At 37.5% G+C, this 119,958-nt stretch overlaps 4 protein-coding genes across 14 annotated transcripts; 3 read left to right on the forward strand and 1 right to left on the reverse strand.

The window, feature by feature from the left end:
* The first annotated feature begins 5,703 nt into the window (after positions 1-5,703).
* On the forward strand, positions 5,704-14,953 carry LOC109038314 (uncharacterized). 3 transcript variants are annotated; one of them, XM_072301834.1, is made up of 7 exons: positions 5,704-5,932; positions 6,714-6,840; positions 8,219-8,329; positions 10,661-10,804; positions 12,401-12,582; positions 13,911-14,059; positions 14,793-14,953. In XM_072301834.1, the coding sequence occupies exons 4-7, from the start codon at positions 10,679-10,681 to the stop codon at positions 14,891-14,893; spliced, it is 558 nt and encodes a 185-aa protein (XP_072157935.1). In that variant the 5' UTR covers positions 5,704-5,932; positions 6,714-6,840; positions 8,219-8,329; positions 10,661-10,678; the 3' UTR covers positions 14,894-14,953. The 3 variants fall into 3 exon arrangements, with proteins under 3 accessions (XP_072157935.1, XP_072157934.1, XP_072157933.1); XM_072301833.1 differs by lacking the exons at positions 5,704-5,932; positions 6,714-6,840 and having other exon boundaries at positions 8,109-8,329; XM_072301832.1 differs by lacking the exons at positions 5,704-5,932; positions 6,714-6,840; positions 8,219-8,329 and adding an exon at positions 8,375-8,889.
* Positions 14,954-16,302: 1,349 nt separating this feature from the next.
* Positions 16,303-30,094, forward strand: LOC109034777 (uncharacterized). 8 transcript variants are annotated; one of them, XR_011900089.1, is made up of 5 exons: positions 16,303-16,477; positions 18,752-18,925; positions 20,229-20,286; positions 20,339-20,452; positions 27,020-27,157. XR_011900089.1 is itself a non-coding variant. In XM_072301835.1 (4 exons), exons 1-4 carry the CDS (start codon positions 21,161-21,163, stop codon positions 29,645-29,647), a joined length of 282 nt encoding a protein of 93 aa, XP_072157936.1. In that variant the 5' UTR covers positions 20,463-21,160; the 3' UTR covers positions 29,648-30,094. The 8 variants fall into 8 exon arrangements, 2 of the variants coding, with proteins under 2 accessions (XP_072157936.1, XP_018903646.2); XR_011900088.1 differs by having other exon boundaries at positions 20,229-20,452; XR_011900091.1 differs by lacking the exon at positions 16,303-16,477 and adding an exon at positions 18,385-18,527 and having other exon boundaries at positions 20,229-20,452.
* LOC109034750 (copine-8) lies at positions 28,994-43,970 on the reverse strand. Its single transcript, XM_019048054.2, has 8 exons — positions 43,767-43,970; positions 42,293-42,578; positions 41,393-41,617; positions 40,530-40,748; positions 39,196-39,325; positions 36,972-37,202; positions 34,945-35,123; positions 28,994-33,723 (listed from the first exon to the last, which is right to left on the reverse strand). The coding sequence occupies exons 1-8, from the start codon at positions 43,832-43,834 to the stop codon at positions 33,385-33,387; spliced, it is 1,677 nt and encodes a 558-aa protein (XP_018903599.1). The 5' UTR covers positions 43,835-43,970; the 3' UTR covers positions 28,994-33,384.
* A 96-nt stretch (positions 43,971-44,066) lies between these two features.
* On the forward strand, positions 44,067-106,736 carry tw (Protein O-mannosyl-transferase 2). 2 transcript variants are annotated; one of them, XM_019048052.2, is made up of 19 exons: positions 44,067-44,225; positions 45,172-45,234; positions 53,358-53,453; positions 55,952-56,036; positions 57,619-57,723; positions 58,813-58,921; positions 59,507-59,615; positions 60,817-60,976; positions 61,669-61,775; positions 62,643-62,725; positions 65,084-65,193; positions 66,009-66,224; positions 67,002-67,153; positions 67,785-67,873; positions 68,516-68,664; positions 70,577-70,733; positions 71,346-71,486; positions 73,200-73,311; positions 73,968-74,724. In XM_019048052.2, the coding sequence occupies exons 2-19, from the start codon at positions 45,182-45,184 to the stop codon at positions 74,071-74,073; spliced, it is 2,139 nt and encodes a 712-aa protein (XP_018903597.2). In that variant the 5' UTR covers positions 44,067-44,225; positions 45,172-45,181; the 3' UTR covers positions 74,074-74,724. The 2 variants fall into 2 exon arrangements, with proteins under 2 accessions (XP_018903597.2, XP_018903598.2); XM_019048053.2 differs by lacking the exons at positions 73,200-73,311; positions 73,968-74,724 and adding an exon at positions 106,476-106,736.
* Positions 106,737-119,958: the final 13,222 nt, after the last annotated feature.

Raw genomic sequence — 119,958 nt, forward strand, 5'->3', positions numbered from 1 at the left:
AGAAAAAAAAAAAAAAAAAAAAAAATACAACGTCAATTTATTGGCACAATTTTCATCAGAAAGGGTTAAAATAGTATTCTTGCGGCTTCATTTTTTAGAAAATTTTCCAGGGGAGTCCCCCCGATCACACTATGACGGAGGGGGGGGGGTGAACCCTTCTGACCCCCCTCCCCCAAAGTTAGCACTCCTACCGAACGCTTACCGCATAGTCACGCCAGGCCACTGTTTCTGAAGCTTTTAGGACTAAATGTAAGGATAGCGAGGCTTTGTCAGAGGCAAGTAGAGGTCAAACTCGGGTTCGATGGATCTTAAAAGACATCAGAACAGACCTGTAGAGGATCTCGGAAAATTTCTAAAACTCCTCAGAATGGGAAAATCGTCACAAAAATACTAAAAAAACTCGGTCTCCGAGGAAAACCGATTTTTCCGGCAAAATGAGAGGTGATAGTGAAAATCAAAGGTCATGTTCGAGTTTAGCAAGTCAAAATACATAAGAATCGATTTATCACACATCTAAAACATTTTTAAAATGTATTTTTAGCAGACTTTGAGTCCGGAAAAGGTTCAACGCAAGTGGCTCGGAAAAATTGGCATTATCGGAGTACACTGGAGAGTGATAAAAAAAACCGAGGTCATATTCGGATTTAGCAGCTTGAAATACAGATGAACAATTGGACAGCTTTATGCAATAAGGAACTAGGGTCAAATTTTCGATTTTTTTTTTATGATGAATTCCGTATCAGGAGGGTATTTACTTACTATTGAGAAAAAGAAAATCCTCAAAAACAATTTTTATCCCGCTTCAGCGACCCCGCAAAAATTTGCCGTCGCAGGATCACGCGAAGTTCATTTTGCAATTGGGACCTATACTATGGTTCCCTATTGCGTAATGCGAAACTCGGATTTCCCATTTTGCAATTCGGAACTATAGACAGGACGGCATAATGCTTTCTCGGCATTCTCGGCTCCTGTTCGACCGATCTTGCTGATTTTTGGTACCGGGGGGTATTTTTCGACGGGAAACTCGAATTTCTGGTCAAATTTTGAAAATTCAGAAATCCAAGATGGCGGATGTGGCCTAAAATGCTATCTCGGCTCCTGTTCGATGGATCTTGCTGATTTTTGGTATCCGGGGGTATTTTTCGACGGGAAACTCGAATTTCTGGTCAAATTTTGAAAATTCAGAAATCCAAGATGGCGGATGTGGCCTAAAATGCTATCTCGGCTCCTGTTCGATGGATCTTGCTGATTTTTGGTACCGGGGGTATTTTTCGACGGGAAACTCGAATTTCTGGTCAAATTTTGAAAATTCAGAAATCCAAGATGGCGGATGTGGCCTAAAATGCTATCTCGGCTCCTGTTCGATGGATCTTGCTGATTTTTGGTATCCGGGGGTATTTTTCGACGGGAAACTTGAATTTCTGGTCAAATTTTGAAAATCCAAAAATCCAAGATGGCGGATGTGGCCTAAAATGCTATCCCGGCTCTTGTTTGATCGATCTTGCTTATTTTTGGTACCAGGAGGTACCGTAATAGCACACCTAGTCTTAGAGATGTTTTTAAAACGTGTCAATGACACCAAGCCTCATTTCTGAAATGTTTCACGTGATACTTTAAAAACCCGAATGAAGTGTCAAACACGAAGCCACTCTGTGTTCAACACATTCCCATGTCACCACATTTTATGTTTGTGAAACATTTGCAGATTGTGTCACCGAAATGTTTCGAATTCATTTTTTACATATTTCAATGACACAATGGGCAAAGGTCTCCGTTGGCAGTGCATTTTTGACACATTTCTGACACATTTGTAAAACAATGAGCCTTTAACTCAGATTTCCCTCTGATTTTCTAAATGTTTATGATACATTTTCGGTATAATCACTAGAGTCCATGTAGTGTTAAACACGATCCCACCCTGTGTTGAATACATCCGCATGTCACTACTTCTTAACCGTAAAAAAATTTTCAGACATCTGTTTTAGCAAACGTCGTGGAGGCATTATAGCTATCAAATCAAGTGCCTGGGCGGCCTGATTACAGACTATGCCTAAGGAGAGTATGGAACTATGGGTTCACTCCATCAGTATTAAACTATCAGAGGGATTAGGACGTCCTCACTTTAGAAAAGTATACGCAAAGCATGATGTACGGTTTCAATATTTTAGATAATCCACAACTTATAAGCTCTTATGTAGATAAATGCGATGCATACCAAGAATTTAAAACTATTTTTAACTCTGCATAATTAAATAGCCAAAAAGTAAACCTTGAGACAAAAAAATAAACCAAAATTTGGTAAAATTGGAAAAAGAAACGTCAACGCTCTCTGGTGGGTTCAGTTTGATCTAGGAAAATTTTTAGAAAGGTCTGAGAAATGTTTTCAACTTGTGTTCACCAGGTTTTAATGACAATCAAGGCACTGTTTTGTTTAACTGAATTATTCCTGACACATTTCTGAAATAAATTTCCTTACCCTTATGCGTTTAAATTAATTTTATAAATTGTTATGACGTACGATCGCCGCGGATCAATTAAATGATAGAGATACGAGTATTTCAACTGGAGAGCAATGAGGGAAATCCGTACACGAAAATCTGAGGGCGTTTCAAATACCATTCCGTCACGTTTCATACATAGATTCAACATATAGCTGTACCTTATCAGATTAAAAATACGAAATATCTGCCAGTTGTTTCTGAAACATGTTTTTGAAGGATCTTGGAAACGTTGCTAAATTGTGTCAGAAATATGTCAGGTTTATTTCTCAGAAACTTCGAACTTCCAAGAATTTCTGCAGCAACGTTTTAAATATGTTTTAGAAATGTTTCCAAAATATTTAGTTGATCTCCTTTCCCAACATATCGTACGCAAATCTAATATGAATCTGTGCCTGGGTCGTTAAAAAAGAAATTGACACAATTACACATTTTTTCCGATAGATGTCAATAAAGGTTCATTGATTTTCATATACCTAAATTGTGGCAGAAATGTTCCGTAAATATGTTTCAATCATAGGCTTAGCTGTGGCAATGGTTTTGAAATGTTTTTGAAATCTTTCTGATATAGTTTATTGAAGGGACTGCAATATATTGACAACACATAGCTGACACAATTCTCACACATTTTTCGGTTGGGTTATTTATGCCTTTTTGAAATAAGTTTGAAACGTTTCCAACTTATTTTTAAAAGAGTTTGAATGACCGCAATTAGAAACATTTTCGATTTGTTTTCAATACGTTTCAAAGACACGGCCAACTTGCCCATTTCATGTATTCGTTTTGAAAATTTGTTGGAAACATATGTCAATGACTGATCCGAGATTGACGTAATTTGAAACATTTTAAAAACATTCCATTGTGTAACTGTGCTATTAGGAATTTTGGACGGGAAACTCGAATTTCTGGTCAAATTTTGAAAATTTGAAAATCCAAGATGGCGGATGTGGCCTAAAATGCTATCTCAGGCTGCTCGACCTATCGTGGTGAATCTTGGTTGTATAGGGGGTATTTTTGGCCGGGAAACTCAAATTCCTAGCCGAGTTTCGAAAAATTGAAATTTTTCAAATTTTGACATTGAGCTTTTTCAGTGATTTTTGATTTTTGCGTTTTTTGAAGTATTTACTACGCATAAGCCACAATAATTTTCTCCGATATTTTTCGCATTTCAATCCACGAAAAACAAGTTTGAGGTTGCGTCTTCTGAGCTCCCCTTTAAACGTGTGTCCGAGGAATGAAAGATCCCCCAAGGGATACTTACTCAAGTAAGGTCATTTTCGGCCACATCCGCCATCTTGGATTTTTAAATTTTCAAAATTTGACCAAAAATTCGAGTTTCCCGTCCAAAAATACCCCCGGATACCAAAAATCAGCATGATCGATCGAACAGGAGCCGAGATATCATTTTAGGCCACATCCGCCATCTTGGATTTTTGAATTTTCAAAATTTGACCAGAAATTCGAGTTTCCCGTCCATAAATACCCCCTGACCCCGAAAATCAGCATGATCGATCGAACAGGAGCCGAGATAGCATTATAGGCCACATCCTTAATCTTGGATTTTCGAATTTTCAAAATTTCACGATTCACGGGTTTGTTGACCTATTCAAGGGTTTATCGATCAATTCACGGATTTTTCGAACGAATCACGGGGTTGTCAATCGATTTACGGATTTGCGGATCGATTCGCTGGTTTTTGATCGATTCACGGTCGTCAATCGAATCAGTGCCGATCAAATATCACGTCAATCGGTTCATGTTCTAACTTTTCGATCGATTCATGTCGGTCATGTCGGAATCATAACACCGGTTTTTCAATAATTTGTCGATCGAGTCGGTGTCGATCGATTCATGCTTTCATTTTTTGATCGATTCATGTCAATCAAATCTATAAACCCTCCCGTCCAAATTGCATGTTAATATTTGCCACCATTCTCGAAATATTAGCAAGTCGGTAGGTATCCATATTTTTGGCACACCCTGTTTTTTGTAGAATATCTTTCCGCAGGGACAATGCACCTCCCCCCTTCCTCGTATGATGGAAGGAAGGGGTGTTTTCTCTGTTGGGGTTAACCCTCCAGTTTGTAATAGTGACACCAGGGTCGTCTCCCCTATGCAGTCAGTGCTAAAACAATCTATAGTTCCTAATTGCAAAATGAGCTTCCCCGGATTCTTCATTTTGCAATAAGGAACTATAGCCTTTTTTTGTAATTATTGGCAACAGTGTGATGTTTTTGACGAATCTGTCAACACAGGGTGTTAAAGGAACTCCATAGCTATAAAATGAACCATCAAACCGCAACATTGATCGTTTTGATGAAAAACGCCAATGGTTTTTGCAAAAGTTGCTCTCCTGAAAACCTACCGTTCTGCCTATAGTTCCGAATTGCAAAATGCTATCCAATTGACAAACTCTACCGTGGGTCCAGGAAAAGAACGTCGCACCATCCTAATGGGAAATCACCCTAGTAAAACTGGATGAAATTGAAATGGTCATAAGACTACTACCGGAGCCGGTGCCATTGATGCCAATACATGAGTGACGTGATTGACGTGAGCGTAGTTGGTTGTGTCCGAGTCTCGAGGTGACGGAGAAGCGGAGAGGGGCCGGAGTGGGCTGGAAGGGAAGGGTACGAGTAGTGCCGCACAATGGTCCGGCCGGCGGGACCTCCGTTCACGCAAATAAAACGGCGAATACCTCGAAAACCGCACATGGGATCTCTTGGGGCTGTAGGAGCTTTTAATCAGAATGACTAGCTAAGCAACATATCAAAGTTTCACCGAGAGACATTTGTTTAAAAAAAATGTTTATACATGTTCTTCGTCGTTAGAATAGGGGGGAAAATCTAGAGTCTTGAAAACGTCAGAAATCACATTTTAAGTCAAGTGTCTCGGTCAGGATGTTTATATTTTGTTAAACTAAGATGTACAATGAAATCAGCGACCCAAAAATCATAGTTACATCAGCTTTTAAAACGGTGCATTGCATTATTAACGGATAAAGTTCCGTTAAATCCAGTCTGTGGACCATAGTGCGACGAGCAGTCGCGATCGGCGGATCGGCTCCGGCTCCCTGCGGCTAGGAGCCACGGGAGCCACCGACGAGATTCTACGCCTATATAGAGACGTTTTTCCACTCCACTCAATCGATACTTAAATCAACTTCAGTTATCATAAATGCCTCTCCGATCGTAATCATTTACTTCAGCAATTTTAAGTTTAATTATAAAAATGCTTTTTGGGACGTAAGCTCTTGAGTACCTAATGTTACTTACTATTTCAAATTTTAAATGATGGAAGCTTACTTGCATGTTTGATAATGTGAGGCGCGCTTATGAGTCTTCATGTGTTTTTGTTCCTGTGCTTAAATCGATCGATAAAATTCTTAATGATGGACGCAAGAAATAGCTGATTAGGAATCTTAATTGTAAAGTGTGAGTAGGTACTTTAATTTTAATTTTTGATCGTTTCCTTCAAAATTTTAAGTTTGAATGCTGCCATATGACCAGGGATTAATAGTAGGTACTTAGGTAAACGACAAGCATTCAAAGGCGCAATGACAGAGTTTCATTCTGAGCCGCGGTTCACCATTTTTGTGTATTATTCCAACTATTAATCAAATGGCCATTGCTAATGAATGAGATATTTGTTATTTAATGAATTCACGGTCTACATGGTATACTTACTTCAATGCACACTGGGTCTGGCTCTCATAAATAACTGCTAATGTTTTGGAGGGAAAATTTTCCATGTTTATTCGTACCTATACAGCCTTCTTTTCACTTCTCAGCCATTTTTTTTGTTTTTGTTTGTGTCAATGAAAGTAAGGTCAATAATGAATTCTACGATCAAAAGTCCTCTAGGCTACCGAGTTTCAACACGAAATGCCCACAAGAACGAGTAAAATTTATCTTTGAGTAACTTATACATTTTTATGTTTCTCCGGAAAGTTTGAAAGAACGCGTAAAATTGTGTAATTGCGTCATTTTATTGAAAAAAGTAAGGTCAGAAATGAATTCTACGGTCAAAATAACTCAGGAATTTCTTGTTTTAACACGAAATCCCCAGAAACGAGTGGAATAGCCGCAACGCAACAAAGTTAGTTATAAGGCGATGAGCGGGCCAGGCATTCACGACCGGTCCCCAGATCGTTCACTTAATTTTAATTTATTGAAACATTAGCCGTTAAAACTGTCATATTCTCTGCTCATTTAGAAGTATTTCATCAATTCGAGACGAAGCTTCAACCCCAGGGCCAACGAGAATCAAGAAGAAGCCATATGGGAAGTGCGGAGGAACCGAAATTCAGAGTGGATTTTTACAGGCACGAGTCGTTTTTCTTGTATGTATTCCTTTCCATCGCCTCTCCCATTTTTTCGAAAATTTAGTGTAAAGAACCGATAGGAAATTGTACGGCCGTTATTATGGGTCCTATGACATTTTCCTCTAAGATTGAAAGTTTAAAAGTAAAATGAGGAGAAAGGTCGCTGATCATAAGAATTTTTGCCTGCGCCCTTTTTAAAACCCTTATTTTTGGTCCCGAAAATTATTTTTTCGAAAATTTTGTGTAATGAACCGATAGGAAATTTTACTGCCGTTATTTCGGGTCCTATGACATTTTCCTCTAAGATTGAAAGTTTAATAGTAAAATGAGGAGAAAGGTCGCTGATCACAAGAATTTTTGCCTGCGCCCTTTTTAAAACCCTTATTTTTGGTCACGAAAATTATTTATTCGAAAATTTTGTGTAATGAACCGATAGGAAATTTTACTGCCGTTATTTCGGGTCCTATGACATTTTCCTCTAAGATTGAAAGTTTAAAAGTAAAATGAGGAGAAAGGTCGCTGATCATAAGAATTTTTGCCTGCGCCCTTTTTAAAACCCTTATTTTTGGTTACGAAAATTATTTTTTCGAAAATTTTGTGTAATGAACCGATAGGAAATTTTACTGCCGTTATTTCGGGTCCTATGACATTTTCCTCTAAGATTGAAAGTTTAAAAGTAAAATGAGGAGAAAGGTCGCTGATCATAAGAATTTTTGCCTGCGCCCTTTTTAAAACCCTTATTTTTGGTTACGAAAATTATTTTTTCGAAAATTTTGTGTAATGAACCGATAGGAAATTTTACGGTCGTTATTTCGGGTCTTATGACATTTTCCTCTAAGATTGAAAGTTTAAAAGTAAAATGAGGAGAAAGGTCGCTGATCATAAGAATTTTTGCCTGCGCCCTTTTTAAAACCCTTATTTTTGGTCACGAAAATTATTTATTCGAAAATTTTGTGTAATGAACCGATAGGAAATTTTACGGTCGTTATTTCGGGTCTTATGACATTTTCCTCTAAGATTGAAAGTTTTAAAGTAAAATGAGGAGAAAGGTCGCTGATCGTAAGAATTCCAGCCACGGCTTCTCTCCTCAGTGAGCCGGTGCGAGAAAAACGGAGTCCAGTGGTTGAGGCCGATTTCTTGCCAAACTTCGTGAACGATCGACTATAGCTGTGTCCCCGTAAGAAGCTATGGTAAAGAATCGATAGTGCGATAATCGAACAATCGCATTCGATACGATATTCGATATTCGTCCAGCTGAAGTGGGGGATTCAAAATGGCTGCCATGCATGAATTTACCCGCGCATCCACGGCCGGTGCCCAAATTCCGGTTCGCTCAATTAATTTTAATTTATTTAATTATTAGCCGTTTTAACTGTCATCTTCTTTGCTCATTTAGAAGTATTTCATCAATTCGAGACGAAGATTGAACCGGAGGGCCAACGAAAATCAAGAAGAAGCCATGGGAAGTGCGGAGAAACCAAAATTCTGAGTGGATCTTTAAGTATAGGTATCAGTGTATGATTCGTTTTTCTGGTATTGCTTTCAATCGCCTCTATTTCAACTAAATCTAGGAAGCTTATACTACTGATTCCTCTTTGAGATTGTAGTGATGTTCCCTTAACTTACGATGTTACAACACAACAGAATTGTCACAAGACTCCAGTGACGGAACATGTCTTTTTGTCTGTCCCTGGACTTTTCTTGGAGACTCTACTATGGACCAAGATGTATTAGATGTATCTCTTTATCTCCTCTTATCTTATCTAGTCAATCAATGAATGCAAACCGGTTCTTGAAACTCTGTTGGTACGCCAGGACAAGATGAGGAATGTGTGAGCTTTGCGCTTGGAAGACCTTGATCCCCTTGGCCTGGGCATGCTGGCAAGAGTTTCAACAATCGATTCCTGTGCGTGAGACTGAAGCTAACATTAAAGAAGGAACCTCTGAGCATAGTGAAGAGTGTTTTACAGGTTTTGTTTCCCAATCCCCTGCAAATAGCAAGAACTGTGAATACTGTTGTCACAACGCTACATCTAATGATCAGCTTAGTTCGGACTTCATTGCCAGGTATTTCCTGCCTGAATTTCCTTCTCAAGAATTGTAACTTCCTCATTCCCCATATGTCCTGTAACTCTCCCCTTCTTTCACTTTCATGTCGTTTAATCTCTGAAGGAAAGAGTTAGTTTGTCTGCATGTGGTCATGCTGTGATAATGAGGCCAATTTCATCATTTTGAAAGCTCACCTAGACCTTCCTGCGAATTGATACGTTAGCCACTGTTTCACCTGATCGTTTCTCTTTCTTTATTCAATGGGTCAGTTGCGTTGGTAACAGAATCATGTTTTGATGCTTGGTTCTAGCAGATCAGCTCTAAATAAGTAGATCCATCCCAACAGCAACTCTCCGCCGGGTTAGGGCCGGGCAGGGAAGTGGCTTTTAAAAAGATGCGCAATGACTGACCTGTGTGGATTGGTCTTGTTTCCATTGTTTCAACTCTAATTTTTTCTTAAATACCTGTTTACTCTGCACTCTAGAGGTGTTGTCAGCCAAGTTGGCACTTGTTTACATTCCACTTGCAAGCAATTGTGACGCTATTGTCCAACATCAATAGGGGATTGACGGCAGCACAGTCAATCCTCGATTCCTGTTGGACGACTACATTATAGTTGCTTGCAAACGATCAGGGGCGGACTCGCAGGCGGGAACACCGGGAAAAATCCCGGTGGGCCGGTTGGTATTTTGGGCCGGTCGGTTAACTGTGTTGTTTTATTTTTCTTTTTATTTGTCTTTCTTTCTCTCTTTCTTACTCTTTTCTCTCTTTCTTTCTATCTTTATCTCCATAGTCTAGGAATATGTGGAGAAATGGGATAAAATCTTAAAGAACTGGTTACTTTCTCATAAAATAGGGTGAGGCCCCACGGGCCTCCACTGTTCCACAGGGCCGCTTTATGCTCCATGGTCGCAGCCAACTTTAAAAATATGTTATCACTCTAATTGCGTATGTTCGTGCTTAAAAATGCTTTCGTGAGGTGCTTTTTTTTCCAAATTTTTCGGGGGAGGGCCCCCGGACCCCCCCTTCTCTGGGCGGTGCCCCCCACCCCCATTTCAGTTGTGGACCAGTTTGGCTGTACATTTCCCGGTAACTTTTTTCATCCCAGTCGGCCCCTGCAAACGATGTGTATTCAAGTGCCAACTTAGCTGACAACACCTCTACCTTAAGTTAGCAGTATTACTTCTGATAGTTTCACACAAGTTTGTTCTATACCTCTTGACCTCTTAACTGACGACACCTCTACCTCAAGTTAGCAGTATTACTTCTGATAGTTTTACACAAGTTTGTCCTACCTCTTGAAGGCATGAAGTTATTCGACCAATTTCATCTACTCTCCACCGTCAACCTTCTCTGGTATTGACTCGTGCAACACTCATGAATCTTTATTCTCGGTTCACAGTGTACTCTCCGTTTTAATTGATAGGAGTGGGTATGTAGAGACCTTAAATTAATTCAACAAGAACTAAAGCATTTTGCCATATACTTTGTATCTTTGTAAACTTTATTTGAGAAGAGTTAAACTCCTGTTTGAGGTAACAACTTCAGTGGTAATCTTACTGTATCACTCTCCGCACTGTACGGCTGGCTAAATGATCTGCTATAGACTGTTTACACAAGTAAAAGTAGTCAGCAAAAAATCAATTAGTCTCTTAGTGAGTGGTATTATTTTCGGAAGGTTGCTTTTGCAACAATTAAAAACCTGCTCATCATATTGCAGGTACTTGAAAAAAAGAAGCCCATAGAATTTTGTTGCCTTCTTCCTAATGTAGATTCCTTCTTTTTATAGATCTAAACACATATTAAAATGGCACCAGAGCCACTGGATATCTCTGAGCATGAGTTGCTCTTCAAAGCATCGGATATCTCTGATCATGAGTTGCTCTTCAAAGCAACCAATTTATCCAAACTGGCCTCCATAGATTTGTCTCAGGTATGAGTTATAAATATTTTTCATCAAGTAAACTCATTTTGTTACTCAATGAGAACTGGAATATAGCTCATATTTTTTCTGTTCTTTTTTTCATACATTTTAGTTCAAAACCTGTCAAAGATCTCTCCTAAAATGTCGCAGGCTCAAGAAATTAATTTCAAATTCGGAGTATTGCATTTTAAATTGACAAGTTCTTTTGAACAAACACTTACAGCTTAAACACAGCTTACAGCTTGTAATAATGACTAAGATTATGCACAGTGATGCATCGTACATAAAGGGAATATGTCTCCTAACTTTTTAGTCCATTGTTTTTTCACCAACATTCTGTAATCTACTTAGCACAACTTTGATATGAGAACATTTTGTTTTTACGGACAAAGAATTAAGTTAAAAGTGTGAACGAAGTTATGTTGAAGCTGTACACCAAAGTGAGAAATCATGTATCTCCATCGCAGTGTTTCAAAATTTCTGCTCCTCCCCCCCCCCCCCCCCCCCCCCTATTTTTGAAGCGGAGCAAGCCAACTAACTTTATGACTATGAAACTTGCGTGGAGTATTCTGCTAATTGTAAGAGTGAAGACAAATTAAGAAAACTCTCCAGAAGTTATGATGAGGAATTTTCGGAAGAAAACACATAGTATGTCAGGAAGTCTTCAACGTGCAAACAGGGATACCTGGTTTTGCTCTTAGGTCATTGCCATAGTTCTTATACAACAACTTTTCACCACCATATTCCAACATATGAATTACATTTCATCATCAATTGATGTTAAATAGCTAAAATAAAAATATTCATCCTGATTTTCAAGATTAAATTTTCCATTTGACTAGTACATTTTTCACAAAAAAAAAATCAAACCTCGTGAATGAATTGCTCTTCAAAGGAATATTGGGATTTAATTTAAAATGAAGGAAATCATTTCAAAACTAATTTTGCACCAGGAGAAATCATAATCATATCTTTGTCAGTCCAACCATTTGTACTATTCAAATTTAAACTGGAGGTTGATACCTAAGTTCTGAATGATAAGATTTACATTCTTCTAATGCATTGTTGTCAAACTTCATTCCCATTATCCAAAGGAGGTTGAAAAAAAAGTGCCCAGCTTTCATTCATGCAGAATTGATGTCCGTCTTGTGCTCCAGATTTTTGCTTTATAATGTTTGCCAAACTGAAGCAGAGAAATTTTTCAAGGTATTAAGTTAAAATTTCGTGTCAGATTTCCAGAAAAAGCCTTCATGGTGACTTATTTTTTCTGGAACTCACCATCTCTTGAATTTGCAACCTGGCTGCACAATTATTAATGTTAATTTTTGAAGACACCTCAGAAGAGTGGTCCAGTGTTCCATTTTCTACCTCATGGTTCCATAAGAAAGTGGTTGGTGTGTTGGTGACTGAATATTTAAATTTATTGCAGTCTTCCACAATTTGATAAAAAAAAGCTTTACAGAATAAGGGAAAAGCTTATCAAGGCACTTAAGAGGTGCACATTAAAAGCCTGCAAAAGAAGCAAAATGTATTTAGGTATGACAAAGCTGAGAAAAAATGATATATACTTACTTATTTCGCTTACCTGTCAAGTACATTTTTCAGTACCTGGAGGCATACATGAGGAATGTTAGAAATCTCTACAATAACTCCTCAGCGGTAAAAGAAATGAATTTTGCTGAAGCTGCGATGGTGATTCAGAATTCATCGATTATCTTTGCCAAGAATGTCGACTCAATTTGGGCAAGAGCTATGAACATACGGCTTGCTTTATCTGCTAATATGAAGTAAGTGATCAGAGTATTTTTTCAGGGTCTTCACTCCTTCAATAGGCGCTAGATGAAGATTCGCCATGCACATCCCACAAACTAAGTTAGGAAAATCATATTGGCAAAACATGGCAGTCTGAGGCGCTTTATGGCCCTCTCTCATTCATAGATGTGTCCGCCATCTGTCAAAAATATGATGCAATTGTAGTTCATATCTTCACCAACAGACAGTATATAAAGCCATATATGCATAGATAGCGGATGTCAAGTTTTTAAGCTTTTAAGTTTTGAGAAAATGACGTTCAAAGTTGTCAAAGCTGTGCACATTTGCGTCTGTACAGCAAAGAGGGTTTCGTCAAGGACATTATTTTAGACAAAAGAGCAAATCTTTTTCTAAAAAATGAGCTCTAGGAATTTAAATTTAAAGCAGATTCAATGGAAGGGCTTGGGAGACAAGGAGGATGAGTGCAGCTTTTGAACATTTTTAGATATTAATGATTTAAACTAAAACTAGTCCTAGAATATATTCTGTGAAAAAGCCACTACCAAAATCCAATTTTTAACCATCAAAAACTGAGTTTGAACTTTCTCTCCGCAACTAGGCTCCATCCTACTTTGAACTTTTCAAAACCTACCCTTGAAATAGCAAAAATTGCTCTTAGCCCACTTGTCATCCAAAGCCCTCAATTGAGATGCAGTGATTTTAAAAAAATGACCACATCTCCTGTTCTTACGTAAAACTATTCTAAGACATAAAATTAACTACTTATTTAATGTAAAAAAGGGAAAGTGCTTTAAATGAATCAACGTATGATAACTGTTGAGTCTTTTAATGATATTTCTAAGGAACTAAGTGTTTGCTAACTTTCAAATTGGACACAAGAGTCAAATTATATTATTGATCTTCTAAAGTAGGGAAAAAATGGGAGAGGGTGCCATCCTACAGATACCCATATGCAACAGTCTTGTTTATGTTTACTACTAGGTACTTTAATGTGCTTATTTACACTATCATCAAGGAGATCAATGAGCTTGGTTAAGGTGAACAGCGAATTCTGACGTCCGCTTTTTTTTAGGTATAACATGTTTTCTTATTCATATCTTAATAGAAATTTATGCAAGAAGTCTGAAACTTGGCACCAACTCTTGAGGGTTCATGGGGGTTCATTAAATTGTTCCATTAAAGAGAGAGCGCAATGCACAAACAGGTGGATAGGTTGATGCAATGGTTCTATCGAAAGGGTTAAATTAAAAACACAGTTTTCTCTGAGAATTTAGTAAATTCCTAGTCATTTTTTGTTACATTTGTCGAGGATACTTGGTAACCTCATATTTATTCTTTCCAGCCAGAAAAAAAATAACGATGATGAAGACAATGAAGATTGTGATGTTGGAACTGGCGAAGAAGGTGCTAAGCAAAAAGAAAAAGCTAAGAAGAAGAAAAAGAGAACGTTTAATGTTGAAGAATTTCAACTCCTTCCTTTTCTCAATATTGGTGAGTGTGAGACTGTAGGACATGTAATCCTTTAACCAAAATTTGGAAATACTTCTTGAAACTCCCATGACTTAAGGTCTCTAACAAAAAAAATTTCAAGGTGTATCACAAATTCTAGCCTCTGTCTTCAGGGTTACATAAAGTGAGGGTGCTAAAAATACCTTATCTGTGAATCGCAACAAACAAGGCAAATCTTGGGTTGAGGGGCAACTTGCGGGAGTGATGACCCCTATTTTTCTCTCTTTTTAGCCCTTGCTTAGTTTTCTAAAGTCTAGAAAATCTGGAAAGTCAGAGAATATACAGTCATCCAGGAAAGGCAGGAATTTAAAGAACTCCTTAAAAGTATTGGAATATTGTGAATAGTGCATCTGCTCAGTAACTTCAGCTAGTGCCACTCAAGAGAGTGGGAATAATTTTGTAGTGTCCTTTCCTGTCAATTAACTGATCGAATTCTTTATCATTCTATCAGTCAAACTGTCTATTCATTGACCCGTTGGATTAACCAGTCACATTGTTTGTTGAGCAACCAATCAAATTCTCTGTTAATCAATAAGTTGGATCATCTGTTTCATTGACTAGAAGTCTCTCCATTGACAAGGCAAATCATTTGTCTATAGACCATTTAACTCCTCTTTTGATCAATCAGTTGAATCTTCTTTCGATCGATAAGTCAAATTTTCTATCAATGGAACTTCCGATCCTAATCAATTTGCCTTGTTTTTTTATTTTTCAGATAAAAATATTGATATGAAACTAGACAAGAAAGAGGATAAACTAGCAAAGCAATCAGATAAACTTGTCCTCCCCACCTCCTTGCGAACCAAAAGTGGTTAATAAATCGAGAGATATTTTCACACCTGAAGGAGAAGCAGTCTGAAAAATGGATGAATTCAGGTATAAACTATTGTTTTTCCTCCAATACCAACTTGTATTATTAATAGTAAATGTGTCTTCTATTTCAGAGCAGCCACTGTTAGTAAAAATATCAGGACGAAAATCGGTCATGAATCAGAAAATTCCGAGTGTGTCAAGCATTCTTCAACTATTTGCAGTTTAGCACATGGAAAAGTGAAACATTTTATTCAGTTCATTACATATGTTGGTTTTTATAATTAGACAATTATCGATTCATTCAGGTAAAAAATCAGGAAAATCCAAAATGTAATTTTATTGCGAAATGTTTAAAGTCTCACAAAACATTGATCTTCTGATAAATCCACAGGAAATTGTCAAACTTCATCCAAATACTTCTTTTATTACACATTTTTTAATGAATCTCCAGGGTTTTCGGCGTTCAAGAAAACCTGAAAAGTCCAAGACTTCGGCAAGTAGCGCATCAGCTCAGCAACTGCAGCCGGCATTATTTTTAGAGAGCAGGGACAACTTTCAAGTACCTTTTTCTATAATTTAAATCTAAGTGAAAATTTAATGCAAAATTTAACAGCAGTCAGCGTAATTCTAAGGAAAAAAATCTAAGTGGTAGTTTTGTCCAAAAATCAGGGAAAAGAAGGGAATCGCAAAATTCTGGAGTCAGGAAAAAGCCAAAAAAGTCAGAAAAATGAAGCAGTTATGAGATCCCTTTCCACTAAATCATTGAGCCTCGATTTTTAATTTACAATTTTGTGAGAGTTTATAGATGTTGTTTACTCGTAAATGAGCTTTGCACCTAGAACTTGTAAGTCGGATCCAGTGGGGTTACGTAAACCACAAAATTTGCCATAGGCTCACCGTTATTTGTCCACTATCTCTGCATACAATTTGATTGTATTTTTGATAGTTCCATTGAGACTTGCTAAGAGCTATTGGTGACCTTTTAAACATAGGTAGAGGGTAGAGCTCATTTTAATTGAGCCATAGCAAGTGTCCAGAAGTAGATTCTAAGACTTCTTTAGAATCTAAGGATGGAATGACATATCTCAGAAGAATGCTTACTTCCCCAGACAAAGAGCATGGTACTCTTTCGATTCAAGTCTTAAGTTCTACTTGACGGTCTCTTTCTCAATTTTCTCCACTTTATTTATTTATTATCCCCTTATTTATGGTCGGATTTTTCTTAAATTGTTATTTTGCCTCTAAATATTTATCATCGCAAATTGTAGAGATACCCATCTCTTTTTTCATCTTTTTTTTTTTTTTTTTCTTGTTATTCTCTCTCCTCACAAGGGCTAATTTCATTGGTCTTAACAGCGTCCCCGACGCCTGTCCCTTGACAAAAAAACCCTAACTTGTTAATTTTTACAGAAAAAAGAAAAGAAGAAGGAAGTTAAGAAAGATGCAGCTGTCTATTCTGGAAATACAGCTGATGGTGAAAAGAAGGACTTATCAGGACCAATGCCAGACGCCTACAGCCCTCAGTATGTTGAAGCAGCTTGGTATAACTGGTGGGAGAAGGAAGGATTTTTCAAACCCGAATATAATGTATGTATTCTGCTTAATTTCTTTTACTCTTTTACTAAGGCTTTTTTGCCTGCAATCTTGTTGATAACAATGTTAGAGACCAAGCCCTGACAGTGCACTGAATTTTTACCAGCATCAAATGCTAGCAAGCGACAGGTGAATATTGGACTGAACAGTAATTAAATCATCAGGAGATTATGCAAAACATTTGATGCCAAGGTGTTATGAAAGTAAACTTTTTATTAGAGCCAAAGCTTTTTGATCTTTGTGATCATCATCAAGGCTAAGGAAGTTACACTACATCAAGCAATAAGAAATTGCAAATCGACGGTGAAACTGCCAAACCACGTACCTCGTTTGCGGTGTTTAAAAATCTACGCTCACATTTTATTTTTTTGAAGTAGACCAAATCAATATCATTCCTTGAAATTTTCACAGAACTTTCTACGCACGAAGAGGAAAAATCACAGAAATTTTCAAGACTGGACGTCAAGTAGTTTTTCATTTAAAAAATAAAGTATGACAGGAAGTCTGCGACGTCGCAAACCGAGATACGTGGTTTGGTAGTTTCACCGTCGAAATGCAAATGAAGAATAGGATGCGTGGAGACTGTAAAAAATCTAGAACAACAAATCTTTGAAACAATTTTTTTTAGATTTTTCACCTGCCACTATGCATCCTATTCTTCATTTTACTTTGTAGTATCTTATTGCTCGATACAGTGTAACTTCCTTAGCCTTGATAATGATCTCAAAGATCGAGAAGCTTCGGCTCTAATAAAAAGTTTACTTTCTTAACACCTTGGGGCTGTATGTTTTCAATAACCTCCTGACAATTCATTATTGGTGTTACAAAGATATTCATCACAATGTTCAAATATGAACAATAATGGTTCTTTTTTTCTACAAATTGTGATTTGAAAGCTTTGTAAAGTGTCTCCGAAGTACATAAGTTTTCTAGTTTTAGTTCTTTGGGGCCAGATCAGATGCTGGTGCCTGACAGCTCACTTTCATAGTCATATTTGGCGAAAAGTACCACTGTTACAAATGCGTTAAATTTCTATGCAGTACTAAAATTCTGAAATGTAGGTCGTCCAAAAAATGTTAGTACTAATGTGTGGGGATAAATGAAAAGTGATTGAAAGATTTTTTTTGGAAAGTTGTCCAGCCGCATGTTGCATCTATATATGTTAGCATTAAAGTATGTAATTCAGTTAATGTATACATTAACTAGTTAAAGTATACATTAACTGAAGCAGCCAGTTAAAGTGTGTAATTAAATTTTTATTACACACATTAACTAGTTATTTCATAGAATAACTAGTTAATTCATAGATTAACTGGGACGTGTCAGTTAAAGTATAAAAAGGGAGGAATCTTTGAGCCCCACTTTCGGAGGACATCCAAACATCGCCTCAAAAGGGCTCCTTTTGATACCCGAATGGAAGGCCCTGTTTTTTTGAAATTGGACAAATCTCAGACCTTGACTCCATTTCGTTGTTCCGTTGTCTTTACACCATGCAAAGACCATATTCTCGACGTCTTGATTTGCCCTCTCTACACTCCCTTGACCCTGATTATGTCTCGGTTTACCGTGCACAATTTTTAATTCAGCCCACATTTCCCTCAGACACTCTATCACTGAATTGCAAATTTCCCGGCCGTTGTCCGACTGTGATACTGCTGGGGCTCCAAAAATCGTGGAAATGTATAGCAAGTTGTACGCAACCTCATCTGCTGTTTTTGTCTTTAAAGCTCGCAAACTGACGAATTTCGAAAGATAGTCTTGATAATTTAAAATAAACTTGAATTCACCATCGGGCTGCGACTGCAAATCAATCAAATCTAGTTGACAGCGACTATTTATGTGGGGAAAAATTATAGGTTTTACAACAATGCCCCTTTTCATGACATTCTCCTTTACCTGACAAGTTTCACTAAAGTCTAAAAAATCTTAACTTGGGCTTGAGTAATGTTTTTATAACGGACATTCAGTTCGTGCATCATGAATAGCCGTTTGTTTTTGTTTTGATACTTTGACTTGATTCAATTGTGACTTTCACACTTTACCTGTGAGCCGCCCGTTATTCTATAGAATAACTAGTTGAAGTGTGCAACCCACAAAAATTCTACACTTTAACTGGCCGTTTCAGTTAATGTATACTTTAACTAGTTAATGTATACATTAACGGATTACATACTTTAACGCTAACATATATAATAAGTGATAAAAATGTGAGCCAAATATGCATAATTTTTTTTACAGTTTTATTTTTTTCTTTTTTTTCTTTTTCAGAAAACCTTTTCTTGGAAGGCTGTCTGAATATGCCGACCTACCTGTGTCTGCAGTTGTACCATGCCTAAGTTTTTTCCTATGTCGTCCACTTTTTGGAGGAGCCTCCAAGCTAAACTTTAGTTTGTCATCAGAGGACTCATGAAATGCTGTTCCAAAACGTCGAGTTGTAAAGAAGTGAGTTATTGAACTTGTACATGTTTCTATGAACTATTATAACAGGGTTTCTGGTGGTCTGTGGAACATGGAAAGTCAGAGACTTTATGGGGAGCCTAGACAGTCAAGGAACTAAAGATTGTGATCTTTAAGTCCATCTATTATGTACACAGCTCATTCGTAAAACTGAATTACATTTTTCTGCTCTATGAAAAGAATATTCTGGGAGAAGTTCAAGCCAGTGTTGGTTTCGTCTCCTTTCAAAATGTATAATAGGGGCAGAGATTTTAAAACACCGCAACTGCATTTTTACTTTTGACACGCAACCAAAACACTGTAGCAAGGAATGTGTTAACAGTAACAACCTACTCTGCTATGTTAAGGATAGACGCTGTATGAACATTCACACTTTACCAAATCTCTCCCAATCAAGAAGTAATTTTTGAGGTAATAAAGGAATTTTTTTCCCTCGAAATTTTCTATCCAACCAATAATTTTTTCAAAAATTGCGAATCATCTTCTCTAAAAATTGGAAGGAGTATGTTAACGAATTTCTCTTAAAAGTATCGCTTTTATTAAGATAGATCAGACAACACATAAATGCTCATAAGGCGTTCCTCTTTACCACAGCAGTAATCTGCTGTATTTATCCGACTTGAAATTCATATTGTTTTGGTTTTCAGCCGACATCATTATAGTGGGTTTCCCCTACCACTCAAAGTAGAACACAAGCGTTTTTGTTCAATAAGCTAATTCCTGTACATAAAGCTAAATATTGGCGGTTATACCATGCCCAACTACCTCATTGTGTTTTCTAGTTTTTGGAGGAGGATCCAACCTTACTGAACCTGTCGTTAGAGGACTGTGAAAGTACTGGCACTAAACATCTAGTCAGAAAGTGGTGAATAATTGGTCTTGTATATGTATTTCGTAATCTTTAAAGGGTTTCTGATGAGCTGCAAAACCTTCAAAAGTCAAGGAATCAATGCTGGTTTAGAAAAGTCAGGAAACTTGAGGTTCTGAACTCGTGGTCTAGCTAATATTTACAGTTATTCAGTCATTTTTTTTAAAACTTCAGTGATCTTTTGCTCTTTTCGAAGGATTTTCTTTGAGAATTTTAAACCACGATGTTGGTTCGGTACCTTCTTAAAGAAATAAAATAGGAGCAGAAATTTTTGAAGCAATAGGTACAACTGATTTACGCTTTTTGCAGTTTCACCATCTCTATGTACCTAAAACATTGTGGTAGGCAACTTATTAACCATAACTTTTACTACTGTACTGTATTCTTCCAGCTTGAAATTTTCATTGTTTTATTTTTCAGGAGGTTTCATTGGATTTTCTCTATAACGCGAAATCCAACACAAGCAGTTCTTGGTCATGTTCAAGGTGGTAATTCCTCTACATAGTGCTTACAAGTGTTGGCGGCTATAGCATCCCTAACTTGCTTACTGCGGTTTCTATTTTTTGAAGACTGATCTGCCTTTAACTCAGCCAGTTGTCCGAGGACTGTTCAAATACTGACCCAGAACATCCAGTTGAAAAGAGGCGAGTTCTTGGTCTTGTACCTATATTTTATAATCTTTACCAAGTTTCCAGTGGCCTGCAGAACCTGGAAAGTGAAGTTAGGGTTTATTTGATGTGTATACAGGTAGAGTCGAAATATGTATTAAAGTGCGATGTCATTCCTAATAGATTGAATATTTCAAAGGAGAAGAATGATTCTCCTCTCTCATGGCAAGCTAAAAACCTTAATTTTTTCGTCATTTACACTTAGTTTGCATCTGACTACAGTTTTGAATATGGCAATCATTTATTGAGTCTTAAAAAGCCAAGCCACAGTGTGTTTGAGTACATTAGATACTGACTGACGTTTGTATGAAGCACTTCCTATTTTCGACTTCCACCACCACCCAGTCCATCCAACGAAGAGTCAATGCAAGAACTTGCAATCTGCACTGTCCAAAAAGGACAGTAATACACTGCACTATGGTCTGGGAGCGCCGAATCGTGGCCAAAAATCCGATTTTTGAAAGTACGAAAATCTGTCAATCGAGCATATAATCCTTATCTACATCCTTTAGTAGGTGTGAAATGACCTATCAAATCTTATGTAATTGTTTTTACGATCAGATATATGGTGGCGAACTTCACATCCTCCGAGGTAAGTAAACAAACGTGAGAATTTAAAGTGCACGTCATCGTGTATTGCCTTGTGTCGCTTTGTGATAAGTTGGCGTAGATCCCCGATCAAATATGGAAAAGAAAGGTGAAAGTAAGTACTTTTTGATGGTTTAATCGTTTTTAGTATTAAGATTGATTTTATGACCACCATGAGACTCCAAAGTTTTGTCCTGATTTAGGCAAAAAATTGCCTTCATCTTAAGTTTTAGTTATCACTAACACGAGCTAACACGTTCTTATCAGTGCAAGAATGTAGCTCATATGTTCCTCTAACAGGATATCATAGGTTTTTTTGCCGCTTTTTGCCTCTGGGGCCTTTTTTGGTCATTTTAGTGAAGGACTTAAACGACTTTCTGCGCGATCTGATTTCATTGCAGAAGGAGATAAGAGAGACGAGACAAGGTCAACGTTTGATATAGGGTGATTCATATGTATTTTTGGCTGCTGAATCCAAAAATGATAACAGTTTTTTTCAGCACTTGCCAGATTTCCAGGAAATAAAGTTTTTTTTTGCAAAAAACCTCATTTTTAAGCAAAATAATATTTTCTCCGGAAAAACGACAAATGGTGGCTAAAACTTAGGTATTTTTTTTTTATTCTTCAGCCTGTATACATAATACAAATTTATTAACTCGGCCCGCTGTGGTGTAGTGGTTGTAGTGCTGGCTTTAAGATCAAGAGGTTCCGAGTTCAATTCCTGGCTAGGCAACCCGAGAATGGTAATCCGCAAAGTTTTAGGGTCTGATCAGATCATTGAGTGAAAGTTGACGAAAGAAGGGGATTCAAGCACGCGCTAGTTCCCGAGGGCACTAGAAAAAAATAGAAACGAAAAAAAAATAAATAAATGAATAAATATAATAAAAAAGAAAATAATAATAAATTAAAGAAAAATTCTCTAGGAATAAAGATATCTCATTCATGTGTAATTTCGCAATCAAGTAACGACTTCATTTAAATTTTATCATCTACTATACCGCATTTCTGATTAATATGCTGTCTCAAAATTTTACAAATTATTTATATTAAATTTTTCTTTTCAGGAGTTTTTCACGTAACGCGTGAAACGCTTTTTGAAAAATGGAAGGAGTGCTCCAAAGGACAGAAATTGAATGGTCTCATAAGTCACGTTTTTTCTAGTAATACAGATCGTGTCACCTCAGAAGCAGAAGAAAATCAGGTATAGTAACTGCAATAGTTGTGCATCTTTTAATAGTTTGTACAACACTTTTGCGACAAATGTCCACCCAAAATATGTTTAACCTTCAACTTAACTTAATGGATCCCGCTTTAGTGTTGGTCATGGAAAATGGTTTACTCGAAGTTAAATCACACATTTGTAATATGGATAACCACTATTTCTGACTCATTTAAAGAATCACCTTGAAAGAAATCAACGTTGAATTTCAGAGCAAAAACAGATCTATCCAAGTGGTTGCAAGGGACATACGAGCTCAGAAGTGAGGAAAAAAACCCGGGAGAAGATCCAGGACCGTCAACATCTCACAGCAGAGGGCGGCCCCTAAAAAAGTTTGATGAGATGAAACCAAGAACCCAACGAAGAGCCATCTCTCAACTTTCAGAGAATGAACATCATAATTCTGAGAAGCTTGTCCGTGCTTCAATCGTTGCGGCCAAAACAACTGGTAAGTCCGACCTAGCAGTTGTTTTGCAGAAAGTCTCGAAAAGTCCAACACGAGCAAAAGAGCAGCTGGAACAGGAGGAGAAAATGCCTTTGCGTATGACAGAAGAGGCTGCCTTAGCGTTCATGTTGGAGAACTCTTTTAGTAAAGCCCAATATATGAACATAAGGTTAAATAGCAAATATTACAACGCTGACATATATCCACCCTATGAATATATTTTGGAGGCCAAAAAAGACTGTCAGGTTTCTCCATTAGAAGTTTCAGACACATGTGCGCAAGTTCCACTCTTTTGTTTGGTGGACCATACAATCAGACGAATCGCTTTGTTACAATCTGAAGTCCTGGAAACATTTTTGAGGGAAAGTGTAAAGATTGTAAGGAGGTCAACGCCGAGATGACATTTAGGTATGGTTTTGATGGCACCACCAGTCAGTCCACTTACTGCCAAAAATTCCAAAGTTCTCATGAAAGCTCTAGTGGATCGGACTCCTCTTTATTTGCCACTACCTTAGTGCCTCTTCGATTGACTGCGGATTCGGGGGATATTTTATGGGTCAATAGGACACCACAATCTGTCAGATTCTGTAGACCCATAAAACTCCAATTTGCTAAGGAATCAAAGGAGTTGGTGATGGCAGAAAAAGAGGAGTTGGATGAGCAAATCGGGAGTCTCGAGAGGGTCACAATTAAAATTAATGATGAACAAAGCCTTGTTATTCAGCCTCGTCTGAAAATGACCTTAGTCGATGGCAAAATTCTTAATTATTTGACCGACACGTTATCAACGCAAACGTGTCCTATTTGTGGTGCCAACCCTATCGATTTTAGAGACATCAAGGATTTTGACTCTCCAAAGTTTAAGCCTCGTGAAAGCTCCCTTGAGTTCGGCATTAGTTCTTTGCATGCTTGGATCCGGTTGTTTGAATGCATCCTCCATCTAGGCTACAAAGATGGGATAGCCGGGTGGCAGATGAAGTCAGATGACCAGAAAAAAGCGTATGCACTGAACAAGAAGAGAATTCAGAGCCTTTTTTGGGAGAAAATGAGCCTCAGAGTGGATATTCCCAAAAGTGGAGGATCAGGTAACACCAACTCAGGCAACACAGCCCGAAAAGCATTCAGCGATCCCGAACTATTTTCCGAAATAACCAACATCGATGTTCGGTCAATAGAGCGCCTGCAAACCATCTTGATAGCCATCTCCTGCAAATTGCCTCCAAATATTGAGCTTTTCAAGGAATATTGTCATGAAACTGGTAGACTTTACATGCAGTTATTCCCTGATAAGCCAATGACTGCAACCCTCCACAAAATCCTCGTTCACGGCAGTCAAATAATGCAAAATTCAAATCTACCTCTGGGATTTTTTGGAGAAGATGCGCCTGAGTCCAGGAATAAATTGTACAGAAATGACAGAGAGCATCATTTGAGAAAAGATATGAGAACACATAATCTTGCTGATGTTTTTAATCGTGCTATGGAGTCCTCGGATCCTCTCTTGTCATCCTTTGGCCTAGGTGAACGGATGAAAAAGAGGCGTCACAAACCGTTTCCGAAAGCGCTCCATGCTCTTTTACAAGAGCCCCAAATCGATTTGACAGTTTCAGAAACAGGCAGCTTCAGACTCTGAAACTCTACTCGAAGATCTGGATCTGGAACTTAGGGACGACATCGAACTCGATGCTGAGGAGGTGGAGTGAAGTGTATCTAAGTTTCTGATTTAAATCTTTTACATGTGTCAATAATATCCAATTTTTCAGGATTTTTTCTTAAATCGTATAATGTGATAAACTGTATGTTTCCTGTGATTTATTTTCTTCCAATGAACCTTATTTTTGTTGTTTTGTTTCTAGTTAATTCTGATGTGTCAAATATGTTCTCCAGCTTTCTGAAAAATGTTTTTATGGAGATCTCATCGTTATTTCTTTGTGAGATTTGTAGAAATTTTTTGTTATATTTTATGAAAAAAGTCCTGTTCACTCTTTAGTATGTGTGCCATTTCGGCTCTATCTCTAGTAAGAAGATTTTGCAATTGCAATATATTCCTAATTTGTGCCTTTAATTTTGTGATTTTCAGGGCTTTCCAACATCTTCTGCTGCTGAATTTGGATAAACTGATGTCAATATGACACAGGCGATTTTTTAATTCTATTATGTTTTCTATCGCTCTTTAATGTGCAAACAGAAGATTTCATTTTCCTTTTTATCTAGTCAATTTATTCGATCAATTTTAATTTAACTTGTAAGTATTTTTCTCAACTCGTTCATTTTGCAATTTCTAAATTTTTTTTTGAAATTCATGTACTTTCCTTTTGCCATTTCTTGTTTGTTCCTGATTGATCCTTTGCTTTTTTAATGATGGATGATATATATTTTTTGTGTGTATTTTGTGGAAGACTTCTTTCCTATTTTTTCTAGTCAATTTATTTTAATTATTGTTAAAACTTGTAATTAATTTTTCTAATGTAAAAGGTCTCAGTTTTGTTTCTTATGTCAGATGTTTTGTGTATGCCACTGATGCATTTTTTTAAAACCCATAGTTTTTCTATCAATGAGTATACCTAATGTTGAAGTTTGGGTCTATCATGTGAAAGATGTCATTCTTGTTTTTTTCTGGTCAATTTTCGTCATTTATTGTTCCTTTTTATAAAGTGTTTCAATTTATTTTGTGAAGATGTTTACTTTTTGCTCCTTTTTATGAATGTGTGTACATGTCTAATTATGTCTTCATTACATTATCTTTCTATTAATGACGTACTTTTCCGTTTGCCTGTATTTATTTCATAGAATAGTCCACGTCAATTTTCCTACCTAGAATCTTTATAATAATTCTAACCATAAATATCAGCGCAGAATGGTATGCACTTTGGCTGCTTCAAAGTAGTACAAAAGCTTCAGGGCTTTTAATGTCTAAGTAGTATAGAGTATACCTAAAAAAAATTTTGTAGTAGGGTTTGACGATCAAAGAGAAATTTTTCTTAAAAAGAAAAATCGTTAAAAATGAACATTTTAAGGGACAATTTTTGGTTCGGGGAGGGGGCACCCTGTAGCCGTAATATCATATATCTTGCTAACACCAATACTACCATATTGAGTGTGCAATTGTTTTAACTTACGCTCCAGTCAGCATCAATAGATCAAGAAACATAGTGCTGACTTGATTCAAATACGATCATTTCTTCTCCTCTTATTTTTCTGAAAAAAATATGTATTCTTGGGACTTTTACCTTTTTAAACTCGTGATCATTGCAAAATTAATTTCAAAATATATTTAGGCGACCTTCAAAACATTAAACTAGCAATAAATATGGTCTTTTTATCATAGTTTGGATTTTCTTCAAATATTTTGGTTCCAAGGGCCTGCCGCCATCTTGGATTTAAAAATTTAGTAAAAGTAAGGTCAAATTTGAATTCATCGACCCAAAAAACATAAGGTCACCAAATTTCATGATATTCTGATCATTTCCTGATTTATGGCCACAATTCGGCGCTCCCAGACCATAGTGCACTGACAGGGATAGAACACTTCTATTTAAAGCAGTGAGAATAAAAACTGGGAAAAATTAAAATGTTCAGGAGACGCCAAAAACTGCACAGTATGTGAAATGGTCAGTGTAATAAAGCTTTTAGTGCCAAAAAAGGTGTATGGAAAGACACTCAAAACGCTAAATTGCAATTGATGCACTGTAAATACGCATGGATGCGCTTCTGTGCAGTTTAATGAGTCCCCTGAACATTGACATTTTTCTAAGTTGGCATTTTTTCATCCTCACTGATTCAATTACAGCCCTCACAGCAATCCTAGATACAGTATTTTGAAGTGTACATGTTTACTTAAAAAGAAAATATTGCTGGGTTAAAGGAGAATTTTTCAATTACAATTTTTTTATTTAATCATTAGCCTAGTTTTACGAAATTATAACAGGAAAGTACTTTTTTTATCTAACTATAGGGATCTCTGCAAGGGCCAGCAAAAAGGAGAGTAACACCAAAAGATCCAAAATGGTGTGGTTATACCGTTCCAGAAATTTGTACCCCTCAGAGCTCTCAACGCATCCTATTGATCGAGGCTTGTAGCCATCTACGACGTACTCCCTCTAGCTTTGAACGATTGGCAAGTGCATCTTGTCCCTGTATCAGTACAAGCTGGAAAAAATCAATGTGATAGGCCCCAATGATTTGATTGATTCTGCAATTAAAGCAGTTCATTTCAGAATTCAGCTTTTATTCAGTTTCAATTCAAAAGTTTCTCAGCAGTTCTAACTATTTCTATTTCTGCATGTTCCAGATGGGCAAAGAAAATTTGAATTCCCAAATAAATTGGGAAGCATTGTTGGCTAGTGGAGTGCCAATCAGCTTTGACTTCAACGTTATGGATCATGTACCTGATGGTAATTACACCTGTGTTCTTGTGGAGACCTCTGATTCTTCTTCGGTTCAAAATTTTCCGCAAGATCCACCTTAATTTCAAGATCCAGTTGTTGAACTTAACAAAACTAGTTCTTCTGCTCTGCCTCTACAAGACTCAATTCTTCAAGATCCAGTTGTCGATCTTACCGAACCTACTTCTTCTAGTCTGACTCTACAAGACTCGATTTTTCAAGACCCTGTTGTTGAGCCTACCAAACCTAGTTCTTCTATTTTACAAACTTCTCCTTAATCATCCCAAAATTCTGTTCAAATTGACTCTCCTAAATTAAAAAAATAATGATAGACAAATGAAAAAAATGTCCGCAGATGCAGGGTCCAATAAATGAATGAAGCCAAGTCTGTGCTGTGATAATACTTCCTGTCATAAAAATTGTAAAAGCATTCTTGAAGAGGATAGGAAAATAATTTTTGTTGAATACCACGGTCTCAAAGACTATAACTCAAAGAAGAATCGGTTGTTAAGTTGTATGAAGCAGGTCCCTGTGCAAAGGCATAGAAAGAAGGGTGGTGAGTCAAGCCGCTTCTTTAATACAGAATAAAAATTAAACATTAATGGCATCGTCTTAAAATTGTTTGTCTTAAATTTTTATGTGCCCCCTTAGATGTCAGCTTAATGGCCTTCCGCCACGCTCTGAACACAAGTTCCACTGGCAATCACGCCATAACCGATGCCAGAGGTAAACGTACACCTCCCAACAAAGCTGAAACTGATCGGATTAGGTATGCCAAACAATTCATTGACAGTATTCCGGCAGTGCCATCACATTACTGTAGAAAAAAACGTAAAAAAGCTCTAGCTGCCATCAGATATTGGAAACATTACCAATTTGTATAGGTTGTATAAATTAAATTGTATCAAAAATGATAGAATACCTATTTCAGGTAGGGTTTTCCGCAACGCTTTTAGTCAATTTAATTTAAGATGTCATGTACCCAAAAAAGACAAGTGTGAAAAAGTACTAGAGTGTTGAATTTAGGTGAGGAAAATATTAAAAGAGCAGAAATGGCTACACATAGCATCGATTAGAGGTCACTAGATGCGCCGAAATTTTCGAAAGAGACCAGAATATTTCTTGTCTTGTCAGTGGAGCAAGGTCACTATGTACCTATATCCTTAGATCTTCAGAAAGTTCTCAGCACTCCTCATGGGGATAACATGCTACTGGGATTTTCAAGGAAAGTTTCTGTTTAGAATTCAATTTTACAGCGTATGAGTGTAAAACTCAAGACGGTTTTTGCTCCCTTTGGAATGATGGAATGATGCTGCAATGAATGGAATTTTGAATGCTCTGATGGATTTACGCCCTCATGTACCTACAGTCGAAATTGGACCGTGTTTAACAGAAAGGAACCAAGCCTTATCAGCTATTGCCAAATTTAACTGGGCAATTTAATTTTTTAAGAGAGAACGATTGTGCGGATTCCTTTGAACATTCCAAGGAATTAGCCTTGTATTATGGAGAAAATTTACCGAAATTTGCAGAAAAATCCGCTCAACCGTTTTCATGTATAAAATTAAATTGCCCAATTAAATTTGGCAATGGCTGATGTGGCTTGGTTCCTTTCTGTTTAACGCGGTCCAATTGTTCCATTCAAATTAAGTTTTGCAAAATGAAGGGCATAGTATAATGGCTTAGAGAAATGATTCAAAAATCGGGAGGGTAAACTGAGGTAAAGCTCATTTCAGATTACTTTTTCTCTTTTGCTGTTTGCGCAGGTTAGGGTGCATTCCCTCTGTGCATAGAGTGAAAGACAAAAACTAATCTGAAAAGGGCTCTGATCAGTAGTGGACATTTGTGGAAATGTTTTAAAAAGTTGAACAAAATAAATCTTAGGACATCCATGGATACATTTATTCAACCAAGAGAAGTGAGAATAAATTGAGTCCGACACAACAAGAAACAATGACAGGAATGAGTATATTAAGTATAAACAGACATAATCACATAACAAACATGAAATATCTCATTGTTTCAACCAATCAACAGAATATTGGTAACTCAGATAACACGAATGGCGATAACAAGGATAATTGTGATGTGGCTTGTGAGGAGAATTTTTAGTTTTTCAATTGGAGCAGAAATCTTGTCCAGAAAGAGAAGATATACCTTATGCAAATATGAAAGTTTCTATGAACAACTCCTAACGAGAAGAGGAATTTCGGGAGTCTCCTGATTTTCCATTGTTCGCTCCTCAGAATTGGTCCAAAGAGAGTGTGAAGACCTGCATTGAATAGTAGAAGAGACCACCTGATCTTCCCGCGCTATTTTTCAGCCAATCTGACATCCAACAGCCACTTTTTTAATTCTTCATCAAGAAATGAAAAAGCGGCTGTTAGGTGTCTGATTTGGCTAAAAAGAAAGCGCGGGAAGATTAACTAATCATGCACTTCTATTACTCAATGCAGGCTCCTATTTTCTTTTTAAATTCATCCCTGAATTATAATTTTATCCTTCTTACAGGTTTCACAGTTGGTGAAAAATAATTTAACAATGCCTTCGTACCAGCACTCTATCAACTAAGAGTGGTGATGTGAATAGGCTATTTCAACTTTACCATTTCTGTTTGGACAAAGCATGTAAAGTTTAAGCACCACAAGCGATACAATACAAAAGCTGTGATGGAATATTTGACGGTAGATTCTTAACAGCAATATTTTCTTACTTAAAAAACAGATCAACGAGACCGTAGCAGATTGTATGGTTATCTATTGAAAAAGAAGTGGGAAAAATAAGAGCTGATGAAGCAATTAGATGTGCATTATATTCTCTGTTTAGAATATCGCAGCACACAGTGAGTAAATTTTCTAAAAAACCAAAAATGAACGTCCAAACATAGAGCTAGTATACCATTGTGAAATCCACAGAATGCATTTAGTAATGCCAAATGTTCTTTTGTAATTTCTTTCCAAGGAAATTTACTCTGAAAAACCTGTTAAATAATAGAACCTTCTCTTCTCACAGACTAATTTACTTATGAGTAAAATTGGCACAAATTTCAACAAAAATGTATGATAGAAGTCTTGAGAGACAGACTGCAAGGGTCATATATAGAGTTACATGTATAATTATTGTACGCCACAAGCTAAATTATGATAATTAAATTTATTAACAAAATTGCCTGCAACTTTTAATCCTTCTTTAATATTTATAGTATATTTTAATGGTTCACCTTAATATAACACATCAAGTCGATAATTAAAATGTTTTTTGTCACTGGGACAACACCGAACGAAAGTGAGATGGACTGTATTTTGAAATTTGGAACTATAATTTCTGGCTTATCTGCAAAGACATTTGTGTGCATTGGTAAACTAATGGTATATACGTTGTTTCCAAACTGAACCAGAAATTATAGTTCCTGATTGAAAAATGTAGTCTACATACGTTTCTTGGATTACATCCATATGGCTAAAGATAATAACACCATTGGCCTTAACACCAAAATTAAACAATTCAATTTAATAGAGGTATCATCTAAGTGTTCAATAACTCAAATGATAACACCATTTATCAAAAAAACGTACTTATGATGAAGAAATAAGAGAAAACCATACTGCCAAGATACAAGAGTTGACACCTTCCATGTTATTTTTACAAAGGCAATAGCTCTGCTACTTATATGGCAATGTAGGAATTTTGCATTTTGACCAATGTCGTTACTTTACCTCTTGTACAAGTAAAAAATATTCATAAAAATTTGCAAGACAGCCCTACGTATTTGGGGTGACAAGAGAACTAAAATTCTTGAGAATGAGACTAGAATTGGAGTCGAATCTTCTTACAAGCACATCGGCAATGTGGCTGTCACCTGTAAGTGACATTTGTCGATTGAGTTATTGTTCAAAACTTGGATAGAGTAAAACAGCTGATTGGACTGCATGTTGCAATTTGGAACTATAAATTCTGGTTCATCTGAGGAAACACTAATGTGAATAGAGAAACTAATGGCACATATGTTGTTTTTAAACTGGGCCGGAATTTATAGTTCCTAATTGCAAAAAGAAGTCCAATTATGACACAACTCTCACAGCCAGATTACATTTTGCCAGAGAAGTAACAGGGAAGCTCTGAAGAAATTGGGGAGGGAGACACTGAACGTCTTGTTAATTGATACGTTCATTACAGGAAAGTAGATGATTAGCCAACAGTAGATTAATAAGGTTTGCCAAAAAATTTATGTCACTCTTTTGAAAACATTTTGCACAAGAAAGTTAGTGGTCGGTGAGAAAATATTGCAGGACAGCCATGAGGTGCAGACAAACAAACAAAAGCACATAAAAATGACAGGTACAGAAGATTTTAATTCCAGCATTGATGCAGAAGCTAAGTCAGCGCAAAAAAGCCAGATTGTCTCCCAAACAGGATCAATCATGTAGGAGCCACAAAATTGTGAACACTCAGCCAGACAAAGAGACTATAAGACATTAATCTCTTCTTAATACGGAGTATTTTGATTGGTCAGTGGGATACTTGAAAATTCACTCAAATAACCAAGCAAGGTGTATGAACTCAATATCACGCAGACTTGATTGACTTCACAGCGTTCTATTTTACATTCAAAGAGACTAAATCATTAACTATGAGATTGACATTATCTTGTCGACATTAGAAATCTGAACACATGAACCTGATTGAGAAAAACTTGAACAGCTTTGTTTCCAAAGCAGAATAAAAAGTTAGAAAAGTAAAAAGATGGCTAAGATAAAGAGAGACAAAAAATCATACTACCATTCAAAAGTAAGAAAATGAGCACTCACCCCCTAATCACTCGCACAAGCATACGTTCACTCATTCATAAGTTTAGACAGCGCTAAGGTCCATCGTCCTAGATGACGGGAATAAGGTACAAAAGATTGATCTGGGCCCTTGTTTGAAATGATTAGGTAGGTACTTTTCAATAGACAGCAAAATATCGCAATGAAGATCATATCAATGACTAAAAGCATAAAATTCATAACTCAGTACTCTATTGCAATTTTTTTAAATCTCCAATTGTGCTCTATTATCTTCTAGAAAAACTAACCAAAACTTTGTCGTTGCAATTTCAAGTGATTTCTTTAGAATGAGAGAAGAAAATTGAGTGACGAAAAATATAAAATTACAATGAAAGTGTTGGTTAGTTTCCCTGTAAGAAAATCAAATATTGGGGGCAACCTACATCGCAATCGAGATACAATTTTTTTTTATTTTGGCCATGGACATACTTACAGTGCATATCAGCCTTGAAACTAGAAAAAAAAACAAAAATTTGATCGCCGTTTTTCAAATTACCTCCTTTCCCATTTGTTTTGCTTTCAAAGAATATAAGTAAATTTCATTGCTTCAAAATAGTAACGGGATATTCTTCATACACTGATTAACATACAAGAATCATACGGAATGATATTACTTAGCTTTCCATTCAAATTTATAGTAAGGCCAGCAATTTTCAATCAGCGAATGGAGATAAATTTTTTTCTAGTTTCACTATTGACACCTGATAAATTATTAATGGTTTATTTATTAAATAAAATGAGAAGGAATAGAAAAATAGGAAGATAAGTGTAAAATAATTTTCCATGACAAAACTTGAGAGCATATCAGAGGGGTGGATTTTTTAAGAAGTGGAGAGCTCCAAGAGGCGCACATTTCCTGTTGGTGAAGAGTGACCCATACATGTACTTTGCTAATTCAATCACCATGATTTTTAAGCAATCTGATGAATAACGAATAGCTCCTTTCAGCTCTAGCAAAAGTTAGCTCCAGCTCCATGCATTAAATGCTATTTTACTTTGATCAAAAGGTGATTTGTTTTATTTTTGAGATATTCTTTCTAAAAATGAAAAAACTTCCCATTTTTTTGAGATAGTTCATAATCTGCTCGTCTGGTTTGTCTCTTATGTATTCCCTGTGCATTTCAGTAGCACCAATTATTGGCTTTGAAATATATGCATAACAAGTTTTACGGACAGGTGCAGCGGTTGGTCTCTCTGGCTCTATTTCTATTTCTCTATGATCGGTAATCTACTATTGCAATTTTTAGTTCAATCTATGATATGCTCACAAGAGTAAAAATATTCGCATGGATATAATTTAACACAAAATGCTCAAAAAATGCATGCTTTAACGAGTTAGCTTTGCAACTTTATAAGCTAGCGGCCCGTATTCAAACTGAACACTAAAGTTAAGAGTGCAAATGGCAAAAGGAGTAGAATGATTAATGATATGAATTAAACAAATCTCAATGGGTGGTGTTGAGTTGCTCAGGATCAGGAGGAAGAAATGAGATTGTACTTAGAGGAGGCTTTGGTTCAATTTTATTAGCTTTCATAAAGCTAATGAACTGGCCGGGAACTTCCGCAAGAACTTCTTTTGCAAGACGTATCCTTGCTGTGCGAGGGTCACCTGTGTTTACAAACTTATTGAAAGGAACAAATTGAACGATATCACGCAAGGCTTTGACGCCGTTGGCTTTAAGACCCACAGTATCAGCGTCCAAAGTCTCCATCGCTGAGAAATCTGCATTTCCAACACCAACGATGATTATCGACATGGGCAAACCTGAGGCATTGACGATTGCCTGCAAAACAGAAAATCATAAATTTAAGACAAAATTTATTACAAAGTGATCATAAAAAATTCTATTAGTTAAGAGGATTTGCTTAAGAGGGTTTTTAAACTAGCGATAAAGGATGCAAGCAAGATCATTTTTTTTTTACTTTCTGCGACCTCAAAGCTGGGTGATTTTCAGAATGAATCACTAGACATGGTCTGAATAAAATTGAAGTACCATTAAATACGACAAGGTCAGGCAAAATATGCCGTAAGGTGCAAGTAAAAAATGAGATAACTTTACTACGGCTGGGGATGGGGGGCATTCTGCAGCATTGGGTGTGAAGAACATGCAAACATTTCTAAAACTGACCCCAAAAATTCGAAGTTCTGAGATGAAAAACAGGGAACTCCAGAGAGTCAATGTTAAAGTTTGCTAGTACTGTTGCCAGTTTTAGGAACAATTACTTCAATCTTTTGCAAAGTGCAATTACTGATATTGATTAAAATTCTGCGTATTTGTTGACAGATCTTTTTCTAATTAAACGGAAAAGAAAAGAAGAAGAAACAGGCTTTGGTCCCATTTTAACAACAGGCAAGGAAAAATGGACGTATTTCTGCCAAACGGAACTATGTGCAGTTAGACATGAGCCCCAAGACACATGAGAATAATTGCCTCACACGGCTCATGTCATAATACACTTAGTTCCGTTAGGCAGAAACACGTCCAAATAGTTATCAAAATGCAGAGTCAAAAGGATTACATATAATTAATGGAATTTTCAGTGTTTTACTTTTGTGGCATAATGTCAAATGAACTTCTTGCCATAATCCCAAGTAGCAGTGATAAGTTGTGATTTGTTCATAGAATGTACTGCGATTTTATCGACATCAGTTTCTTGTAATATTATCCGATACAAAATTGCGATTTCATTACAGAAATTTGCGATAACATTGCTATTTTATCAACGGCCATCGATCGCATTATAATCGAACCAAAAATCTTGATACTTGGAGATAAAATTTCGATTTGATCGAATGCTATTTTTCAGAGGTGACATTGCGACATGATCAAAGATAATTGCTGAAATGTTGATGATCTTACTGAATTCATGGCTAAAAGATCTTAAAAAAATCGCAAATTAATTTAGAAAAATCGCGATTTTTCCATTGTAAAACGCTACTTGAGATTAAGTAAAAGAAGTGACTAAACGGTAACAAAACAATTTTTGTCTGAGTTTACACTTACCTCAGTCGTTTGTGGCATATCTGTAATGACACCATCAGTTAAAATGAGTAAAATGAAATAACTGGAACCATCCGAATGCTGCTGAGCAAATTTGGCGACGTGATTGATCACGGGGGAGAAATTAGTTGGTCCATACAGTTGAACCTGCCGTATACAATTCTTGTATGCTTGAAGAACTCCTGTGAATAAAAAAGTACCACATACAATCATGAGTTTCTTCGTATGTAACAAGATGGAGAAATGGTACTGGGTCCACACCATTTCGCGGGGAAAACACAGCCAAGAAGTTCCAAAAATTAAAATTAGAGTCAAAATTAAATTTTTTGAACTCTAATGCGTACCAGTACAAAACTGAGGGGGGAGAGTGTTCAGCTCAGGCAGTTTGCATTGGAATATTTAGTTGGAGTCACGCCAAGAGATCTATACCGGTTTGGGCCTTTTTAGGCCTCATCAGCAGATCACACTCGGCAGTGAACCCAACTTATCATGCCGCAAAATCCAAGACAGTATTAAAACGCCGTCATGGATATGACCCAAGGCATGACACAAAAGTGTGATTCTCGCGCCATCTACCGTTGCTGCTGAACAACTCTCATAACAAAACAAGGAAAACCCGAAAAAATGATTATCAGGATGGTTGGAGATGCGAACACATTTAGACGCAACCGCCCGCTCCCAAACGGGAGAAACACATATCCCCAAACTGTGTGTAGGTATAAATGAAAAAAAAAAACACTAAAAAGGGGCCCGAACTGTATACAGTTCTTCGTAAGTACATAAGCAAAATATTCAAAAAAATTGGAAAATAAAAATATGGCTATTTTACATTGATCTCATACGGCCGCTTCAATGAAAAAGTACCTAAGGGCAAAAGCAAAAACAGAACTTTAGTTACTCTTTCCCTTCCCTTTTTTCCCCAAAACCTTTTGAAAAAACTAATAAGATACTGGCCCCTATTGTGTGCACTCTCCTTGCAGGCATACATATTGAGTTTAAATGAAAGATAGGAATCTTGCAAGATTAACATTAAAATAGATGACATTGGATAGAGTTGCGACATCATACTTTATCACCCAATACTGCATAAAACTGTGTTGGTACTAATAAAATAATTTCAAGTCTCTACAACTTTTCTACAAAAAAGTGACAATATTGTACATGATTCTTGTGATTATTTTGTAAAATTTAAAGATGCCATGGTGAGACAGACTGCTGCCTACTAAAAAGACCATTGGCAGTAGCAACGAGTTTTTCAAAATTAAATTTTCTTCTAGATTCGATTCACTTAAAAATAATATTTAGAGAATTGGTTGGAGGCTAAAATAGCAAAATGCATCCCTTTGGAAAAGAATGATAGTTGTAGGATAGTGGTAAGCAGGTGCAAGGAAATGCCTTTTTATCTTCGAAAAGGTAGCAGGAAGTGCAATTAACCATACAAGAGAAGAGAGCAGCACAAAATGCTATCTTGTTATGAAATTTATGTGTTATCATGTTGAGAATTAACCTCTGAAAACAAGCAAAAGGCGCTACATACAATTATCCTCGATAATAAAACCTAAATAAATCCCTTATTTTCATAATAGAGGGAAAAATTTGCTGATTTTCATTTATTCTAACAATTTTCAAGTCTATGATTATTGATACTTTTACTAAAAGAAAAAGCTATGAGTGTCACCTTTTTCTTTAACAGAAAGTGGTAGCTGTAAGTTTTTCATAACTTCATTTTTGTTCATACTACTCTATTCAGTGGTATGGCAGCATCAGACTTCATGCATACCCAAGAAAAATTTTTCAACAGAAAAATAGCGATATAATGAGATTTTATCGATGATAAAATCAAAATCGCTAGAATCATCAACATCCAAGCGATTATCCTTGATCTTATCCCCCGGAAATTTATCGCGATATTATCAAGATAAAAATTGCGATGTGTAGCCATTTGATTGCCACCTACATAATCATGATAACTAACCAATAAAATCGCTTTGCATCACGATCACTGCTACTTGGGTAGTGGAAAAACTTACCATTGACTCCTTCGCAGTAAGGATTTGACGGGTGCATATTCACAAAGAACTCGTGAGAGACAACACCATGAGGTGGGAGCCTTGCACCAAATCCCAAGACAGGGAACATTTTATCTGAGTCATAGTCTTGAATGATCGAGACTACGGAGCTGATAGCTTGCTCGTAACAGTTGGCGAATCCATCGCACACATAGTGCAAGGACGATGGATGAGCAGGGTTACCATTCGAACCTGAAGGTAAAAGGCACATTAGTTTTAGAATCAACTTAGAATTAGAAATACTTCTGATTGAATAATTAAATAAAAATGAATCAAGTTGTGCCTTAATGAAGGGTATACAAACATAAAATTGCTGTCAAAAGTAGATCAGTTGCTAAGTGAGTGAATGAGGAGAAATTGTGTTATTTTATCACTTGTATTTTTACTATGACGCATGTCATGATACCAGAATCATTTCTTTCTTTATTTATTTTACACTTTTATGGGCAAACCCATTAAGAAATACATATGTGCGAAAAAATAAATAGCAAAATAATCACCATTCAAAGAGGTAAGAGAGAGAAAAGTATCGTAATAGTTTACTACGATAGACACAGCTTACATTTCACTTACAAGTAAATCCTCAGTTCATTTTTTAAAAGAGGAAATGGGCAAATGGAAAAAATCTGAAAAAAATCTAAAAGAAAAAAAATCAAATTGGAAAGTCAATCAAATCAAAAATCAAAGGTTATGGCAACTTTGACATTGCTGCTGGCTTTTGTTCTGACAATTCTGGTCACTTTTTTTCTGCTGATTTAAAGGAGAAGATTCATTCTGTCGACAAAGATTCAAATTCAATTCTCTATTCAAAATTTTTCAAAGTCAGCTGGTCTTTTACGATGGGCCTCTAGACAAGGTATGATGTTTGAATTAAAGCATAACACTGCATGTTTTCTCCTCAAAATTCTACAAGGAAAACAAACCACACAATGGTGAGTCTGAAAAAAACTCCTGAACAAAATATAAGTGTTTTCTATCAATATTGGTTCGATGGCAAAAATACAAATGACGTCATTTGTATAGTCGAATTTCCATTTGATCTGTGTCTAAAAGACTTGTTAATATCTCATTCAGGGGTTGATTTCAAAACTTGGCGTTGGTGAATTGTTTTCTATGTGGGATTTTGAAGAGAAAATATTTGACGTTTTCCTCTGCCTCAGACCTTGTCTAGTGGTCCACTAGGTGTATTTATCATTTAATCGGAAAAGAGGCCTCTTTTGGTTTTGCACCTGCATGTAAAAAAATACACACATCGCATTTTTAGGACATTTTCTGAATTATCCAATCTTTTTGTGATTAGAGGTGGCTGACTGCCACATTATTTGGATGATCCGAGGTTTAGTGTACATTTAAATAGAAACTTAGTATTTTCAACATGCAAGAATCGTTATTAAAGACCCCAAGGCTCCTCTTCTAAATTAAGAGTCAATAGGAGTCGTCCAAAACTTTAAAACCTGAATTTACTTTAAAAAAAGCATTTTAAGAGAATAATTTTTTCCCAGTTGTAAATGATGCCAATTTTATAAATAAATTCTTATGATACAATACATAGTATTTCCAAATAATTGATCGTTTCAAATGGCTAAAAACTGAAAGTCACAAAAAATTATGAACACTTTATGGAACTTGTAACCAGACTCAGTGGGTCAGGTGCACTGGTTACAGAATTGTGTTTTGATGCTTGATTCTTGTTGATCAGCTAAAAATAATAAGATCCGTCGAAACAGCAGCTCTCTAAGTTCAATATTAACCTAGGTATTGCGCTTTGAAAAATTCCGTTTATGATAGCATCCACAGCAGTTGTGACACAGTTGGTTTCTTCCATCTTGCTTTCATCCAGATTTCACGTTGAGTAATCAGTGCAAATGTGTGTCACCCTAACTGATGAAGGCAAGGTGGAAGGTACCAAGAGTGTCACAACCTTGTTGGATGACGTCATGAACCGAAGTTTTCAAAGCGTGATTACTCAGTTAATATTCAACATAGAAAGTTGCTGTTTGGACAGATCCAATTATTCTTTGCTCAGCTACAAGAATCAAGCACCAAAACACGATTCTGAGCCCAGCGCAATTGACCCATTGACCCTGCTGATGATAAGAGCAGAGAGATGGGATTTATACAAATTGTTTTTTTGATGAAAAAGCAACCGAGCTTGCGCCCGGTAAGTTACTAACAGTTTCCTCACCTGTGAAGTCTATTGCTATTGTGCAATGCAGCTGAGTCCCTCCTCTGACATAGTCCATAAATGAATGGATTTTCTTTACTTGGAAAAAGTCGAGGGCAATTTCGCCGGAACCAGAATAATTTTTTTTTAACTGAAATGAGTGTAAAGCAAAATATGATGTAGGTAAATCGACAAAACTTGTTGAAAAAAACGAAAAAAGTATAGGCTGCATATTCCCTAATTTATTTTTAATGAAATCAGAGGTAAAATATGAAATAGATCTAAAAATTACAAATATTTGTTTTAGTATACATGGTAAAAATTATACTAAATTGATTAATTGGAAAGAAATCATTTTAACTTAACTATTTTCTTTCTCTGATAATGGATACCTCTTTTAATTTTCAAAAACATATTGAATTTTTTTCACTTTTCGTAATTTAATGGATCAAAACTTCTAAAGATTTCCATTTTTTTGGTTCTCTGCAATTTTAAGGCGATTATATTTTCCTTAAAATGTTTCCCACCTCCTTGCCCTGATATTTTTACCTCTCCACCTTCTTTTTCTTGAAAAAAACAAAACCTGAAAAATGTAAACACGACAACAAAATTATATGCACTAATGTCCGGGGAAAATGATTTGCCTTTACTGATTAGGTGTTTCCAGAGAGAAAAAGAGCTAATTTCACAAAAACTTGACAGTTTTCACGTTTTCATAAGCTACTTCATTCCGTTCCTTGATAAAATAACAAAGCACGTTAGGCTACTTACTTTCAAAATAGTCATGCAGATATTAATATAAAAATAACTATAAAGATTACATTTCAATTCTGAAAATATGGAATAGCATTTTATTGTCCATTTTGTGACAATTTTTTGGGTTTCCAACTGTTTTTAAAACAGGTTGTATCATTTCAATTAGGTTTGAATTGTAACAAGGAGTTAGGTTTCATGAGCATGCATGCATGTTTCCCTGTTTGACGTGAATTTTGGTATTTTTTTAACATGAAATCGTTCATTCGTGATATGAATTGTACGGAAGCCATGTTGCATTGGATTCAAGGTAATTGAAACTATGATTAATCGCCTCACAGGCAGTCATAAACTTCACGCCAATAAGATGCATTCATTTTAGGACTTCACCACTGAGGCTCTTTTTCTCAGCTAAAAAAGTAGGTTTGAACTTCTTAACATTTAGAAACGTACATTACATTGCAAGAAAATACCCTAAAAAAACCTATTTTCAAGGCAGATCTTACAACATCCTTATTTTCTCGAGATGGATTGATTATTTTTTAAGTGATGGTTTGTTGACCATTAAGAAATTTTTGTACAAATACGTGTATGAGTTTTACCCTTTTCTCCGGATGGATGCATTTAAAACGAGTTTTTGAAGATGGTCCCTCACTTAGTTGTTGGAGCGTTGCATAAAACTCTCCGATCAAACTATGAGAGCCACTTGCATTCCAGTCATAACAGACAAATTTCAGATTTCGATGATAGTCACCATTGCAGAGAGTTCGAACCGGCAGAGAAAATCTTTGCCATTTAGGATTCAGGGTACACTTGATGACCTAAAAATAGTACAAAATGTTAATGCACATAATTTTATGGAAACTAGAGCAAAAATCATTATTGAAAATAAAAAGTCTCCAGTTTTTTAAATCTAAGTGTAAACATGATAAACACAACAGTGATTTTCATGAGCACAAATCGGATGCTGATGGCTCCTTCTGACCAGCATAGAAAACTAAACATAAAGTCCCTCCTTTGTCTCCCAATACTTTGCTGGGTCCTTAGGATTCAAGCTGCACTGTGACAAAATGGGTTCAAGTGAAAACTCAGTATAAACCACTTTCTAATCTTATGTACTGCAAACAGGTTGCCGCCGTCAGGGATTACCAGGAAAACTGGGACTTGTCAGGGAATTTTAAAAAATCACTTAAATCATGGAAATGTCAGGGAAAAATTGTTAAATCACCTTTATTTGCTCTCTGGAGTAAGTTCGCCGTTTTGAACAACAAATTTTGCCTGAAAATCATTTCAAATTGTGTCTTTTTAACCATCTGGCATATCTCCAACTGTCAGAGAATTTTACTAAAACAAGACAAGGAAATCGGGGAAATGTCATCAGGGAATTTCAATTTCAAAATTCTGTTGCAACTCTGAGTGAAATGTCATACTTAAAATTACGAAGACAATTTTTTTGATACCTTACCTCAGTCTTGTGGACTAGAGAATAATCTCCAGACTCCAACGACTTGTGAATTTCAAGGAAGGGGTCGGATTTCCCAAACCAATCCTTTTTATCTAAGTTGTAGCCACTGAACTGTAGGTAAACCTCATCTTTTAAAGTTGCTAACTCTTCTGCTGCGATTAAAATGTAACTTTTTTGAGAGGCATGGACACGATCGTATCCTTTCTGCAAGAGCTGAAGTTTTACCTGCAAAATAAGAACAACATTTTCTAAATAAAACATCCATTGCTTTGATTCCCTTTCGGGGGTATTACCTTTAGGAGCCATTTTATTTGGCTACGAAAATTCATTAAAGAGACTATCTACTATTTTTTTGGAACCTTAGACATGTTTTATGTCGTAGCTAGAAATTTAGCAGCATCCCTCACTTTTAGGGACCAAAGCCTGACGTTTTGGCACATTTGACATGAAACGCCTTGTGAACTGAAAACACTGAAGTCATTAGTTATAAATAATATGGATGAACTCGATAGACTTTAGGCATTCTGCTAGTGCGTTAAGTTTAACAGAGATTTGAACAAAATAGTCAACACAAAGAAATCCTTCACAAAAATGTTCTCCGAGCCATTATTGAAATTTTCCTACTTGTCTGAAGCAAAATTTATTTATTTATTTATTTTACATACTTACAAAAGTGCCCCATGATTGGGACTGAGGCAAATGTCAAAGTATACAGTCACCTATGCAAAATACTAATAAAATACTATGTAACGTAATAACAGAAGAGAAAAAATTTAGAATAGACTGCCTTACGATTGTGATCGGTGAGTCTCGTGATAACAATGTCAAAGTTCATCCAGTTTGAGAAACAAACATGGAATAAGAACAATATGGAAACAAGATACTTTATGGTTGATTTACCTTGCCGTTGGAGATAATTTGACCTAAATTACAGGTGACAAAACCGAGAAAATCATGATCCTCGAGCCGTGGGCTTTCAGAGTCAACATCATACAGTTCAAATTTTAGAGGCTGTTGTTCTTCAAATCGATAACTCAGAAGAACTTTTGAAGCAAAATCTGGATCATGAGAATTTAAAATGGTTTCTGTTCTGTGATACTCAACCCAATGGGTATCTCCAAATGGCTGGATATATGTTACACACATAGGATCCGATTTTGACAGAACATCTTTGCCCTCCAAGCCCCTGGAAATTAAGAATCAATGTAATGAGAGATGACAATCTTCATTAAAATCATGTTAAATAAACAGAAAGTTATACATGATATTTGCAGTTTTTGTGGGTCTGGAAACCAGATAGACAACATCTACTTTAATAGATGGCCAAGCAAGGTGACACTTCAACAGCTTATAACCATCAAGTTCCTATTAATTTTCTTGCCTCACACACAATGTGCAAGTCGCCACATGAGTATACTAGAGTGCTCTGCCATTCCCAATGGTCATCAAAACCTATCCTCTCCCCGATCATCCGGCAAATAAAACCTCCTGAGCTCTGCCTCCATTCCCTGCCACAAACCTGTCACTGGGCAGTTACTCCACTTTCTTCCGGGATTCCGGGAAGAACCTAATTGAACTTTAGTCTAGGCAACTGACCATCCCGTATCCTCTGCACGAGTCCATACAAATCGATGGTGTAAGTCGTCATTCACATATCTCGTTTGCGGTGTCTGAAAATCTCCGCCTCTATGTTATTTTTTTAAAGGAGAACAAATTTACATCATTCCTTGAAGTTATTGCAGAATTTTCTTTGCACAGAGAAGAATAATCACGGCAGTTTTAAAGAATTGCCGTTGAGTGGTTTTCAATTTAAAAAAGAAAGTATGACAGGAAGTCTGCGACATCGCAACCCGAGTTATATGATTGCTGACTTACACCATCGACATGTCACTTTACAAAGGTACTTCAATAGCAAAGATTGATGGTTTATACCTCTGATTGGCCTTCAATCAGTGCCTTCCAGGTGCTCAATACCTGCATTCCAATGGAAGCTTTAATGAGGGTGCTATAAACAAGATACAATGTCTCAACATACACTGAACTAGTTTTAGATACGTCGCAAGTTCAGGTCATGACAATTAACAACGTTTAGAGTTAAACAGGAGATCCACAACCCTGGTTTGCGGGAATACTTCCATTAATAACCTGGAGACTGCAAATATTTTGTTTCACTCTGGAAGAGCGCAAAATTTGGTCTGGACTATGGTAGAATTGCATCACGTGTTCTAGGTTGCAACGCCTGAGATCACGAATAACTCGATATGCTTGGATTTTAAATTTCGATGAATTCACAGGTAAATAGAGTCCCATATGAAGAATTCATAAAAATGTAATTAAAAAGTACGATTATAATAGATTGTAATAACTGATATACCTGCATGAGATAGTGAGTTCAACTTCAGAGGTTGGCTGAGCAGCTGAGCCTGGAACAAAGGCTGTCATTTAAGAAACTGAAAGAAATTTGTGAGATATGGGCAGATGAACACTACCTCTAACGAAATGCACAGAAAATTTAAAAAATTAGACAAAAAAGCACGTCAAATCAGTAAAATTGTGTTCCTTATCACTGTTCTTGAAACAAAACAATAACAAAACGCAATCTGTTGAATATTGGTGACTGTTGACGGTGTTCGATGTTGCTCGGTGTTTACAAACCAACGTGGATTCTCTGGATTGATAAGTTTCGGAATTTATAAACAGTTCTCGCCGTTCAAATTGGTTTTCCCTTAATTTTAAACGCGATTTCACTCGCTCTCCATTAGTAGCCTCTTGGTGAAGTCTTGTTTCAACTAAACGTGCCCCATTTACCTCATGACTTCTTGCAGTAACTAAGGTAAACTTCACCTAACATCTCACTAATTCCATTCGCTAACAGTTGAAGAGAAAGCTCTTATTTCTATTCAGCTCACACCGTTAACTTTTTCTGCATTTAAATTTTGCATTTTATCTAACTCCTGGAAAAATTTAAAACCTACTTCATAGTACAATCACTAGCTTGGTTTTAGCTATACCATGATCAACAGTGGTGGAACGTCTGAGCGTCTGACCTAACTTTTTGTGAAGAAACCAATATAATAATGTCAATGTTCTTCATTTGCTGCAATTATTTTAATCAGGCTACACACTTTTTCTATTAGTAACATGTACAGAAGACATCGCAAGAAACAAAAGTTTAATAAACAACAGTTTAAGTTGGGCTATTTAGGAAGCAAAGAAACTGGGAAAATCCGGGGAATTTAAGTGGCGGGAAAAACTGCCAGAAACCCAAAAAATTCTGGAAGCTAGTCGCTACAATTACAGGAATTTTGGAATTTTAGCTCAAGCAAGTGAATGCAAAGTTATGGCTCCTGGATTGGTTATTATTTTGCAATTTCTTTTGACGTCTATGAGCACAGGAATAATTCAGCACAAATAGAGAATTTGGGAAGCACTGCGGCAGTTTCTGTTAAATCCCATGAGAAGTAGATCCTCGATATTTTTATTCTGAGTCAAGTGCTCATACTTCTCATATTGGGAACGCTTTGCAAGAAAATAATAGGAACGGAAGAAAAAATATTGTATTTTAAGCCCAAACGTATGGAAACGTACACTCTTCCATGTTTCATCACTCTAAAGCTGTCTGAGTCTAGCAGTTTCTTTATTATACTTACTGAAAGTATCTGACTGTGCAGACATTTTGCACTGTTGACAATAGGATCAGTCGGGTACTTTCTAATATTGAGATAACTCAAGTATGGATTTGCGGTAGTTAATTAATACTGACATGCTTTCATTTACAGTGTCACAATCATGGCTGCTTCTACTGTCACTAAAAAAGGCAGCGGGGAAGCAAGCAGAAAATGGTAAGTTTCCAAGGCTCTTTTTTCTCATAAATACATCGTGGGTTATGTATAGAAAGACAGGACGGATTTGGAAAGTCTCAGAAATTTTCATAGACATTTTAGACATTAAGTATTTCAACTTCTCCAGCATTTCTTCAAATTGTTTGTCACTTAGATAATTACTTATAGTCTGCGCTACGAAAAGTGGCGGGTGTGGGGCGGAGTCAGTCGTCCGGTCCAGTATATCGTTGAACGGTTGAAGCGCAGGTGTAGGCCCAGTCGTTATCCCGTCTCAACTACGGGCCAATACCTACGCTTCAACCCTTCAACTACAGACAGGACCAGTCGACTGGCTCTGCCCCTCACCCGCCACTTTTCATGGCGCGGACTATGAGCAACATTCGGAAGCAGTAATTAAGTAAAGGTACCTCTTTAGTAGGATAGGAAAGAAATGTGTGTGAAAAGAAGCCCTAGTTATTTGCCGAACGTATGCACAAGTTGAATTCAATCATGGTATCTAGGACTAAGAAAAAGCAGGACTCACCCAGGAATGAAAAATATCAGGGAAAATCAGGGAATCTGTTCTAGAAATCAGGAGTTTCTTCTTCTACCACTTGAAAATCATTTCGTTTTCAAATTCTGTAGAAATTTTAAGTATTGATTGTTATTAAGGTTTTTTTTATTGCACCTGAATCACCATTAAATACCTCTTGAATGACATATTTGAAGCTTCAAATCATCATAATAATAGAGAAGCTTCCAGTGATGAGATGATATTAACATCAGGAACGCGTTTGGAATGAAACATTTGAATGTGCGCCAAAAAATCAGCTGAAATTGAAAATTTTTGATGCTCATATTCTGAACTCTGAAGAGTTATTTAGTTTTTCTAAAGAAAATACCAGGGAAGTGTAAGTAAACTTCCATTTCTCATCAGGGAATGAGCTCCTAAAAATCAGGGGAACTCCGGGAAAAATCATGAAATGAACATAGCTGCCGTGATACGGAAGAAAGCCGTAAGTGCATTTCTTCGATGAGCCACAGTTAGCACATACCTTATGTGCCTCAAGGCTCATCCCAGAATACACCCGCTCTCTTCCGTAACACAGCAGATAGTCTAATTAGGCAGGCATGGCTAATTTGGCCTGATTGAGTTTTAGCGGGAAGTTGGAATTTTCTGTTAAGGGTCTACAAGCTTGTGTCTCTGACGTATAAGCTGATTTTGGAAGTTTTTGATGTATATAATGTGCTCTACGTTGAATTTTGACAGAAAACTTGTTCTATAGTGCTTGGTTTATACCCTGCCAGTGGCGATTTTACAAGTTGGCAACACTGTTTTTTCTTCATTTAAATGTATGTAAAACAATCGACTAGGTGAGGCAGCTTGCCTCACCTATATCGATATTTTTAAAGGATTTAAATGGAGGACAAACAGTGTTGCCAACTTGTATAATTGCACTGTACCTTGTCCGGTGGTCTGACAGAATGCAATTTTGAAAGAAAGACGCGATTTTCAGTACAATTTTATTATATCTCGCGCCGGTCTTGCCGTTCGGGGGGCCTCGCCATTTTTGCATGCGACCAATCGCGGCTCAGCGGTCGAGAAGTTTCAGCACCGCCGAATTTTTCTCCCGCTTGCGGTCATCGAACAAGAGAAAAAAAAATGGACGAACGTCTTTTTAAACTCGCCTAATGCTTTCGGATGCTGCCCCAAAGAAATTTGACCCGTCCTCTCCAACACCCCCCCCCCCCCCAATGTCAGGGTGGATCATCAAACTACTACAAACACTCAAACTCATCAAGTTCCATCCCGTTTGTTACTATCGGCAAGAGAGACTTAAACGAGTGGTCACGAAAGTAATGGAGAATTTGCACGCAAATTATTTATTGCCTCATCTGAAAGTGCCGAAAGAGCTGATTTAGCAGAATTTTTTATACATTTTTTCTGTTATGGAAATGGTATACAAATAGATTAAAAAGTGAGAAAATGCGCCGCCTAGTAGTGACGTCATCTGGCGGCATTTCCCATTTAAACACATGTATTTTAGCAGATTGGGTTATTTTGTCTTGTCTCTTCCAATAATTGTTCAATTTATGAACCGAGGGTATCCTCGTGTTCAGCTCATTTGGTAGCGTCCACTTAAACACGGAATTCATTAAATTTCAGACACCTGCAAATTCTCCATTGGGTATCGGTCTCCGTTGATATTGAACTAGAAAATTGTCGTTTGAGTGGATTCTATTACCATCATCACAGTCCCCCCCCCCTTTTTTTTCTTTTATAAACCATCAAAATGCGATTCGTTAGCAGCGCAAACGTGTTTTTTGAAAAGTTATTCAGGTACCTATAGCTTTTCAAGCTTTAAGGGCAGGAGCAGGAGTGAAAATTCGTCGCTTCTCTGATGTAAGGGCGTATCTCTATCCTCACATTAGCCTCGGAAAGCATTGATTTATACGAGGAGCAGGGCTCTCCTAGAAATCGAGATACGTCCTTACGTCAGAGGAGTGACGAATTTTCTGCATTTTTTTCACCTATTGTTCACACTGAAAAAAAAAAAAGAATCTTAAATTTGCCGCCAAGAAGTATTTTTTCTTACATCAAGAATTTTGCTGCTGAATACTAACTACTTTTTTGCTTCACTCAAGCCTTATTTACCTTGTATCCAGAAAAATTTAGCTTAAATCAAGATAAAAACAAATTCTTGGCGGCAAATTCAAGAATCATCATGCTTGAGCCAAGCAATTTTTTTTTTTTTTTCAGTGCAGGTGTACATGATTTTTGGACTCCAGTGTCGTTGTCCTATACTGAAAATACAAAATGAAATTGGAAAAAAAATTGGTCTTGTGGGAATTGAACGTCAAGTACTTAATTGATCGTGCCCCAACCCCAACCCTAACCCTAACCAATCGATGTTTTTTGAACCGGATTTTTTGTCTTGGAGCCTTTACGTTCGGTGCGGGGAACTGAATAGTTCAGCTACTGAAGCTCAGCTTTCGGTTCGCATGACGTAACTTTTTTTGTCAACTCAGCGCAGACAAGATACGCAAAACTGGGTCCGGTGGTAATCCAATTTTGTCGAGATCAGTTGCGTGGCGTACTTTGCGATTTCTCGATTGATCTGCCATATAAACCTCTGGAAAAGGGTCGATTAAAAGGGTGTTCGCAACGAACACCTGAATAATCGATTCTTCGCCATAGCTTCAAATGGGGAAATATCGATAATCGATCATTCACGCCTCGCACTGGTCGAGACTCACCTGAAAGTTGGATATAGAGTCAGAACTTTGCACTGTTATCGCGTAGCCTCATTAGCATTGAATAACCGTTGTCTTGTGGTACGCAAGACTATATAGGTCGTTTTTCGGCTGCTTGCAGATTTCTTGAGTGATGGGGTCAACTCTGAAAAAAATAACGAAAAAAATAAAAACGAGAAAAATCGGGAAGTTTGGAAATCGCGAGTCGCATTGATGTCGTTTTCCTTATATCTACAACTCGGTCTCGGAACGAAACTAGTTGGCTCATCTTCGAAATAAACGATTCAGTTGTCGATAAAACATGGTAACTAGGACGCTAATTTTATATGTTCGCTCTTTATAATCAGGCGAAAGAGCGCTGAAAAAAAAAATCCTTGATACATCATTTTGACTTCAAGCGTCGTTTTTTGTCGACTTTTGGGGTTTTTTTTTATAGTTCAATCCGTCCGAGTCAATTATTTTGAGTTAAGAAACGTTATTTTTGTATAGTTAAGTTTAAGTAAAAAAAATTGACGTTGAGTTAAATCCGCACGGATTTACTTCACTCAAAAAAAAAAAAAACAAAAAAACAAATTGTAAGTGAGAACGGATTTTTCGTATTTTCCTGACGTACATTCTACCGACCGATGATAGTGCGTTTTTACTTTGTTTCGATCGAAACGAAAAGAAACAAGGGGAGCGAGAAAGTAAAAATTTCCCGTAGGCTCAAAAATATATCAGAAGAATAACTCAGAAGTTCACGTTCCAGATATTCATCAGGGACAATGATGACAAGGGAGCATGGATTTTTCATTATTTTCTGATCAGTTGCTTTGACATTATTAGTGTCTTCGTCTCTCTCAGATCGAAACTATAAAATTATTCATGGGCTTCAAAATATCGTTGAAGAAATTCAAAATTTCGCGCCCCAACTGGCTGATTTTTGAAATTGATAGACGAAGCAATAGACAAAGAAGACAGAGAGTATGGAGCGATCCGATTGGTTAAAATTTGGTTCCTATAGACCAAGAGAGAAAATGATGGACTAACTGTAGGGTCCATCAAGGGTTGCCGTTAGTTTGTCTATTACTTACCTCCTTTGTCCATTGCAACCACCCCCTTCTACGACTAGGATTGCTTTATTTTCCTTTTGTCTTCTTTATCTATAGCTTTGTCTATCAATTTCAATAATCAACTTGCAGGTGGTCATTCGGGAAAAATGACAAAGGAGCATGGATTTTTCGTATTTTTTCAATCAGCCGCATCCTGCTGTTCAATGACAGCGCGTTTCCAAATTTGTTCTATCGAAATAAAGAAAGAATTTCTCGTGCCTAGTCTCGGAAATATCGTTCGAAAAAAATTAAATGCCCCGCGCTCCAAATTTGAGGGGCTTGGAGGACAAGGCGCATATGTGCAGTTTTTGCCATTTCGAGAAACGCGTGTTTGAAGTTTCGAAATTAAATGAATCCTATTGGCGGAAAGAAAGATCAAACTGACTTTTTGATGCTTAAAAATTGGAATTTAGGGCGAAATTTTTTCGTAGAATATGCAGTAAGACTAGGTTTACTTGAAATCACCGATATCTCAATTTTTTCAAAAACTGCACACATGCGCCTTGTCCTCCGAGCTCTTCACGTCTTAATGCACGTAGTTCCGTTTAGCAAAAATACGTCTAATTGCTCCTCCGTTCCCGAAAATTTGGTCGGTGGCCGTGAACGCGGCGCCATCCATTTTAATTTTCTGGAGATCAAATTGCATACTCCATGAGGTGATTCGCATCGATATAAAAATCGCGTATTTTCCGCGGTATTCAGATGGAAATTGTGTGATTCTTTGTGATCAATCAACCGCTAGAAGAGTTAGTTACTTTTCGTGGTATTGACGTAAATAACGCGTAATTTTTCATGATTTTACGAAACCGCTGAAAAATCGCGTATTTGCCACGATATTGCAGTGATTATCGCATATTACTCAATTTCGTTTTATTTTATTTACCAAATCGCTGGAAAAATCACGCATTTCCTTCGATACTGACATGAAAAGCGCGTTATGTTTTTCGATTTAATGAATCCGCTAGAAGTATTGCGTACTTCTCGCGATATTGAGATGAAACTCGTAATTTTTCACTTTTTCAAGCGCGGAAATCAATAATTGTGTGATCCTTTTCTCTCTTAATCGACCTTTGGAAAATTTGCATATTTTCGCGATATTGAGATGAGTATAATGCGTAATTTTTAATCAAAACTGCTAGAAAGAAACCAAATTTGTTGGAGTGCCGTCAATTTCGTATGATACTGTGCAACACCTCTGTTGAGAAATAGTTGCTTGAGGCGCCGCGCCGCCGTGGCACGCTGCGCTGCGACGGGCGGCCGGCCGTAGCGCATTCGCGCCTACAAACCTAAGGGGATACTTCAAGCATTGCGCAACGTTTGAAGTATCCCCTTAGGTTTGTAGGCGCCAGCCGCCAGCGCGCATTTTGCGCTGGCAGCACACCGATCCACTCTATGTTAGTCTCTACTTAATATTTAAATTCGTGGAGTCTGCGTTTTTTAACTCATGATTTTAAATGTTTGCACACTCTGCATGGATTATTCTCTTTTCAATCGATGAAAAAAAAAAAAAAATATATGTACTTGATGAAAATGTAATGTGTGTTTTTGTGAATATTAAGGTGGTTCTGTAACCAATTTTATGATTTTCTAAAGCACTTTAATTTTTTCTTTTGTAGTTTGTGCTTTTACTGTGCTGCAGCATGGTGTTCGCGCAACCAAACGCTCAAAATTGGACGCATTTAACTCTAAAAGATCGAAGCACAAACGGGTTACAGCCAAAGTTTGCGTGCTTCTTGGTTTTAAAACCGTTAGAAAAATGGCGTTCTTTCCTCGATATTGCTGATCATTTTACAATTTCCCCTTAATGTTTACAAACTCGCTGAAGAAATCGTTCCGATCCCGCGATACCGTGATGAAAAGCGCATAATTTCTTTTGATTTAACGATACCGCCAGAAATATCGCGTACCTCTTGCAATATTGAGGTGAAATTCGCGTATTTTCTTGTTTTCACACACAGAAATCAAGAAAGTTACTATTTGAACTCCGGAGTAGGTATGTGGTATCATGCAAAATTGAAGGAAATTCTTATATTTTCGCTTGCTATCTCAAGTTACTGACATTTATGAATATTTATGCTTGCATCGATGTAAAAATCGCGTATTTTCCGCTATATTGAGGTGAAAAAAGTGTGATCCTCGTCTGATTCGCTTTTAGAATGTATTTGTAGACTTTCATCTAAAGCTCGCATTTACTGGCCCGATAACTCTCCAAGAAGAGATAGCCCAGCCAATGGACCACTAGACAAGGTACGAATTTAAGCATTCTGATACATGTTTCTCAACCAGAATTTCACGTAGAGCACGATTCGCGCAACGAAAACTAATGAAACAAACTCCAAACGAAGATATTAACGTTTTTATTTCACATTGGTTATGAGGAATTTGAACTGCCCGCTAACAAGAAACTCAAAGCTCTACGCGAGTCAAATCGCGCATTACAACGGTTTCAATAAGCTTCTCAATCTAGTAATGTTCATTTCCCACCATGTGTTGTTCAAACTATAAGCAATTTGCTACAGCTGAGCCAAAGCGTCAAGATTGAGGTTGCCAGATTTTTATATCTCAGTGACTGTCATGATAACATTAAGCGCACGATGTGAATCACGCAGAGCATTGAGTTTTCATGAGCGGGTGGTTTGAATTCACGCATCAAGAATCATTAAATATCTTTGGAAGGAGTTGATTTCGGTAATTTTCGTTGTGCACGTCGTATTTTACGTAAAATTTTAGTCTAGAAACATGTATTAGAATGCTGAAATTCGTGCCTTGTCTAGTGGTCCATTTGACCCGACTTCCGATTTTTAGGGATAGTTGTCAGAACGATTCCCTGACTCTCGATTTTTCCCTTATTTTTTCAATTTGATGTACGATTCATTTTCCACTGTGTATTTGTAAACTTATTTATAAAGCTCGTGTGTACTGGCCCCAGACAACCCGCAAATCGTGTGTTTTCAGCAAGCCTCAGGTCAATTTGACCCGGCTTGGGCATCCAAGAGTTGTAAAATCGCAACCGAGTTACGGGGGTCGGGACTCTCGGGAGCTCCATCATCGTAACGTAAGAGCACCGATTTATGAATAGATACATTGTCAAAAGTCCTGCGGGCTGATTATTGAAATTGATAGACAAAGCAATAGACAAAGAAGACAAAAAGGATTTGGAGGGATCCTACTGGTAGAAGCGGGTGTTTGCAATGGACAAAGAAGGTAGGTAATAGACTAACTAACGGCAACCCACGAGAGACCCGACAGTTAGTCTATCATTTTCCCCCTTAGTCTATGAGAACCACCCATTTCAACCAATAGGATTGCTTTATACCTCCTATGTCTTCTTTGTCTGTAGCTTTGTCTATCAATTTCAATAATCGGTCCGCTGCTACCCAGCTAAAAATTCTGTGTTGTTAAAGTTCTGCGGGCCGATTATTGAAATTTATAGATAAAGCTATAGACAAAGAAGACATAGGGAGTATGGAGCGATCCCATTGGTTGGAACTGGTGGTCTTTACAGACTAAGAGGAAAAATGATAGACTAACTGTCGGGTCTCCTGTCGGTTGCCGTTAGTTAGTCTATCACCTACCTCCTTTGTCCATTGTAACCACCCGCTTCCACCAATAGTATCCCTCCATATCCTTTTTGTCTTCTTTGTCTATAGCTTTGTCTATCAATTTCAATAATCGGTCCGCTGCTACCCAGCTAAAAATTCTGTGTTGTTAAAGTTCTGCTACCCAGCTAAAAGTTCTGTCTACACAATTTGTTTCTTCTCCTTAAAATCTGACTCATGTTTCTTGATGGTCTTGCAGGGGCAATGATTCAATGTGGTGGTCCGTGTTTGCCATTGTTTGCATCGCTGCCGCAGCCACGAGATTTTACAAAGTCACCGAACCGGATCATGTGTGGTAAGAATCTCTCCTTACTTTTACATGTCTTACATTACAACCTCTCTTTTTAGAATCAGTACCTCCACTTTTAGAATCAGTCCCCCCCCCCCCCCCGGTTTACTCCCAAAAAGGCGCAAGGAGGGCTCCGGTACGATGATATTTGGATTTCTCAGGGATCTTTGTCCCTTAGGGACTCCTGTTCGTTTCGGCGACCCCTGACCTCCTGCCTCGTTTAACAAACCGAAAAAAAACCTGTTAGGGCTGGTCTAGATCACTCTGTAGTCTGTGCACCATTCTTAATTAAGTATAAAATAAATATGGCATGAAAAATCGCCTTTTAAATAGAAGAACCAACACACACAAGATGAGAAAAAAATCAAAATGTAATCCATCCATCAAAGACCACCGGCTCAATGACCACTGAACCCACGCAATATTTTTTTTGCATTTTTTTCCCCTTAAATTTTTCTTTTCAAATGTTGAAGCTCCTTTTGAGTTCAGTCATGAAATGGTTCTTTTCTAAAATGCATATGACTGTGGACATCTGTTGTCACATCTTGCTTACTTAGTATCGACGCTTTGACTCAGTTATTGCACGTTATTTGGACTAAATTTTGCAATTTGGAACTATAAATTGTAGCCCGGTTTAAAAACAACGTATGTGCCATTAGTTTCTCTATTCACATAAGTATTTTTCCAGAAGAGTCAGAATTTATAGTTCTAAATTGCAAAATGCAGTCCATTTACACCGTGAACAACATAGGGTGGGGAATGTTCACTAATCAATTGAGTAGCCTGCCAAAACCGTCGTAATGTGCGATTTGACACATGTAGAAAATTGCTTTTCTTGTGATCGATCAATCAAGGTGTCTACTGATCCGAAAAGTCCGGAAATAGTACTAATTTTTGGAGGGCGGTCGGGAATAATGTAAAAGTACGGAAATTCTCTATAAAGGTCCGGAATTTTTTTGTTTCACTCCACGGGTATTTTTCAGAACAGCCTAAAAAAGAAGCAATTCGTCGCGCAATGATTCTTAGTGCATATTTTTTCCGCCAGATCGAGATTGTAAAGCCAGTTGATCCTCAGGCCACCATTGAGCTTCGAATTCCATGGCTTACGTCATTTTTCTCGCGATTTGCGCATGAACTTCGACAATTTTCGAATTTTGTCATCTAAAAGCACAAAAGAAATACTGAGCTTTTCTGTTTATGAGGTACTGAATTTTTTAGAAAGGTACTGAAAAAGCACTGTAAAAGTACTTAATATTTGCCAGCCAGTTTTAGTAGACTCTACTCAGTAGTCTTCTATGTATGCGACACATGAGTCTCGATATGGAAAGTAAGCGGTTTCTAAAACGCCTTCAATTGTGGCGTGATACCTCACGCATTCCTAAGAGTACGAATAGTTGTATCTCTGCGCCTTAGCAGTGCGATGGAAGATAGGCCTTGTCGGTTTCCTTTGCCGCCACTGCAGTTTTGACCGCATAATTTAAGTGGACTCACTGCTCAAGCTAGGATCGTATTTAACAAGTGGATAATTTTTATAGAAGAATTAAATATAAACGTTTAATAAACAAGAATTATAACTAAATAATAGGAACCCAAATCAACAATCAACTTAAAGATACCGAAAAAGTGCTGAATTTTTCTGCTCACTAGGCGCCTAATTTTTCGGAAAGGTACTGAAAAAGTACTGTAAAAGTACTTAATTTTTGCCAGCCAGTTTTAGTAGACCCTGTTTAGTAGTACTCTATTTATGCGACACTTGAGTCCCAATGGCGGTTTCTAAAACGCCTTCAATTGTGGCGTGATACCTCACGCATTTCGAAGAGTACGAATAGTTGTATCGTTGCGCCTTAGCAGTGCGATGGAAGATTAATATTGAATTAATCAACTTTAAGGTACCGAAAAATTACTGAATTTTTCTGCTCATGGGGCACCGAATTTTTTGGAAAGGTGCTGAGAAAGTACTGTAAAAGTACTAAATTTTTGCCGGCTACTTTTTGTAAACACCCGGGCTAATCAAATTTTCTGTAACCACTGTAGAAGAAAAACGTTAATATATTAGGCAAGAGTTTATTTCAAGAGTTCATTTTTTTTTTGGTCGCGTGAATCGTAATTTAGGTGAAATTTTGGGTAAGCAACATGTATCAGACTACTTAAATTTGTACCTTGCCTACTGGTCCATCTTATTATCAACATCCTATCGTTGTATCATTCGATGTCGCTCCTTTGACGCAAGTGTGTATTTCCATCGCCACGTGAGCCTCTGAAAGCACGGCTTTTTATGGACAACAGGGCTCACGTGGGAACCGAGGTACGCTTTTACGTTAGAGGATCATCAGAAGGGACCTCTTTTCAAGTGTTTCTCTGTGGAAGTATTTTTCTGAAAGTAAGTAAATATCTGCCCGGAGAAACTTGTAATAAATTCATTTGAATGACTGGAACTACCTAGGAGAATATTCATCGATTACTTTTTCTGAGCTGATGCATGACTCAATATGTTTTTATTGCAGCTGGGATGAAACGCATTTTGGAAAAATGGGCAGTTGGTACATCAACCGGACCTTCTTTTTTGACGTCCATCCACCTCTCGGAAAGGTAAGGTTTCTCCTTAAACCGAATGAAATGGGGGGGGGGGGGAATTCCACGAAAAACATACATAATTCTGGGCTTAAGAATTTTTTTTTCGTGACAGGACATTCTGTCGCAGAAAATTTAAAAAATCCAGTATGAAGTCATGGCATTCTAGCTTTGAACGGTAGAAAAGAGCATGCGTTCTTGCATTTAATGTGACTGAATCCCAAAAATAAGTAAAAATGTGTTTGTTTGTGGCAAGAGGGACCTTTGTCCAGTGGCTATATCGCAAGTTGGCAACACTGTTTTTCCTCCATTTAAATCCATTAAAAATATCGACATTGAACGACACAAGCTGCCTCATCAAGAATCGATTGTTTTACATACATTTAAATGGAGGAAAACAGTGTTGCCAGCTTTCAAGAATCGCCACTGCCCTAGTCCATAGCGGCAACTTATTCAAATCGTTATTTGTCAAGTTGGGTTAAATTTTTCGTTGTGGAGATTTCACAGCAAAATCCTCGTTGGTGCCTCAATGAAAAAGTTGCAAGTAGTGAAGTGCACTTTTGTACCCAAACAGGGTGTATTATCGCATTTTTACTGTGCAATTTTGAGCCGTGGGCAGAGCAGATTATACTTTTGAAATCAGTCTTTTCTGAATTATGTATTTTAAGCTGCTAATTTCAAACTGTCATAACTCCGGTTTCGATTAACGTTTATGGGCGGTTTTTGCTGCAAAATGTTCATATCTAGAGCATTCCTGTATACATTAAATTCTTTTCTGTATGATTTGGACGTATTTCTGCCAAACGGAACTGTGTGCATTATGATGTGAGCCCTGTTATGCATATATTCTTACAGGCCTTACAGGGCTCATGTCGTAATGCATATAGTTCCGTTTGGCATAAATAGGTCCATTTCCATTTTCCTGTGGACGGCCACAAAGTAAGTTTTCAACAAATTACAATTTTGAAGCTTTGCAATTAAATTTTAAATTTTGGATTTTCTGACACTTTTATGTATTAAACTATCCAAGCTGTCAGCATAAAAAATGATACATCTTTAGCGACTCTTGTGGTGAGTTGCAGGATTTTCACAGTCTGAGAAAGCCAGAAAATGTTACGGAATTTTAAAAAGTCGGCAAAAACTTGGAAATGTAAGGAAAAGTGAAGAAGCAATCAAAGAATAATTGTTAATTACCTTTAGCTGCTTTTCAAAATTTGTTTGAGGTTTCGAAAAATAAATGTTGCATATTCATTACTCAAGATTGGAAGTGGGTATTTTAATTTATTTTTAAACACGCTGCACAACCTGAAATTTCTGGGATTTTCTTCCGAATTTGTCAGGGAAATTCAAATAATTTCATTCTTTGAATATTGTGGCAGCCCTAAAATTGTTGGTGAATTTTTGCATCGAATTTTTTGAAAACAATTTTCAGATTAGAATCAATACAATTTTCAATGAAACTCTTTCTCAATGTGGGCCGATGCTTGAAATTTCATCAAATTCTGAAGAGGCCGGGTCAAATGTTTATTTGATTTAGCATGGAATGACCCTGTCTCTATTGATATGACAACTGTATACATGTGTTTCCTCTTATTTTCAGATGTTAATTGCATTGTCTGGATATATGACTGGATATAATGGAACTTTCCCTTTTGAAAAACCTGGAGACAAGTATGAAGATACCAACTACGTTGGAATGCGAGCGGTAAATTTTGTGCTACCTCCATTTTAGTTATTGCCGATGAAGCTCTGTCACATTAGAAAGCTAATGACTCAAAATCACTTTTATTAATTTCAACATTGATGTTAGAATTTAGTAATGGATTTAACTATCATGTGTCTTTTCCTGTGTCTCCATTCTTTCATCTAAGAGTTTCTAAGGGCAATTTTCTAAACTTCAATTTACAAGTTTTGAGTTTAATTGGTCAGTGAAACCCATTTTTTCATTCATTTATTAAAAGCATGTAGTGAGCTGAGCTTTTGAGAATTTTTCCGGGTTTTTACACTCAATGGCAAAGAAATCCTGCTTTGTAAATACCTAAAATGAGATTAGTTTGAAAGGATATTTTTTGAGGGCTCTGATGATGAAGCCACACAGGGGGAACGGCGCTTAGTGGATCAAGTCAATGGGAGAGGTCGCACAAAATTTGGAAACTTTGAAAGCTTATGACTCCGTTTAATCAAAATTTTGAAATTTCAAAAGTGGTTCCGTACGTTTTCTTGTAAAATTTTCTTCTAGAAGTACCCCTTAAAATGTAAAATATGACGAATTAAACATCAAAATTTGCAGTTTTTGTCAAAAATTTCATGTCCGATATCTTTGATTTACTCGATCCACTGTGCAGCGTTTGTTGATTGACTGAACTCAGCTTCAGATTACACCTTGCTGTGTTAACTTAACTGTCAGCCTTTGATTGGTCGGATTATGGTTAGCTTTGCCTCACTGTTGAAGTGTTCTTTTGAACCTTTTAATGAACTTTTGGGTTTTTACGAAAATTTACATTGAAATGACTGCATTATAACCGTGTAAAAATTTCTTGCTATCGCCCCACTAGGGTTTTTCCCATAGTAAACGAACAGCCATCGAGTACCAATTATATGCTATTTTTTTTATGGATGGTAGGGCTATGGAAAAATTTACCCTGGTACAGAATTGTACGGTAGAATATTTTCTGAATGAATAATTCAGCTGAATATATCAGTTAACAATTTAAGACAATTTAGAGAGCTCTCTTTTTAGCACCAGTACCTTTCAACACCTTTAAACATATGCTTGCAAATTATTTATTTTCAGTTCTGTACTTTCTTGGGTGCATGTATCATTCCTTTCGGATTTTTGACCGTCTGGGAAATGACTAGATCTCTCACTGCGTCCTCCTATGCTGCTGCGTTTCTAGTATGTGGTAAGCTTAAGTGAGGACTTTCATATTTTCATTTTCTTTCCAAACTTTTCATGCATGAACTACGCGTTTTTACAATTTTTGGGACTTACCTGTTTAATTTTAGAAATAGCAGTTGCTTAATATTTCCGATTAAGGTTGAGAGGTACTATTTTTTTTAAAAAAAAATGGTAGTTCTTTCACATAAATATGAGTAGATCGTACAATTTCGTACTTCATCATTTTAAAGTATCGAAATTAAAATTTCACTGTTTTGAAGCAATTTGGAAAAAGAAAAATTCTCAAAAAAGGTAGTAAAATACTTTTTACATCACTCTTTAAAGTTAAAGCAAAGTCGAGGTGTGGCATAGTATTCAATATCTAGTTCTACTGTATTTTCAAAATTTTAGCCAAAGGAAATTCAATGTTCATTTTGTTCCAAGAAAATTATTCATAGAATGTTTTCCTTGAAATATATCAGAAAAGTTATGTTGAAAACTTAATGTACTTATTTTTAACACCTGCCTCTTTTTTTTCTTGTACACTTGTATGTACATGTTTCATTCCAAAGTGAAAGTTTCTACTTTAGACATTTATCTATTTTGACAGATGTTGGCATGCTCACTCTGACGCAGTATATACTATTAGATCCGATTTTATTATTTTTCATCATGGCATCAGCTTACGGAATCATGAAATTTAACTCCTTCAAGAATCGGTGAGTACTCAAAAAATTTAATTTATGTGAAAATATATTTTAAGATCAAAAAATTCTGACTTAGTTAAGTCTCAAAAAGGTTATTTTTTCTCCTTTCAATGTACTGCGTATAGCCTGGAGCCAGTGTCTCTTGCTTTGCTATCAGTATTTTTTTAAGTGCACTACTTCATTAAATTTTGATCGCAAAACTGCAAAATGCGTTTCTCCATTTGTGACGTTGGAGACCCCCTGTAATAATTTATCCTTTACCTGAATGGAAAAATTTTCAACAGCGTTTCTTCAAAACTTTCATTATTTTTCTTCTTTGTGTGAAGAATATTCTGTAAATATGTCAGGCAAGTGTTGGTTTGTTCTCGTTTGATAAAACAAAATGAGAACGAAAATTCTGAAACACTGCAAACCAGATACCTATGTGTTTTTGCAGTTTCAATCTTGAAACATCATTGACAGAACTTTTCACATTTAAGAAGTTTCTTCAATTAGTCTTCGGGAGATGGGTTTTAAAATATACTGATCGGGTATCATCTTATTTTTTCTCCCTTTTTTTGTTTTTTCAGGCTCAATAAAAATTCTTCCTTCGACTTTGTTTCAACAAAGTTTTTCTAAGAACTCAATAGTAATCATAAATTGATTTCGAATTCTAATCTCATCTTGCTGTATTTTGTTTTACCATAAAGAAGTGTAAAGTTCTTTACATGAAGCTTTTCATTGGTCATGCTCACACACAAGTTCTTCTTCTTTCTTTAATATGACAGGAACAAAAGCATAGAAATTAGTCACAAATGAGTCACACAAATAAGTCTCCTTGTATTTGTTGCGTCTTGGTTTGAAAAACTGGGGATATTCACTTGGAAAGTTCTAAGTATAATCTATCTAAAATCAAGAGATAATACTTTAAATGAATAAAAAGCGCCCACAGTTAGAAAAACTATCAATATTTGTTAGATGTGATCCCATATGTTGTTGCCCTAAGCTGTCTGTTAATTAAATTCAAATGCACCTTCATTATTCCTAGAGCTCTCTGATGATGTTTTTGTTTTCTTGTTCGAATCTAAAATGTTTTCAGTGCAACTAGATAAAAAATTGAAATTTCAAAGGCTTTTCTGTCTCCCTAAATTTGGAGCTATTTATTTTTTTGATGAGTAAGTAACGTTTCATTGATGTTAGACTGTTTCCTAATTCGCAATTTCATTACTTTCAGGGCATTCTCGACGCAATGGTGGTTCTGGCTCTCTTTCACGGGAGTCATGCTTGCATGTTCATTATGCGTTAAATTTGTTGGCATGTTCATTGTAATGTGGATCGGACTCCATACTATATCTGAGCTGTGGATAATTTTAGGCGATTTATCAAAACCTTTTGTAAGTAATGACGTTAGCGTCTTTTAAATGTGTTAATTAAAGACAGTAATAAAGTTGATTCCATGCGTCCTTTCTCACATCCTGAGAATTATAACAATTGAAGGGAAAACAACCTCTACTTTCTTCACAATTGAATCGGTCAGTTACGAAAGGGCTCAAGCGCCAAAAATGAGAATTCGAGAAAAATGTTAGTAACTGTTCTATTTGACCCCTTACAAATCTCAGAGCTCTGAAATGTTAAACGGATGAATTAATTAATCGCATTACTAATTAATCTGCAATTTAAAACAGGTTGGTTCATACAGTTTCTACTGTTTTTTTCCGTATTTTTATATCTGGCGCTGGAGCCCTTTTGTAACTGATCAATTCAATTGTGATTTGAGTGGTGATCAGCATTGTCCAGAATTCTCAACGATTGGTTGATAGTCCTGGATGGTGGTTTTCATGAAAAAACTAATACATTCAGTACATATATAAATAATAAGGAATTAAAGAAAGGTAAGAGAAAGAAAAAAAATTAGAGCAATATTCTGACAACAAATCACTGAAAACCTTGTACTAGAGCAAATCCATCTCTTATATCTAGTGTAAAAAAAATTATGAAGTGAGCAACAAATTTTTTTGGGCTGAAATAGCTCAAGCTCTCTTTCATCATTACGCTTGTTCTCATATTTTCTTTTTCGATGTTACAGATGTACACCGTCAAACATTTTGCTGCTCGAGTTGTTTGCTTAATTGTATTGCCAGCCATCATCTACGCACTTTTCTTTTACATTCATCTGAAAGTATTGTACAAAAGGTAAATGTTTAAAACTCTTATGGTACTGCAGTGCCAAGTAAAAATGCTGTATTTTTATCTCATTTGAAAACGGAAGAAGTAAACTTGACGTTCAGAACATGCAACGATCTGAAAGCAAATGATTATGAAATTCATTTAGGTCTCCTCTCAGCACCAGAGCCTGCTCGCTAATGTTTAAGAAAAGGAAACAATCAATTTTGCTCCGCAAAAATTATAAAGGTTTGGGTAAAATCAGTGTTTGAGAAGAGCTGGAACCTTTAGTTTTTCTTGCTGTAGCAATTCTCCATTCAAAAAAATAAAAGATTTTGTCTACAATGCTGTGAACTAGACCTGTTGAGTAGACTTTTTTTACTTAAATATTTCATAGTACTTAAATCGCTAATTCAGGATTTTATCTCATCTGAGCCATTATGCATCGATAAATAGTGTTCTTTCTTAGCATTGCGGTATATATTGTGCAGTACATATCGCTCAAATCTTGAGGGGAAAAAAAGAACTCTAATTCAGTAAAATTGTCTGTACAAATTTTCAATCAAAGTGGGCGTTTCTGCTAATAATGCCTCCGTTCTGTGAAAACATAAACGTTCAGTAGTCTATGAATGACCTTTGCAAACAGAACTTACTGCCAAAAAAGTATACACGCATGACAATAAAATTCAAAAATATTTTTTTGAATGACCATGCTTAATGGAAAATGGATGCCTCTCAAGAATAATGTTTTTTTAATTTCCTGTTTTATTTAGTCTACAATTTAATGCAATATGAACCAAGTTACACTCTCACCTCCTGCAAATAAATTCTGTATGTATTATGAAGTTTTGGATGTTGAAATTTCATTCTTATTAATTTTCAACCTAATTTTTCCAGTGGTCTTGGTGATGGTTATTTCAGTTCCGAGTTTCAATCAAAGCTTGAAGGAAATTCTTTGTACAATGCTAGTATGCCCAGAGGTAATTAGGATCATTTTTATTATTTCATTTTGCAATTCTTCCTTTGAGACTAAAGTATTGCATCTCTATTCATAGCTATTTCTTAGCTATTATTCTATTTATTTATTTATTTATTTTTATTTTTTTTCTATTTTTGTATCTAACTTTTCTTGTATTTCAAAGTTGGAACCAAGGTTAAGTAATTTATCGATGATGAAACTGTAGAAATGCAGAGATGCAGACCTCCTGCCATACTCAACTCTCTAGATGGAAAACTACTCGACGATTTTTTGTCCGCGCACCTGTTTTTTATAGCAGTTTACGCCCTCGCGTTTATGCGGTAGGGGAGCTTTGGTCCACTTACCATTTAAGTCTCAAAGTTGATTGGTCCTCATGTATATACAAACAACAATTCGCCATGGAGGTGTTGCACAGTATCATACGAGATTGAAGGCACCCCAATGTATCATGATTGATGACATCTTTCAAAAGCAAGAAATTCCCTCGCAAATTAATAATCGAGTGACAACGGCAAAAAGAGAGTGGTAGTCGAAAAACTAACCAAGTCCTAGTATTATAATCAATAACGTTTAGCATGATTTTTGAACTTTGTCATAGAAAAAAGTGACTTACTTCAAGCAGAAATAGACTCAAATTTACTGCCGAGAAGATTTCCTTATGAATCACTAAAGAAAATAATGCTTTTTTAAAGAAGAAAAGATGATTTTATAAAAAGAAAAGTCACTTACATCAAGCAGAAACCCCTCTCTCATTCAGTTACTTTATTAATGATTCAAAATGGAATATTCTTGACCTTATCCTCAAGAAGGTTTCTGCCTAAATTGAGTCACTTTGTTTTTAATGAAATTCAAAAATTATGCTAAACGTAATTAAATTCGTATGCTAGGAATTGTGAGTTTTTGGACCTCGGCTTTCTTTTCGTGCCGAAGTATCTTGATTTATTTTGGGAGGAAAGCTCCCTACTCTTGAAGGATACCTGTCATTTTTAATATGTTGGAGCTCCTTCAATTTCGCATGATACTGTGCAACACCTCTGTGGTAAAATAGTTGCTTAGGGCGCCGTGGCACGTTGCGGCCGGCAAGCGCCTTCAAACCTAAGGGGATACTTCAAGCATTGCGCAATGCGTGAAGTATCCCTCTAGGCTTGTAGGCGCCAGTTTCGCGCTGGCGGCGCGGCGCGCTCCGCTTTATGTCATGCTCTAAAATTTGAGCTCGCTGAGTCAGCCTTTTCATGATTTGGAAGTGTTTGCACACTTTGCAAGGATTATTCTCATTTAAATTGATGAAAAAAAATATGTATCAAAGGAAAATATAATTTGTGTTTTGTAAATCTTAAGGTGGTTTCGTGTTAAACTTAATGATTTCCAAAGCACTTTAATTTTTTCTTTTATATTTTGTGCTTTTATTGTGCTGCAGCGTGGTATGCGCGCAACCAAACGCTTAAAATGGGACGTATTTGACTCTAAAAGATCGATGTACAAATGGGTTAAAACCAAAGATTGCATACTTCTTGGTTTTTTCCCTCTTTTATACATTTTTGTATCTAATTTCTTTCAACACAACTACGCTCATTGAGATTAATGACCATGCCATCGCTTGGAGAAGCTTTTACAAATATTTTCTGTGTTTTAAAAATATAAATTTTTTAAAAATGAAGTAATAATTTCACTAAAAAAAGTATAAATCTATACTATAAGCTCCAAGACCTCCTAATTTTGCATAGCTGGTAACGCTTAGTTCCAGTGTTTTACCAGGCCGATTTTTATGACTTTTGCAGCTATCGACAGGCAATTGCCTCTAGATGAGCCCGCTCTATCCAGATTTTCAAAATATGACCCACGTTTTTTATATTACATGGTAAAGTTGCGAATCCTCCCATTTAAATGACGTAAATTTATATTTTTTGTCATAGTTCATTTGAGCATTCTACTGGGCCAATTTCCGTGATTTTTGCAGGTATGGACACGTATAGATGGGTATAGACGACTCACTGTAGAGGAAAAAAAATCGCATGTAGAGCATAACCTCTCACTTGGAACTTTACTATGAAATTATGCTCTGTATGAGATTTTCCCCCTTTTAGTGAGAAAACTCAGCGTAGTACAGCATCAACGTCACGTCAGTTCTGATCGTTTGATAACCAACTTCGTGTCTATTGACCGGTGTTCCTCTTTTGTTCTTCGTAGCTCTTTTTATCCAAACATTGTCTGATGATTGTTTCAGTCAACTCAAAGATTCTGAAATGTTAAGAATGTAACATGATAAAAATATGAAACTGCTCTATAATGACTGTATATGTCAAAAACTTGAACTTTTTTTCTGTCTGAATTTAGACTGTTCTCATTGAACTGTTCACAGAATTAGCTTTTGGGGCTGTAATTACCCTGAAAAATCATCGCACTGGAGGTGGCTATTTACACTCTCATTGGCATCTATATCCTGAAGGAGTTGGTGCTCGTCAACAGCAGGTCAGTTTTTGCAGTCAGGTTCTTATTACTGAGGAGTCTGTTACAGACTTAATTTTAACACTCCATTTCTATTTGATAGATGGAGTGAACCTACACTTATTAATGGGCAAGCAAGGCTAAAAAGTTAAAAACACTCAGAAAGCAGGACATTAACATATTTCCTAGGTTTTTTGAGCGGCTAAAATATAAAAAAAATGAATAAAAATATGAAGGCGGCTGTATCAGAGTTGTTTTTTTGCAACAACCTCCAGGGGGAAAAAGGTAGTAGACGCAAAGCTGTAATTTTTAGCAAAAACCTTGTTTTATCTTATTTTTATCAGGTTTTTTTTCCCTTTTGACTACGATCTCATTCAATCTCAGATTAACGTCTAATAGAATGATCTTACCATCACTGATATTTTGATGCTTCATGAGTTCATTTCAATAGTGCAGGACAACAAAAGTTGGTCAAATCATGCAAAAAAAATAAACCATCAGCCTGCTGTCCGGATACCCTATGTAAAATTTTTAAGAAGAAGTGTTATGTTGCGCTTAATTTCAGTTCATTCTTACCTCATTTTGTGGCTCATTCGATTTTTCCTACCCCTATGCAAATCTAAGTTTCTAAAAAACAGGATTTTTACTTAGATTTCCTAGAAATTCTCATGATTTGAGGAAATTTGGAATTCAGATAATAATACAAACCCAGGACGCAAATTGTTGGAGGCATCAATAGGCATCCTTGGAATAGAAATTTGACCATATCCCTTCCTTCCGTACATAGTTAGTTTCCTAATAGTTGTTTAAATTAAGATGTTTCATTTCATTTCCCTCAGATCACAACCTACACTCACAAAGATAATAACAATAAGTGGATCGTAAGGAGGTATAAAGAAGATGCACCTGTAGAAAACGACATTGAAGGCATCGAATTTGTGAAGCATGGAATGCTCGTTAGGCTCACTCACGAAGCAACAGGCAGGAATTTGCACTCTCATCGTGAGCAAGCTCCAATCACCAAGAAACATCTCCAAGTAACAGGTTACGGAGAGGTAAGTAGTCTAACATTAGATGCAGCTTAAGGCTTTTTAATGATAATTTATTAGGAAAAAAACACCTTGAATTTCATCAATACCAAATCTCTCAAGATGGATTTGTTTTCTTTAATTTGCTCCAAAATTTTGTATTCAAATTTTATTCCAAAGAAAGCTTTTAATACACTCCATCACATGTTAAAAGCAGGTGGTCAGCCAAGAACGTACACTTATTTTTTACCAAGCATTGTATAAAGCTAAACTAGGTAGAATAAGGGTCTACAATTAAGCATTCTCTGGAAACAGCATTTTTGACCTCGGCTTTTCTTAAATTATTATCTATCGTAAAAGCATAAATAAAATGTAGTAAAAGTTCTAACGAAGTACATGCCTTTACTTTCCTTGTAATGGATGAAGTCTTAATTTAGATTCTAAGATTGGATTTTCTTCTGCAACTGAGGAGCGCTCTGTCAACATCCAGAGCCTCAATTTCTGTCACTATCAAGATAAACATTTCTTCCTCTCTTAAAAACAGAACACAACTTGCAGGCTGGAATGTTGCCTAGTTTTTTACGGTATCACATTAAGAGTGACGATTACATGAACAAAAAAGTTATCGTATAAAATGGTCCATTGTTACCATACAATGAATAAATAAATAAATGAGAATAAAAGTGAAAACTTTTATTTGGTACATACAACTAAAAAATTGTAGAGTATAGCACTTTATTGACCCTTGTTAATGTAGTCCTTGATCATTCATCAAATTTTTGCATCTTTCTATGTGTGCTCTAGAGTGGGGAAGGGGATGCAAACGACGTTTGGATCATATTAGCCGAAGGAGGTAAAGAGGGCGATGTTATAACCACTGTAACGAGCAAGCTCCTTTTTATTCATTACTTGCAGCGTTGTATGCTAACTACAACAGGAAAACAACTGCCTGCTTGGTGAGTTCTCTCAAAAGTTGCGATTATGTACTAATTTTGAAATTCATAAAATTCTTTAAATTTGTCAACCTCTCACCCACCAGTACCTTAGATCATTGGTTGTGTAACATAATAGTTTACATCTCAATCAAAAAGTCATTTTACCTCTTGCCCTAACTTCACTCAATTTTACGTCAATATTTTGACATTTTTTTGACATATTGGATACAATTTGCAAAGTTCTTGGCTCACTACGTACTAATGGTAGATGATGAAAGTATGCACGTAATATATTTTGGTTTGTTGTATCGCAATCTTTCTATTGAATATCGTTTTAATGGTAAAGAATTGGCTGCTTTTTACCCATGAAATTTGCATGGTTTTCTTGCAGTTTATAGAAAAATTCTTTCCAAAAATGTCGCATAAATATATCAGTTTTTGTTTAAGAAAATGAATTTAGGGAGGAAAAAACACTACTCGTAGTAGCAAATTTGAAGTTTTCATTTAAATCTGAGATTTTAAATAAACTGATCATTCTTCTTACAACAAACCATTTTTTTTTATGGTAATGCACAGTGACAACCAAGCATTTTGCATCAACTAGTAAAGAAGACCATTTCTTTGTTAACATTTATAATTTATTTCTGTACAGGGCCTCCGAGCAGCAAGAGGTGACTTGTAGTCCTAATCTAAGGAATAAAAATGGAATTTGGAATGTTGAAGATAATTTCTTCCCTAAGCGTAAGTAGAAGTCCAATTGTGCTCACTTATTCTTCATGGATAGATTTTTACTCTCACTTTTAAATCTCCAATTCAACAGTCCCTCCTTCCTTGCTTTTGTTTAAATTTGATTTCTTTGTTAGGAGTAAGTTGCGCTTCAGCACTCTCGTGTGAATCAAAACATTTCTTTGCCAGAATCTTAGTTTTACTGTTACTTTGAATTTAATGTAAAGAGGGTTGGAGTAGATCCTTTCCAAATTATCAGCTCCAAACATGTATAATATATTTTCAATTAATCAGTAAAATCTACCCTGTTGAGACGGATAAAATATGGCAAGACTGTTATTGTGGAATCGACTTGCCTTTTAAGTCTGCTGCAATTCCCATGCCATAGGTTCTTTTGTAAAATATGTGTGTTTTGGGTCTTTAAGCTCTCAAAAACAGGTAAACAGTCTAGCTCGGTTTTTTTCTAGCTCCAAAAACTTCATTAGTTCTTGATAAGATTCCTCTGATTGGCAGGCTCCTGGAAACTTACAGTGAACTATTAGAATCTATTTTTCCATGGTTTTTTTTTCTTTCTTCCCCCCTTCTTTTATCCTGTTGGTAGGCATACTATTTAATAAAATCCTCCAATTGTAATTACATATTTTTCTCATGTTTCAGTTCCAAACGTTAGTTTTGAAGTGTACGCGCCTAGTTTCTTTGAAAGGTTTTTGGAGTCCCACGCTGTTATGCTGCAAGCCAATGCAGGTCTTAAGCCCAAAGAAGGGGAAACCACGTCACAACCATGGCAGTGGCCGATCAATTATAAGGTAGCAAATCAAAAATAATTTTTTATCTCAGGAACTGTCGCTCTAATTTGACACCTTGAATGACTTACTGGAAAAGAAATAGCAACAAACGATAGTATTAACTTGAAACTGGCAGCAGAAAAAAATCTCAAAGTATCAGAGGATAATGGGTCAGTTACGCTGATCACAGAATCGTGTTTTGATGCTTGATTCTTGTAGATTAGCTGAAAATAATAAGATCTGTCCAAACCGCAACTTCCTACATTCAATATTGACCAAGATATCGCTCTTTGAAAAGTCAGGTTTTTGACGTCATCCACCGCAGCAGTGACACCCTTGGTTTCTTCCTCTTCTGTTCGATCAGTTATGCAGAGAGTGCAATGCAAAACTTCAACGATGGTAAACAAACTGAGGTGAACTGTTGACTGCCTAATCTCTTTGCGGCGAGTGCGTTATCTCCTGTACGGAAAAAATGAAATTGCTAATTCAACAATTTTGTAGTTAAAAAGTGTCCGACACGTTTCAATGCAAATTTTACGATAGAAAAATGCTAATTTAACTACCCCTGTAGTTAAATTAGCTTTTCACTATTGCAAAATGTACATTCGAAACATGTCGGACACATCCTTTAACAATTTAATTGTTAAATCAGCAATCCATTTTTTTCTGTGGAGGGTGCCTCCACACAAATATTACTTTATCTAAGAATTCAGTCTTAAATTCCATCGCTGGTAAGTAGACTGCACTTGCATCAAATAAATAAAACCACAGCCACTAAGTGAACAGAAATCAAATTACAGAGAAAAAAATGAAATTGCTGATTCAACAATTTTATAGTTGAAAAATTGTCCGACATGTTTCAGTGTAGATTTTACAATGAAATAAAATGGTAATTTAACTGCCCCCGTGGTTAAATTAGCTTTTCACTATTGTAAAATGTACATTTGAAACATGTCGGACACTTTTTTATCAATTTAATTGTTGAAGCAGCATTTCATTTTTTCTGTGTGATAAGAAGGTCTTTAAGGTGCGAATCCGTCTGATTCTTGAGTTTAATATCGTTGAAATTTCGCATTTCACCCCTGCATCACTTATCGAACCAAGGAGGAAGAAACCAATTGTGTCACTGCCGCGGTGGATGTTGTCAAAAACCTGACTTTTCAAAGGGTGATATATTGGTAATATTGAACGTAGAAAGTTGCAGTTTAGATAGATTTTATTATTTTTTGCTAATCTACAAGAATCAAGCATTGAAACACAATCCTGTGACCAGCGCAACTGACCCATTATCTGAGATGGAAAGTGAAAATGCAAAAGGAATACTAAGGAAGAGAAAAGGGAAGCTGCTGCCATTCTTCTGTTGCTTATCTATTTCCTTTTATTCAAATAACCATCAGCTCTGAAATAGGTTAAATATATTGACTGTGAAACTCCAAATCCAAGCATCTCGGTTTTCGACGTTTCAGACTTCCTGTCATGCTTTATTTTTCAAATGGTTAACCACTCAACGTCAATTCTCACAAACTGCCAAGATTTTGCCTTTCATTGCGAAAAAAAAATTCTGAAAAACAACCTTCAAGGAATTTTGTCAATTTGCTCTCCTTCAAAACACTAAAATATGAGCTGAGATGTTAAAACACTGCAAACGAGATACGTGGTTTTGACATATGTAAACAATGCTTCTTTACACTACCTTTTGCAAGAAAAGTTTGATGACAAAATCTCCAAATCACTTCTCTTGTTTTTGGTATGCCTTCAATAATTCACTTTTTTCTAAAGGGCAGTGATTCTTCTTGTATGAAGAGATTGACCGAAATGACATCATTCTTTTGGTATCAAGATTTCTAGAATTGGTTTAAAAAAAGATCAAATTGATAAATTGATCTTTTTAAGGATAAATTGACATGATGAATTAATTTTGTTTAATTTTCAGGGTCAATTCTTCTCTGGAAGCAATTACAGAGTTTATCTTCTCGGAAACCCCATTATCTGGTGGGCCAATTTGGTCTGTCTTGCAGTTTTTGCAGTCATATTTTTTATTAATTCAGTGCGTTATCAGAGAGGATATCAAGATCCACCACATATTCAAGGTAATTTTTTCATTCAGTCAAAAACAATAATACGGGGTGTGTATTAATGGGATGAAAGTGCTCGTTACACAAACAATAAGCATAATTCTTGATCTTGCCACCCATGGCGAATGTGAAAATTTTAGTGTCTTTTCTCACAAGCATAAAAAAATATCACCAAAAATTTTAGATGGATTTATGTGACACTTCCTTTATAAGAAAAATAAAGTGTTATTATGATGTACAGAAACAACACAATCAAAATGCGTGCCTTTGTGCTGGAGAAGATGAATATATAGCTGTTTCTTTTTAGGTGAGCAATGACGATTTCACTAGTTGGAGTAAGATTTCCATTGGTGTTAGTTGCATCATCACATGGCGCTGCACAATGGAAATACATTATTTGTTGTTTAAAGTAGTAAAAAATACAAAAATTAGGGGCAATAATGATCCATTTGGGAACGCCTTTAATTTTTTACAGATTTGCAGTATTACAGTCATTGTGACAGTCCTTTTTCCCCCTATGTAGATGCAAAGATTTTAATCTGAAATCACCTTTATAAAAGATTTGAAGAGAATGTCCTATCTGTGGTCAAGGAGGTGTATTATTATTCATAACTTGCTATTTTACAGAAATCAAGACTTCATCATTGGATAGCTGCGTGTGGCTGAGCATCGGATGGGCTTTGCACTACATTCCTTTTTGGGGAATGGGGCGAGTTCTCTACTTTCATCATTATTTTCCAGCTCTTTTATTCAGCTCCATGTTGACAGGTATTTATTTCTGTTCTTCATTTTCTTTTTTTTTTTTTAAATCATCGCTTTGATGCTTACTTGTACATGTTGCATGAGTGTATAATCATCTACTTTATCAGGGGGCTTGAAGTCTTTTCATTTACTTTTTAAGGCCATCTTCAAATCGCTGTTCACATATGACTACTTTCTCTTCACATTTTTGGGACAACCTTCATATTGCTGAACCCATAAGAATGCGTGCGATACTATTTGCTTTGTATAAAAGAGGGGCCTTCCTCATTTCCTTCAACATGAAAGAGCTTGTTACATAGTTTCCAACGCGAAAAGTAACAGGCCCAGCGGTTTCCATTCACTCATTAAAAACGCATGTAATGGTTTCCTCAAAAAAAAAGTAGCACACTCATACAAAAAGAATAAAAAAAATACATATGTGTACGTCGCTCCTACCACGCACTCTAGCTCTTTGCAACACCCGTGTGTTACATGTGTCTATCCTCCAACGGTAATCAGACAACTGATGAAGCAACATCTCTTTATTGAAGCCTTGTCATCAATAATTTTAAATTAAAATTAAAACAAAAAAGTATCCCAAATGCCTTCTGCCTTCATATTTTTCCTGCAATCGGCAGATTGATTTTGCACATCTGTATATTCATACTGCTTAAATTCATCGCACAGTGGCAAATTTTTACTTTATTTTCAATTCTTCTATGCATTTTTGGGGTCTCAAAAACTACGTATCCATTCTCAATGTTGCACGCTTTGTTAGCGGTGCATCTTCCGAATCTTATATCTGATTTGACAGAGAATTAGCGGAAATATTCTGTAGAGCTGGGACCTGTTTTGATTTTAATGCTCTACGCTTGTGCCTCATCAGTTTTATGCCTTTCATAATTAGCTTTTACTCTCTCATCTTTTATGAGTGTAAATTGCTTTCGCTTTGTGGTCTGCACTCATAGTCAAGAAGGCTACTAATATGCACTTTTGTTCTAAAATTGTTTCCTCAAGTTGGGTAGATTCTTTCTATTTTTAAGTGATATGCTTCAGTTTTACATCCACCCATCTCCACTTTTTCTTCCTATCATGAGTTTGTAGTGTATATAATTTTTTATTTTGTACTTGATTTTGATTTGGTGTGCGTCGGTAAAAAGATCAGTTTATTTCTCCTCACTAACGTCCTAGTTTTAAGTCTTGATTTCTTCCCTGCACATTGGCATGTAGTTATGCTTGACTTGAAATATGCTATCGACAACCAACTAAATTGGCCTCTCAGTCCGTTCCACCAGTCTTTACAGCTTTTTAACGCTATCCCTTTAAGGTAAGATCATACTTTCAGCTTTAATGTCTATTTCTTCATTTATACCTCTTTCTTTATTATTCAATTATTTGCTTATTATTAACTGAGTGTCATCCAGTTCTTAACTTTTTTTTTATCTCTCTTTTTGAACCAATGTTTCAATCATGCGTTTGTTAGCATGTTTTAATCTCAGATCCCTCCGGCAAAGTTTTATATTTCAGAAAATAAACAAGAATACATTAAAATTAGTAAAAGTAAACAACAGTGAATTGGCCACTTTGGAAATATTTTGTGAAATTTGTGGTAAAATGTCAGAAACTAGAAATATACATTGAACTATGAGTGTAATCAAGGCATCACTTACGGAGAGTGTACCTTGATCTTTGCATACTGTATTTCTGCACAATATTTAAATATTGCCTCTTTTTTTCCAGGTGTGATGTTAAGTTACATCAGTCACAGTCTAGCCATTCTGCTTCCAGATAGTCTGAAGAACTCTGTTCATCATTGGTTCAACGGACTAATTTTTTCAGCAGTTGTTTACAGGTTTGTGGATGCCATTTTCTCCATTTCACATGGGTTAAAACGGTAATGGTCCTGTCCTTTTTCACAGTGTACTTACATCTTGACACTATGAGATAAGAAAGCTACTTCCAGGTCTATCATAAAACTAAGCGCGAAGTATGTGGTAATTATGCAGCCAATAAGTAGCGCTAGTGTTACGGCAATCTCTGGTAATAGTAGTCTCTGGCCATCACATTTTGCTATTTTTTTGCATGTTTTCTTGGCCTGGCAGGAACTTCTGAATTTTTGGGTGGGTTACATGTCAATAAAAACTTTCTGACTCCTCACTGATTGCCATTTATAAATGTAAAGCTAATTTTCCTGATTGATTCTCAGTACCTTCTCAGAAGTTGGTTGATTCTACCTTCAAGCGAGTTTGTCACCATTAAATCCAAAACTTTCGCTTAAGTTTTTGAAATTAGAATTTTTTGGTTTTAATTACAATATTTTTTGAAGTTGAACTCTAAAGTCTCCAGAAATGACACTTTAGTTTTAGTCAAGACTCGAAATTATTTTTAAAGCAGTTTTTTAAGCTTGAGATGTGAATTTTTAATCTAGCAGAGCTTTCATAAAACTTAATATCTAAACTTTCTGAGAAAATAATATTACTCTTAACATTTGTTCTCTTTCAATTTCAGTTTTTACTTGTTTTCACCCTTGGCATATGGAATGTCGGGCCCCTCATCAAATGAAGCAAACAGCACAATGCATGGTCTGAAATGGATGGATTCATGGGAGTTCTAGACAAAACTTCAAGGCGTACTTTTTATTTTGAAAAATAATAGACCTGTAGCTGTATCTTAATAACGTTTGCTGGAGTGATATATGTTATGATGAAATGCCTGAATATCACATCATATCCTAAGTGGGCTGAAAACCCTTATCTCTACAAACTTTAAGTCCGCGTGGCAGTCACCCTTGCATCAACAAAATATTTTAAATTTATTTACTTAAGAATGATGTTCCTGAACGTGGAGGCAAGCATATTCTTCTTTATAAAAAATAGACAATGCTGTGAGCTGTGATCAAATTGAACTTTGCCATAACGACAATCCTTGACTTGAGAAATGAACGAATGATAAAAGTCCCTCTCAAATGAAAGTGTCCATTTAAATAATAGTGTGTTTATCATGATGGAAGGACGCATTATTAATTATTGTAAACCCCTTGTTTGCCTCTTAAAGAGACTAAAAATGGGGGAGTAAAAACCCAAATTAAAATTCGAAGGATGAGCAAACTTACAGTTGTTTCTGCTGCCATGCAGATGGTCTTCAGTCAAATTTGATCTTGGAGACTGCCTTCCACTGCCAAAAATTTACTTAAATGACATGACTGACTACTTACAAAGATTTTGATAGCTTTAATTGTTTTAATACATCACATTTGAAATCTTCAGATCTCCTTTTATTTGTAAATGCTGGAAAGACCTTACATAATGCATCACTTCCTTATTTTATTTATATTTATTCACTTGTTTCGTCTTTTTTCTCAATCATCAGCCAGTAGGTTAGTTGAGTGCGTTTAAGACTTGTATGTTAATAGTTTATACCTATACTGGAATTCCGTAGTGCTAAAAATTTGGAAAAAAAAATGAAGGGGGAACGTGTATGCTGTAAGAACAGGAAAATATGAGAATATATCTCAGTAGATGGGAATTTTCCCCTTGTTTTATTTTTCTTTGTCCCTTACTGAGGAACACAGGAAATTTTTGGATTGTTAGAACTAAATTTTTAGGAAATTAAAAATTCTCCCCCTCTTTTTCCTGAAATGAAATTGTACACATTAGATCAATTTAAAAGTTAATGATAGAAACTGCTTTTCTTCTTACATGACGTTCGATTTCATCTTCCTGACTATAGTTGCTCGTTATTTTGAACGGAAAAATCTTCCAAAGTTGAGGAATTTTATTTTCGTCAAGTTTTTTTGTGAAAACATTGTCTCCAATAATTTTTGGAAGTGGAAATCTACTTAGTAGTTTGATAAGGATTACTGTTTTTTTGCAAAAAGGAGATGTTCAAGCATGACTTCGTAACGCCTTTGATGGACCCATCAATGTACCTGACTCTGAGACAAAGAATCAGAGAATTTAATCAAGAATTGCGATCACTTGCTGAACTTGCACAATTTATGTTCCTTTTTTTCTGATTGCGTGTTGTTTTCTCATTTTTTTCTGAAACGTTTTATTTTAACATAGTTCTACTTTTCATCATTACCTGCATTTCTGGCTCTATTTTTCACTTAATTTGCCCACTTATTTCACTTCAAACCTTATTGTAGGAGAGTAGGTTGAGCTATTGATTGGTCGAGCCTTGCGGTTATTATTTAAATTAGTGACTATTAAAAGACTACTAAATTTAAAACTTGTGATCAGTCATGCATTCTCAAAGCAATGGGTATTCTAAGTGAGAATTGATAACAAAGATTCTGAAGCAATCACTTTCATCCCATTCAAGTAACCCTTTCCATAATTCCGTCCCATTGAAATAATATGTTTTTACTTTTTATGTTGATTTTAATGTTAATCCACTTGCTTTCAGGACTTCTCTCTCGAAGAGAAGTTTCACAGTTTAAAAACACAGTCCTACATATTATGAGTATAAACTGTCATGAGAGATGTTTCTGAGGTGGTCTTTTCGTTGGTGCAGTGGGTTGTGTAGACAAATCGAATCAAATCAGGAGGGTTTAAAAGTGTCGGCAAAGTCGCATGGAAAAAATTAAATTGCTAATTTAACAATTCAAATGCTAAAAAAAGTGAATGCAGTGTTTAAACGTAGATTTTTCAACAAAAAAATGCTACTTCAACCACTATTGTAAGCTAACTTAATCACAAGGGTGGTTAAAGAAGCATTTTTGTGTTGTGAAATCTACATCGAAACATTGCAGTCACTTTTTTTTAGCTATTGAATTGTTAAATTAGCAATTTAATTTTTTCTGTGTGGATATTCTGGGTCCAAACCAAACAAAATTCAATGGAAAATAATAACTGATTATGCTTTACTTTACCTCTTCTCTCAATATAGCGAGTCAATATTTGCAACTAGATGTTTGTACCAAAACAGGCTCAATCTGTAAACACCGGAAATTGTAAAAACAGTGTATCTGTTAATGTACATTGATGTGGAAGTATAAAGTTTCTTCCATCTCTCTGTACAGATAAAGCCCCCTTTGATGAATGATGTCCAATCATTACCGGTAGCATAGCCAGAGAGGAGACTAATGGGTTTTGATCCTTGCCTTTCGACCCGGAAATTTTTCTCCAAAAATGTCTTACATTTGAACACTCCCCCCCCCCCCTTCCATAAAAATATCTGGTTATGCCACCGGTCATTACTTTTTAATAATCCAAGCGCAGAAGAAACATTCCCTTCCTTTTAATGTCAATGCTTTATGCCCTCTTTCAAAACTGCCAAATCATACGATTTTTTCATCACATAGCCCATCGTCTGGCTTCCAACATTGAATCAAATCTGAAATCGGTCTCAAAACTCTGAATATATGTTGCAGTTTCTTGCTCTATAAGTCTTTTCATTATTTTTCTATTTGTTGCACTGTATTGTACTTTTTGTATGTTTGTATCCTTGTTTGTATCATTGAATTTTTCTTTTGGTTGTGAAAAAATGAATCAATCGATTTCAAGACATTGATTTGTTAGTTTTACTGAAAAACTACTTATATTTAATACTTTTGTACAACTTCTACTGTAATAATATCAATTTTAGATTTTTTTTAATGTTTGATTGAATGAAATTTTTACGCAGTGTTTTGTTAAGATGATTTATATTTTCTATAAAATAATTAATTTTGACAGAAGTTTATGGTGTTTTAATGAAATTTTTCCCCCTTTATAATATTTTAAGTTTTGCCCCGGAATACTAATTTACAACTGTTTGATTATTTACTGAGGACTTTTCATGATATGGTAATTTTAGGAAAAATTCAAAAAGATTAATTGACTCACTTAAAACTGTACCCAGACCAATTGGAGATTCATTCGTCTCATCAAACGGTAATACATATTTCTGAAAGTACAAGCTTTTTGCTATAATGACAACAAAGATTATGAAAAGTTTGGACCTTTTTCATCCACAAAATATTGTATCTTCTAAATATGAATTGCTGAAATTCGGCTTAATGCAAGGAAAAAGAAGATAAATATCATATTATTTATGTATATCTGCTTTTATCCAAAGGAAATACTTTATTTCTAATGCATGAGCTGTTCGGCATGAAAAAAAAAAAAAAAAATCACATCAAATTCTACCCTTCCCTGTCAGAAAACATCGTAATTTTTTTTTAAATCAAGCTACATTCTCGGTATATCATGGTAGAAAGTCATGAAAGAGCAAAGAAAAATCACACAGCTGGAAAACCTGGGAAAACAATGTAACAGCAAGGAAATTTTTGCGAATATCAAGGTCTTAGTAACTTCAGCCGGTGCTATTCGACAGAAGGCAAACAACTTTCGAGTGCATTTTCTCCATAATTTAAATTTTTTTTATTCCTGAAATAGATAATGATTAAACTACAGAAATCCTGCCCGTCCAAGAAGGAAGGAGTGACCGGAAAGTTGCAAAGTTTCTAACAAAGATACACTGCTCTGTAGTTTCTTAATGGATTTACGGTTAGTCCTCTAACATTTCCAGGGGCGGACTGGCCCTAAATTAAGTATGGGGCGGGCCCCTAGGGGGGTCCGGGGGCCCTCCCCCGGAAAATTTTGAAAATTAGGCCCTTTTAGAATGAATTTTACGCTATTTTAGACCCTATTCTTTAATATTATTTTTGAAACATTATCCAAAAAGAGACCAGAAATGCAAAACTTTGTATATTTTCTTAAACTGGATGAAAAAATGAGAATCCGTCTTACGCGCGTCTTAAATGTGTCAAAAGAGGCCTTATGTTGCGGGAATTTTTGAATTAGAAAAAAGTCATTGGGGCTGCCCATACAATACGTAACGTATTTAGGGGGAGGAGGGGGGGGGGTCAAGCCCAACGTTACGTAACTCTTTTTTGCCGTAAGACCTTTTTTTCCTTGTTAATTTAAAAAACTGACCAAAATAGGGGGGAGGGGCCAGGCTTGTGTTACGTATTTATTTATTTTTTTTTGAGGGGGGGGGGGGATGGTTCGAGCTTGCGTTACGATGCGTTACGGAGGGGGGATGGGGGTAAAAAAATCGGAAAAACTGCGTTACGTATTATATGGACAGCCCCCATTATGGATTTCGCTAAAGGGGGGAAAAATCGCCGAAGGCCCCTACGAAATCCCTTGAGGAAGGTAGGAAAGGTTCCCTACTAGGGGCCTCCAAAGTTCAAAATTGCATAGAAATGCGCCCTCGAGGCCTCTCTGAATCAGTACCAAAGGGCCCCCGGCAAAAAGGACCCTTTTGTCGAATCGGCGATAAAGAGCCCGGTGCCTTGAAGGTCCTTAGAGGCGGTATAAAACCGCATCAAGGCCTCTTCAAATCGGCAATAAATGGTCCCTTGGAAACGGCAAAAAAGGACTCCTTCGAATCAGATAAAGGGGCTCTTTTAAGGTCCTTAGAAGCGGCAAAAAAAGGCTCCATCGAGTCTTCTTCGAATCGGCAATAAATGAGTCCTTCAGGGCTCTTCCGAAATGACAAAAAAGGACCCCTTTGGACTTATTCGAATCAGAAAAAAGGGCTCTCAAAATGCAACGCCCTTAGATACGGCATAAAAAAGCTCCTTCAGGGCGCTCTCCGAATCGGCAATAAAGTGTCCTGTCCTCTCAGGAGTCTCGGGGCCCTTTCTCGAGGACGAACCGAAAAAGCCCTCGGGCGCTTCTTCGAAACGGCGAAATACGGCCCTTCAAATCGGCCAAAAGGGGCCCCGGAGGGGCCCCTTTTGGCCGATGAAAGTGGGGCGATCGCCCCATCGCCACCCCGGCCAGTCCGTCCCTGAACATTTCGATAGCCAAAGTGCGGAATCGCGTATCTTTATCGCTGTGTTCCTAATTTTCCGTGCCTATTTTTTGTTTTCAAAGAGGTGTGAGTCAACTTCATGGCTTGAAAATACGGAATATTTTGCCAATAGAGCAGAAAAATCAAGGAAATTTGCAAGAATTGACGTTTTTCAGCTTTCGAAAGAAAAAAGAAAGTATGAGAGGAAGTTTGCAGCGTCGTTAACAGAGATCAGGACCGGACTTAGGGGGTGGCCACATGGGCCGCGGCCCATGGCGGCAAATTTTACAATTTTTTTTAAACGTAGGTATAAAAAAAATCGGATTCTGGAAAAGAAAATACAAACGAGAAAAGGCGACGAAATCTCTCATTTTCTGAGAGTATAGTGATCTCTAATTTTGTCGTCTTTTGGTGATACAAGGGACAGCACCTTTAATTATGTAGTCGAGTTAAGAGAGAAATCTAACACGCAATTTGGCCTGGAACGGCGCGGCGCTGAGAGCAATGATGACAAGGACTTGAGATGAAAAGGAGAAGCCCTCGGCGCGGCGGTCGGCATGTAACACATATTAGCGCCTACATAACTGCAAGAATACTTCACGCATTGCGTCAAACACAGCGGTCGACGGCGACGTGAAGAAACGCTTAGCGCCTACAAGACTGAGTGAATACTTCACGCATTGCGCTAAACACAGCGCGACTCGGCGCAGCGGCGGCGGAAGTTAAGATAATAAAACCACGTTTATGTTTGTTCCTTCATAATTTTTTCGTTTATTTCTTATAAATGGAAGGCCTTGTCCACACAGAGATAGGTTTACGGAACTTACTCTCGCGCAAAGTTCCGTGAACTTTTGGTATTAGTGTTGACAGGGCTTTCGCAAAAAATGTGTCAAACAAGAGTAAACGCTTTTTTTGAGAAAAAGAAGAAAAAGGAAACGAACAAATAATCAGTATCCTTTTTGAAACAACAAAACATGTTGAGCTTTTTGTTACCCATTTTATTCTATTTTTGAAGGGACACCAATCAACATTTTTTTAAACGACCGCCAGTGATTCAGCACTTTACAAGAAGCGTTTTAGCGTCTCCATTAAATTTTTGTTTCTTTTCCGAGGCGTCTAAATTAATCTACCCGGCCGATTTCAATGAGGCTCATTTCGGCTTTCAATATGGGTATGCACGTAATTTTTTCCCCCATTCAAGCCCACCGCCTTTAAATTTTCCAAGCATGATCCAGGCTTATTATCGCAGTCAAAGCGCTCCCCCGTCGGGGATTAGGCCGTGCAGCACTGCTGTAGGCAGAGGAAGGGGGACCCCTAGCTTTCAATGTAGATTCAACCCTATTTATTTTCTATTATTCCTTTATTTTATTTACTTATGCTCCCAGAAAAATTAAGATTTTTGCGCTCCGGAACCTCTGAATCTTTACAAAAAGTTTTGCATAATCTGCAACCGATTTGGAAGCAGACGCGAATGCGTGTTCACAAATCCCAATTTTGGAAATTGTTTTACTTTCATCAGAGGAAACTTCACGTGATTACGTGTTACGTAGAGTATAATGACTTATCTAAAGCCGAATTTGGATAGATGAGTCTTACGTAACCGTAGGGATAAAGAAGTAGACAATCGTAACGTAACCGATTACATGAAAGAGATAAGATTGACGAGGTCCGATAAATCGGACCGTAATTCAATCGATTGATGATACTAGATTATAGATTAGAAATATCAACTTTTGATTAACGTCCCTCTCCACGGAGAAAAAAGAAAGTCGAATGTTTCTTGGAGCGATTTCCGTCGAGTTGGATCGGAAAATCGGATCATTTTGAGATTTCAATGGTTAAATGAACGTATTTCTGCCAAACGGAACTATGTGCATTAAAACATGAGCCCTGAGGCCCATAAGAATATATTCATAATAGGGCATAATAATGCACATAGTTCCGTTAGGTAGAAATACGTCCAAATACCTATCTGTACTGTTCTGAAGAATCCGTTGCCGCAACAGTTTTATTTCCCTTGCTAATGGAGGGTTCAGAATTACAGTAATACAACGCAAGTAGCATTTCTCAACGGAAACATTGCCATAGATTGCGATTTTATCGGCGATCATCAACATTTCAGCGATTATCCTCGATCTTACACTGAAAAAAAAAAAAAAAAATCCTAAATTTGCCGCCAAGAAGAATTTCCTCTTAAATCAAGAATTTTTCTGGTTGATATAAGCTACTTTTTTTGCTGAACCCGAACATTACTTTTCTTGTATCAAGAAAAAGTCAGCTTAAAGCAAGATAAAAAAAAAAAAAAAAAAAAAAATTCATGGCGGCAAATTCAAGAATCGTCATGCTTGATCCAAGCTACTTTTTTTTCAGTGTATCGCGATGAAATCGCGCTTTTATCGCCCGACTTTTGATCACGATATTTTCGAAATAAAAATCGCGATAAATGGCGATTTAATCTCGATTTTATTTCTTGGCAACTGGTTAACTTTGGCAATAGCTGATGTGGATTGGTTCCTTTCTGCTGAACGCGGTTCATTTATGTCGCAGGCAAATAGTCAAATCAGGCATTTTGTCAAATGCCTAGGCAAATAGTGAAATATTTTAACTTAGATTGAAATTCTGATTCTTTTCCTTATTTTAGGCAAAATAATCAATGGATCCTTTTAGAAAAAATTCTCCTTAAAAATTTGCATCACGCAATAGTATTTAAAACAATTTTTAGCTCCTGAGCAGACACTCATCTTGAAATTTACAGCATGTCATAGAATACAGAATTTTTGGAATTTCAACATTTAAAAATATGAGAAGCAATTGAAGAGGATGAGACAAAAAGAATTCGTAGATTTGATGAGTTATTTTTGCAAAAATATTAAAAACTCGAGAGCTCTCCGCCATAAATTCACAAAATTTTGTAGACCGTCAAAATTTAACTATCTGTCTAGGCATTTGACAAAATGCCTGATTTCACTATTTGCCTGCGACAGATATATCTCACAACTTCTAAGGAAATAATGTACATTAGTTGTTTTCAGCCAATTGGGGCCATTTTTGACCATTTACTTTGTTGCCAAAATCGCAAAGCCCGGGGGGCAAGGTTTTGAGATGGTCGCCCCAAAATGGAACACCCTTAAGTATAATCAAATTTCATCTAACAACCACTCAGGAGTCAGGAGCACGCTATCAGATTGAAGATGTCGACCTTATCATGCTAGAATCTCATTTTTTTAATCGAAACAGCCTGATCATATGCTATCAGTCTAATCGTTGAGTAATTAGTTTTCCGTGTTACGTCATACAGCGTCCCGCCGTACTTCTATGCTCCATCCCATCTGCCGAACACCATTCGGTGCCCGTCTTTCTCATTGCTGTCTCGTTCAGTGTCCAGTTCAGTTCCCTCTGGTGAAGTTAAGCATCATCGACTGGTTGCTTACACGTGAAGGCAGAGTTATGACTATTGATAACTTTGCCTCCAGTTACCACTACATTGTAAGGTATTTTTCTGTTTAGTGGTCGGATTTCCTCTTTTACATGCCGACCCCCAAAAATCGCGATTTTTGTAGCTCTTTCGCTTCCGGGCGCCTTATCACCGGAAAATGAAAACCTATCGCGTGATGCCTTGATATCAAAGGTTTATTATCATTTTTCAGTGTGTACTCAGTCAAAGGAGGTATCTAAAAATGTGTGTTTGTGTTTTTTTTGCGCAAAAGCAGTTTATTTCATATTTACAACCGAGAATTTGAATAGACAGGTTCCAAGCCAAAGGCTTTTGATTACATACTCTCAGGATAAAAATGGTATCGGGCTGGAAAACATAATTTGTAAAAGTGGATGAGGTATAGAAGTTGGGTGCTGTAAAAGATAATTAAAATAACAACTAGCCAAGAAAGATGAGTATAGATGAGAAAAAAGAGGTTCATATACTTCCTTTGGTAAGACAAATCAGAATTCCCGCCACATTGATCATTCTTTGCATCCATTTAATCTTGGTTCGGTAGCTGAGGTTGGTGTATTGTGGATGTTAGTATAATTTGGACCTGCGAAAATGTGTTAGCATACCCTGAAACCTATCCCTCCATGATAAAGTTCATAATGGTTTTCGGTTCAATTAAATAGCCTTTCTGTCTGACCAATTGCGTTCTCAGCTCTGCTGAGTGCTTGAAGTCAAAGGAGGTGTGTGTGGAATTATCACATTTCACATTTCTCAGAAAGGGGATGCCTATTATCCTCTTCGCCGCGTAGTTATCAAAAGTATTTGTTTTACTCCACCGATCATGTTGCAATTGACGAGGTGGTATATACACACCAACTTAAAAAAAAACAGACTGTATATTTTTTTTTTTTTTTTTTTTTTTTGGAGCTCCATAAATCTCTTTGAAAATTTTAGAGTTTCGGAAGGGTCTATTTTGGTAAAGTTGAGTATCATCTACCGTCTGGTTCCCTCTGAAGGCAAAGTTATGAAATATGATAATTTTGTTTTCAGTTACCATTTTTAAAGGTATTTCTGAGTTCAGTGAGTTTTGCGCTCCTACACATGTTGACCCCACACATCGTGATTGATATAGGCCTCTCGCTACCGCACGATCTATCCCTGAAAAATGGGCCTCTATACCAAGCAGGGTGGCTAGCAACCGAGAAAAGTCAGGGAACACAACTCGTCCGGGAATAATCAGAGAAAAGTTAGGGAATTTCATCAACGGTCTAGGGATTTTTTGTGGAGCCGGGTTCCACGTAAAACTCGGGTTTGCGACGGGGCAGCGGATTGCGTCGTTGTGCCGACGTTTTGGCCACATTAATTAAGTGCCCTTACGTTATCGTAAAAAGTCAGGGAATGACATGAAGAGAAGCCAGGAGGAAGTCAGGGAATGATAATATTAAATTTTGCTTGCCACCCTTTGCAAGGCGAGTATAAAAATGCTTGTTCGCGTACCCTTGCTTCGCCGTAGAATTTACAAACTTGGGCACACAGTAAACTAAAATAATCAGAGGTACTGGATACTGGATCTCGAGGAATCTCATTTAATTTGGAAGACAAGGCTTTTCAAGATCCAGAATTTTATCAAATAACTGAGCAGTGAAAACTTCATCCATTACCATTAATATGTTTAGGAGGTAATCGTCAAGGATCGTCAGAAGAAATTCTGGATCCCAAGGAGCCTCGTTCATTCAGAAAGACAAGGCTTTCCAAGGTCTAGGATCTTATCGAATAAATAATTAGCAGGGAGAATTAAATTCTAGATTATTAATATGTTGAGGAAGGGATCGTCAAAGGATCTTTGACTGTTAGTTCTCGAAACTCGAGACGAAGAGAGTTATAAGAAACCAGATTTCCTTGAAAGAGTGGCATGTGGGAATGAAAGAAGGTAGAAATAAATAATAAAAAGAAGGGAAAAGAAGGGATATAAAAAAATCGCTGGAGGTGTTTCATCTAGGTTTTTCTCTAGGTTTTCCTCTAGGTTTTCCTCTAGAAAACGTACTTCCTTGCTGCAGTCAAGTCAGTGTTGCAAAGATGGTATTGGTGGAAGTATGGATGACGTGCCTTTGGGAAAGTGGTGTTGTTGATTATAATGCAAACATACGAACCGAAATAATTAAGGGAGAATGAAAATAATTTTTTTATTTTTTTTATTCATAAGAAGTTACAGGTGAGAAGTACAGTTGTTGTATATACAATTATATACAATCTATAGGTATATTATGGGTAATTGATTATATAATTAATTACACCAAATTATGGAGATTAATGACTAAACTTAACCTATGTGCTTCTTACGATGCCGGAACCACCCGTAGCCATTACTTCGGTTAATGAAAATAATTTAAAGTAGGATTTCTTTCTACATAAGGTATAGGTACGTCCCTCTGAAAAATCCCTTCCCTCTATCAATTTACAAAACCTCACATTTTTATTAGTATGCAGGCGCACCGAAGGTATACCTCAGTCGAGGTTCAGTCATAGTTCCCACGGTTTCCTGACCGCTGCACTGTTATGGCATCATCGTTGCTGCTGCACCTATTACATCAGCTGCTGTTGCACCTATTGCATTGGTTGCTGCTGCACCTATATTGCATCGGCTGTTGCTGCACCTTTCACATCGGCTGTTCCTGCACCTATTGCATTCGCTGCTACTGCACTCGATAACTATACGATGCAACCACCTGTGGAGGTGTCAATTATCTTAGTTTTACAACTAAAATAAATTTACAAACTAGCAACAGTCTAATTTTCTTTTTTAGCTTCAATGAAGTAATGAAAATTTCTTCTCTCTTTATTAAAAACTCTACCGTCGATTGATTGCAGTAACAGTTGCCAAAGCCTCGTAACGAACAAGAGAGTCTTGGAAGTGTGGCATTTGAAAAACATGTATTTGATACCACCTGGAAATTCATGTTTTGGTAAGTATGGGTAAATTATTGCCCCTCGGGCCCCGATCAATCTGCGTGGCGGGGTGCTGTAGCACTCCGGACCCCTTGAAAGAGGGTTTTTTCCTATCATTATTTTCAAGTTTTTCGTCATCCGATCAAGCGCGCTTGAGGTCTTGGAGATTTTGTTGGAGATTTTTGAGAGTGAAAGAAGTCCTGAAACTGGGATTCAAGGGGTTACGAGGCCCTCGAAGTTCAAAATCCAGGGCGCCAAAGCGATTTTGGATCCTTTGTTTTCTTGGAAATGTGGACCGCCTTCAATTTACGGAGTACAACAACCCGATACCAACCCGAGATACAACCCGCAATGTGCCCGTTTTTTACGTTTTAATTCATTTATTAGCATAAAATATACATAATGAAATACAGGAGTGATCGTCGACGGGACTTATCCCTCTCCTTAAAACTATTAAAAATACATACTGCTGATTAAAATAAAAATATTTTAAAATCTAGGAAACTACATTTAAATTAATGTTACGCTCAAACCTTGTTGCCCTCAAAACAAGGCAGCAAAGGCAAGAGACGGAGAGTCATAGTACACTATGTTTATAAATCAACGGAATACTACACAAATTACGTAATTTCTTAGTCTGGTTAAAAACCAAAGAGGAATACACCGGGCTAATGATAAATAAAAGAGCAGGGAATTCATGACCCAAATACTTTAGACAAAAATGTGCCCGTTAGCACACTGGGCCCTGATGCTCCCAGTTATCTTTTGACTCCGATGTTGATATTGATGTATTTCTGTTCGTTGTCAATATGGATTTCAACGATCCTACTATACCCTTAAACGAGGAGAAACAAAAAAATGTGCGAGAAAATTGAATGAGGAAACTTTTTTGTCGCTCTCACGAACTTTGTTTCTCCAAGCGGCAAAAACCGCTTCCATCGTTGATTGCAGTAACAGTCGCCAAAGCATCGTAATGAACCAAGAAGAGAAGGTGTGGAATCAGTGGAAAAAGCAATTTTTGTAAACCCAATTAGCATGAACCTAACAACCAACCAACATTGTTAGGATAAATGTAACAAAAGTAATTTGTTCAGAAAACTGGGGAGGGAGACCGCGCGTGAACAAAAAGTAAGACTCTTCTAAATTCACTGCAGAGAACGCAGTTTTGACTAAATACAGACTTACAATCTACGAAAAAAAGCTGTATAATGATCCGTCTTTCAACGAACATAAACTATTGTCCCTACTTATTTTTCGATTCTAATATTAATACCGATGTATTTATATCCATCGGCATCGTGGCATTCAAAGCTCCCCATCCGTTCTCTTCCTTGTTTTTCTTTTTATTTTTTAAAATTTAAAATAGTTTATTACAGATTTCATCACAACTATCAAATTAGTCCTCAGTATCTATTGACATTGTGCTGTAAATGAGAGATATAACTAAAAAAAAAAAAAAACCAAAAATTATGAAGCAGTCTTATCATGACGGTCCGGGGAATGTAATTCCTCCGGCCTCTGAATTAAAATTGGTTAAGAATATAGAGGTTAATGATTTGGTTACATTGACATGGAAAGGGGATGGGCAGCGAAATTGGATGCGAAAAATTAAAAGGAATAATGCTTAGTCGGTCTCATTTCAACGATTCTCTTATTCGGAATGGAAATTTAACCTCGGTTGATTGCAGTAACAGTTGCCAAGGCATCGCAAAGAGCCGAAAAGTGCGGCGTCGCTGGAAGAAACACATTTTTGTCAATTCTAAAAACGTCTTTTTATAAACTATCACCCCTACTTATCTTTGTATTCCAGTATAAAATCCAACAGAGCAAAAAGAGAATGTCCAGAGTTTCAGATTCTGTGCTGCTGTCGAGTGTTGTATAGTATATTCTCGGATCTAATTGGCGCAGTCCGTCCACCATACGTACACTGTTACAACGCACCATCAGGCGACGATCTTCTGACGGCACCCCGCCAAGATTGCGTTACTCGGTATTGGAACTCATTTTAATTTTGTTTGTGCTCCTCTAGCGGTTGATTGCATCACCCGTTGTAGAAGCATCCGAAATGAACCGAAAATGAAAGCAAGTGTGGTATTGGCGCGGGGAAAAAAAGTATTTTAGTCCTTTGACAAATATATTTTTATGAGATTACAATTTAGTGTGTGGTAAGGTTTTTAAAAAAAAGAAAGGATCAGACAATCAAGAAAAACCTGGACGTTTCGAATCGTAACGATTTCATTTTCAACCGGAAAAGGATGAAAAAGAAGTGATTTTATCGCGTATCTTCGTAAGTTTTAACGTCGACGAAGTTTTGTCCAGTTTACGTAATTTCGAACGCCAGTGATCGATAAGTCTTAATTGAGATTGGATGTATATCAAATAATCATTCGGACGCTCTGTCACGACAAGATCACTAGTCCTTGTCAATTTTGTTTCATTTTATTTCTTTGTTCCTCTCGTGCGGTATGGATGAAAAATTGACATGGTAAGAGAGGATGGATCGTGATCCCGGCTCGAAAGGCCTGGTATACAGTCTAACAAGGTTAATATAAAAGCGGCCATGAAAAAAGTAGAGTGGAGTAGATATACTTGTAACGAATGAATAGAATGAAAGCGATGATGAGAGGAAACGAGGTTCCGGTTAAAGCTATATTAAAACTAGGAAACAGACTCTAAGATAAACCAACCATCCACGTAGGTGCCTCGCGAGACACATACGCCGGAACTACCCGAGGGTATATCTTCGGGGTTGGACTTTTTGTATACTTTAAAATCACAACTAAACTCATACCTAAAGCAGAATCTACGTCTAACTTTTTCAAAACAAATCTAGGGCACTCGGAAAAGGTGTGTTCCGACTCTGGCGTGTCCTACTATGCCGTGTCCTACTATGCCGTGTCCTACTATGCCGTGTCCTGCTCCAGTTCTCATTGATCGAGCGAGCATGTAGAGTTATCTCAGTTGCTTCTGCTTGCAGTAAAATGGTCTTCAAGGAGCTCATCTGCATCAAAATTCCTAAAATCTTTTGAAGCCTCCGCCGCTCCATTATTTGAAGTTTGAAGCAGCGAAAAATATTTCCGTATTGTTCGAAATATTTTGAAAACCTAATTTTTATTTTTTATTAATGTTATCATGATGATAACCTCCGTCAGTTGATTGCAGTAACATTTGCCAAAGCGTCGTGATGGACGCGAAGAGGTGTTCGTAGAGTTTTTCGTTCGCAGAGAATCTCTCGGGCATGTGGGAGATACTTTTCTTCCATCGTTGGATGGACGCAACAGTTGACAAGGTAGATTGTGATTAATCAAAAAGAGAATTGAAAATACCTCAGCGGGTACTACAGCGAATTGCAGTGTATACAGTATATGAATGGAGCATAATATTTTTCGGACGATGACATTGCAGTTGAGTCGCATCTAAAGAATGAGGCACGGGTTGAGGCACCGTGTCACATTTGAAGAAGGGACCGGCCGTATCCAGTTGGCACTGAAAATTAGAAGTATTTGAAGTGGCAAATATGAAGGTGTGTGGGAGAGCGAAATTAAGAACTTAAAGTTAAAGACCGAAGATTGATTTCGATGTTGATTTTGGATTTTTGGACAAGATTCACAAGAAGTCTTACTAAGGAATTGGCTCCGGTGCCGGACACGGATTTTTTTTTTTTTTTTTTTTTTTTTTTTTTTTGTCTCGTGGAGATAAAAAATCTGCATACAGATACCACCATTTAACCCGCCCAAGTCAGCCTCATGATGAGTTTCCTCACCAGAAGGGTAAGACCAAGCGAATTAAACAATGTTATGTCGGTTTGGCCAGAAAAATAATAAATAAAGGTTCAAGTGGGTTCGTAAATAATGTTCCTTAAGATAATTAGTTAATTCGACTAAATCAATTTCTACCCAAGGTGTCTCGGCATTGGCCGGTAGAAGTAGCTCTCTGGCATCCTTCAGGACTCCAGCCGTTACCTCGATTACCGAGTCCGTACCATGGGCCGAGACTCGGGTCCCGACCGATGGCACAGACTCTGCCGTGGAATAGATTACATAAGAATCTAAAGTCTGATCCCTAAAATTAGATTTCTACTCAGGATGTCTCGGCACTGGCCGAAAGAAGTAGCTCACAGGCATCCTTCAGGTCTCCAGCCATTACCTCGACTACCAAGTCCGCACCCTGGCCGGAACGCGGGTCCCGACCGTGATGCAGCCTCTGCCATGGAGTAGGTTACAATAAATTGCCCAGACCTCCCCTACGGCATGCCGGACACGGATTGAAGATGGTGAAACGGCCAATAGGAATAGGCAGCGCACGCTTATGAAGTCACGGTTGGTGAGATAAGAAGACTACGCGTGATTGGCTGGCCAAACACGCTATCTATGTAGCCATCAGCTGAAAGTTTGGTAATTAAAGCTAATGGTCAATGAAATAGATGGTTAGAGGATAACTGAAAAGAAACGAATTGTTGAAGAAAAAGGGATTAATTCAGCCAGCACTAATGACTGGATGAAATATGCAGAGAAATCGGAAGTATGAATGAAAAGCGAGTTGCGGTGCTGAAGGCACACGCGACAAGAAGGTCGTCTGTTTTTCCTCTACGGGACACCACTGACCAACATCACGTCAAGTCTAATTTGAATGACTGAATGTAGATATCTAGATAAGTGCAACGGGATTAACAGCAGTATCGGAACAATTTTTTTGAAAAAGCATACACTACTCGAAAAACGCATCCCAATATAACACACTTTTTCATGATCTTTTTATATTTCTATATCAAAAGGAAGTATTTTAGTCGATGGTGATATCCTGCAAATATCTTTCTTCGTTGTCTTTGGATTTATTGGCTTTTTTTTGCCATTTATGGATTTCTTGAAATTCTTGTGTTTCTCGGGCTGAGAGTAACGCCCAAAGACGTCTGGTTGAATGAACTACTTGGATTCTCAACATAGCTAACTTTCATAGCTTCCTTTCATGGTGGTGATAATTTCAAAATTTGAAGACACCGCAGGCATCATGTGGAATTTAAAGCAAATCGTGGAAATTTGCCTCGTAGATCTCAAAACTTTGACGAAAAATTATTTGTGGACCCGGAGAGCTTATATGAATGGAACTATACACTAACTTTTTTTTTATTTTATCGATTAAAACAATTGGGGACTTCAATATATTTTCAGGTATTAATCCTAATTAGCTCAACGTAAGTAAATACAATAAATTTTGGGGTGAATCGGAATTCCGACTCTAACTATTTACTGACTGTACCGGGTCTCCGTGTTAAAAATTTCTCATTAGAATGACACGTGATCACACGTGCTCCCTTGAGAAATGGACATGTGACCCGCGTACTCCCCTGGTAGCCGACTTGTGACCCGTGTGCTCCCATGGGAGCGGACTTGTGACCCATGTGAGTGTACATGTGACCCATAAGTGGTCTCATGGGACCTCTCACAGTGTCTCGCGAATCATCATAGAACTTCAGGGGAAATGCCACGAGCCCATATGTGACTGCAGCCCACCATGTACAGTGGAGCATCACAGAACTACATATATTTGAATAGGTTAGAACGAAAACACACCAACTCGGTAACTCGAAAATCCTCAATTTTCATTGAAGACAGTCAATTTTCATAAGGGTCATTGAAGTTAGCGGATTGTACATTAAGATTATTTTAAGTAAAGTACATTTTTCTTACTTTCTTACACTAACTTTACAAGCCTAAATTATGTCTCCTTGTTTTGGTATCTTGTTGATCCTGCGAAGTCCGTGTATCATCAATGCAAATGTCACGGCTCGCCCGCGATTTTCTGGAATTTCTGTGATTTATAATTCTCCGGATGAAAGGCGTCACCACCGAGACTTCGACCTGCAAAAAAAGAGGAAGAAAAACCTATGCTCGAAACGCATGAAAGCGCGGGAAAGAGCTGTAAATTAGGAAACTGTTGGACGATCCTTTTTTTCTCTGTTTTTCGCCAAGAGTGGGCGTTGACATACACCGCAGAGAAAGTACAGTGTACCAACCGCGCACGTATAGCAGCTAGTACCAAGAATTAATTTTCTATTTTTCTATACCCTTTAATTCTATCGACTTTGAAAAGATTTGATGGCTCTCACCGACCTCCTTCAAATTTTGAGTCTATGCAACCCGTGAGGCAAAGCTGGACGTATTTATGCTAAAAGGAACTGTGTGCATAGGATTTGCATGTAACTTCCTTTTAGTATAAATACGTTCAACTGATCAGGGTTGGACTGTCTCTTATATTAGGGCGTAGACCCTTGGCTGGTTAAAGGGGCGTAATGTGATGTTTTCCGGCAGGGCATCCCCTACGTGGTAGGGATTTCAGACAATTTTGGGAAAGCAGCTCAAATTTACGCTATTTTCAAGTTCAAAGTCGATTAATCGTTCAGAGTAAAATTTGCAAAATTGAACGTATTCAAGTAACCGATAGACTTCTGATATTAAAGAAAAAATAAAATACTAAAGCCGCTAGACGCTTCCAAGCACCATTATTTCCAAAAGAACCATGCCAGTGCTCGAGCATGAGCTTTTACACGAGCTTAAGATGTGGGTCTGCAAATCCACCCTGAAAAAAAATTAGACATAAACCTGAAAAAAAGAAAGAAGAATCGAGTATCAACACAGCCGAGGATGAGATAGGCGCATTTGAGCCTTCTTTCAACCTATTCTCCCGAATCCGAGCGACACCTCATTGACAGCATACAGCAGAACATTGAGAGTTCACGCATCGCGTCATCGCGCCTTCGATTTTTCAGATGCAGCACGGACGTCCATCAAGTACGAATAGTTGCATCTCTGCGCCGTCGTAAACGCACATCCTTTTCCTCGCTCTATTTCCACACTGTGTTTGTTTCCGTTTGTCTTATTTGTCGTGGTGCTTCAAGCACTACGTGAGTAACAGTTACTCACGAACGAGTAACACAGCCGGAGGTAGAAGGCATGTATTTGGGCCTCGTTTTTCAACTTTTCTACCGAATCTCACCAACAGTGTAGAGCAGAGCATTGAGAGTTCACGACTCACGCCATCGCGCCTGAAATTTTTCAAATGCAATGCGGACATCCATCTTGCGCGAATAGTTGTATCGCGTTTAGATGTCTCTCATTATTGAAATTTGAGATAAGTTAAGGTTAAGTTTTCTCAAAATATGCTATAGTATGTCTAAATCAATAGTCATTTTGAAAAGGAAGAAATATACTCAAAGGTCTCAAGAGCTCTATAAAGGGTGCATACGTCTAAAAACCGAGCAGAACTGCTCTGTCCGTACGGCTTCCGCAGGAATTTCAAGTGAGTTTACAAGTGAGTTTTCCTTCAGTTCTAATTGCTGAATGTGCCCACCGGGAAGCAGCTGTCGTACTAAAGAAAAACGCCGTATAAGCCTCCGGATGTTGCCAAATTTTCCCTTGATGAACCATTTATTTTCGAAAAAAGTCATAAATATATATTTCACTTTGAAATTCAGACGCACTTTAGATCCAATGCAACTAAATCTCCCTGAAAAATGGGGGGAAAATAGTCTCAAGTTTTCCTATTCGCGCAAAACAAAATCGAAAATTTGGTAGCGTCCGAAGGCTAATACGGCATTTTTCTTTAGCACGGCTGAGCAGATCTCAATCGGCACTCTTTTGAGAAACCCCGCTCATACGGTGCCAAACAGTCTAATAGCCGCCACCAAATTTCTCTCCCGTGCAGATTCGGTCGAAATGTCGCCCCTGTTAGAACAGCAAACTGGACTGCGCGATAAGCAAGTCCGCTTCTTTTGTCCTAACAAATCTCTTAGCGAAGGTGTAAAACATTTTCTTGGAAGCAAGCTCCGTCAAACGACGAGGAGAGCAAGAACAAAGGAGTGATCTGAAAGTGGCAACTGCTCTGTCGCACTAGGGAAAAGCGCCGTATGAGCCTTCAAACGTTACCAAATTTCTCCCGATAAAATGCAAATTTTCCGGATAACTTAAGATTATTTCCCCTCCAACTTTCCAGAGAATATTCTCCGTGAGTCAATTTAAGGTATCTGAAAATCTCAATGAAAAATATTCATAACTTTCCTCAGAAATACACATTGTTCTGGAGGACATTTGGCGACGTCTGAATGTTCATACTGCGTTTTTCCTCAGCGCGGCAGTGTTGGTCCCGGCGAGGCAAACGAACAGAAACGGATTGATCCGATTAAAACACCACTTCATTCAAACCGGGGGAGAAAGGGTGGGATGAAAAGGGAAAAAAGTTAGGGGCACAAAAGGATGATTGAAAGGTTTTTCGAGACTCCCTCGCCAAGAGATGCAGCAGCCTGGACGGGGGCGGGGGGCGGGGGTGGAGGGCGCAGCTCCAGAGAATTAATTACGCGAGGAACACGGATTTGACAAAGGCGGTGCCACGCCACAACGGATCCGCCTAATAGCTAAGAAAAGGCCCTGTAAAAAGTCATTACTTGCCACTCTTGAGCTTCATTTATACTCCGACTCCCCCCCCCCTCCTCTCCATCCATTCCGAGGTTTGCCTTCTTTCCTCTCCATACTGGTATACGATTTTCCGACTGTATCATAACCTCTAATATTCCCAGGAAAGAGCTGATTTTTGCTCCTCAAGCACTCAGCCGATAGGGAGCGCTTTTTGGTTTCCTTTAAGAATTTTAGTATGCTAGTGATAATGCGTTCAAATCGCGCACTATTTCAATAATAAGATGGCGGATAGGGGTCTCATATATCTGTCGTCTAAAGTTAAAATGCAGTATCTTTATTCATCCTTTTCTCAATTTTTTTCTGACAAAATACTGTTTTATAAAAAGCCCAACAAATAGTCATCCTTCATTTTTTCGATGCAACTTCACCACACCATTGGGAACTAAAAATTAAAAAATGAAGCCTTTTGGCAATTGAATTTTCTTGCAACGGAGCAGTACGTGCCGGAAAAAAGGAAACAAATTTGAGTGGAGTTACGGCGTATTTGCTGTGGATGACAGATATTTAGAATAGATTAATCTGTGACTTTATTTAACCCTTCTAAAATAAAAGAGCGAAGGAGGTTAATCGCTTTTCTGTAATTCGCTTTTTAACGGTAGTGTGGTTGTCTCAAAATTCATCGTTGAAATTATGGTTGGTTTTTTTAAAGTCCCAAACTGTATTTATTTTTTGTTTATACTCTATAAGGTGGAAGCAGAGAGTGACATGTCGTAGAACAGGAAGTGTCTTTCCAGTTTAGACTGTTGACGGCGTTTTTAATGTCTGCATTCAGTATGAGGAGTAGCCGTCGTCGTGTAGAAGTGTTTTTAGTGTGGTGATCATAAATTTGTTTGACTTTCTGTACAGCATCTGCCGTCTTTACAGCATCTACCGTCTTTCTACCATTGCGGAAGCCGACTGCGCAGTCGGTGGTGTAAATGATTGTATTAGTCGTTGGTTCACGATGTATTCGAATATTTTGGCCATTGATTTGAGCATACAGATCGGGCTATCAACATTAAGATGGCGTGGAGGGACCTAACATATCAGGAATGGATGTATTCGAATATTTTGGCCATTGATTTGAGCATGCAGATTGAGCGATAAATATCAAGATGGCATGGCGTGGAGGGACATAACATATCAGGAATGGATGAATTTAGTGATGACTTTATTTAATTCTTCTGGTGACAAGAACGTGATCGTTTGTCTATAATTTGTTTTTACAGCAGTAGTGTAGTTTTCTCAAAATTCAGAAAAAAAAGTGAAATCAAAAACAGAAGCAGGTCAAAACCTGCTTCTGGGACTATTAATAATTGATTAATAATTTGATACCTAATAGAGGTGTGTTTTGTGATGTTTGTTGGAGTATGCGTAGTAGGAAAGGGTTATAGAATTAGGGAATCAACAATAGGTTATTACTTAGTTCAAGTGATTTTTTCTTTAGTCATACTTACATTTATTTTATTTTACATATTTAACTTAGGTTATATGTGTAGTTTTATTTTGACTCTGGGATTAATGGTTAAGATGGGTATATTTCCTTTTCATTTTTGGTTGATTTTAATCTGTGGCAAGCTTGAATGAATTAGGTTTCTTATCTTATCTACTCTAATAAAATTAATTCCTTTAATCTTACTATACTACCTATTTTGTATGTCTAGTTTTTTATTTCTTATTGTTAGTTCTGTCATCTTTGGTAGTTTGATAGGGTTAAACAACAGTAATATCCAAAAAATAATGGGGTATAGGTCTATAGTTAATATCTGTTGGTTTATTTATAGTATAAGAATTAGATTAAGATTTTTTTTAATATATTTTGCAAGATATGTAGCTATGCTTTGTTGATTAATCAATGTTTTGATAAAGTACAACATTTTTTATGTTAATCAATTTAAATTTAGGTCTTTAAATTTATCCACAAAAGTTATAATTTTTATTTATGGTTTAAGAATTTCTGGATTTCCTCCCTTTCTTGGGTTTCTAATTAAATGATTGGTATTAACTATTTTTGGTATCTTGGGTTTAAGTTTTTGATAAGATTAATAATTTTAATTTCGATTTTGGCAGTTTATGGGGTTAACCAGGTCTTGGGGAAAAATGAAAATATACCATTTTTCATTTGGATTCATCGTAGAAGAGTCAATTTCGTTACTGAAAACTCCCATCTTTACCCATTTAAGTTTTAACATTGAAACATTTAAATTGAGAACTGCGGGTGGGCCGAGGCTCCCAACGAGATCTCAATAATTAACCTCCTTTTTTTAAAAAAAAAGTAAGGAGCTCGAAAGAGTGAGTTATCAGTCATCAAATTCGGGAAAGATACGGTCGCATAACCTTCTTTATAGCTTTTTGCGATTACCCATGTAGCATCGCGTCCATGATATCGGACTCCATGCTCACCCTTTTTTTTCTGAGAAGGAAAGAAAAAATGTTGCAGCCTGTAAGTTTTCGGCGGGCGGAACCCTCCTAGATCAATGCCCTGGATTTACCCTAGCGTTCGCGTGGCCTCTGGAATTTTAGAATTGTATTATTGTATTGTATTGTATTGTATTGTATTGTATTGTATTGTATTGTATTGTATTGTATTGTATTGTATTGTATTGTATTGTATTGTATTGTATTGTATTGTATTGTATTGTATTGGTTGTGGAATTGTATTGGCCAGGGTCGAAGATCCGAGACGAACTCACCGTAGGCAAGAGAGTGCCAAATCCAAAATGACGAAAAATCCAGCAGCAAACGTGTTTCTTTACACTGTTTTGTACAGTTTACTGTACATGATATTAATTGAAAATAAAGGCGTTTCAATTTCATTTTTCCCTCAAAGAAATAACAAGAGAAGAAAAACAAGAATGCGTAAATCGTACCTATGTGAAAGAGTATTAAATCGAGGTACAATTTTATTTCAAAAATTTAAAAAAGGAAAGTGAAACTTTTTGAATGAGAAATATGAGATGTTGAAGTAGACTTTGAAGCAAAAATAAAAATGGAGTTTCTTTAGTTGCCAACAATGTAGATATGAATCTGGCAAATAGCGTGTAAAAGACGAGGTCACAGAAATATATTTAAATTGAGAAATACGGAAGTTAAAAAAAAGTTTCACCATGCATTGACATTATGTAAGTGTGGAGGATCACAAACACAGTCGTTCGCTGTCCCTTGAAATCAAGTGCCATATGGATATGTATTTGAGTCTGTACTCCAAAAGATGCCTTTACTATCTCATCTCACTAAAATAGTGTACAGATCCACTGGGAGGTCTTTGATCAGAATTAAATTTCTTAAGATTTAAGGATCTTGGTTCTTATTAATAAAGACAACTTTAGATTCATATGAGACTTATTTATTCAGCTCACATCCACACAGGAATTACAAGTCAAGAGAGAATTAGACAAGAGTGCAAAAGTTGGAAGCCTTCTTAATCATGTAAATCAAGTAATCATACTTATGAGATCTAGAACAGATGATAACGGTGAGAAACGGTTCACGAAAGTTCAAAAATAAAAATTAAGTCCACGAAGTGAAATAAAATACCGCGAAGGTTAAAAATTACGAGATACCACGAAGGTTGTTCACGAAAGTTCAAAAATAAAAATTAAGTCCACGAAGTAAAATAAAATACCACGAAGGTTAAAAAATACGAAATTAAAGCAAAATAAAAGTTTGCAACTTAGGCCCGGATATTGACACGATCTGAAATATAAAAACAAAGTTCGCCACTAAAATTCAAACTTGAAATCTGCTACAAAGGTCCGAAATTCACACCACGGAGGTATAATCAAAAAAGTTTGAAATCTGCTACATAGGTCCGAAATTCACACCACGGAGGTATAATCAAAAAGTTGTCACTTTGCCACACAGGTCAAATACAAGTCCACAAAGGCACGCACAAACTATAAGAACCACAGAACGAGATAACCACGCTCTGCTACCATGTTAAGATTTAAGGATCTTGGTTCTTATTAATAAAGACAACTTTAGATTCATATAAGACTTATTTATTCAGCTCACATCCACACAGGAATTACAAGTCAAGAGAGAATTAGACAAGAGTGCAAAAGTTGGAAGCTCTTCTTAATCATGTAAATCAAGTAATCATACTTATGAGATCTAGAACAGATGATAACGGTGATACGGTGATATTCGAACAAAATTTATGTTACTTAAGTTTCCTGTAATTTGCTATTGTAATATTTTGCGCAGTCCTTTCATGAAGGTGCTCATTATTATTCCACTTGCAAAAGTTACAGCAAACTTTACAACGCTTAAAGAGCGAGGGAACCAAAACGAAAGATGTAACTCAGGAAAAGAAGTCCGGAAAGACACCACAGTCCTTATTTCAAAATTGTACTCTCCATAGCAGAGTAGTTGTACGCTGCCGTGCTAAGTAAGAACGCCGTATGAGCCTTCAAACGTTGCCAAGTTTCCTCCGGTAAAACCCGAATTTACGGGGAAAATTGTGAATATTATTTTCCAAAATTTTCAGACAATTTTTGCGCGATTTAATAAAAAATATCTGAAAATTTCAAAGACACATATGCATAAATGTTGTCAAAAATACATGTTTTATCAAGGGAAATTTGGCAACTCTCGAATGTTCATACGGCGTTCTTCCTTAGCACGGCAGTACGGGCCACTCGTTTTTGGGTGAACGACAAAATCATAAGCAGGGTCCCCGCCTAACAGATCCCTCAAGAGTCAGCACAACACGATGTCATGTGGATTGCATTTTGCCAAAAGGAACCACTAGCATTGCAATGATGCTAAGATTGTGCAACCTCATCCTTTGCAATAAAATTGCGGAAATTGTGAAAAACTATGAAATTTAGATGGTATTTTTGTCTTAAATTTACAGTTTTTAGCGAGTAAAACAGAAACTATTAAGGGATAATCGGGTTTTTCCTCCAAGTCAAAAGAAGTTGCACAATCTTAGCAACATTGCAATGCGAGTGGTTCCTTTTTTCAAAATGCAATCCATGTAATAATCAATAGTGCTGATTCGCAAGTAAAAATAAATTCGCTGACAAAGAAAATAGAGCTAAAACAAGCAGTGAACTCCAACACAATGTGTTGATAAGGCGCGTCATTAACTCACACATATCAACCCCTTTAGTTTTCATTTACAGAGATTTCAAAATAGGCAAGTAGCACAACAAGAGAATTCATACGATCCAACTCTTCAACGACGCACTTTGACGAGACCTTGTATTGTGAATGTAGAAAGCCATTCGAACGAGTTTAAGTTTTTTGATCTGCCCCCAGCAATATCTTATCAGATTCTTAAAGAAAAGTGCTACGGAATAATTTAAGCGAAGAAAGGAAAAATTCTGTCGAACTCCTGAAAGATACAGTCGATTTAAAGGTCTTTTTGGGGCTAAAATATCCAAATCACCGGTACCTATTATAAATCCCGATATATTATTGAAAAGAAATTGACTCGATATAAATGCAATTGCATTAAATATGTCTTGATTTTGTTATTTTAAACGTATTTCCATGCAAAGAAGTTCAACCATGTCCATGCTTTATTCATTCATGAATTGAAAGTAAGCAATCTACATCCCGAAAATCTACCGATTTGCCGTAAAAAATTGCAGAAACTTGATATACCAGGTCGATGCACTCACTCGTTGAATTTACCAACCAATTTCGTGGGTGCAAATATATAAAAATCAATATGCTATAGTCATTTTGGGTGCATTTATTTTTCATGAAACAATAATAATTTCAATCCCGAAAAACCATCAATTTTCCGTATAAAATCGAAAAAATCGAGATGTGTCGACTCCCTGACGTGAAAATTAGATTCTACGTGTAAAAATACTTACACATGGATATGCTGAACAGAAACCATGTGTGGACACAGTTAGGATACATAGCCCCAGAATACTTTTAAAGCGCCTTTACTTTCCAGAATCTTGACGGAATTTTTTTTTGGCTTAAACGACTCAAGAGACACTGTAGTTAAAAAATATTTAGAATTTTCGATTTTGACACAAAAAAAAATGTTCGTTCAGGCACACCCTGTATTGTATGGAGTATTGCGCTGGTATTCAATCCTTGCCTTCAGATCAAAATTCTTACAAGGAAGCCCCTTGCAAGAGGCGAATTTTTTGTAATTTCTCCCAATTTTTTCTCCGTTATATAGTTGAATTGCTTGCCAAATTCTGAGGTCAATTATATTTAATTGTAATTTATACATTTCTTTTTTCCCTTCATTTTATTTTTTGTATGGAGAAGTTTCGTTGATTTCTTCGGATTTCGAATACTGTAACTTCTCTTCTATTCGGCCGATTTTTATGAATGAGACCTCTTTCAATTCGTCTTTGAATGGAGAGTAAGGAAAAAATTGCTAAGTACTCGCGAAACAATTTTTTCGAAAATTTGATGGATCCCAGCGTGACGGTGAAATGGGTAATCGAGTGAAAGTAATTAGGTCTGACTGTGGCGAGGGCCGCGAGGGTCGCCTTTTGTTCTTCAGCTGGGAAGCGACGCGGCGAACCGAGCCAGGACCGGGACACTACCTGGGTTTTGTGCCTGCCTGTGCACTGTTTTGGCCTGATAGGGGAGTGAATTTCTGTATGGGCCACGGTTAGCACATGGGCTAATGAGTCTCGAGGCTCATCACAGATTGCACTTACCACTATCCTGCTGGCCCTGGCTATCAGAGCAAGGAGTACCAAATTTTGAAAAGGATAACAGGGGTATGGAGATCTGTCAAAGCAACGTTTTAAACAAAACGAAGAAGTGAAATTCTCATTCAACGAGTGCCGACCTGATCAGCCATCCTCGAATCAGTTCGCTTGCTTCTGCTTATATATGCATATTTTAAATCAGCGCGTCGCATTCTAAGGTTTTTTTAAGAAAAACCAAGTAACGTAGACTCTTGGTATTCATTACACATAAACTAGAGAGCCCCAGAATGAGAAACAACTTTAAATCATAATTATTGACGGATAAATAAACTTTTTACACGCTTTGGAAAATCTCAGAAGTTCGCGGTAGTCACTTTTCGGTAAGGAACTAAGGGACTCGGTTATTGTATCGAGTGGGGGGTCGAAACGATCGCAAAGGCGGTATACTACGTATACGCGCCAATAAGTTTAGATCAAAGAAAACAAGGGGGGGGGATTAGAAAAGAAATGAAAATTGGGAAGTTTGAGAAAAATGAAGGAAAATAACGTTGCGGTGCTGAAGGCATGCACACGCGCAGGATACGCTCTGTTTAATCGTAAGACGAAATGGACTTCAGAAAAAGAAAAAAATAAATATGGAATTAAATGTATTAATGTGAATATAAAACTTTAAATTGACAGACATGGATAATAATTAATTTCGTATGATACTGTGCAACACCTCTGTTGTGAAATAGTAGCTTGAGGCGCTAGTGTACGCTGCGGTGCGGCGGGCGTGTTGCCAGCGGGAAAGGCGCCGTAGCGCCTACAAACCTGAAGGAATACTTCAAGCATTGCGCAATGCGTGAGGTATCCCTTTAGGTTTGTAAGCGCCAATCCGCATTTCGTGTTGGCCGCACGCCGCTTTTTCTGACTGAAGGGTAAAACTGGGATGTTTCACTTTGAAATCCTTAAGTTGGTCGGTTATATTCTCTTTTTCCCGAGCGTCAAATTGTGTTGTTCGCAATATATCTCCATCTTCTTTAAGCAGCTTACCTCCTTTCAAAAACTTATCTATACCCCAAGAGTAAACGTGTCCTGAGGAAATGAATTTTATTTTATTTTATTTTTTATTTTATTTTTTTTTATTGTTTGAAAAACGCACCTAAGACTAGCCCCTAACGGGGCTATTAAATACAATAGTTTTAACATTACACTTAAAGCTAAAAATCAACCAAGGTTGGATTTTTGTTTTTTTAACAATAAAGCATTCATACCAAAACTGAGTATTACTTTACCTTCCACTATACTTCCTTGCAACCATACAATTACATGCATACCAGCTATTGTATACAACATCTAAAGAAATAAAAATACAAAAATAGTGTGGGATATATCAAGTTTATCCAAAAAGCTCCCAAAATACTGTTCCAGTTTATTTTCGGTAAAACCAAAGATGTTAGCATACTCTGGATCCATCGCAAGTTCAACACTGCGGCATTCGCCCCAGAAAAAGCTGCGGCCCATGGCCGCATAGAAGTACGGCGCAAAAGGTCGCTGTGTGACACAACACGGAAAATTAATTATTCATTGATTAGACTGATAGCATAGGATCAGGCTCTCTCGATTTAAAAAATGAGATTCTAGCATGATAAGGTTGACATCCTCAATATGATATCGTGCTCTTCCTGAGTGATAGTTAGATGAAATTTGATTATACATATCGACGGTGAAACTACCAAACCACGTATCTCGTTTGCGGTGTTTAAAAATCTCCGCTCACATTTTATTTTTTTGAAGTAGACCAAATCAATATCATTCCTTGAAATTTTCACAGAATTTTCTCCGCACGAAGAGGAAAAATCACGGAAATTTTCAAGACTGGACGTTAAGTAGCTTTTCATTTAAAAAATAAAGTATGACAGGAAGTCTGCGACGTCGCAAACCGAGATACGCGGTTTGGTAGTTTCACCGTCGATATGTACTTTAGGGTGTTCCTTTTTGAGGCGACCATCTCAAAACCTTGCTCCCCGAGCTTTGCGATTTTGGCAACAAAGTAAATGGTCAAAAATGGCTCTTAAGGTGATTCGATAGACGTCATATTCTGTGTCAGAACGACCTGCGATATATCGCATCGATCACCTCCATTTTTTCAGCTACTCGTCATTTTTCTCGACATTTGAGATTCAGACAATTCTGTTGTCAGGAGACTAAAGAATTCACTTACCAATTTTGATAAACAAATTCAACGTAATGAACGCGTGGATTTTTAGAGGAAAAATATTGCATTCAAGTACAGTTTCGATATCAGTATCGAATACAATATTTTCTCTTTAAAAAAACCGCGCCTATATACATACATACATAAAGCCGCTTTTATAGCGCCGCCTCGCGCTCTGCGACGCCCAATCGCCATTGCCCCTTATCCTCCCAGAGATCATCAGGCAATTCGCACCTTCTGATCTCCTCCACCACCCCTTGTCGCCAACCTTTTAAGGACGTCCACGCCGTCGCCTTCCGGGAGGAACCCAATCGAAGACCTGCTTGGGCAACAGATCCGCGCCTATATTACGTTGAATTTTTTTTGTCAAAATTGGTGAGTGAATTCTTTAGTTTCCTGACAACAGAAGTGCGATCTCAAAATTGGAGAAAAATGACGAATAGCTGAAAAAATGGAACCAATTGATGCGATATATCGCATATCGTTTTGACACAAAATATGGCGTCCATCTAATCACCTTAAGGTCCGGTTTTTACACTTCAAACTCCGGATTTCGCTGGCCATGTTGTACCGACCTACGCCACGGGGCAAACAATCCTCCAGATGCAAACACCTCTTCTTTCTCTATGATCGAGGTTGATGTTATCGCGACTCGAAATGAAAAACGGAGGAAGGAATATTTGGGACGGCCCTCGGAGCACAGCCGTGACCCGGCCGCGGATGAAATGCAAATCCTGTAATTGAATTTGGCGCGCTAAACGGAGGACGGCGAGAGAGGAGAGAGCCTTTCGACGACATCTCAGGAGAGTCGAGTTTGCGTTGGTTAATGGATTAAAACCGTTTTAAGAGGGCGCAACGAGCGGGAAAAAAGGAGGCGAAGAAAAGAGTGCGGCGGCGCCGCACAGTGGACCGAGTCAATCATGGAGGTCGCACATAAATGTTTTGACTACAACTGGAAATTTTGATGTTTAATTCGTCACATTTTAGACTTTGAGGGGTGTTTCTAGAGGAAAATTTCACGAGGAAACCAATGGAACCACTTCTAGAATCTCAAAATTTTGTATAAACGGAGTTATAAGCGTTTGAAGTTTCCGAACTTTGTCCGACCTCTCCTATTGACTCGAACCCTTGTGCGGCGGCGGCGATGAGATGTGGAGGATCGGGAGGCTTGCGAAAATATTTGTACTTCCGGTGAATGGGCCCGGGCAGCACTTCCGGGTGCTCTTACGCCCGGAATTAAATGGGACGCCAGCCGTGGCGGTGGCGGGAGGCGGGGGGGATGGGGGAGTGGGACGGGGAAAAAGTGCATTACTTTTTCTGTCGGGGATTTTTCGGGGCGCCTTGATGAATTATTTAAGGTGTTTCGGCGGATGGGGTCGGGCGAGAGTGGCGGCGGTTCCGCGGGAGTATCGAACAGTCATCTTTAGTGCTGGAAGAACTAGGAGGGTATGGATTCGATCGACATGAATCGATCGAAAAATGAAAACGTGAATCGATCGACATGAATCGATCGACACCGATTCGATCGACAAATTGTTAAAAAAACCGGTGTCGATTCGATCGACATGAATCGATCGAAAAATGAAAACGTGCATCGATCGACATGAATCGATCGACACCGATTCGATCGACAGTCAATTTAAAAACTCCCGTATCGATTCGATCGACATTAATGGATCGAAAAATGAAAACGTGATTCGATCGACACCGATTCGATCGACAAAATTCGACCGATCGTCGACTCACGGATTTGTCGATCGATTCACGGGTTTGTCGATCCACTCGCGGGTTTGTCGATCGACTCACGGCTTTTGTCGATCGACTAGAGGGTATGGATTCGATCGACATGAATCGATCGAAAAATGAAAACGTGATCGATCGACTATGAATCGATCGACAAATTATAAAGACGGTGTCGATTCGATCGACATAATCGATCGAAAATGAAACGTGATTCGATCGACATGATCGATCGACAGTTAATTCAAAAACACCCGTATCGATTCGATCGACATGAATGGATGGAAAAAGAAAACGTGAATCAATCGACGTGAATCGATCGACAACGATTCGATCGACAAAATTCGATCGACTCACGGGTTTGTCGATCGATTCACGGGTTTGTCGATCGACTCACGGGTTTGTCGATCGACTCAAGGGTTTGTCGATCGACTCACGGGTTAGTCGATCGACTCACGGGTTTGTCGATCGATCTCACGGGTTTGTCGATCGATTCACGGGTTTGTCGATTGATTCACGGTTGTCGATCAATCGATCGATTCACGTTTTCATTTTCGATCGAATCGATACGGGTGTTCTTAAATTAATTGTCGATCGAATCGGTGTCGATCGATTCACGTTTTCATTTTTCGATCGATTCATGTCGATCGAATCGACGCCGGTTTTTTTAACAATTTGTCGATCGAATCGGTGTCGATCGATTCTCGATCGATTCACGTTTTCATTTTTCGATCGATTCATGTCGATCGAATCGACACAGGTTTTTCAACAATTTGTCGATCGATTCGCGTTTTCATTTTTCGATCGATTCATGTCGATCGAATCAATACCCTCCATTGAAATGGCGCCGCTGCATACTATTGCAGTCAAGGAATTCATTTTTGATTGACTCATCAGCCGACCGTTTTGAGAGGCTGTCTCAAACCCAAAAATCGCGGACTTTTTAGGGAGGTAAATGTTTAAGTGACCCAAAATTTGGTTTTATTCTCTTAAAGCACCGTGAATTTCACTTAACCAACATGATTTAACAAGTATATCTATTTGATAGACCAATTTCGAATATGCTCCAAAAACTCCGCTCTGCACCTTGAAAAATGCTGCTCTAAATGGACCGCGTTTAACAGAAAGGAACCAAGCGACATCAGCTGTTGCCAAATTTGACTGGGCAATTTAATTTTTTGCGAGAGATCGTTTATCGAAATTTTTAAGGAATTTGCTTCGTACTATGGAGAAAATTCACTGTTTGCACAAAAATCCGCACAACCGTTTTTATGTCAAAAATTAATTTGCACAATTATATTTGGCAATAGCTAATGTGGCTTGGTTCCTTTCTATTTAACGCGGTCTAAATGTGCTATACATAATACTTGGACGCAACCCATCAGGGTGGCAAAATCTCATGAAAATTAAAATCTCGAAATTCATGTGAAATTCCAGTTTCTGAAAGGTATTGAAAAATACCGGCTGCTTTTCATGTTCCACAAAATGTCAAAAATTGTAACTTGCTTCTATTTTTGTGTGTTTGAGTGCGGGTTGCATACTCTAGCCCCTAAAAAACACGAAATATATCACAGCCTCGAGAAATTTCATGAAATATTTCACTGAAATTTCCAATCATTCATTTCTTTCTTACGTACGTTTCATGCCACCCTGGAACCCATTATTCTTGTCTCCAGCCAAAGCTTAATCGCATCTGGATGAGCATTCCGATGTTGCTCAGATTGTGCCATATTTTTTACCTCGCAAATATAAACTGATCATGAAAACAATTTTATCTTACTCCCATAAATTTCAATATGTATATTATCCTGTAAATTTCATTTTTTGCAGGCTTTCAATAAATATATGGCAAGGAATGTACACCTCCCTCGAAGAAAAACCAACCGGTACTACCGAGGATGACCAAAGAACGCAATAACCGAAGAGACTGAGGATCTCAAGAACTCAATTAATTAATATTAAGATATATAATAAGCTTCCAAGGGATAGGGGGGAATCAATTTTAAAATGTAAATTAGGATCTTTATATTTAACATGTTAATACAGGTCTTCCGGTGAAATCCTGTCCCATTTCATTCCACCTTGTCAAATAACTAAAATAAATAATTGGTTTATTTAAAAAAAAAAAAAAAAAAAAAAAAAAGGAATGCAATTTGCACAATATTAGCAACATTGGATTGCTCTTGGTTCCTTTTTGCAAAATGCGATCCATCTATTTGGTGGGCGTGGCGAAACTTACCTGAACCAAGGCTAGATCTCCGTTTCCTGGGTTGTGCATTCTGGGAAAATCCCGAAAATCTGGGTGTTGAACCAAGCGCACGGCTTTTCTCCGCTGCTGGGCCGCTGAGGTTGAGTCAGCACGCCTCACGTTGCTCTGTCCCGCTATTACCTAAAAAAAAGGGAGGTTGGTTATTTTTGGTCAGTGCTTGTGAAAGAATTAAATGGATAGCATTTAGCTAAAAGGAAGCAGCGCAATTACAGTGTTGTTAAAATGTTGCTTCTTCATAATTATCTAACAAATCTCCGAAAATAGCAAATAGTTGTTGCATCCAGTCAAAAAATGTTGTTAATTTTAAAGGGAAATAATGGTGTAAATTTTAATACTGTACATATATTTAGTATTTTTAAAAGGAAACAATAATTAGCACGATTTGGAAAACACTGTAATCACGCTGGTTCCTTTTGGCAAAATGCGATCCAAATAGCCGACAAAAATGCTCAATGCTCCAGTGGCGAGCAAAAGAAACTTTGCGCGGAAACCCATTAAAAAAACCCTGTAAAAAGAGTATTTCCTAACAAATCACGTGCGGTGACTAATATTTTTTTAGTAGCCTCATTAATTATTATAATGAATTTTCTTCTATAGCTATAATGAAACTTCAATGCGTGATTCTTAGCACGATCTGACGTTCGCAAAAAATCGTCATTTCCATCTCGAAAGAACGTAACTGCATCTCAATGTTGCCAAATTTCCCCTCGAAAATTGCATTTTAAGGAGGAGAATCTTGGAAAATTTTACTGATGTAGGTATCTTTTCATCTGATGCGAAATTCAGAAAAAAATTAGATAAAAATTAGGACGACTTTTCGGTAAAAAGGGCGCATCAGGCTTGCAATGCTACTAAGATTGTGTAATTTTTATAGCGTTTATTGCGGCAGCTGAAATTAATTCACAATCGACTTCAGTGGCGTAGACAAAGGGAGTCTGAGCACCCCCCCCCCCCCCCTTTGGCCCTTAGCCTCATTAAATGTACCTTTTCTATGACTTTTGGAGGGAGGACATAAAATATTATCAGGGACGTACACAAAATAATGTAAATTTACCGTCATGGACCCCCCCCCCCCCTTTAAAGAATTCCTAGCTACGCCACTGATCGACTTACTTCCGTACAATAGTTAGGAAAAACTCGGAGCAAACTCAGGGAAAAATAGGTGAGTTTTCAACTAGAGAACTCGATTTCAGAATTTTAGCGGGGCTGGAAGTCTCATACACCTTTTTATCGAAAAATTCCTCAATCGCAGAAGTATATTCTCGTGAAAAATTGAATTGCATGAGTCAATTTAGCAACCTTGGAAATAGAGCTCCGTTCCTAGGCCAGGGAAACAACGAAACATCGACGACGGGCTCTTGAACAGTGTGCGAGCAGGAGATAAGTTTCGGTAGGGACACGACATCCGGCCTCGGGGAAGGAAAAGTAACCTACGTTTTGCAGTTTTGTCCGAAAAGCATCGCTTATCAGTTGTAAGAAAAGGCCGGGCATTGGCGGAAGAATCCTCAGACGCGACGACAGATGAAGCGACAGACCAAGACGCCAACAGATCGAGACGCGTCTCAGCCTGTCAACACCTTGAGCCCGATCAACCCGATCAGCCAATCAGAGACTGCGAAGCGGTTGGTGGGGCCGCCCGGAGCGCACCCGCCGGCCGTTGGCAGATTTCGGCAGTTTTCGTTCAGTCGTCCACTCGTAATGTGCTTACCTCCGGGCACCCTGTGGCGAACCGGTACTGATCATTCATGGCCTTCTTCAAAGTAAGTCTGAAGGGTTCCAGACTATTCTTTTCGAACATTCTGCTCAAATCGAAGTGTGCCGCGAAACCTTGTCGATGCTTTATGAGAACAGTCGCGAATAATTCGTAGCTTGAATCGAAATTTCGCCCGGTGCAATTGAAAGTGTTGGCGATTGTTTCGGAACTTGCTGAACCGTGCCTCATGAGTGATCTACATGTGTTTGAGTTTCCACGCATTTTCGCCGTTCAATTAATAATGAGAATCGCCGATCATCTCATTATTATCGTGCCTCGCAAGTATTCGTATTATTCGTAGTGTGAATCGCCGATTATCGCCTAAGTATCGTGTCTCGCGTGAACTCTTCGGTTTATTTGAACATTCGTGTGTCTTCGCAGCTTGAATCGAAATTTTGCTCGCGGCAAGTGCAAGAGTCTGCCTCCTTTTCGGAACTTATTGTATCGTGGCCTCGTGGAATCCGAGCTCTGACTTTTGGTGCCCTGATTTTGAAAGTGTACTTGATATTCTATAGATTTTCGTCGTATATTTGAAAGTGTGAATTGCCGATTCACCAGTGCGGTTTTCGGATGCGTGTGAACAATTTTGTGCGAATTCTTCGATGAACTCGTGTCGTGGTGTTTGACATTTTTGTGCGTGTGTGCTCTCCTAAATCCTCAATTATCAAGTGTGTTCGCGTGGCTCGTGGCTCCTGTTCAATTTTCTAAGGTTCAATGGATCGAGTGTTTTCAAAACTCCAAAGAGGATGCCCGATGTCTGGTCCTAAATTCTCCCAGCCGCCGTTGGTACTGGATTGAGGTTTGGAGTATCTATTATTTCATTAGATTTTGCCCAGATAAGGTGTCTTTCACTGTATTGTAACCCTATCATTATTCATAGTCTGACAACACTTTAATTTTGCAGAAATAATTTTTCAGGTTTTCAGGACTTTCTCAATGTTGATCAACTGAAATTAAATTTCACTCCAATGATCATTTTGCCTCTAGGATTAGTGATATAAAGATTATTTATTATGGTTTTTGGCTTCTGCTATATTTCATCGATTGAGTACATAATAAGTCTCTGGAGACTCTAAATTTTTACTCAGGGAAAGGATCATATAGCCCCTGCGCATGAGCCTTATGCATTATTCTAGACCAAAGTATAGGCAAAATTTAGAGAAATGCAAGCAGGATCTGTTCTAGAAAAAAACCTCTCACTTGATTCAGAACCCGATAAGTAGCTGTGTTGAATGTGAGGTTTTTCCCGAAATGGATCTTGCTTCCATTCTCTGAATTTTGCCAATTTTTTGTCTAGAATGATTCTTTTAGGCTCATGCCTGGGGGCTATCATCCGCTATTTGGCTTCTAACTCACATCTGAAGGGATTTTAATCCTTGGCAAATCACCTAAGGTATTATCTCATGGTTATAATGCCTTGTATTTATCTTAGTTATTTGTTCACATGAATATACACCTGAGTAAGTCCAGAATGACTTACCACAATTAAATATCTTTCCTGTGCAGAATGACTCACCACCATTAAATATCTTTCCCTCTTCACTAACATCTTCGCAATCTTGACAAGCTTCTTGTCCTCCAACAAATATTTACTTGAATATATTCTTGAACTTATTTCCTTACTTGTTTGATCAGGTGTTTACATCAAAGATTAGAGGGAGCTTGTGTAGGTATTACTCAAAAATAAAAAGTAGAGAAAACTGAGACTATAATTTTGCAACCATCTTATCTAGAAAGTTACTGATGAAGAATATTGGTGCCTCTACCTAAGAATATTTATTCCTCGCCCCTTAGGACTATACCTTGTTTACAGCTTCCAGTATACACATTATTGTTTCATTCAGCTCCTTCATGAGCAGATAAGGTAATGGAACAGTTGAAAGTATGTAACCAGATATTTTTAATTGTAGCTCGATCATAATCTTTGGCAGTATTTTCTAAGATTCGTGTTCTAGAAAAAAAATTTCCTTGAATCCTCACCCCCCCCCCCTCCTTTCTCACCTCATACCTTCAAATAGTTCAGAGCCGGTTTTTATTTTGGTTCAGGGAAGTTTCATGTTTTTCCTGGCAATTGAGATTGTACTGTGCTTTCCAATAGCTTCAATTATCTTAGACTAAACAATTTTCGAATTCGTTGAGGTTTTTTTGTCCCTGTTGAATGGTTCAATGGCTATCACTTCTGAAATCATTGTCTGATAAAAGCCCTTGTCTCAACGGATAGTTTGACTGAAATTTATGACGTCCCACTTAGATACATGCGAGGATCACCTGTAGAAATTTTTTTTCCAGCCAGGCAGTCTCAAGTTTCTTCGAATGAACATCATCCTCGAGAACATCAATGCCCCTTTTAATGTGAATGTAGAGAGAATGTTTTCATCCAAGAAAATGTAGCTCTTGGGTGTCAGGGTAACCCCCCCCCCCCCCCCAGGAATTAGAAATAGGAACATCTGCCCCCCCCCCCCCGTTCCTCCCAAAAATTCTGCAAAACAGGAAATAGCCTCAGAGCTGGTGCATTTTATTTTTTATCGAATAACATGCCTGGATAGTGCAGACAGATTGAGATAATTTTCAAGGATTATTGGAGGAGTTGATCCTAATATTTGCATACGGCCGAAGTTTGCGTTGGAGTAGCCTTTACATGCACCTCAGAGAGATCAATATTCCAAGAGTGACTCACTGAATCTCCCTTTTTCTTGAGAGACGCAGACTCTTTAAAAATGAGGTAATGGGATCAGCCCTTGTGGGCTACTTGAAGTTTTACTAAAAAAAAAAAAAAAAAAAAAAAAAAAAAAAAAAAACTGCTTAAGCTACGCCTATGTAGCTTTATAGAAAAGTCCCCAATGTATTTCTCCAACTATCGATATGAAATTATCAGGGGGACGATAGCATTGTCAGTGAAATCCTGGGGGGGGGGGGGGGATCAATTGTCCAGAGCAGTGCATCTGAAGAATTTTCTGAAAAATTTCAATAAGCCACCAAAACCGCTCCTTCACGAAAGTTAATTTCCTATTTTAGAGGGGCTGTGACCCACCCACTCCCATCATCCATATGGCGCTCTCAAAAATTGTAGGTTCTACTAGTGATTTGAAATTCGCAATGCCACAGAAATTCACATTGTCTCCCCATGTTCTCACTTGCTTTTGAAATTTCATTATCGTCCAAATTCGCACAACCGTTTTCATGTTAAAAATTCAATTGCCCTACTAAATTTGGCAATAGCTGATGTGGCGTGGTTCCTTTCTGATTTAGGCGGGAAGGGCTGATGTGGCGTGGTTCTCCTTTAGGCGGGAAGGAGAGAGGATGGTAGATGGAAGAGAGAGAGCGAACATTCATGCACTTCCAAAGTGAGGAGGTAAGGTCCGCATTGACTCGTGAATTTGTGGTTGGGCTAGACGAAAAGACGAGGAGATAAGAATCAAGAACATGCGGGAAAGGGGAAAAATCCAACGCTCCGCTCACAATCAGCCCACCCCGATGCTCGGCTCGGCCGGTTGCTCAGTTTCGCAGACCATCCAAATTTTCTAGGAATTCCCCCGAGCTCGGAAGATTTCAGCCGACAGATTCAGATTTTCGGTTCGAGAGCCTTTGAAGCGAAATCGTTCGCTCACCGTCCCTGATAATACCTGGTTTTCCCCCTCGATCTTTCTTCCAATCTCTTCAGAGTTACGCAACCAAACTCAATTTTCAGATGTAGAGACAAGGGTGTGTCTGTGTGTGTTCGTCTACGGTTGGCTTCCCCCCTTCTTTCAGGCCGCTTCGGGCCAGACTTCGTCCTCTGGCGGTTGCCGCCACCAAAGCGTTGGCTGATGAATCTTTCGGCAGGCACCCCCCCCCTCCCCGCCCTTTCTCCTATCCCACTCCTTATTTTTTCCTATCGCGAAACACTGCTAACTCGGAAAACGATTTGACAGTCGATCCAGCGACTGGCAATATCTAGATTTACTCAGAAAATTACGCACTTCTGAAGCTCTTTCAAAATTTTCTCGGTTGAACTTAGGGTCTAAATACTTACTGGACGAACTACGGGTTGACTCAACGCTTCGAAATTTTTCTCGAAACCATCAATTTATCGATCGACTATGGAATGGTCCGCCAAATGTCCTAAGATCCAACACCCCCCCCCCCCCCCATAATACTTCCGATTTTGTGTCCACATGTCAGGAAAGAGTAGGATTGAGACAATACCATTTTAAGTTTTCAATTACGATTTCATATCACTAATGGTAAATATATTTATCTATTAGAAAGCAGTTATGAATCCCTGAGCTATTTAATGTCGAGGTGCCAATATTCAAACATACCTACCATTTCTAGCCACCAATTTTTTTTTTTTTTTTTCTTTTTTACCAGTGATTATTAGACGGTCTCTGCGTGAGAGAGTGAAATAAAAATACATATTACCAGAATGATAATTACGGAGTTAAAAATTCAATGTAATTTAGTGAATTGAACTTTGAAGTGGCTTCAAATTAAATCAAGAACTTGTCAAGGAGGGCCACATTATTTTTCCTCTAGTCCATCTGTGCATGATGCACTACATCCTTAGGTACGAGAATGAACAAAAATTACACTTCAAACATGTTTCTTACGGACGGGACGGGTACAAGTTTTAGTCGAGGAACCATTGAGTTAATTTCCACTATTTTTAGTTTTGATTTCTACATTAGTTAAGGAATTTTTATCATTGATTTTAAGTAATTTCAAAGAAATATTAAGTGAAGTAATTGTGAATCTCAATTTATTTTTACCTTATCGTGTGTATAATTTCTCATAATTTGCAATGAGTATTCTCAAGTTACACAGATTTGGAGTTTGGTAACTATCAGCAGATTTTTTTCACCAATCTCTGGGAAAATCTTATAACCCGTACCAGATATCAAATGCATTTTAATCGTAATTAGATATGTGGTTAGCTCTACTGGATTTTTGAGTGAGATCCATTAATTCTCGACTTAAGAGCCTGATAGCTGTAAGCAGATTTCGCTTCCATGTAATCCAGAAATATTTTTGAGGAACATTTAGTAGCTTAACTTTTTGTAGATACTGTATCTTAAGACTCATCTGACTCCCTCCTCGCTCCTTTTAGTAGCCTCTTCCCATTGAATTGATCTTTCACCTACCTACCCATTAACTTTTCCTGTTTTTTACTACACGTCCAAAATGTCGTCTGTCATTGCTTCTTCTCTCTATCTCTTTCATGATCTGTAACAAAATTAACAACTAACCGTAACTAACCTAACAAAATTAATTCAACGTATCATTTTTACTTTTTGTCTTTAGGTACTGCAGGCAAGTATTGTATTTCTTTTAAAGGTTATTTTTCTTAAATTTTGCGCGGGTGAATGCTGATCCTTCTCGCGTACGGGGGGATGGATAGGGGACACACGACGACGGGGGGTGGAGACTGGGACTGAGGTGCGTTCACACAGTTCGTCCGACCATCGGAGGCGCAGTTCGTCGGGCAATCCGTCGGTTGTTTTTTCCCCGGAAAAAGCTTCCGAGAGATCGTCCTACGTACTGTCCATCTGACGGTCGGACGAACCGTGTGAACTCACCCCGACTGCTGAGGTTCTCGTCACACCATCAGTTTACGATTCCCATCTTGATGGAACCACCGGTGGCTTCATTTTGATGGGAGTCGAATCGTGAACTGATGGCGCAACGAGCGCTTCGCTGGTAACCTGCGAGGCTTCTTGGCCACGGACCACGGATCTTGGGCACCATAGCCACCCGGGCAAAGTGCCTGCTGGTCGGGGGGAAGCTCTGCCGACCACCTCCTCGCCTGAACTGACCGGCGACTGCTGGCGCTTGGCGTCATTGCTGTGAATGCACGTCGCGCCGAAACGGAACTTTCCCGGGGCCGAGTAACCACCTCTTGCTCTATAACGGGCAACCCCTTCCCACATTGGATCTAGAGTCCAGCCTCTTGAAAACCGGTGAAACAGGATTGCGCGAATAGCGAAGGCAGGTTTGCGCGAATGCGTATCATTAGGAATGCGCGAATGGTGTGAGAAAATATTTTCATTTTTCTCTTACAAGTGGCAACATTCCAAAGAGTGCGGCTGATTATTCTCGGTGATCTCAGTCGTCTTTTATCACGGGGAAAAAAGAACTGTGTCAAAATTACAGTGACAGAAAGTAACACTTTTCACTTCACACTTTACCAGGCTTAGTACTCATAAGTTCAAGGAATGCTTCGGAAACGTCAGTACAGGGTAAAAATGGTAAAGCAAAAAACAGTTTCATCCACCTCCCGGTTTCAGAGTCTTTGTTATTAAACTCCTTGGACAGCACCCCTGATGCAATATTTTTGAACCAGTTTTGCCCTAGGTGAAAAGAGCAGCACTTTATAACAATATCGGGGAAAATACATTTAGCAGCATTTATTGCAGCAATCTCGAAATCAAGAAGTAAAATTTTCGGAGAAAAGTGCCCGTCACATAAGTCGTGGCAGAGTTCTTGAATCGCAGACCAAAATTTTTCGTAACTTGCTCCCGATTTATCAGGTAAAAACCCGAACGCTACTTGATGATATATTCCATTTTTGGAAGCTCTCGCGTGCCTACCTGATAAGACAGTTTCAAATATTCGGGCGAGTCTGGTCAGCAACGCCTGCGCTGTTGCCACATGAATAAAAGTAACAGAAATGCACCGTCTTTTACATTCGCGCAATCCTTGACTGTAGGCCTCCTTGTCATTCGCGCATTCCTACCCCGAAAAAAAATTACCTGAACCCCTCCATTCGCGCAATCCTATCGTAGCCAAAAAGGACTCTTGGTTCAATCAGATTTAAGCTTAAATCTGATTGAATCAAGAGTATTTTTTCTTGTCGATGTTTTTAAGAGTCTGGACTCCAGATCCAATGTGGTTTTTTTTTTTTTTTTTTTTCCAGTGCACTCTCGAGAATGGAGTTCTTGCATGCGTCAGGGATTTTTAATTGGACGTATTCATGCTACAAGAAACTATGTTGCATGTAAAACAGATGGGCGTAGTTCCTTCTAGCATGAATACTTTCAATTTTAATACTTTTTTTGCGCTACCTAAATTTAGAGGGAAACATGATGGTGTCAGTAAAAAGGGAGCAAATACCTGAAGAGTTTTGACCGGACGTAGAGGTAGACTCTAAACGAAGCGTGAGGGATTCTTGCCATTAAGTATGGTCTTAATTCGTAGGGGTGCAGAAGAAAGTTCTTCGGCCCACGCAATTTTGAGCGATCAGGGATGCAGCCTACGCACTGTGACATTGCGCCCCTGCAGTAATTTTCACAAAAAATGAGCGTTCGCAGTAATTTCTTAAAAATTAATCATAATCGCCTTAATTCTCTTAAAAATTCAGTGATTTTGCACTAATTTTGTAAGAAATAAGCACCCTGGTCACAAGTTTTAGTTAAAATCAGTGCATTGAGTGTTCACACCTGATGATAATAATAATACTAATAGAAAATTATGCTCAAACATAGATGTTAAACCTAGACCAAGTACCCACAGTTCTCAAAGAAATAAAACGATTGTTTCTTGGGTTAAATCGGTCACGTCTTCACAGGCACAATCTCTTGTTATATTCAGCGAACTTCGCGTTAGTAACGATCGCGGGAAGCCCCTTCAAAACTGCAATGATACTTCAAGCGTAGCGCCATCTCCCCGAGCGAGCGAGGCGCGGATCGCGGGAAGCGCCTGCAAAACTACAATGATACTTCAAGCGTAGCGCCATCTCCCCGAGCGAGCGAGCCGCGGAATCCGATATCTAGTCTCGCTCTCGGCTCAGACTCGCGGATCGCGCTTTGAGCGCGTACACATCTTCGGAAGGTGCACGCAATTAATTAATTTCCATCATAAAAAATCAATACATTATATTTAATCCATTATTTATGATTGCATCCTACGCAATTTTCCCACTGCCTTCGCAGTTCGCGAACATCATTCAAGGTTGCATCCTACGCAATTCTCCCACCGCCTACGCAGTTCGCGAACGATCAGTCGTTTATTCCTGCACATCTTGCACCCCTGCAACTCGGAAAGCTTTTTTGAGTTTGGGGGTTCAAATCGGACAAGATCAGTGACACCATCGTGTTTCTCGAGAAACCCGATCAATTCTTGTTTATGTTTCTGTTTGATCGACGAAATGATCTCGCCAGTGGCGAGTATCAGGGTTGCCACAGTCAGGGATACCGGGAGATGTGAGGGAATTTTAAATAGTCAGGGAAAATGACGATAGTGTCAGGGAAAGATTGTTAATTCATCTTTATTAGCTTTCCAGAATGCATTTGGCGTTCAAAACAACAAATTTTACCTGTGAACTATTTCAGGTGTGAAATGTATGAGAATTGAATAGTCATACGCAGGAATTTGCCATTTTTCCCTCACTGTTACCGAAACGAATTAAAAATTTACAATTGTACTTAATAAAATACGAAAGCTGCTTTTGACATTTGGGAGCCAACTCATTGTCAGTGTCACTTCAAATCCCTGGCGCCTGCAAGAGCTCCATTCTCGACCAAAATTTTGCTTCGAAAAGCAAAAATTATTACCACTTGCTTCCTTACCATTACTTTTGATTAGAATCGAAAGTAGCGTTTTAGGCCCTTATTTTTTTGTGTAGAATCACATTTATTTCAATAAGAAATAGTCGAGATTCACGCAATTTCTAGAATCGGAAGGAACCGAATTATTTTGACTAAGATTGCATTTTCTGCAGCTGATATAATTCAACGCAGAATTCCATTTTTATCAAGATTTTATTCTTGAGATATCATTTTGAAAAGTTACTAGTTAGAAAGTTTACTTGGTTACTTACTTACTCACTTACCTTAGGGCTGCCCAAACACAATTTTTGCCCCGATAAAAACTTAAAAGACAGGCCTTTGACGTGTATTATGAAAGTAGCGTTTTAGACCCATATTTTTTGTGTAGAATCACATTTATTTCAATAAGAAATAGTCGAGATTCACGCAATTTCTAGAATCGGAAGGAACCGAATTATTTTGACTAAGATTGCATTTTCTGCAGCGGATATAATTCAACGCAGAATTCCATTTTTATCAAGATTTTATTCTTGAGATATCATTTTGAAAAGTTACTAGTTAGAAAGTTTACTTGGTTACTTACTTACTTACTTACTCACTTACTCACTTACCTTAGGGCTGCCCAAACACAATTTTTGCCCCGATAAAAACTAAAACGACAGGCCTTTGAAGTGTCTGGGGCGGGGACCACTCAGCCGTAAAAAGGGGTCCGGGGGGCCTCTCACGTAAATTTGACTAAATTGAAGGTACTACAGATGCAATTTAATGCTTACTTTATTTAAATCTTGAGCCTTTCGAATAGTTTCAATTATAATACCTTGATTTTCAATATCCTGAGCCACAAAAGTTACATGAAAGGAATGGGCCAGAGGGGCCCAGGAAGCAGCAAGAGAGGCCCCATAACTTGGATAAAAAGCCAACATTTTTCTTATTCGTGAGGGCCCGAGATAGATTAATCAATATTTTGGCTCCTCAAAAACTTTTTAGAGCCACCTCGACCTCGGTGAGTCCAGGCCCTAGGACGATAGCCCCGTTTGACACTCCCCCCCCCCCTTCTAGGCGGCCCTGTATCTACCCTCCCTAGTTACTTACTTTTTTACTATTTTTATTTTATCGGGAACTAGGCACACTTTGAAGAGCCAACCCGGGGACGTTTTCGGGACTGTTTCCAAGAATTGACCCTACATCCACTGTAACGTCAGTCGGACGATCGTTTCCAGTCAGATTGTAGAGAAACCGACCGAAAGTTTCGACGTTTATCCATACTTAACCTCTCAGACCTTTAATATGATATATATTTGCATAATATATTATTGGATCTATGATTATGACTCCTCTCTCAAATAGGTTTCTGTGTCGTCGCTAACTAAATCTTTCGTCTTGTACCTCCGACGCGTCTAATTGGTTCGATGCGCTCTGTGATGGTCTGTTTTTTGTCGCCGATTCATGAGAACACATTGTGCTAGAGGCTCGACGTTATTTTTCGATCCATTTAAAAGATTTCCAAAGAATAAATGCTGCCAGTTAATACACGAAATCAGTAGTCGTAAGAAAGCAACTGCCAGGTTTTCAACTCCCCCCCCCCCCCCCCCCATTTACTCATTTATCGCGGCACAAGTAACTCAGGTAAAGAGAATGAAGGTGACTGGGATCCAATTTGGTTCGTTGAATCCTTTGAAAAATCCACACGAAGACTCGGAGAGATGAAAAAACCCAGAAAGTCCACTTCTAATTTGCAGATGCTAAAAAATTGTCTCAATAAAAATTAATGTCATTTTTTTTTAAAGAAACCGATTGCTCAAGCTGCATTATCTAGATATATCTCACGAGTTGTCGGAAATAAATGATGTCGCAATAATACCAAGTATCTCTTCTTCCATTAGTTCCACATATTGTTCACTTAACATAAATTCTAATTTTTTTTTCAATCGTCCGAGCCGACTTCCTCTTTTTCGTGTAATTCATTACCATAGATCCAAGCTCAAGGCTGTTTAAAACCATGCCACTGTCATAGAATTCAACTGATGACGATCTGTCAAACATGCAGTTCATATTTTTTGCTTGTCGCACTGTCTATCGAGGAATTTCTTGGAACCACACATTTTCAAAACACATGCGCTTGTTTGCATCAGTACACATCTTAGCGTGATTTTGTTGTAATTTCAATATTTGCAAATTTAACAGCACAACTAATGGAAGAATAAGCGTAAGCTCATTTTTAGACTAAAGCAACTAGCTCACGTATGTAATATACTTCCAACTCTCTTGCAAAATCCCCGTGGCTAAACGTTTTAAAACTTCCTTTATCTTTTTTCATTTTTTTATTTTTTATTTTTATTTTTATTCTACTCCAGGTATTTTATTTTTTAAAAATAAACTTAACTAACCCGTTAAAATTACTTGAGAGATCATAGCTCACTTGAAACTTCTCACCGACAATCTTGGGATCATAGCGAATACCTAAAAACATTGAGTACCGAAGGATCATTGTGTGACAGTGTCGCACCAATGTGCGTACCGATGTTTGATGGATGTTAATGTCTTTGACTTACTTAGTAGTTCATGAAAATGGCATAAAAAATGTCGTATCTACGGCGAAGTTCAAAGTTTAATTGAACCGAAACGTCGCGGAAATCCAAAACATTTTGCTGAAAATCCTCTAAAATTAGCAAACCATCGAAAATGAGTCAACTTCTTCATTATTGCCTTCTTAGAATGTGTTTTTCCTCCCCAAACAACTAGTCTAAGGTCGTGACATGTCTCGCTTCA

Source organism: Bemisia tabaci, chromosome 6 (genome assembly GCF_918797505.1).
Source record: "Bemisia tabaci chromosome 6, PGI_BMITA_v3".
Taxonomy (NCBI): domain Eukaryota; kingdom Metazoa; phylum Arthropoda; class Insecta; order Hemiptera; family Aleyrodidae; genus Bemisia; species Bemisia tabaci.

Coding starts and splice junctions, on each gene's coding strand:
- LOC109038314 (XM_072301834.1), top strand. CDS start 10,679: ATGGCACCAGAGCCACTGGATATCTCTGAGCATGAGTTGCTCTTCAAA. Junction 10,805..12,400: donor CCTCCATAGATTTGTCTCAG/GTATGAGTTATA, acceptor TACATTTTTCAG/TACCTGGAGGCATACATGAG. Junction 12,583..13,910: donor GCTTTATCTGCTAATATGAA/GTAAGTGATCAG, acceptor TATTCTTTCCAG/CCAGAAAAAAAATAACGATG.
- LOC109034777 (XM_019048101.2), top strand. Junction 22,266..27,019: donor CAGAAGCAGAAGAAAATCAG/GTATAGTAACTG, acceptor TGCATGTTCCAG/ATGGGCAAAGAAAATTTGAA.
- LOC109034750 (XM_019048054.2), bottom strand. CDS start 43,834: ATGACAGCCTTTGTTCCAGGCTCAGCTGCTCAGCCAACCTCTGAAGTT. Junction 42,579..43,766: donor GAACTCACTATCTCATGCAG/GTATATCAGTTA, acceptor CTTAATTTCCAG/GGGCTTGGAGGGCAAAGATG. Junction 41,618..42,292: donor AAATTATCTCCAACGGCAAG/GTAAATCAACCA, acceptor CTTATTTTGCAG/GTAAAACTTCAGCTCTTGCA.
- tw (XM_019048052.2), top strand. CDS start 45,182: ATGGCTGCTTCTACTGTCACTAAAAAAGGCAGCGGGGAAGCAAGCAGA. Junction 53,454..55,951: donor ACCGAACCGGATCATGTGTG/GTAAGAATCTCT, acceptor TTTTTATTGCAG/CTGGGATGAAACGCATTTTG. Junction 71,487..73,199: donor ATTCAGCTCCATGTTGACAG/GTATTTATTTCT, acceptor CTTTTTTTCCAG/GTGTGATGTTAAGTTACATC.